The following is a 144,179-nucleotide window of genomic DNA, read 5'->3' on the forward strand; positions in this document are numbered from 1 at the left end:
ACGGTAATTAGGGGGTCAGATCCAAAAAAAATTCCACCAACTACCACACCGTAGAAATCCCAGTAATACGCTGCTGTTCTTGTTCTGTATTTAAGAAATCAGATTTGAAGACAGCGTGAGGTAAACCTTAAAGTTTAGCAATTTGACGGTAATTTTTTGGGAAAAACCCACCACAAATCGAAAAAAGTAGTTTGACGAAATATTGTCGCGTTCAAATCTTAGTCAAGTGCGAGTTGTCCGAAAAAGCCGTGTCGCTCATATTGAATGTAAAAAGCGATTTTATGGTTGATTATCGTAGATGGATCAACCAGTAACTCAAATCGCGATGTTGCCAAGCTGGGATTGGCCTTGTTTGGTCTAGGGGGCCGACGTTGCCTAACACTTCTTTTCGCTCTATGAAATTTTGATTTTTGAAAATTTATTTAAAAATATAAAATGAAATATTTTTGACATGGTTCCATGGGCGAAATTATTCCGAATGTATTTTATGTTAAAAATAAAAAACATTAATTACTTTAAAAAAAACATTTACCGGATTTTCCAGATTTGCACATTTTTTGTATTGATGGTCGCCATCTTGAATTACAGCGCCACCTGCATATCTTTTCAATCACTTATATTTTTCTCATATGCAGAAAGGTTCAAGGAACACAAGATTTTTTTCCCACTCAATTCGGATCAAAATTCAATTTTATAGAGCCGAAAGAAGTTTTAGCTGACGGCGGCTCCCTGGCCCAAACCAGGTCGATCCCAGCTTGGCAACATTGCGATTCGAGTTCGTGGCCGACGCCCCTACGATAATCAACCAAAAAATCGCTTTTTACATTCAATATGAGCGAAAGGACAACTCGCACCAGACTATCTATTTTTTCATTTGTTTAAAACGAAATTTATGTGTGAACAATTTGAAACCATAAAAACCTCTAAAATCAGAAAATCCGGCTGAGATGGCCAAAAAAATTTCATTTTCAAAAAAAAAATCATTTGCCCAATTCAATCGTATAAGATAAAGAAAAATTGAAAAAATGGCAAGCGACGAACTCCTAAAATTAATGCGTGTTGATCTGTTATCGACTCAACAACCACGACAAGAATAAATGAATTCCAGCTGCCGTTTTGTTATATAGCAAAACGAATGTTAAACCATTTGAAGTAAAAGATTAGAAATCAATCTGTCGAACAGTGAGAGAAAAGTCAGATTCAGCATGTTTTCTGTTTTGGGAGTTGTTGGGTTTGTAAATGATTGCACACAAAATTTGTTTAACAAATGAAAATCTAGATTTTTCTATTTTAGTAGCTAAGAAGCTATTCAAGAAGCAAACGCAGCATGCATTCTTCGAATATTGGGAAGGAATAGAGAGGACGATTTCTATTTATTGTAATTTCTGTTTTTGAAAAGATCGTTTAAATTGATACAAATTTCATTCGCTCGTTGCGAGCGCATGCCTAACCAATATTCAGAAAATTAAAATCTAGATGCTCATTTGTTTAAAGAAATTCATGTAAAATCAATTGCAAATACAGTTTGTTCATGTCATTTTTACACAGTTTTAGATATGTCGGAGTTTTAAATGTACCCAGTCAATTAAGTTCTTCCCAAATTATGAATTTTTGGCGCAAAATTTAAAATTTCTATCGCGAATTCAAATATTGCGCAATTTGGGAAGAACTTAATTGACTGGGTACATTAAAAACTCTGACATATCGACAATCTTTAGAAACTGTGTAAAAATGAAATGAACAAACTGTAACAAAATCTCTCAAATTAACTCCCTCTAGATGAACTCGAGTAATAGATTCAATAAACTTAGCCATTGATATGTTTGGTTTCTAAGAAGGTTAAATTATAATTCATCCGAAAAATGCGGAGTATAAAGAAATCGTAGCCTTGGTGTCAGATGTACACCATCGAGTTAAAAACAAAAATTTTTCTCATCTTTCGAATCGCAGACCAGCGCAAAAATCGAATTCCAAAGTAGCATTTCTCAGTCATCTCTAATCCGCATTCACATGCGCAACAACGACCACATATCTCTCGTTATTTTATGTTTATTTCCAACTCCCTTATCATGATCATTAGCCGAGCTCATTAGGTTTTCATTTCAAATTAAATTTCAAATTAAAAATAAAAAAAAAAATTCCACAGCTAAAATGGTGTGACGATGATGATGATGATGCCATCCGCTTCTCTAAAATTTTATGTTATTCAAAGAAGATGAGAGTGGAAGAAAAAAATTCGTTTCGATATGATGAAAAAGCCAGCAACCAACACCACTTTTAGTGTTTAACCAGAAAATGAATTTTTATTTTTTTCTCATCTTCGTCTTTCAACTAAAATATAATCCTACATCGAAACCAAACAGCACCAAATACCCTCAACACATTAAGACAAGTTGTTCTCCAGTATACTCTCATATAAAATATTACCTGAATGGTTCAGCGCATGCAACAAGTAACTATAACAGAAAAGAACGAAGGAGGAACAAAAAATCTTCAATAAGAAATCATTCAGAAAATAGGGACAGAAAAGTTGCGATAAGTGTTTTTTGTTCGATCTAAAGAATTTGTAGAAACGACTTATAATATACGTATACCAACAAAGTGTGTATCGATATACCTATACCAACCATACACAATTCATATAGAATGATCATGTTGTGGAAGAGAAGATCGAACGAAGAAAAAAAAAATCTCTTTTGAATTGGAATCGGAAAACATATACTCTATACACACCAGGGAGGTGCGGGAAAACAGGTCATGTAGGAAATTATGCAGTTTTGCTTTCTCACCAATATGTGTATCGAGTTGGTCGATCAGTAATTACAGGCGAGAAAGCGAGGACAGTAGCGTGTTTTGCATGTTTTTACTAGTTTCTCCAGCATATCTCTGGATGTTTTCGCTTGAAAATGGTGTGAGATATTCTTTTTAGACCCGTACGAAGTACTGGGGTCTTATAGGTTTACGCATACGTTTGTAACACGTCGAATTGGACTCCCTGAGTAAGGGGAAACCTATTGTGGTTGTCTAGAGATGCCAAATCCGCGAAAAAAAAATGTCCGTCTGTCTGTCCGTCTGTCTGTCCGTCTGTCTGTCCGTCTGTCTGTCCGTCTGTCTGTCTGCACGATAACTTGAGTAAAACGCATCCGATTTTGAAAATTCTTTTTTTTCCCGTTTGGTAATGTCAAAAGACAGGCTAAGTTCGAAGATGAGTGATTTTGGATCGACCCCTCCCGAGCTGTGGCCCAATAAGTGCCTAACTGTTTTTCGACGATATCTCCAGACATTTAAGCACTACACTTGTAACTGATACGTCAAATAAAAGGTATTTACAATACCGATCGACAAAAAAAAAGTTTATGGAAATCGGATGACCGACTCGTGAGTTAGACCCCTTGGTGTGGAACAGGCACAGGGCGGCAAGCAGTTTTTGCTTGTAGGTCGGCCAAATTTGAACATATTTCGTTCGTTTTAGCTTTATTAGATAGGTATTGACCGTACCAATCAGGGAAAAAAATTATGATCTCCGGAGCGTGAGCTAGGTCTCTTGGAGTGAGCTCTTATCTGGCTACTCGGCCGTACAGTGAACGTGGAGTATTTTGTCAATATCTCGAGTAAATTTTGACCGAATTTCATGAATTTTTTTTTGTTTGAAAGGTATTAACGAATGTAAAGCGTCGGTACTATTTCCGGTCTCCTAACAAAATGGCTACCGGCGGCCATATTGGATTTTAGTAAAACGATATAAAGTGGGAAAAATGATGCTTAGAGAGTTTCTGTTAACATGGAAATAATGTGTTAAGTGTGAGGGGTTTCAGGGATTCCATATATGGACATCTATATATACCTATATACAGCTATATACAGGCATATAGAGCTATATAATAGCATATATTTATCTGTGAAATGTTTATTTATAGTGAAATATAGTTAAATATAGCGGTATATAGCTGTTTAAATAGGAATTTATGAAATTTGACGTCGTACGGGGCTGTCTATATTGCCTCCGGCAATTTAATTGTATATGATAACAAGGCAAAGAGTGGATAATGCAAGTGATTTTAAAGGGCGAATAGCTTTTCAGTAGAGAATGAAGTAAAAGAAATGAAGAGTTTCACATTAAAGTCTTTTGATACAAATAGGTGTTTCGTACGGGTCGGCGTTAGCTATGTTTTTCAATAGTTTCTCCAGCATATCTCTTCACGTTTTTGTTCGAAAATGGCGTTCCAGCGGACTTTTTTTTGTATGTGCGTAGATAGGTCAATTACCTTTCTAATGACACCTCTGACGACCTTGTACTTTTCGTGTAGCCGGAGAAATTTTCTCATATAAAAAGTGCATGTTTTCGGTTTTCGTTCATCTCTTGCTAGTCACAAAAGCATCGACGATTTTTCCAAAAAATGTTTTTGGCTTCTAGGGATCAATACTTGTCTTGGCACATATAAAAAAAGTCCACTGGAAAATGCGTCCGATTTTGGCAGGTCGTCTTTCAAAAAATCTGCGCGATATGTCATATGACGAGACGAAAGAAAATATTTAATTTTTAAGAAAATCGGATTTGTACCTATAACAGTAGACATTGACGAGAAAGCAACCGAAACTGTATATTTTTCCACTTTTGGTTTTCCCGCACCTCCCGCCGTATGTTGTGTATATGTTTAAGGTAGTCAACTATCTGATGAGGGATTTATAAAGAATTTCTAAAAAGCGGTTAGCGATGTGGCGCATAGCTTCGGTGTACATATATGTAATACATTTTCGTTACGTTTAACTATAATGTAAGAAATACATATTGTGGGTATTAGCATCCATTCTATAAGGTTCCATGCTATAACCACATGCATGTGTTCATGTGTTTACAGAGAAAAAGAAAAACCGAATGCCTAAACGGCTGGGTGTTTATGTATGGAGAGGATGTATAGAAATAAAAATGTTGGCGCAGTACATTTAAAACTGGTCGAAATCGAAGAGATTAAATAAATAAATAAGAAAAATGGTTGAAGGTATGGTATGTACGCAGAGACCGACCGTTGATTTTTTGTATATAAGGAATTGGTGTTCAATTGCACTTTTATACACACATTTCACGTATCATTTCACTTCCATGGCCACCACTTCTAGGGTACATTTCTCATGCATATGAAGTTCATGTTATAAACAGAATTTGTGTGTAACTTTCGTTCCGTTTCGAGTGTAAGCGGTTTTCGACATATTTAAACGGAAATTCGATTAATGGATTTCAAGTATCATCGTTACATTTCAGAACGGAATAGTTTTGGTTTTCCCCAATGTATTTACAACAAAAAACGAAATCGTTCAGCGAGAACTACTGTCGTCAATTTCTGGGAAATCAAATGTAATCCAATTGACTGAGCTAATATTTGCATTACATTCATTGGGTGAAGTCTATTATTACGGAGATAATGTATGCACTGCAACAGCGAATGACCTTCTTTTAATTGCATTACCTGCCATTGAGGTACGTCAATTATAACGTGAAGCAAAAGTAAACTGCTGCCGGCGGCTATGTCGTTATACATCGACCAACGGCGACAAAATTTACCATATTTAAAATCAAAAGAAGAATAGAAAATTCCATAAAAATATTGGTGCTGGGCTTGCCGTCGCCATGCCGTCTGCGGTGTAATGTTAACCGCAGAGAGGCACTTTTCTTTGTGTTACGTGTGAGGCGCCTGTAATCAACGGGTATATAAACACCGAAGGTATAATGCAAATCAATGGTGGATCACAGAACCCACGGAATCCGAGTCTCCGGCAGAATAGAAGTGCAACGTCATATTCAGTCTGTTGTAGCGCTAACGATTTCTATAGAATTTTGATGGGATGTGAATATAATGTCGCAAATGTTAGAAAACTACTTCAACAGATCAACAATTCCATTGAAGTCGATGTGCTGCAATGAGGTAAAATTACTAGGATTCCGTGTACTTCTTGCGTATTTGCAGTACCTTCAATGGTTTATATACTTTGCCTGTAATCCACTTGATGGTTCGAAATAATGTCTGACAACATTAAAACAAAAGCGTCTGCTCGAAGAAAATTATGCGAAAAATAGCCTGGTGAATCGACTGGTATTTTACATTTGGTAAATGAACATCCTGTTAAATAGACCGACAACCAATTATATTGCAATCATGGGAATTTCCCCCATCAGGCACGCGCACATTTTCCAGCATAAGATCCATTAGCATATTCTTCAATGTGTTTTTATGGTTTTATGAGTTTACTTTAAAAGTCAAGTCAGAACAATTGAATATGCTTTATGAGGTGTCGCCGCATAATCGGAATTTTTGTTTTGCTTTTATCGACTAATCACTTAAGTGGTCTGAATTGCCGAAAGATGAGGATAATTTTTAGGAAACGAGAAATCGGAAGAAATGGACAAAATTAAATCATTTAGCTCTGGCCAGTGGTTGCTCATAGTGACATTAAGTCACGAAACGAATGAAGTACAAGATTTTTCCTTCGTATTTCATACATGAGACATTAAGTGATTTATTGCCCAAAATTGCATCGTCTATTGTACAAAATCTTGTACTTCATATGTTTTAGCATACATTTTGCTATATATAAGATCGAATCAGCCAGATTGTCAAATTGTTACATTATCCAATCCGAAGAACATTTTGTTCTACGAATTTTGATTCTGAGCCGCAGAAGGGACCTAGCGATGGTAGGCTTAGTTGAAAGGCCAGACCACTCGTGCCAGACCACTCGTGCCAGACCACTCGTGCCAGACAACTCAAATTTTCAACTTCACGCCATTCAACTCTCAAATTTCATTTTTAAATTTCTTTCGTCATTCCGTAGCAATACCTTCATTTCGACCCTTGTAACCATTTTGCCTCAATTTTAAACTTTTTCGACAAACTTCTTCCGAATTTTAATTTTTTTCTGTTGCATTGGACTCCAGTTAGTAGAGAAGGACTAATACAGCTAACAAAAATCTCGAAGAAATGTGTTGGTCAAGGTCGAAATAGGTGGAAGACCGAAAAAAAATAATTGAAAATCCATTTTTCACATCTAGTGACGATAACGATTTTGTGTTCGTCTACTCTCGATAAAACCTGTCATATGCGGCTGTTCATCTGTTATCGATAACGACGACAAAAATAATGACAAGCTCTGGGGGTGACGGGAAAAATTTCCCAGTGTATTATCGTTGCAGCGGCGATAATATCGTTTCATGGACGATAATATCGTTGCTAGGACGATATTATTGTTTCAGAAAACGATATTATCGTCCGAAAAACGATATTATTGTCGTCTGATACGATAATATCGTATCAAAAACAATAATATCGTTGCAAAAACAATAATATCGTTTCAATCGGCGATAATATTGTTTCAAGGACGATAATATCGTTTCACTGGTGATATTATCACTGCAGCAACGATAATATTGTTGAATGAAACGATATTATCGTCGCAAAAACAATAATATCGTTTCAATCGGCGATAATATCGTTTCAAGGACGATAATATCGTTTCACAGGTGATATTATCACTGCAGCAACGATAATATTGTTGCATGAAACGATATTATCGTCGCAAAAACAATAATATCGTTTCATGGGCGATAATATCGTTTCACTGGTGATATTATCACTGCAGCAACGATAATATTGTTGAATGAAACGATATTATCGTCGCAAAAACAATAATATCGTTTCAGTCGGCGATAATATCGTTTCAAGGACGATAATATCGTTTCACAGGTGATATTATCACTGCAGCAACGATAATATTGTTGCATGAAACGATATTATCGTCGCAAAAACAATAATATCGTTTCAATCGGCGATAATATCGTTTCATGGGCGATAATATCGTTGCACGGACGATAATATTGTTACAGAAAACGATATTATCGTCCGGAAAAAGATATTATTGTCTTATAATATGATATTATCGTCGCTCGGACGATAATATTGTTTCACGGGTGATAATATAATATCAGAAATGATAATATTGTTTCTTGGACGATAATATCGTTTCACGGGTGATATTATCACTGCAGAAGCGATAATATTATTGCATGAAACGATATTATCGTCGCAAAAACAATAATATCGTTTCAATCGGCGATAATATCGTTTCATGGGCGATAATATCGTTGCAGGGACGATAATATTGTTGCAGAAAACGATATTATCGTGCAGAAAACGATATTATTGTCGTCTAATACGATATTATCGTCGCTCGGACGATAATATTGTTACAGAAAACGATAATATCGTCACAGCGACGATATTAACGTTTCAAAAACGATATTATCGTCCCCGACGATAATACACTCGAAAATTTTTCCCTAGCCCGCTCTGGGTAATACGGCAACTTATATAGTCAAATGCATGTTAAAAAATGTGAAGTACAAGATTTGAAATCAACCGATTAAAAATACTTTCATCGATAGAAGTAATAGATCCGATAATAATACTGGTCACATGCTAGCCGTCTGTAACAGGTTAAGGCACTTAAAAATAGGTCTAAAGAAAACTTACTCGTGCAAAAGGTATGAGAGGACTAGGTTCAATGACAAAAAAAAAACCTTGCTGACAATGCAATCGAAAATGATTAAAAACCGAAACTCATTGTTACCGGGCAAGTATAACAATTTCGTTGTTTTGTTTGTTTCATAATTTATTGGCCCTCTATTGTAATAAGTTTTGTGTTGGGTGACTATTGTTATGTGAAGAAGCAACTTTTTCCTTTCGGCAGTTTATTGACAAGTTTTTCTTTTAAACGAACGAGAGTAGCAGCAGCAGCAAAAAAAAAACACGCATCACCTCTCTGTGTCGGTATGGCATGTACACCCATTTAAAACATTACATAAATCGCATTATTAAAATAAATTCAATCTTTACAACCCGACCATAAAAACTGTGTGTATAGTTATAGGTATATCGTCTCTCTGTTATAAATGTCGATTTATAAACCAACCATATTTAACACATAATATTTTTCGACCATCCCAGAAAGAAATATCTCTCTGCAAGTGTCTATATACATACGACATACGTATATAACGTGTGAGCATATATATAGATCTATATAACACCACCTAACGTGCTGTATATGCATGCCATGAGTATGAACGATTTTTATACCAAACTCAAATATTATTTTAAAATCCAAAGCCTAGCGACGCTATGTCTGGTTTTGAACTCACAGGCAGGCGACATAGTGTCTGCCATAGTCGGTTACATTGTTGTCAATTTTACCAGCAAGCATTTTATCGTCCAACCAGAAATTTTCGGTTTTTTTTCTTTCCTCTCCATTAACCAATGTCTTTGTTCGGTTGTTGGGAACAACTTTGCGTGGTGATAAGAAATAATATCTCTGAACACGAGAACTTATGATTTATTTTGAATTAAAAATTATTATTTTTTTTTGAAAAATTATTGATTAATCGATTCGAATGATCGCTTCGTCGATATATACATGTATATATATAGACACACACCAGAGTCCATCTGGCAACGTTGCATCAGAACTTGTTTCACATATAATATTGTTATATTAAACGGATATCGTCAGACCTGTAGGCGCTGCTGGTCTAAGAACCGACTCGATTCGGTGTTGGCGTCTCGTTTAACCGCACACATTTCGGAATGATTCGATGAATGGATCGTGTTGTTGAATGAAAACGGGAATGGTGTTGCTATGCTCTCGCACATCGACTGTAATTGAGCGCACACTGGTTTCGCCGTCTCGCTCTCCACTTGTGTAAATTGGCTTGATAAATTCAATTCGTAATACATAAAGCAAAGGCGAAGGAAAAAAGATTAAATACGTTCAGTTTAGTCATAACTCAGAATGAGGTCTTGCAACAAGCAATACTTGTGAGAAAGTTGAAAAAAAAAAATTAAAAAAAAACTTTTTTTTTCTGTTAATTTTCGTTGGAAGAAAATTTTTGTTTTCATATTTTATCATTGCCTTTAATAATCGTACAATTGTGCGTTAGATTGTGTGTTTCGTTTATACGTATTCATGTGTTGCTCAAGAGAGTTGCCTGAAAATAAATAGTTTTCAGTTTTTGTGATTTTTATTTTTTTGCTTCATTTCGCTGGCGATTTGACGAGACAAATATAATATCACAAGTGAATCGCGCGACTCGAATTTTTTTTAAATTATTTTTTTGAGCTAAGTCTATCGTTAAAAAATGGCGCACGGTGTAAATCCGCTGGTTAAACGTGAAATCGAAATCGGTAATAAAGCACGTAACGAATCGGTCGACGGCCATCAAGTGGTCAATCCATCCCGAATGGGCTCACGGCGAATGTTCACACCGCAATTCAAGCTACAGGTACTGGATTCCTATCGCAATGACAGTGACTGTAAAGGAAATCAACGGGCAACGGCCAGAAAGTACGGCATTCACCGACGACAAATTCAAAAGTGGCTGCAATGTGAAACGAATCTACGATCGTCGGTGGTGAACAGTTGCTCGAAAGCTGGCCCATCGGTGGTGAATCAAAGTCAAACCGCTAGTTCGAAACAAACGAATGGTGAAGTCAATTTTCATCTGGCCTTGGATATAACCAGACAGAACGTCGCTGTAACAAGTAATAAATCCAACACTGGTTTTCTTTCGCCCGTTCATTCGCATACGATCGACTATACACCTGTTTCGTACGAGCACATACCGCCGTCAGCTAGTCTACCTAGTTCGCCCGTTTTCACTGCACCCATTGAACCACAACAACAACAACAACAGCACCAGCAACAGTATGATGAATATTCCGTACATTTTGTGGATTATGTACCGCAATTGCAACAGCAAACGCCATCAACATCGATAGTACCACCGCCAACACATCATCAACATGTACAGCAATTTCATGAAAATCAAATCACATACAATTACGAGTCGTATTACTATGATCTGTCGCCGATGCCAATTACACCGATTGATTTGTCAGTTCGTAGTCGTAGTCGAGAAAATGAATGTTGCGAATCTAGAACACCATCACCGCGGGCATGTGTTTGGCAAAATGATGTAGAAAGTGGCCAGAGTGTGTGGCAGAAAGCAACTGATTCGACCGATGGCACACATTTGGTGGAATTGACCAATGTGTGTAACAAGGCGATGGATTTAAGTTGCCGCAAGCGAAAGGCCACCGACGACAGTGATAGGAAAACGGACGAGTGGACGGTGAAACCAGCCAAAGCGATCAAACTGTTCAAACCGTATCTGGACAACGATGATGACGACGACGACGATGATGGAAAAAAGTGCAAAAGTGAACAGAGAGATCCCATCATCTGGAGCAATTATTGCGAGAACTATTCAACGTACAGTTGTTCGCCGCATCAGTATGACTGCAACAGCAATGTCAAAGAATCGTCGATGTACAGCTATTCGAGCCCACCGTATCCCACCTCATCGACATACATATGCTGCAGTTATGGATCGCCCGTGTCCGGTTACGACAGTGCATCGTCATCGTACAGCACGAGCAGCGAATCCGGTGAGACAAAACGGTCATTTGATTATACAATTGATTTTAAATTCCAACCGATCGACAATTATTACTACGAAATGTCGTGTCGGGGAGATGAAAGGGCCGTGCCCCATAAGTATTGTATGGAAATTGCCGGGTGAGACAGTTTTTTCATTTACGTAGAGCAAGGGGGAATTTATTTTTTAGAAACAATTTTCTTTCTCCGCACTAATTTTCATGAATTTCAATTCAACCAGTAGAAAGAGTTGTAGGTAGTAGCGAGAGGTGGTGAATAATCGGCCATAGGAATGACGATGTGAAACAAAATGGTTTACCGAAAAGCTCTTAACAATTAAGTTCCAACTGATCGTTGCGCTTAAAGCTTATAAAGCCGACGAAAAGGAATTCGCTTTACGTGGAAAGGGTTCCGTGGGTCCGTTTTCTCGATTTTTAACCCGAAGCATAACAGAGGAGCTTTTTCGAGCTTTGAACTTTTTTTTTTATTTCCAATGAAAGATTCCTATGTTTGGATGAAAGTAATGAAAAGCTTTAAGCTCACAACAGGTCGTTGGTATTAATGACAAATTATTGGTTCAAATTAAAGGAATTTTTCCTTAGATTTTTCGTAAAAATATTTTTGAAACTTAGACTCTAATTTTGAACCTATTTTTAGGTCATACTGTCAGTGAATTCTCATGCCAAAAATTAGTTTCATTTTTGATCATAATTTGTAACCGATTGTTCTCGCGTCCTTCTAGCTACTACTCTACCTTTTAATGTGCAAAGTCCCAGTTAAAATACTTGAAAAAGTGAAAGAAAATACGAAAAATTGCTCACTGAAAAGCAGAAAAAATATTTTTTTAAACAAATTGAAGGACTAGATTTTAGTGAAAGAAAAATCAAAACTTAGCTTTAACAAAAAACAAAAAAAAACTTATTTGTGGAAAGATTGATTTTTTAATATAATTAAAATGATGTGATATCTATTCAAGAGAAAAGAAAAAAAACTTTTTAGAACAAAACAGAATTTTATAATATTTTAGTGACATAGGACAACTCTATTATATATATAACAAATGAAAAGCTATTTATCATTAAAACATTACCTAGGTTTTACAATGAATTTTCGTTTCTTTTTTTGGTACATTTTCGAAATCGAAAGAAAGACGGGAATCTAGTTTGATTAGATCGTTTGATGAAGATTCGGTTGAAGAGATTTTTTTTTAAACACAATGTACAGCGTCACAAAACCGTTTGTTGGAATAGTTTTCCAACTAAATGAAGACGAACCCCTTTTGTTAGATTATTTTCTTCGAGGTTTACCAACGTGTCTAGCGGAGAAATTAAATTTTTCTCCTTCAATTTCCATTTCCATTTCTATTAGCTACTTACATAATGAATGGTAATATTTGAGCAGTATTTTACATGGGCTCACCATTAGATGTAATAGAATTTCCGATATATTTTCCCATATAAATTGGTAAAAATTGAGTGAAATAACGGTAAAGTTTTAACTAACGGTAAAGTTTTAACTAACGGTAAAGTGCTCCAAAATATTTGTAAAACGAAATGTTCACAATAGTCAACTCAACGTTGCTGGAATATATTTGCTCTTTACATATAACTAGGGATGAAAACTTGAAAAATGTCAAGTTTTCGTGACGATCCGAGGCGAAGCTGAGGTCAATAATTTCACGAAAATCTAACTTTTCATTTTTACTCCGAGTTTGTTTACTTTAAATACTTTCCTTTACTAGGCAGGGAAAATGGACTTTCCGTCCCTAGGGAAAAGTCTTTCCCTCCTTCGTAAAAGAAAATGTCATACTACACTCGGGAAATAATTTGATATTTCGTATCCAGATGAGTAAAAGTACCTCGGGCTAAAGACCTCGGACACTTTTACTCATCTGGATACGAAATATCATATTCCTTCTCTTGTATAGTAATATACCATTGCATCACTAGGATTCGTCCATTTGAATCTAAATTGTCATATGTCTTGGATGATTGATTTTAGGAATTTTTGCATGTAGCCGTTAGTCTGCTCAGGCCACAACAAACAAAATTGTCTAAAATCAACATTAGGGTTATAATAGTTATTTGTTCACCGAGAGAAGAAAAGTGTGAGATTTCATTTCTTGGGTTGTAATCCCAAGAAAATGAAATTTCGAACTTTCTCACGATGTCAACATTAGTTATTTAATCATCTGTTGTCGACGGTATATTTTAGGCAATTGAGCCGACAAGCGAAAGTGCCTAAAATAAACCGTCCACAACAGATGCGTATACAACTTTTCATGCACGACAAAAATATCGTAATTTATGCCCAAGGCATGAAAAACTTAATTCACAACAAAAGCTACTGAATTATAAGCAGAGGTGAGAAAATGGCTCTTTCTCGCCTGTGTTATGAAAAATATGTTCCAAAAAAATTCATTGCACCACTAGTTGATTATACGCTTCACATACCGTTGTTTTTCCACCTTTTTCCGGTCCCATTTAATTTTCATTTCACCAAAAGAACAACAAAAATATTTGTAAAAACTTTCGTTCAGATTTCAAAATTTAAATTCCGTTTCCGGATCGGAAATGCTTGGTTTGAAATCTTCCAAACTAGTTGTCGTGTGGCATAGCTTTACAAAACAAATTGTTTATTCTAATTTCTAATGAATGCCCACAGTTGCTTCAACCCTCCAAGATCTCGCAAAAATAGATCGAAATTCATTGATTGCTTAATCCTTGGCTTATTCCTGCTGAATGAAATAAGAATTTTCGCATGACCAACAATCTAATTCTCCCAGTAAATCTGACAATTCAATTGGAATGTAAAACTAACAGAAATTCATCTGTCTCGAAAAGCGAATAACATTTTCATTCACAATGCTGTGGAGATAATGTTTGACCATAAAATATCCCATTGAATGAATTTATCATCTGCTATCCAATTGAGTATATACACAGCAACACTCATACACGTTTCCACCCATATCAATGAGCCCGCGATCATTTGAACATTTTTTTTTGTGTTTTGTATATTTTTAGTCATTTTGGCGTAATAATAAAATCAAAGTTGCATTTCCAGTAAAACCAGTTTTAATGGTATTTTAATATCTTCAATTTATATGTTAAGTGTGTTCATCTATCTTAGGCATATTATTGTATATTATACGCACACTAAACACTCTATCCCATCGACATTATTGCTAGTATATGTGTAGCATAAACGAAATGTTATTGCTGCTGCTGCTGCTAAATGATTTTTTTCCCTCAACTAAGTTCAATTTTAGCGCGACAATAAATAACTAATTTTACATTTTATGCAAATGCAATTTATTAGACTCATCAATCGAGATGAATGGCTTGGTAATCGCAAACAGAGAAGAAGAAAAAAAACAAACAATTTCGTTCAATTAAAATGAAATGAGGCAAGCGTTTTACCGTTGAGCCGTAATATTCAACTGAGCCGTAGCTACTGAGCCAATCAATCAGTCTCAGAGTGGGTTGATCCATTTTGATTAAAATAAATCCCGACACGTTAGGTTTTCATTGCGAAGTAGCTTTTGAGTTGACGATAAAAGCTCACAGGAAGAAAGGTAGTTCTGCTTAGAGATGAGCAGGTTATGGGCTTAGCTAATTTCTTTGCTCACAGTCCAAGGCCCGTCTCGAACTATAGATATTTTTTTTTTGCCCATGACATTCGATGCCCACAATTATTTTAAAAGCTCGCCCGAAAACAGCCCAATGCTAGAAAAACCCGAAGACGTTGCCCACTAACTTATATTGTAAATTTGATCTAATTTTGAGCGTTTTGCCACTTTAGGTCTAATTAACTCAAATGAGCTTTTTAGGCAAAATTGCTTTAGGCAAGCCAATTTCTGTGCCTTATCCGTTTACTAACTGAATAATTAGCAAGGGCTCTAGCCCCTAATTATCTCCGGCTCTGCACCATATACATATTAAAATCCGTCCATCAAATAAGCGGTTTCGTTCAATTCAAATTTTATTAAAATATTAATTTGCGTCGATAATAATATTGAACGACAATTGGCGCAGTGTTTGATTTTATTACAAAACCTAATCGACGCGTTTATATATCGCTTCGATTGGAACGCAATAATAAACCGAATGGGTAATTTATTCCGTCAAACTGTGCACACGCATTGGAATGAAAAAAAAAATAGTTTTTTTGGTATTAGGATTGTCGCAAACTATGAATGGATATGTTAATTCCAATTCAGTGAAAAACTTTTTTTTTTCTCGTTCGAGCTTCATTCTTCATTCTTCTGATTAAATAGCGCGACAATTTCAATGAAATCTTTTTTTTATTAATTAATTTATGGATGGATATACCTTCGTAGTATCAATTTATATTATTTTGAAATGGATTAATGAATGTCTGAAGTTGGTAGAAGAAGAAAAAAAAAGTTTTGCTAACAAGAAAGGAACAGTCACAAAAAAAGATTGAATTCGCAACTCTACAAACTGCTTAGTATAAATTTTATGCGTAAAGCTGACAATTAAAAAGTGTTTATGTTGCGTATAATAAATGCCGTGTATCAGTTGGTTCGATTTTTTTTCTTTAATTTAAATTATAAATTTTGATTGGCAATAAATTCCTCGGTTGTTTGTTTGTTTTTTTTTGCTTTCCTTTCTTTAATTTGCAAATCATTTCCAAGCCGAAAAGTTAATGACCGATCATACTCAATCTATTTTTTTAATTTGAAGCATCCATTCAATCGGAGCGTTTCTCTATCTTCGAATTGTAATATCGAAAAGGAATAGCTAAATACAGAACGAGGATGTGTCACATTGCTGAATTATAACAAAAATGAAATTTTCTTCTGTTTCAATAAAAATTGCTAAATGCGGTAAGATGCAGTAAGAAAACGTGTCATATTAGCGAATTATAAGAAAAATGAACAAACTCCTTTTGTTCAGCTCCATTTGTTGGGAAATTTAAATTTTTGATCACATTGTCCATGAAAATATTGTTCGTGAAGTGACAGAAGACCGACTTGCCGACAGCGTCGATCATTGACAGTTCTGTGAAATATTGCACAAATCCACGTCCTATGGTATGACGATGTCAATTGAAGTTGTTATTGATTTCAAATCGTCAAAAGGAGTTACACCAGAAAAGTTTCATTTTTCCTATAATTCACTGATGTGACACATCTCCTTTCTGTATTGAGCTAATTCATAATACAGTCAAACCTGAGTTCGATAGAGCCAAAATGTTCTTTTTTAACTCTAGTTTTTCTTTGCAAATGTAACGACTTTAATCGTTCAAAATAAACCCGTTCTGAAAATACACCTTTTGAGAAACACACCTTATGATAATTGTTTTTACAACCTACGTCAATACAATAACTTTTCTCTATTACTAAACAACAACAAAAAAGACTGCTTCTCGGTCTTTAAATAAATCTCTGCACACACCAAATGCTCAATATCGAAAAATAGAAAAAATTAGAAAAAAAAAGTTCATTTCGAACGACGAAAAGTTCTTTGATTCTGTTAAAAATAGTCAAACGAAATACGTTAGACATTTTGGCACCGACGGGGAAAATTAAAAACTGTTCGAAATTGGAATATTCAATTAACTGAAACAGAAAAAGAGTAACACCTGCACCATATGAAAAGCGCGCATGTTTTTGTTGTTGTTCATAAATTATGTCAGACACGTAATCGTCAGGAAATTTCCATTATTTTTAGTATAAATAAAAAATGAATTATTTTTCCTCGGTTGCATTGCACATTATAATTCTCTAATGGATCGGGGAGCCATTGAATTAATTGATTAACACTCACTGTGTTATCGCGTTGGAATGTTCTAAGACAATTCAATTGATTCAAAATTGAAAAAATTTTCACTTTAATTAATCAATTCGGTGCGTCTCATTTGAAACGAAATGAATTATTCAAATTTACCGGATGGGATATGACGAAACTTTTTAATTTTTTTTTTCTTTAATTAATTCAAGGGCGAGACACTTATATGTGATCAAAACGAAACCGCCTTTTTGTAGCCCCCAAAAAAGCTCAACATTTTTTAATTTAATTACGAAATGGAGATGTGAATGTTTAGGAGAGATGGCAACCAAAGTACTTGAATTAATTAATAGGAATTGACTTGGTTGCCCCCGGCAATTAAAGGGGACATCTCATATATTTGGGTAGGAGGATACACAAGAAATTGTTATGAAAATTCAGGGACTTTTTTTGTGAAAATATTTTTTCAGATTTTACCTCATTTTGCTAGATTTTGGAAAATTGTTGGAAAATTCTGGAAAATTTTGGAAAATTAGTGAAATATTTGGAAAATTCCTGAAAATTAATGGAAATTTTGGAAATTTCGTAAAATTTTTTGGAAAATTCTGGAAAATTTTGGAAAATTCGTGAAATTTTGGGAAAGCTACTGAAAATTTTGGAAAATTCGTGAAAATTAATGAAAATTTTGGAAAATTCGTAAATTTTTTTGGAAAATTCTGGAAAATTTTGGAAAATTCGTGAAATTTTGGAAAAGCTACTGAAAATTTTGGAAAATTCGTGAAAATTTTGGAAAATGTTTTCTTAAAATTGGATTCATGAAAATGCAATCGGTTTTTGATTAAAACAACGGTACACCTCGGTCAACCTATTCCGATCATTAGTTGATTTGTATACTTAAAAAAAAACTTTTTGTAGCCCATCTCTGAGACCGAATGGATACGCTTACCGTTTATAATCAGCAAAATGAAATCTTCCCCGGTAACGACTAGATTCCTTAGTTCAGAAATGGATATTTGTTTTTAGTGAAATTTTACAAACAATTTATTATCCAATGCGTTAGAACAACGCACTCCAAGAACCGGCGAAGGAACATATTCTTTAAACTGTCATTTGGCCTCTTATTTTGTATGGAACGTCCGTAACGCAGTAGCTTATACAAACATAAAAAGAAAGATTTTTCAATGAGAATTTTTAAATTCTGCGTCGTGGATGCCTCTTATTTAAATTCGTTCTTTTGGCTGTTCTTGGAGTGCGTTGATTAGAAACGACTGGCGAAAAATGTACCTTAAAGTTGAAAATGGAAATTTTGAAATGTTAGTCTGTTATGAATGAATGAAATTGACAAAAAAATGAAAAGAAAATCAAATATGTGCCTTACATACAATTGAAAATTAAAGTGCCAATACTAGAAAATGAACTTATTATAAATATTGAAATAAGAAGAAAATCTAGAAAGAGTACTGTCTACACTCTCTTCATATTATATACCTACAACTAAGCCTTTAAATACATTTATTATTATCGAAATCTATGTTAAATATTGTACACAGTTTAAGAGGATGACTCTAAATTAGATTAGTAAATTAAGCGAAATTAAAATATTTTTGTTAAATCGAGAATTGTACATTGTAAAATGGAAGATGAAAACATGAAGCCTAATTATCATTAATAGTTATATTGTATCATTGTATTGTATAGGTAGATTGTACCTAAACGTTTAAGGAGTCGAAAGAAAGATTTTTATTTTCACATTCAAAACCAAAACATACGTTAGCGTTATGACAATTTAATTCTTAATAAAAAAATTATCAATTTTGAAAAACACAAATTTTTTTGCAATTTTTTGTCTCTTCTTGGATGTGATGGACGTCGTTTCGTCTACATAGAGGGATCTGTGATATCTATCTTTACCCAGGATATCCGTTTCCGAAGATGTGCTTCTTTGAATCAAAATGGAAGGCAAGAAGAGTCTAACTAACGCAGCATTGAATCGTCGCCATTCAAGATGTTCTACATAGGGACCCACCCATTCACTCAAAATTCAAATTCTAAGACGCACTTGTGCGGAGAATTGATAAGCAGCACCTCAGAGAGGTGTGAGGCGCTTATCGTTTCTCTGCATTTACCGGTAAGTATGAAAAATCTATTAAAAGAAGACGTTACGATTTCGGCCTCTAAGCCTCAATTACGTGGACATCCAAATGGGTAAGTATAAGATCCAGAAAGGAATTCATCAACATCGATACAAATTTTCGCCGATCGGCTATTAATGTTGGTGAACCGACCTTACAGTGTAAGGCTTATGCAACCAACTTCAGTCGAATGGGACTTCACTTCATTTAGGCTGGATTCACACTCAAGAAAAATTCATCCGTTTGCAAGCAATGTTTCCTCCGTTTACGTAAACCACGCCTCTTTTCTATTGTTTGAACACAAATGTCGGTGAAGTAAAAGGATGATTTTTTTTTTAGTCTGAATGCAGTCTTAATTCATTTGCATTCATTTTAAGTATTCATGAAACACATTAATGCAACATTTTGAAGTTTTTTTTTTGACACATTTCTGTCACTATTTTCGCCAACTGAAGAGATCTGTAACAACAACGCACTTCAAGCAAAAGAGATTTTAATGACAGCTGCCAAATAGAGTACTATTTTGTACGAATTTTTCCAAAATTGGTTCGATATACCCTATTTAGAGTACCACTTATGCTTGAAGTGCTTTTCTAACAACCATAGAGGAATGCTGTTGGTAAACTAAAGCACAAATGTCATAGAATTTCGTATAACATGCACTAATGTCAGTCAGTGAACTATTGTTTTGTGAACCAACTTCACTCTACTATGGCGTTCATGGATAGTTTGCAGAGTGAAGTTATATCACTTAAAAATAGAGAGCAGAGAATGAAGTGCTGAAAAAAATTGTGGCATATTAACAGGCCAACCGAGACATTGAAGGCATTTTGGTGGGGAAATTAAAGCTAGAAATCAAACAGAACGAGAACCCGAAATAGCAAAAATACAAAACGTCCCTAATATTATCCCTTACCCTATCAGTACTGTGAAATTTAAAAAATAGGTAAAAAAGGTATTTCGATCACAGGGAGCACAGCCGACGGTGAAGGTAGTCAGAGCCACAGTTTATAACGAGAATATTATATTTACAGACATTTTCTCTGATCGTCTTAATAAAGATCATCATGTGAGGTGAAGAGTCACTTAAAAATGCGCAATCCAACACAACGTTGAAAATGAAATTTACTCAATTAATTGATTCACAAAATGTTACCCGATTTGTCTACTATCAGCAATTCACTCTATGTGTAGTGTAGAGTGTACACTGTACCAGTACATACATGCATCCGATGGATCACTCCAAGATTAGTTGTGCTGAAGCCAGTTTTCATTTTTCACTGATTTCCAATAGCACTACGTCTGGACTTTCTATGGTGATTGGTTTGTTTCGTCGTCGATCTTTAATTTCCTAACCAATAATCTGTAACCGTGATGTGCTTGGAAAACTAACTGACATTTCTAATCACAAGGGTTAGGACATTCATAAAAGAAAAACGTCAGATTTTTCTATACATTTTTTTATAGTTCCTCCCTACCTGTCCGTGTTTTGTTTTCTATACCTTGGACTCACATTTTATTGTCTTCTTAGAACGACGCTCTACATCTTAATCTTAATGCCTTAAAAGGTATGATATCAACGATGGAAGCTAAGTGACTTCTTATACCTATAACAGTTACTATTCGATTGTGAAAAAAAAAATTGTGAAAAATAGAAAATGTCTCACAGCTAGCACCACATTCCCTGGAATGCCCCATATATGCGTCATTAACGTACACCAAAAAGGTTATCAGTTAAATAAATTCTGATAAAAAATTTATACCCAAAACGAATTACTTTATCAAATTTTCTAATTCATTTATCAGCGAAGGTCTACTTTATTCGGTTCGTTTATAATTTTTGATTCAGTTCGTGTACGAAACAAATAAAAACCAAAAAAATCATTTTACACCAAAAAAATGACCAAAATTTGGTAAAAATGATCGAGGACGGATTTTCACCATTGGAAGACAAAACGAGATGCCAGAAATGGCAGCGAAACTGGCATCAAGAGAGGTCTCTAATCGGAGGTAAAAACAACACTTTTTGTTTACATTTATGCTTTCGATGCCACTCGAACAGAAACGGAAACCGAGTGAGTTCTTACTATTCGTACAGGAATCTTATTGATGATAAACAGTGGCATGCATGTGTCATGGTCGATTTTTAATGGGGAATTCGGAAGTCAGGCCTGGGCGGAGGAGGCCACTGTATTCGAAGTGTTGTTCGTTCAGATTGGCTTCTTTATTGGATCGATCGTTGGTGGATTTAACAGTGGATATTTTGTGGACAGTTTGGGAAGACGTAAAGTCATTGTAAGTATAGAGAGCAATAAATTTATGGACTTATTAGGGAGCAGTGGATGTGATTGCAATAGGAATCATTCGGTGTCTACATTTCGGATTGACTCGCACACCGCGAAAGTTGCTTTAGGCTCTTAAACTTTTATAAACGGATAGTTGATGCAGAGTACTTGTTTTGTCATTCGTTTTGTAATATAAGGGAAACGAAGACAGAGAGTCTGAAAACATCATTTATTTCGGTCGTCTTTGTCGATACGATAACAAATGGCGTACCCGACTGAAGTAGCTACAAAAAATGTAAAAGGAAAATGTTTCTTGCGACAACTTCAGCAAGTACTTCAAAAGGCTAGATGGCAAGCCGTTTACTTAAGATTGTATGCGTAGACCCGATCAACCTCACACACAACAATCATAACGGCGCGGCAGTATCTATTACTTCTTTCGTTCAAAATATTTTCATTTTGCCGATGCCAAATCTTTTACTTCATTAGTTTTGCTACAACTTTTCCATTTTGCTATTTATAAAGTCTCAAAGAGATCACAAGCACACTCCTTATTTTGTTGTCACCGTCAATAACAGATGATATTGCTGCTGCGCTGCACTCCACCGTCTCTTCCGGAACCAATATGTGAAGGCTACCGTTGCCAAGAAAATATTTTTTTTTGTTGCAGGGACTTGGTATCGCTGCTCAACTAATTGGTTCGATTATAACAATTTTTTCCGCCAGATCGGTGGTTGCGTTAATCTTCGCCAGGGTGATATCAGGATATGGTCATGGTACTGCATATCTTGCCCTAATGATCTACGCCGCCGAAATATCAACGAATCAAAATCGTGGAAAACTAATCAGCCTGATCCACATGGGCTTCGTGTCTGGTATTGTACTGTTTTCGGTAATGGTTCCATTTACCGTCGCCGAAAAACAAATTGAAATCGTCCATTTGATGGGAGTGTTGTCCGGAGCTCTGGCCGTCGTAGCGTTACCCCTTCATCATTTCTTCACGTATGAATCGCCGGCATTCCTAATCAAAGTCGGTAATGATTTGGATGGTCAAGAGAATCTAGTCAAGTTCAGGAATGATAAGTACATCACACCCGAAATTCGTGACGAATTTCAGGGCCTGAAAGATATGGTGATGAGAGATTCCAGATTCGTTGGAAGCATCTGGCGATTGTCGTCATTCTATTTTCTGCTATTTTTGAAAATGCTTAGCGTTATCGTGTTCAATTATCCGCTGAACGTTACACGAATAAATTTAGCCAAAGCAACGATCACTTCACTGCAAGACTATCCATTTCAGCCGCTCCTTCTCTCTGCCATCCGATTTCTCTTCAGTTTGGTCATTGTATTTGTCATTGACGGTACCGGTCGCAAACGTTCGCTCTCTTGGAGCGTACGGACAAGTTTCATTGCCATGCTCGTTCTATCCATCGGATACGTAGCATCCAGTCAAACGATTCCAATCATTTTCAATTTTGCTTTCGAATTATTTTCGAGTATGGGAACGTTGATGACAATCGACGTGTACTCCGGCGAAGCACTCAATATGGCTAAAAAGGGAATCGGTCTCAGTCTAGCCAATTGTGTCGAGAATTTATTCCAAATCGTTCTACTGTCGATTGGCATTGGATTCGGCATTACGTATGTATGCTCGTCGGCTGTGCTATTTGTTGCGGCTGCATATCTGCTTCTTTTCGTTTTCGTCAATTTACCGGAAACGCGAAAGGTTCCGTTGCCAGATGTGACGGGTAAATTTACGGGGATTTCGTTTAAATTATGTTTTTGTAAAAATTAAATTTATAATTTCGTGTTCGTGAGCGTGATGTAGTGATGTAGGAATTGAATAAACGAGAATTTAGTAGGAAACGACTGTGTCTTCACTTATTTCGTCACTGAGGACGAAACTTTTCTTTTGTTTCGTAATATAAAATCTAAACCTAAAATAGGAATATCCAATTCCCTCTGATCGCACAATCAGCTTTTATTGGAATCTCCTATTTCTTCTAGAGGTGAACAATGTTTTTCAGGTGTATTTTAACAAAAATTCGTTTTTGTCCACGAAATAAATATGAAAAGAAAAATCAACTAAAATGTGATAATTTTGGGATAATTTGACCATTCAGGTGAGAAAGTATTTATTTTCCGACCGCTCTTTTTCAACAACAACAGCGATGTTTGTGTAATTTTACTCCTATTTCTCTCAGAGGTGAACACAATGTTTTTCATGTGTTCCTGGTGTGATAAACCGTTGTAATCCATTAAACGAAAACGTCAATTCGTTAAAACATTTTTGAAAATATAAACAAAGTGACAGCTCACGTAAGAGAAATTCTACTTTTTTCCACACGGGAGCGAAAGAGCTCCACTTTTCTCACTAGAAATGTCATTCGACTAGGGATGAGCGGGTTGACCCGAAGATTCGGGTAACCCGCAAACCCGATCCGGCCCGTCGGGTTTTGGGCGGGCGGGTTGTGAGTAGTTCGGGTTGGCTCTGAGTCGGGTTTCAAAAAATGAATTTCGGGTTGGGCCGGGTTTGGGCGGGTATTTGAAATCAAAGCCCGAATTAACCCGACGTATTTAAAATGACTATAAAAATGATTCGTTCAGTCATATTAGTTCACTTAGAACTCTCAACAGAGTTTTTCTTAAGTCGACTCGATTGTCGTTCGTTAAATTCTTTGTCATACAGAGTATAAAAGATTAAAAAAAAAATTAAAAGTGTAAGATACTGACAGAAGTGTCACTGAATGGTATTAGTATATCACGAGTTAAGTAAATTTAAATTTTTCAATCGTAGTTTGCGTGTCGAATCCGTCGAATTTCAGTCTTCAATCCCAAAAATTAATCAAATTACGTTTATCACTAGTATAAGTCCGATTGAAAAATTAATTCACGCCATAAGTGCGCCTTCCATTTCAAAACATAGTGCACATCGGCCATGAAAGTATTCACTGTGCTGATGAAAATCCACGTAGAGAATAAGGACGAAACGCGTAATAGCTATTTACATGCCTAGAACGATAATCACGATGTTATTCCCCTATTTCATCAGTTAGGGTGATCATTTCTGATCAATGCACACAGATCATGGGATCCTTTGTACTACCCTGTCATCATTAAAATCTTGAAGCCCTTTTCAGGACCTCAACTCCTTCTCAACCTATTACCTTACGCTCTACACGAGCCACTCCAGGCGAGCAAACTGATCCCTATGATTAGGTACCAAAATGATCAGCTAATCTCTAGGGCAGAAAGCAAAGAGTGACTGGCGTCAACCTCGCTTCATTAGATTGTGATTGTCAGAAAGCCACTGGGAGGACGGCTGCGTCTCACCCCTTAGGCCTTACACTAATGAAAGCAAGTAAGGCAACATTGTCGCCCGAATCACAGTCCTTGTCATTGAGATTGACAAAGCCTGTGATTTACATTCCGCTCGATATTAACCTGGTCCAGTCTCATATTTCATCAGACTAGCCCGTTCGAACGTAAGCTTTCTCTGCAGTGAGCCAATATAAAAGCCGAGCCAGGCAGAAGCGTCACTCAACAGTGTGCCACCAAATGGCCAACCGCCAAACTTTACCATTATTTAGCCCAAAAGCCCTTACTTCCAAATTAGACTGACGAACCAGCCACCTTTGAGAAGAGGGCCTTCGGTGCAAAAGGCAAGGTGACAGCTTGTCCAGATTATGACACACTACTGAATAGCACAACGACCCGACACGGCGACCATATCGTCCCTTTGCAAAGAGTTTTGCACAACATCGAGTACATTCCCCGGATATAAATTCAGAGAGCTGTACACTAATTGAGTGTATGCTGTCTCTGCGAGGAATCAAAATAAAAGCCGGTAAAAACTAGCATCTCTCAGCAGCATAACACCACCAATCCATCCGTCGACCTTGTCCACTCTATAGCCCGAAAGCCTAAGCTCTATGAATAGTCCGGATCATTTTACTCATATAGAAGCAAAATAGGACCTAGCCACATCATTGAGTAAACTTTTAGACCATAAACCAGCCGAAGGACAAAGCTGGCGAGTGAGGCAAAGCCACTAAGAGTCCTGGTAGTGACACACCACTAAGAAGAGTACCAATCTCGACAAGCCTTCCTAATGTCTCTCCGCAAAGAAATTCCGCTTACAGCGTCCAAAAATTCACTGAAACACGTTCTCAAAATATTCGTCGTGAATTTCTGGTGGATCCAGCTGTCACTGTCTTTCACTGGTATGCTTATACACGTACACAGTGTGAGGTTATGACGAGCACCGTATCATTAGCCGCACGAAAACGCTGGTTTATTGGATGATTATACGAGAACTCCAACTTTACCGGCGACCGTGGCACTTCATAACTGAGATTTAGTCAACAGAAATGTTTTTCTGGTCAGTTCTGACTACAAAAAGTATAATTAAATTCAGACACAGAAACAAAACACTTGTTGACGTTTGCAGTGTTGTCGGCCATGAAAGTATACTCTATGTACATTCATTGCATATCAGGACTTTTTAAGCACAGTTTTTGACATTAGTTACATGAAGTCAGCAGTATTTTGTCCAACTGTCAGTTGCCAAAATTTAAATTTTTGGAGGACCTATGGCGTGAATTACCTCTCACCGAAGTCCTAAGATCCCGCGCTAAAAATTAGCAGTTTGTTTTCGGTGACAGTCGACAAGTGATTCTTGCTTGTATGGAAAAAAGTTTTCTCGATATTTGGAAATTCCATACCCTACAAAATATTGTGTTGGTAAATGGAACATTTTCTCTATGGACTACTAAGTTTGTATGGCTCACTATGGGGAAAAAAATTTCCAGACAAACTTGTGAGATTTTTAGTGAACACTAGAAATTTTTTTAAAAAATCGCGTCCATAGAGTAAATGTTCCATTTACCAACACAATATTTCGTAGGATATGGAATTTCCAAATATCGAGAAATTTTTTTTCTATTCAAGCAAGAATCACACCGGCGGCGGCGGACACATTCGCCAAATTCTTAAAATTTCATTTTTTAGCCTTTTTAGCCTCGAGTATAAAAACTAAACTCGGTTCGGGAATACCCTTATTATCCCATTAGTGCGCTAAAAATGTAAATAATTACAAGTGACGTTTAGACGATGTTACGCTGATGTCTTGTAATAAATGTCAAACACTAAGCGTTAAAATGACCCGCTATACTGTATGTTTTAAATAGAAGGCGCACTTACGGCGTGAATATTTATTAAAGTTAGGTGTAATCCTGGTGTTTATGATACTCATAAATTTGTCTCTGATCAATTGGCGAAAAACTAACCCCAAAACTGAGTCGTTAATACGTTCAGCGATTTAACAATAGTTTGAAATCTGTCAGCGCAGCTAGAATTTTCTATACAGATTTTACTGGGCGGGCCGGTTTTTGGGCGGGTTTCATATATCTTTATCGGGTTGGGCCGGGTTCGGGCGGGTTAAAAATTTGTCGGGTTTCAGAAACGGATAACGGGCCGGGTCGGGTTAGGGCGGGTTTTGAAAAAACCTCAACCCGCTCATCCCTACATTCGACCAATCGTCAACAGAACTCAATTTTGTCATGGTTTATTAAGAGGAGAAGGTAAGGTTAGTCACACCGCACTCATGAATTGAAACAAAAAACATTGGGAATTTCCTGCATACACACAAGTCACCCGAGAAAATGAAAATTCCTCCTTTTTACCCAAGGCAGTAAACTTTCACGCAGATACAGATACGCGGGTGACACACCACAGTTGAAGATAAAATGGCGGATTTCATACAAAAATTCACCTCCTTTGACGATTCTTGTCGCCGTCAAGGCTGTATACTTTGGGGAGGTCACGCAGATACAGATACGCGGGTTACACACCACAGTTGATGATAAAATGGCTGATTTCATACAAAAATTCACCTACTCTGATGATTCTCGTCGTCTTGATGATGTGGTGAAAATTTTTACATGTAAAATCATCAGAAGTGGTGGGTGCCCGCGTATCTAATAAAATGGCAGTCTGCGTGACCTCCCCAAAGTATACAGCCTTGGTCGCCGTGACGATGTGGTGAATTGCTTTTTATATGTAAAATCTTCAGAAGTGGTGTGTTCCCGCGTATCTCATAAAATGTCGATCTGCGTGACATCTTCAAGGTTTACAGCCTTGCTTTTTACCGACACAACGTTTTTTTTTCAACGCATGCTAGAAAATAGTCATTTTCTCACCTCAGACTTCGCGATTTTTTGTGGTGAAAAACGTTGTGTTGACCTCGGGAAAAAGGAGGAAATTTCATTTTCTCGGGCTCTGTGAGCGAATACCTATTTCACAATAAAGACCACAGAAGTTTCGGCTGAGGTGAGAAAATGACAATTCGATGTTGCGAAAAGAATGAGTCAGAGTCAGAGCAAGAAAGTAACTACGGTGGCTATACTCAATAAAGTCATGGTTAATGAACGTCTACACAAGGTATGGTCGAATGTCAAACTTTGTATGGAGCGGAGGACATAGCGATTTCATATAAAGAAACTCACCTCTCATTAAAGATGAGTTTGTTTATATAAAATCGCTATGTCCTCCGGTTTGTATGAATAGACCATACCTGGTTTAAACTTTCATTGGTCATGTTACGATTAGCAACGCGAAAGCTCTGGCAATGGTAAAAATTATCTTACAGCAAAAACGGGAACACACGAAGCGCCAATTGAAACAAAAGGAGCAAACGACGTAATGTTACATTTTTGGAGTGGTATGGAAAGATGAAAACGGCGTGTTCCCGAATGTCTAAGAAAATGGCAATTTGTGTAACCTCCCCAAAGTTTACAGCCCTGATGTGAATAAGAAATTAAATTAATTTGCGACGGTTTTGCATAGTAATTTTCTAGCGTAACCTCAGTCATTTTCATAGACTAACTCAGTGTCTCACCATTTACAACACTGACACTCTTTAAGACACAACCTAAGACTGAAGCAAAGCAAGGTGAACAGTTCTTTGAAGAACAAAAAGTGTTTTCTTGAGATGGAGACTTAGACTTCACAAATCACCTTCTTTAACGCAAGGTTCTTTCAGAACCTTGCTTTAACGAAAGTGAGTCTTTGCGAACACATAAATTGACGCAGTGAAAAAATCCTGTGCGTCTTATGTTTGTCCACAACCTACACCACGATGGTTTTCCTTTATTCCCAATATCACCAAGAGAATGTGTAGAATTCGTAAAACAGGAAAATTGTTAATTCAGCGGAAAAAGTGAGTAGAAGAGACGTTATTGCGTTGCTGTCCAATTATCTTCACAATTGGCTTCAGTGACTTGAGGTAAAATGGAATGAAAATGGTAGACTTACCTGGCCAAATTCTCACCACCAAGATGATTTTCTACGTATGTCGTATCTCGCAGACGGTCTAGCATAGAATTAAACGCGCAAGACTTGATCAATTTACGAGTTTCTATTATTTACGACAACAATTTTTGTACACAACGAAATCTGAATGATTAACTGCTTGAATTAGTCTCCGAGACGGATGTTAACGTAAATGCAGACATTGGAACCACTTTCTTTGCCGGATGACCAGCGTGAGTTTTGGGCCGCATCATCGTTCCTTCAACCCTAAAATTTTGCGAATTTCTGGCGAATCTTGACTTGCCCGGCAGATCGTAGATATGTTCCGCGTAGGTCTTGTGATGCTTGCAAATACATTTTTTCACATTCGGTTCCGCATTTGACACTAGAACGGCGGGATGATCACGTTTGCGATAGTCGCGAAGTTCATCCGGTCTCCGGTTAATGTTCCCGTCGCGACCTTCGATGCCCACATTGGTGAGATTTTTCTCGTATTTGTCGAACTTTTTGGGGAATTTCGTTTTCAGTTCGGTGGACAGGCTCTGTAATGGTGCATACCAGCCGGGCAGTAGATTCCGCTTCTTGAATGTGAACGATGGATGGTCGTCCAGGCGACTCGATTTTTCGTCTCTGTAGCCATAATTTGGGGCGATTGAATTTTTCCGAATTTTTTTCTGGTCACCATCGACCGTCTTGGCCATGTGAAACTCCTCCTTCACTTTGCTTAAAAACTCATCGAATACCGCTTCCAAACGAGAAGACAACATTTTGAAAATGCAAAAAAGGAAAAATTTAAATTTTAGGAAAACTTAGAAATTGTCCGGCTGTTCCGAAGTTCAAATATTGAATGAGAGAAAATGAAAATGTTGCTGTGATCGTGCCTGAAATTGAGGCTACTGAGTTGACTATACGGTGACTTCGTTCGACTGATTCTGGTTACTCAAGTGAAAATTTTTTGTCTACAATTGTCGGATGGTGTCCCACAAATCGTAAATTTATTTCAAAAAAGAAAATTATTTTCGCCGCAACAGTAAACTCGAATGTGGGAGGGATAAACGAAGTCACTTCCGGAACAAGTCTCTTGTTTCTTTGATGGACTTCTTAAACGTCTCAGGAAGAGCCAACTGCAGAAACAGTGCTAACACCAACATTATACCCACTGTAATGAATCGTAGCACATTCAGTCGCAAGGCAGTCATTGGAGGGAGAAATAGAAGTCCGACAAATAGGATTTGAAGGCAGTACTCGACTGATGTGACCAAGGCCATTGACCATGCTTTTTTGGACGTAGAAAATGCTTCAGAGAGCAGTAAGTGTTGCAAAGGATCGATGCCAATGGAAACGAATAATTGAAATGCTATGCTTAGCACACCGAGAATCCAGTACGACGATGACGACGCAAACGAAACGGTTTCGACAATTATGGCCAATACCAGTAATAATGAACCGGATGTAACACTGGACACGGCCAGATGTGACTTGCGCTTGAAGAAATCGGTCGAAAATACCGGAACTAGTGATCCGATGAATCTAGATCCGGACAAAACCGCCGGCGCCATATGATAATTATCCAAATCGAACAGCAATGCCACCATACTGATCAGGGTGTAATTGATCATAAAGTTGTTTGTCATCACTGCTAGGACTCGCAGAGTAATCATTTTGCCCGTCACGGACGCATTTCCATCGGCTAAAATATTTGCATTTTCCCTCACGTCCTGGCCAACCATCAGTTTCATTTCCTCCAAATCGTGAGTCAGTTTCGGTGTCATAAACGATTCGTTTCTCAGTTTCAATAGATTGATAATCGCCTCGGATTCGTTGCCACGTCGGAGCAGAAACGGTACCGATTCGTAGGTCAGAAAAATGGTGCACACGACCGCTAAAACGGTGACCGCCAGTGCGATTATGCCAAATACACCAGTCATGTCCGCAGTGTAATCACTCGATACGGTAGCTACCAATGTGCTGGACACAAACACTCCGGAAAACATGACGCAGTTTATGCTCGACAAAAGCATTCCACGAGTTTCTTTCACCACATTTTCGGTTGCATGAGTTATGGTGGCACTGTAAACGATTCCGTGTGCGAAGCCAGCAAGGCATCTTGCAGCAATTATGGCTCTGTATTCTTTGCTCAAGGCAATAAATATTATACTGCTGGGGACTAACAGGGCACCCCCAATGTACTGGCGGGAAATAGAGCAATTCACTTTGGGTTCAAGCTTTTACCGTATTCAAACAATTCATTACTTACGTAGATGGACTTCTTCGTAACGCGGGTAACAAGAACAGCACCAACTACTGAACCAACTACAGCAAATACAAACCAAGACATGAAAAGGAACTGAACCATTCCCACATCAGATACGTTAAATGTCCATGGTTCCGTCAGTAGAATTCTCCATATTCCCCAACCAATGTGCATTCCACTAACGAACAGCAGTAATATACCTAGTTAAATAGACAGACGAAAAATTGCTTCATCACACTTTAAACTAAGTGGAAACATTTCTAGGACTCCAAGGCTGTTGATAACGAGAGAGATTTAACCTTTCATAGACGGCAAGCATATGCGCAGTTCTACTGTCGGATCTATTACTTCATTTGATTGAAGTATTTTCAAGAGATTGAATTTAAAATCTTTTACTTCATTTGTTTGAACACGTTGTTGTGCTATATAAGACCGCATTAAGCAGAGATCAGAGCTTTCTTTTTGCAGTTGTTATCGATAACAGATGATAGTCGTCTGTATCAGGTCTATACGTAAGTTGATTCGCCAACAGCAATATTTTAAGTAGTTGTACATCTTGCACCAGCACGCTGTTCTTTTCCTCGCCCATAACATATTCCATTTAATCTCTTGATAAATAACTCACATCACAACGGTTAAAGGTGTTAATATCATCTCACAGCTATACCACCAGGGGAAGCTTTGCAGGAATACTTTGAAACGAGAGTGAAGTGGAAGTTTATAGTTTACGGTGTCTGGTTAACACACTAACCAGAACTGAATTTTCATAAAGTGAACACGACCACTTGTATGTGCATTCTTACCTCCCGCAACCGAATTGCTTTGTGGCTTGTTCTTCTGATGAAATTCGCAGTAGGATAGATCCACATCTCTCACCGCATTTTCTATGATAATTTGTTGGTGATACACCTGCTGCTGTGTGTGGAATACAGTATTTGATGAGTCTATGTGTTGTTTCTGATCACTTTGCGCCATTCTGTCCTCGAAAAATGTTTCAGCAATTGAATGGTCTGAGCCGAATATCTTACACTCGTTTGTACAACACAACACTTGACAATAAACTGTTGTACGACATGGAATTAAAATTTTCAGTTTATCGGTGGATGTCGTATTGCTATAGCGAGTACGCTGATAAGACCCCGATATCAATTATCTGTTATTGGAAAAGTGATATTTAAATTCACTCTGATCGATTGACTGGGTGATTTTCTGTTACTTTCACTCGCACACGCATGGGAAACGAAAATGGGCGATTGCGAACTAATTGAAGGGACAATATTGATTACAATATTCCGAGTATCCGATGTGCGTTATACTAACAACTTCCGCGAATAATCCGAGCTGAGAGTTTGATATTAATTTCAGATATGAACAGACATGTTCGATATCGACAACTAACATCAAACACGTTCAAGTACTTTTAAATGGAAACGCAGTTCGCTGTTATCTGATTACTGAAGAAATTTTGGAGCTTAATTCACCTCCGTTTTGCGATAGCGAGTAGTGAGAAAGGTGACTTCATTTTCACACTAGCATATCGTAGTCGGAATGCTTTTGAACGCTTTTTTTGCTTCATTCCAAAGAACTTTAATTCGTCTCACACTTAAATGAAACTCTCCCGTTTTGGAAGCTGTTTGTAGTCTGACATACAGTCATCACAGTTGTGATACTAGGCCAGTATTAATGTCAAACATGCTTTCGACGTGTATAGAGTTTGTATATCCGAGCCGAAGGCGAGGTATTCACTGACTGTCGAAAAGACAGTCATCACAATGAAATTCTCGTAAAATTTACCGAAAATTAGTCTTCATGTGATCATTCATGTGGAGGGCAAACTGCCATGTAATGTACAACATTCGCATGGGGCAGGTAGAAAAGATATTTTTTGTTCGACGCAGAATTACTTGATCAACAGCTCTAACCTTTGCGTCTGCTGTTTTAAACAAATTGAATGCTATTTTTGATACACATTTCTACTGCACATCGTCTTTGGACCAAAGCACCTAGTACAGTACTAGAATACGTCGTGTGTTAAAATAAAAATCTCTTCATTAGGACCTTTGACCACTGCTTCGATCTGAGAGAAAATTAAATGCGTCTGTCGACGTTTTGCATTCATATGCAGTTCAAAAATACCATTTCTCATCAGGCCATGGCGACAGTGGTACATGATACAATGCTCTAGGGACAACATATCAATTTGAACACGAACAAGTCTAGCGAATCATAATCGAAATGAAATTCCGATTTATAACTATTCTTGCAGACAAGTGGCGGTATGTGGTTGAACCACCACGAAAGATAAACAAAGGGACTTCCTAGGTTCACTAATCTATAACTTCATTTCTTTAACCATTCATTTTACTATACATAACACCACACACTCAGTACTCTCACATGAAGCAACCCCTGATCACTCTAGTGACCAGCGAAACTTCAGACCAAAATAGCTCGAAATCTACTAATAGTACGGTTGCATGTGTCATTCCGCTCGCTTTGCAACTTTTTAATTTTTTCGATATCGCATGTTGTTTGTGGTGAAAAATTATAAAACTAAATTTTTTTCTGGAAAATAGAAAATCGATTTTCCGGCCGGAAAAACCATTTATAATGAAAAAATTATAAGTCAAATATCTCCTGAAGGAATGTGTCTTTTTCAATAATCTTTTTTTTTTCTGACCCGTCATCCTATGACGACATTTTGTGGAACAACTTTTTTTTGGTTAGGCCAGATGGCGTTGGTATCGGTACTTTCCCAAAAAGAAACCCGGAAAATTCCTCATAAATCTCTTGAAAATGTTCGATCATTGGAAGTCACAGATTCGATCCGTGTACTCTAGCTTGCCATTTGTGACAGGTTAATATCACCAGTGTAGAAATAATTGAGCTCGAGCTGCCACCGGATATTTAATAAAAACACCACATGGCTCCAAATTCAACGTTTATTGTGAAAAATATTTCTAATTTGTCATGAAGATTTAACATCCGAAAGACGTCCAATTAGGCATACATACATAGGGCGAGATATGCTAGCAACACTACTTACTATGCGGTTCCAAAAGCTTATCCTCTTTTAATCATAAATTAATCTCCTTCATGGGACATACTAAACAGAAAAGCTGAAGCTTCATAATAGTACATTGCGATATCGGGGAATATTGCCAGCGTTATACATCCGTGTATATTACACAAAGCACGAGTGCACCATATAATGTTTATGTGATACGGCAATGTAAATGGCGCTTCGCTCATATGAAATATGCACTTACATTGTCTATTCACGTAAAGCACAGTACACGGAAAAAACACAAAATGTCGATGTACGTTTGAGTCGATCACGTTTTACGTGTGGGTCGCAAATGCTACGTCTCGTACGTAGTATGTACATCAAAGTCGTAAAATTCAACGTCTACATCGTACAATAAACGGCTGAGTGAACCATTGGTTTTGTCCTCACTCAACTACAACGTACAAAACCAATGGTTCACTCAGTCGTTTATTGTACGATTTAGACGTAAAATTTCACGACTTCGATGTACATACTACGTAGGAGATGTAGTATTTGCGACTCACACGTAAATCGTGATCGAATCAGACGTACATTGACATTTTCCGTTTTTTCCGTGTACGTCCGTTGGTCCAAATTTTTATTTTTACGAGTGGAAATACTGCTATTTCCTTCGGGTCGGGCTATAACTCTAAGGTAGATAATAATGACGCCACGCATATCGCATACTATGGCAGAATTAGTGTTCGGTAAAATACTCCGAAAAACAGTGTTTAATGCCGATATATTCATGGCAATGCAATAAAATACGATAAGGAACTCAGTTTGAGGTGCAACAAATTATCACAAAACGTATGGTCGATCATTTGCGGAACAGGTCCCTCGTTTCGCTAATGGTCAAATTTAACGTTTCTGGGATCGACAAATACAACACTAAAATCAGGGCAAACATTACACCGGATGAAGTAAATAGTACGGTGACCGTCGTCAAATAAGTAATTCCGTCAATGAAAAAAATGCTAATGAGCACCATCTGCAGAATGTATTCGACAATTGCGACAAATGCTATCGACCAAGCCTTTTTCGAGGTGGAAAATGCTTCGGCGAGCAATAAATGTTCGATGGGATCGATACCGAACGAGGCGAATAGTTGAATTGCTATGCATAGTGTTGCAGGAATCCAGTAAGTGCTAGATCCGAATTCACTAACACTCACGACAATGATCGCTAGCACTAGCATCAATGAACCGCAAGCGACTCCTGAAAGAGTGAAATGAATTTTTCGTCGCACAAAGTCTGTGGTAAAAATCGGAACGAAAGAGCCGACAAATCGGATTCCTGTCAATAAGACGGCGGAGATATGATGGCTGTCTGGATTGAATATTCGTTTCGTCAGAGTTATCATGATTAAGTTCAACAGACAGTTATTGGTTAGCGTGGATAGCGTGAGCACTCCAACCATTTTCGCTGTCGCATATACGTTCCCATTGGTGAAAATATTTGGACTTTCTTTCTTGTCCTGCACCACCATCAATCTCAGTTCGTCCAAATCGTTTGTCAGTTTTGCCGTCAACACAGACTCATTTCTCAGTTTCAACATATTAACCACTGCCTCCGAGTCTTTGCCGCGCCGCAACAAATACGGAATCGATTCGTATGTTAGGAACACAGTGCACAACATTCCGAGCATCGAAAACGAAAGGCCAAACATGCCCAATATTCGATCACTATTGAATGCGCCAACCTCACCATAATTGACTGCTGAAATTACCGTCGCTGATACAAAAACTCCACAGAACATCAGCGAATTTATGGTCGACATTAGCATTCCTCGAACCTCCTTCACAACATTTTCAGCCGCATGGGTTATGGTTGCATTGTAAACAATACCGTGCGTTAAGCCAGCAAGGCAACGACCGACGATAATGGCAATGTGATTGTTGTACCATATGATAAACGATATGCTGCTTACTGCCATTACAATGCCACCAGTGCACTAGTGATGAGAAATAGTTTAAGAAAAGCGAAAATGAATTTCTTGCCTGCCCCATGCGAAAGGTGACCATTACACAGCAATTGACCCCCAGCAAAAATGAGCCATTACGTGACAAATGTTTTCGGTTCTTTTCACGTGAATTGCTTTGTGATATTCATCGTTCACATGGGACGGGCAGTAAACCAGAATATATTGGATGGTTGCTACGTAATTCATTAGTTAAGAAACAGCCTTGCGATACTTGAAAACACTTGCTTCCGTAACTGTTTTTTTTTTGACAAAGGTAGATCCGAAGGATATTTTCCGACGCCTGTTGCTCAAAAAGCACACTCAACAAGTATAGTTGAAAACCTCGCCTTCGGTTGGAATACAAAACTCAACCCTGGTTGAAAATACAGTCACCAAAGCTTGTGTGTAATGAATTACTTTCGCAGCCTCCAATGTAATATACTATTCCTAATGGTTCTCACGTAAATAAAGTTCTTCCGCATTCTCGTGACCAGCACGGCCCCAATAACACATCCAATAACCGCAAACACATACCACGACATCATTATGAAAATTATAAGATCCAAATTAGTAAACGAAAACCATGGTTCTCGAACCTCTACTCTCCAGACACCCCATCCGGCGTGAAATCCACTGACCAGTAGAAGACAAATTCCTGTTGACGAAAGAAAGTCGAAAAATGTACATCAACATTGTGAGATCCGGAAGAATCGATTTTTCTACATTCATCTGTTATCGAAAACAAAGGCCCACAATAAACGATTTGCTTTGGTAAATGTTACCTTTTATGCCATCATGTCTGAACAACACATGAAGTAAAAGAATTGGTTTCAATTCATTGAAAATTCTCAAGTCAAAAGAAGTCGTAGATTCATTATGTCTGTAGAAGCAAACAACCAACTAAAATGACCCTTTAGTCTAGTCGGACAAAAAACAACCATCTCACCTCCACAAACGGAATTGCTTTGCGGTTTATTCTTCTGAACGATTTCACAGTACGATCGTTCAATGGTATAACTTCGCGGACACACATTGTGGAAATCTACGCGTTTGTTAAAATCTAAAGATTCTCGTTTATCGTCTACAGAATCACTTGATGTTTGCATTCTCGGAGCAACGATTTGAGAAAGGAACACGGTTCGATGGTTGGATGTGATTGTTCGATGAAATTCTTACAAATGAATAACTTCAGCCAACAAACACCTCGCGTATGGATAGTATGGGTTCATTTTCTGTGGCGAATTAATTTGCATGTTGATTTTAGCTACATTTTTCCCATCGAAGATTAATACACCAAAATTATCTCTATTTTGCTGATAATTTGTTTATATTTTAATATCAACGGTTTCGGTTATAATCTTGGGACAATATATTGTAAATCAAGCGAATTTCATGCAAAATTAACTGGAACTTCACTGCTGACAATTAGTCACCGATTTGGACTCATTTTGCTTAGTATAAGTTTTACTGTTTCATGTTTCATCCATGGTTTGAGTTGTTGATAGCTCTTTAACCTCCTGTAGATGGCAGGTGTAACAATTTTCTTACTTCTGTTTGATCGGAACAATTATTGTGAAGGATGTTCAATCAGGATGTTTACAAGAGCGATATTTTCTGCCAGAGCGAAGCGAGTTGAAATTGCCTATTTATCCCAGAGGTGAACGATTTTCATATGTGCGAGGAATGATTTACCGTTTTTCTCCACAAAACGTAACATCAATTCGCCAGACTATTTTCGAAAACGTAAGCAAAGTGACATTTCAAGTGACAAAAGTTCTATTTTCTCCCCACTGGATACAAAATGCCGTTTTTCTCTCCTTAGAAATGTCATTTGACCAATCGTCGTCCAAACACAATTTCCTTATGGATTCTTGAGGGAAGGAAATAGGGTTAATCACATCGCACACCCACACAAATGAAAAAATAGTTTGATGTCGATCAGGTTCCAAATAATGTGAAAAAAATATCGAATTTTCTAGTGGTTTTGAGTCAGACATTGTTATTTGCTTACCGAGAGGAGAGAATAGGAGTTTGTTTCCAGAGCGAAGCAAGGTGAACACATAATTTTTCTCACGTGCGCGGCGTGAATTTGTTTCACCATTTTTCAAAATCCAAACAAAATGACAGTTGCAAAGATGCGAAACTGTTGTTCGTCCCATCCGAAAAACAAGAGTTGAAAAATAAGAATTTTCTCACTTTAACTGTCATCAGAGAGATAGCGTCAACAAAACGCCAATATATCACTGCATTTGAATGGAGAAAATAAGGTTATTCAAAGTTATGCACGGATGAAAAATATATTTTCATGTGTCGGGGCTGAAAATGAGCGAGTTTTGAGATTTTTCTCTGGTTTTCGACTCCTTACATGAAATTTTTTTTGAGTATCTGTTTTGGACGATTGTTTTTAGGCACTTTCGAATGCACAACTCGTTAAATTGCCTAAAAACAATCGTCCAAAACAGAAACACAAAAAACTATTTTTATGGGTTAAGAGTCATCGATGCTTTGTCGAAAGTATACATTTGGGAGTTTTTTAAATACTGGATTTTAGTTTATGATACCTTTCCACCAAAACTCATTTTCCAAAATGTACGACCGCAATAACGACCACGAATGTCTTAGCTTTCAAAAGAAAATCGATTTGGTTCTAGCAGTTTAACCGGCTCTGAGAAACGTGAGCAGTTTATGAAAATTTTGTTAAATCGCTCACGTTGTTCAAACGACTACAACCAAAACTAATTTTTATTTAAAGCTAACGCATTCGTCGTCGTTATGGCGGTTGTACATTTTGTGAAAAGGATTCTGATGAAAAGATGTCATCAATTTCATTTTTGATACACGCAAATGTAGGCAACAATTTCAGCTAGATACCGGTGCCTCTTAAGAACAATCGATTTCATTTTTTTTTATTTCTGGCTCACTAACAGCCTTTTACGGCCAATAACAAGTGCACTACGGACCATCGGCTTAACGTACCTTCTGAGCCACACCTGGAAGCATGCAAATACTCTCTGAGGAAAGTTAGGTGTTTAATTGATATCTGTGCCTAAATGTAGGCTAGATATATATGCAAAAAAATTCATCGTATTTGGATTACTTCATTCAATTTTGAATCTTTTACTTCATTTGTTTTGAACATGATTTTTGCAATATGTAAGACCGCAATGGTCAGAGCTTGTTATTTATACTTGAAGTCGTTATCGGCAACAAATGAGATGATAGGCGTTCGTAGCACGGTTGAGAGGCAGTACCCAAAATCATGTCGTCTTTGCCTCGCAACACTACTGCAAGTCAAAAAATTTACTTTGTTGATTTTAGATTAGTTAGAATTTGAATTGCTAAATTTATCAATCGAAAATGAATAAATTACTGACAACAGTTTTAGGACATCAATTGACGCACAAGATAGTACATCAGTGGGTATCATTTCAGCATACACATGGTTCAAAGAAAATTGTGTATGTTTTGGTGAGGCCATAGAAAATGACTGAACAGAGTGATGATTATTCTAAAAATAAAATCCTTTCTTGAAGCCTTCATTTTTGGCCGGATGTGGAGTCGGATATTGTGCTGCACATCATAAAGTAAGATGTAATAGTAATGGAGAGGCTTGAGTATTGTGTTTTGTAAATAATATGTCACAAAGGGAAAGCATATCCGCAGTATTATATTATCGGATCTGGAACTTCTTTCGATGAAAGTATTTTCAAATCTTTTACTTCAATTATTTTAACATACGTTTCGCTGTATAAGACCGCATTATTAAAGGGGTTGTTGTTTATTTTCGTTGTCGGTATCTGTATCGATAACAGATAACATGTAAAGAAATTTCCCAAAACTTTTATTTTTTAAATTAAGAGCAATGGACCCTTCGCCAATTTATAGACTACATTAAGGCGGAAGAATATTCGTTTTTTGATGATTTATCTGAACAAAAATCTTTTTTTTTATAGTAAAACCATTAAAGCACGCAACAATCTGTTACTTTTAAAGGAAAAATTGGTTTGTGAGTCATAACTTAACCCACTTGGAGAATGTGCAGATTACATAAATTTACATAATCTGCACAGGTTCTCCAAGTGGGTGAAGTTATCACCTTCAAACCAATTTTTCATTTAAAAGTTTCACATTTTTGCGAGCTTCAATGGTCTTACTTTTTCAAAAAAAAACTTTGGTTCAAAAAAAGCATGTTTTGCTGCCTAAATGTAGGCTACAAATTTGCAAAGGGTCCATTGCTATTAAACTGAAATTATCTCTGTTGGAATAACACTGTAGAGCTAAACACAAGGTTATAACAAAACGGATTTGCTCAGCAGTGCCATCTTTATAAGAACATATCGAGCTTCCAATTCGATTCACACATTTGTTCCGATGTTTCCTTTCATTTTCTCATTGAAACTTTCTTCCCTTTCTACAAATGATCCAGACATATCCAGACACAATTCTTGAAAATTTCTTAAAGTATACTGACCGTGCTGACAAGCTGGTGGAATCGTCAGCCGATAATAAAGCTACGGTGACTAATGTGGAAACGAAATCACAAGAGGACGATAAAGACAAATGATAACAATGGTTGTGTCGATCAAGATTCGCTCTCAAAATTTTGATTAAATAAAAATTTCACATTGCTTTCTCTCCATGCGTTTCCTTTCAGAGAAAAGTTAGAGAAAAATTTTAACTTTCAAAATCGATGACTGAGCACACTGGTTTTTGTCAGAAGTCTTTCGGTAACGACCGTAATATGTTTTCTTTGTGAGTACTTCGTAGGGTCATCGTTTGAAATCTAATGTGACCGAAGCCTAGAACTACGGTGGAACTATTTCGACTACTAGTATTTCTCTCCCAGTCGGACGTCGGAGATGGCTTACATTGTAAAGAAATCAAATTGGTCAAACGAAGGAGCCAATAAATTTAAAAATTCGGACAGAGGAACAATCTCTTTCGATGCTTATATAGACCTACTCCCATGAAAGGTACGGGGGTTAATAAGAAAAACTGTCTCAGCAATGCAAATATGGCTGCAACTTTGGTTCAGAATGCCGAATAGTAATTTTGTTGACTGCAATTACAGTTCGAGTCAACTAACTTTGTCTCTTAGTTTGCTTCAGCTGTTTTACCAGCTGGTCCGTTCATACAAACACTCTGCTTATGTTATAGTGGTTTTAAAGTCACATGTACGCGCGTGATAGTGGTAAAACAGTACAAGTACGCACAAGCAGTGCCATTGTATGAGACTGAGTGACAAAGAAACTGAAGGAAGTTTTCACACAAATTCTGTTGACATGAACTGTATTGGATGAGTGGATAAACCTAAAAAATGTATAATTTCCACGATACACCTCCATCTGCTTTAATAAAACATTTCCTGTTAGTCAGGTCTGGTCGGTAGAGGTTTGTTTAAAAGCTTCGCTCACACCCAACATTACTAGCACTTGATATTGTCATGGTAAATGTTCAGGTGGAATTTGGAATGAGAAAAAACTTTTCGTGAAATGTCCACACTATCCACACTGCGTAGAGTTTAACAATCGTTCATCCACTTCCAGTATGCATGCACACCTATAATAATGGAATCAGAACGATCGCTCCTATATCATGAATCATGATAAACTGATTTTAATTGACGAACAATTTAGTTGTCGATTTATTTCATTTTTATAAAACTATGCTGCGGCTACGCATTGACTTGAGTCAGTAACAGATACAATTTCATTCAGAATCAATGGAAATTCAATCCGTGGTAAACTTACTCACCGTTATGTCTCAGGAAGTCAGACTGATTGGCGATCTAAACGACTGCTTCAAGTTCGACCACAACATTTTCTTGGTGGACTCGTCGGTCGATATCAATCGTTTTGTGGGCAATGGAGTACATCCTCAAAGTTCATTTACTTTTACGAGTACAAGCGGAAAACTAACAGGTATGGAAGGTCTAAAAGGAATACGAAGTAAAAGCTCATTCATGATTGTTGTTCCGGAGAGTTCAACGTTCGGAAAAAACGTGAATTTACTTCAAAAGCTAAAGAAAATTCACCAATCCAACCGAAATCTGAAGATTGGAATATTTTTTCATAATATCACGACAACGGTGGACGTACGACATCATTTGCTATGGTTCAGGAACCACTTGATTGTTAACGTATTGGCTGCGGCCTACCCCAACATTGAAAGTTCGCTAAATGTTTTCACCTACCATTCGTTTGGGAAATTTGAAGTGATAAACGTAACAGACAGAGGCACGTGCGCGGAGTTTTTTCCAAGCCTAGACTGTAACTACCATGAATACGAATTCCGAGTGGCTCCATTTGTTGGCAAAACTTTCCAACAATTCTGGCTGGCAGCGTTTCAGTTAATGAATGCGACATTTCGAATCGAAAACGTCAACTACAAAAGCTTCGACGAGTATTTCCGGAATGGAATTGACATCGTGCCAGCACTTGATTTCGTCTCTACAAAGTTGTCCCCATCTTCCGCATACCCATTTATGGTAGTGCAACAAAATATCGTTGTTCCCGAACCTGAACCATATTCGGGTTTTTACGCTTATCTTCGAGTTTTGACGACGAACGAACTTTTTGGCTATTCGGCTGGTGCAATAGTCATAATCGTACTCTTGTTGACTGTCTGCCGGTACATAAAACAGCAGAAGACTTTCTTCTTTGAAAGTTTAATGGACGTTCTGAAACTTCTGATCAATGACAACAGTTCCATCCGTTATCAACGACTTTCTCGTGCCGAAACGTTCATAATTGGACCGCTAACATTCATAGGGTTCGTGGTCGTAAATGGTTATCTGTCCAGTTTGCAAAGCTATCTGACCAAGCCGGTACTACAGCCCCAGCTTAAGACACTCACTGACATCTATAATTCACCGCTAACAATAGCAGCCATACCACAATGGTTGGAAACAATTCTTGAAATGGTATCTCATCGTTCCATCTATGAAGATTGGAGCAATAAAGTTGCTGCGATGGAAGTCGTCAATTTCAAAGCTCAATTTTTCAAGTTTAACACCTCGACAGCGTATTTCATGAGCAATCTCGATATCGACATAATCTCTAGAGTTCAAAGACGACTGAACATCAGAGGCTTTTACGATACTGGTATCACCGTGTCAAACACACTTTGCACGTTTCCAGCAACCGAAGCGGTTCTCTTTTTCGACAAAATAAACGAAGTTGTTCATCTGACGCACAGCTCGGGACTGCTTCTTCAATGGTTAAAAGAAGATACCGATGAAGTGGAAAAGATGATAAGCTTGGCTCTTCGCAACAAAGTAGTAGACAAGCAGCTGGCTGATAGACTCGAATTTCCAATTTTTATCGTTTATGGTTGGATTGTCAGCACTATTGTACTCGTCATTGAAGTAGTGGTGTGGACGTGGAATAAAGGTGAGTAACGTGTATCGGATAAGCTTCAACTGAAGACGAATCGATACAACGCTAAATTTGTGCGAAAAAATGGGACCATCGTTTTGTGTCGAGAAGTGTTGGCTTTGAGTAACAATGATAAATGTTCGTGGTGATGTAGCCTGCCACGAGAGAACTCAGAATTTGTGCTAAATTAGCACAATTAAAATCGAGTCGTGTGAATTGCGGCCCTCGCTTCGCTCTTAATTTCGGTTCTGTTTTTCTGGTTTTGTTTACAAGGCAAAATCAAATAACATAATAATAACATTTCACAAAAACATATTTAGAATAGAAGAAGAACTACTAGAACGGTCAAATAAATCTTTCATTGATGATTTAATTCTGGATAGTTTCATTGAAAATCTTCGAAACGTTGTCTATAAAATGACACGGTAAAAAGTGGCACATGTTTTCAATGAAACTTAAACTCGTGTGATTTGCGGCTCTCGCTTCGCTCTGGTAGTGGACCTGCTTAGGCAAAAATTCGTGCATCATTGGAAATCGTTATAACGATGATTGTAGGTTGTTCCGTATCGATTCCTGATTCTAAATTGATGTGGGGTCAAGACGGCAGCTCAATGGTTCTCTGGTGAGCGGCCGTTATGTCCCTTTATTTCTATGATTTTTCATTCGTAAGCGAGAAGAGATATCAATCCACTTCCAAAGGATAATTTATAGAGAAAAGTCTAATTTTTTTTTGGTGAAATTTATTTTTTTACATTTGAATCCAAAATGGCGGAAAAAATTGGTCAAAGTCAAAAAATATTTTTTTCTCAAAGGAAAATCTCTGAAACCGATAGAAAGACTGTAAATTCGCAAAAACTTTCTTCTAAAGGTTTATAGAGAATTTAAAGAGCTACGTTTTCGGTTTTTATTTATTGAAATCGGGCAGCTCGTTCCGGAGATATGTCCGTAACAGTGAAGTCACCACATGTTCTTCATGTAAAAATACATCGAAATTATTATTTCAATCGACCTAAAGTTGTATTTTCTGTAAATTTTAGTAACTCAAGGCGTAACAACCGAGTTTCATATTTTCACGGAAACATGCTCCCTGTTCTAGAATTTAAGGATTTTGAAGAATCTCTGGGTTTTTTTGGATTCTCTTCAGGATTTATTGAACTGTTGAGGTGGTAGTGGGTCAGTTCCTAAAATTATGTCACTGCACATGCACAATATGTTCCCAGCTCTAGAACGTAAGTATTATGAAGGATATCTGAGGTTTTATTGGGTTACCTTCTGGACTTTTGGGATTGTTAATGTTATATTATGTTAGTTTCTAAAGTTCCATCACTTTACATGGTATACCATGCTATCAGTTCTAGAATTTGAGTAATTTGAAGGATTTTTCAAGTTTTTCTGGGTTTCTTCTGGATAGGTGAGATAGGTTTTGCCGTATTTTCTTTCCGCAGGCCGATAATCTCTTAAACGAACAGTTAGCGACAAACAAGCGAAGGGCTCCGAACGATGTAGTCTTCAGAATGTTATTGATTTTTCATCAGTGTTGGAAATGTTTAAATCAAAGGTTTTGTGCCTCGATAAATTGCGCCTAACAAATTTCTATAAGCAGCCATGTGGCAGTGGTACTTTCTAACACAAATTGAATCAGTTTTACCGAAAAATTGCTTGTTCCTTCAGCAGAACCAACTGTATGAACATTATGGAGATTAGAAGGGTCAATTTTAGGCAGATTCAGTTTTTCGCTTATAATTCGGGAAATACCAAAAGATGCAAAGCTGGCACAGCACAATGGCGATCTGCCTGACCTTCCCAAAATTTAATAGTTTTTATTTGTTGTGCGCTGTTTTGCTGTAAATAACAAAGTGTACAATATACGTACATACACTAAATGATGCGTATAACCAACGCACTTCAAGCAAAAGTGGTACTCTAAATAGGGTACTGAAACTTGACAGTGCTCCATACAAAATTTTACACTGTAAAAAGAGTGGGAATTAAATTTCATACAAAATAGTACTCTATTTGGCAGCTGTCATTAATAGCACTTTTGCTTGAAGTGCGTTGGTATAACGTAACCCAAATGTTGCGTGCTTGCTTATGTACAGCCTACATTTAGGCAGCTAATTTTTTTTCATAGACTATATTTGGGAAAGTGTTGCGTTAGCTATGTTTTGCTGTAACAAATCTGTCTTTTTTTTTCTAATCGTCAGCAGACCCGACACACCAACGAGAATTTGAATTCTGTTTTTTCGATGAGTTGCGGGAAAACAGGAAAACTACTGGTCGACCAACTCGATTTTCCTAAGACTTAGATATTTAGATTTGTATCGTCAATACATTTCATTTGATGTATCGCAAACTCCAAGCAAACGTGGTCATAATCGACAGCTGTCACAGCTGCCAAATAGAGTACTATTTTGCATCAAATGTGTGACACACTGTCAAGTTGCAGAGTACCACTAATGCTTGAAGTGCGTCGATCGCACACCATTTTTGAGCGAAGACATGCAGAGATATGCTTGTAAAACTAGTACTAGTCAAAAACAAGCAAAACACGGGTTCCCGGAAGATCTCTAAATGCTTCCGCTCAAATATTGTGTACGAAGTCAAATGAAAGGTATTGACAAGACGAAAGATGTGTTTGATCGAGGTGATTTTAAGTAATAAACCAACAATATTCTAAAAATTTAGTTTCGTGTCATTTGGTGTAGTTTTGCAAGTATAACGCTCGGTTCTACAGGGAGAAGGTATCCTGATAGGCTACTCATATGGGGCTCAAACTAGGCGTCTTGTCAATAGCTTTCAGGGAAAAAAAGTTTTTACAAAAATCGCTTGAGATTTAGTGAGAGGTAGATGCTATTTGCACCCGGGTGCAAATAGACATATAAAGACTATTTGCACCCAACTCCAACAAAATCTACAGAAATTACGCTTAGTTATTTCGTAAAAGGGAAAGTGTACACTCGACTCGACCGATCAACCGACCGAGCATCTGTGTTACATTTTGTAATGAAAAATTAACTGGAATCGTTCCATTAGCCTTTGCGTCAAGTTTTGAAAAAGTGCTGTGGAATTGAGCCTTTTCGTTACGTAAATAATAGAGTGTAAGTGTTCCCATTTGTCAAAGGAAAAATAAATTTTCTGAGCTTCAGCAAAGTATTTTCGTTTGTTTAAAACCAGACTTCAAAACCGACTTGTTTTTCCAGTGAAACGGTAAAGCGGGATTTCCGTTGGAAATCTCAGCGCACTTTCCCAAATCTTAGCCCATCTTAGGAATTAACAGTCCCTCGTCAAATCAGCGATTTACGCGAAGAATTCAAATAACTGATTCAAATTCTGTGCACTCCTGCCTCCTTCGCGATCGTGCGCAAAATCAGCTTCGTCATAGAAGGAATCACAAAGCACAGACTCAACCCTGTCTTTCCTCTGTCATCATCACTTCTTTCTGCCATGTGAATTACCCAATTGACAAAAACACTGTTGACCCGAGGCGTAAACCACTCGACTTGCAACCCTTTGAACGTGTAAGTTACAACGGCTGTAACTCTTCTGCAACTCTTTTTCTGTGCCAATAGCTCAATCTGACGGCGCTTCACCAGAACCGAGGCTTGGTCTCAATCTTCCTTTCATTTCCAACAAATTCCTCTTGAGTCAAAACAACAGCCTTTCCATTCATTCAGTCGCTCTGTATGTATTCATAGTCAACGTACTCAATGTTCATACATTCCTCAAACTTATCAATCGCTGTTGGTCTTGCATCCGAGCCCGATTTGCTCGTGGCTTGATCACGGTGATGCGTTCTCATGTGGGTTCGCAGAAATTTCCTTTCGAAGAAAGTCTTCTGGCACAGATCGCACTTGAAACGTGCCTCTTCCTGTCCGTGCGTTCGACGGTGTCGCCTCAGATCCGTCGAATGTGCATAACTCTTCGCGCAGAATGGACACCTGTACGGACTGTAAAACAGTTATTTGTTAGTTACACGACATCAGGCACCGCGTCATTATTCGATTTACTCACCGTTGGCCTGTGTGAATGCGCCGGTGACAATTGAGGCCGGATATGTGGGAAAAAGCCTTCGGACATTGGTCGCATTTGAACGGGCTGCAATTGGAACGAAGTGCGTGAATTGTGAGATTAGGGAAGTGAAGTGGAACCTGTTGGATATTACCGTTCGTTTGTGTGGATGCGAAGGTGGAACTCCAGGTTGGTCTTCTTGTTGAATCCGTTGTTGCAAATGTGGCAGATGAATCGTTTGCCCTCATTCGAATGGGTTTTCCGGTGACGTTCAACTGCCGCTTCGTTGATGAAAAGGCGACCACAGATATCGCATGCAGAGTTTGCAGCTACCATCTCAACCGAATCGATGTCGTCGTCGACATATTTCTTCTGAGAATTCACTTTTAATCGGGTGACTGTCATCCGTGCAGCACCGTCGTCGCACTGTCCAGATTCATTTGTTGTGCTCGTTCCGTGTACGTGCCTCCGATGATAGGAATATTGTTTGTCGCCAATGAACGTTTTCTTGCAGTCGTCGCATGTAATCGGTTTAAAGTGGTCGCGGACGTGCGATTGAAAGGTCAGTTTGTCATTGAATTTCAGCGGGCACAGGGTGCATTTGAATGGGAAGGATTGGATTGCATGAAATGTTTCTGCAGAGATGGATTTGTCGTTGATAACAACATTTGCTTAGTAGGCGAAGTGTGTTGACAAAAACATTAACAAACCTTGGGATTCATTTTGACAGTTGGACGATAGAATCTCTATGCTTTCCAGCTGAACAATTGTTGCAGAGTCGAATAAACTCATTTGGCAAGTTTTACTTAAATTTCACTAAATGTTTTGCTAGATCCCAAGTTCGATCTATCGAGTATATTTTGCACTGAAAAACATTCAGCTGCTGTCATAAATGTCACTCAATTTTAACAGAGAAATTGCGCTTGGGAATCGAAATCGAGTGGAAACAAATTCCCAGTGGTTTTTTCATAGTCTTTTGTTCACACCGTTCACACGGTCCAAACCGTCCAAAATTTGGACTTCAAACAAACTGTTAATATACTTTGGTGTTAGGGTAGCCTCAGAGTCGGCCTTTTTCATTCCGTCTTGCCTCTGTGTACGTGACAGTTGTCATATCAAACAATGTGCTCTATTGTATGAAATGCCAACTGTTATGAACACGGAGGCAAAACGGAATGAAAACGAACTGTAAATTCAGACTTAAGTATGGTTTCCACTCAACAAAAAGTACTCAGTAACAACTCAGCCAGGAAAGAGGGAGCTGTTAAATAAACAAAGCAAAAATTGAAAAAATTCAATTTTGTCTCTCACACGGAGCACTTTATAACTCGCTTCTTTTCTATTGTGAAAACAAGTCTGTCAAGGAAAACGGAGGCAAAACGGAGTACGTGTGAATTCCACTTAATGTCAGTTCATGGCTCTTTACCTTGCTCTTTTGCAATGACCATGACCATTAAGTTAATTCGCAGTCGTCCACTTTGCCTCTATACTATTATACTCTCATTTTAGTGCCGTTTCTATTGTTCTATTGCTTCGGTGACTTTTACATTGTTTTAATTCTAACTCTTAAAACTCTTCTTCAGGAAAACGGAGTCAAAACGACTGGAAAATGGATGTGAATGAAAATTAATTTTTGAGATAGAATTTCAGTATTGTTTCCACTCAACAAAAAGTACTCCTTTAGAGAGCAAGCTGTTAAGTAAACAAAGCAAAAAATTAAAAAACTAAATTTTGTCTCTCACACTGAGCACTTTTTTGGTAAGTGGAAATCAATCCTTATGGTGTAGGTGTGCGTCAGAAATTGAATATTGAGTGAATAAAAAATATTTTTCAACGCTTCGTTGTATGACAATGTCGTGAAAGAAGAGGGTAACACACTTTCGATTTTACCGCGGAGGCGGTCGCATCAAAATTGTCCTGTGGCGCCAAATAGAACTGCGAAACTTTATATTACGAACAAAATTGTTTTCAGTTGACTTTTCATACAATATGTAATTAGTGTGTCTCACATCAGACTTGATGTCACCCGCCTTCGTGATTGTCTTAACCTGTTCTTTCAGAACTTTGGTGAATTGAATTGTTCTGAAAGAACGGGTTAAGACACTTCTAAGTTGATCTCGAAGGCGGTGAAACACAAATTTTGACAATTTAGACGGGTTTTGTTAAACATACTCATCACAGATTGTTTGAAATGGTAACTTGATAAAAATAATTATTTTTAGACCCGTACGAAGTACTGGGGTCCTATAGGTTTACGCATACGTTTGTAACACGTCGAATTGGACTCCCTGAGTAAGGGGAAACCTATTGTGGTTGTCTAGAGATGCCAAATCCGCGAAAAAAAATGTCCGTCTGTCCGTCTGTCCGTCTGTCCGTCTGTCTGTCTGCACGATAACTTGAGTAAAACGCATCCGATTTTGAAAATTCTTTTTTTTCCCGTTTGGTAATGTCAAAAGACAGGCTAAGTTCGAAGATGAGTGATTTTGGATCGACCACTCCCGAGCTGTGGCCCAATAAGTGCTTTACGGTTTTTCGAAGATATCTCCGGACATTTAAACGTTAAACTTGTAAGTGATAGTCAAATAAAAGGTATTTACAATACCGATCGACAAAAAAAAAGTTTATGGAAATCGGATGACCGACTCGTGAGTTAGACCCCTTGGTGTGGAACAGGCACAGGGCGGCAAGCAGTTTTTGCTTGTAGGTCGGCCACATTTGAACATATTTCGTCTGTTTTAGCTTTATTAGATAGGTATTGACCCAATCAGGGAAAACAAATGAATTTTTCTTTGTTTGAAAGGTATTAACGAATGTAAAGCGTCGGTACTATTTTCGGTTTCCTAACAAAATGGCTGCCGGCGGCCATATTGGATTTTATTAAAAGTGATATATCTTGGGAAAAATGGTACTTAGAGAGTTTCTGTTAACATGGAAATAATGTGTTAAGTGTGTGGGGTTTCAGGGATTCCATATACGGACATCTATATATACCTATATACAGCTATATTGAGCTATATACAGGCATATAGAGCTATATAATAGCATATATTTATCTGTGAAATGTTTATGTATAGTGAAATATAGTTAAATATAGCTGTATATAGCTGTTTAAATAGGAATTTATGAAATTTGACTTCGTACGGGGCTGTCTATATTGCCTCCGGCAATTTAATTGTATATGATAACAAGACAAAGAGTGGATGATGTAAGTGATTTTAAAGGGAGAATAGTTTTTCAGCAGAGAAGAAAATGAAGTAAGAGTTTCACATTAAAGGCTTTTGATACGAATAGGTGTTTCGTACGGGTCGGCGTAAGCTATGTTTTTCTTCAAGATATGAAAAATATGAAAAGAATTTTTGTGTTTAACAAGACATGTCTAAATTGTCAAAATTTGTAGTTCACCCGCCTTAAACTGTTCCTTCAGAACCTTGATTCAATTTTCTTAGTTAATTACGGCACGATCTGTCACGTAAACGGAGGCTAAATTAAACCCAAAAAGAAATTGTCTTTTGTCTTTTTTGTACGTTTGTGTCACTTTGAAACCTTTGAAACAATAAACGGCATCTGTCCCATCTCTCTGATTTCTACGCAATTACGCATCAATTATTCGTGCTGGGACAATCCGCTCACATCTCCATTTTATTTTCGTGATCTGTCTTCTCCGCCTTCTCCGTCCTCTCATAAATTCAACACTCTCTCCGCTTTCTGTGTCTTTTTGAATCATCGTTGTCGGTATCGTATTCACTTAAAATCAATCAAAATGGTAAGAAATTGCTTCAAATTTGCGAATAACATCAATCAAAACAGTGTTCATAAATCAATAAATGTCGGACATTCAAATGAATGTTTCCAGTCTGTGTGAATGAGTGCGAATATTGCGTTCGTTTGGCCGGGTGTTTTCTAACCTATACCACGTGAGACAGAAGGTGTATGTTCTGGATGGTTCTCAGTGTTTTTTAACGATTTTTGTTAGGCAAAATGACGAGATCTGTCACATTGGTAACGAATTTTGTGCAATTTTCTGTTCGCAGGAAATGTCATTGAATCCGGTGCGCATTCTGAAGAATGAGGCCCAGGAGGAAAAGGGCGAAATAGCTCGCATGTCCTCGTTCATCGGAGCAATAACAATCGGCGATTTGGTCAAGAGTACTCTTGGACCGAAAGGCATGGACAAAATTCTAGTCTCGTACGGCCGGAACAGTGGAGACGTTCAAGTCACAAACGATGGAGCCACCATCCTTAAATCCATTGGTGTCGACAATCCGGCCGCTAAAATTTTGGTGAACATGTCACGCGTCCAAGACGATGAGGTGGGCGACGGTACAACATCGGTTACAGTATTAGCCAGCGAATTGTTGCGCGAGGCGGAAAAACTGATCGAACAAAAAATGCATCCGCAAACCATCATTGCCGGATGGCGACAGGCTGTTGAAGTTGCGCTGGACGCGTTGACTAAGTTCGCTCAGGACCATTCAAGTAACGTGGATGCGTTCAGAGAGGATTTGATGAACATTGCCCGGACGACATTGAGCTCGAAAATTCTGTGTCAACACAAAGAGTGAGTCCACCGTTCATTATGCCTGTTGCGACCATTGTGTCCAATTGAAGTTAGTTCATGACCAACTGAAATCGTCTGCTTCCCACAGATTCTTCTCAAAATTGGCCGTCGATGCAGTGCTACGCCTGAAAGGATCTGCTGACCTGAGAGCCATTCACATCATCAAGAAAACGGGAGGTACACTGGAAGATTCCTTCTTGGACGATGGTTTTCTGTTGGACAAGAAACCCGGCGTTCACCAGCCGAAGCGCATCGAGAAAGCCACCATCCTGTTGGCCAACACTCCCATGGACACCGACAAAATTAAAGTGTTCGGTTCGACCATCAAAGTCGACTCAATGGCTCGCATTGCCGATTTGGAATTGGCTGAGAAGGAGAAGATGAAGGACAAAGTGAACAAAATCTTGTCACACAAGTGCAACGTATTCATTAACAGGTGAGTTGGCTGCTCTGACTGACAAAGCATTTTCTGGCCCAATCGGGACACAAGGTGTAGGAGTCCTGACAAACTGATTGGAACCCTCTCTCTCCTTACAGACAATTGATCTACAACTACCCCGAACAACTGTTCGCCGACGCCGGTGTTATGGCCATCGAGCATGCCGATTTCGACGGAATCGAACGTTTGGCCCTGGTCACTGGGGGCGAAATCGTCTCAACATTCGACAATCCCGAATTGGTCAAGTTGGGCGAATGCGATGTCATCGAACAGGTGATGATTGGCGAAGACATTCTGTTGAAGTTCAGCGGCGTTAAGTTGGGAGAAGCATGTACAATTGTCATTCGTGGTGCCACACAGCAAATTATCGACGAGGCGGATCGTTCCCTTCATGATGCGTTGTGTGTTTTGGCTGCTACAGTTAAGGAGACACGCATTGTTTATGGTGGTGGATGTTCGGAAGCGTTGATGGCCTGTGCCATTTTCAAAAAGGCTGTCGAAACACCGGGCAAGGAAGCTATTGCCATGGAAGCCTTTGCTAGTAAGTTCCAGGAAATAGAATTTCGTTTCTGAAGAAATTAAAACCTTTTTCGTTCCCCTCTTAACAGGAGCTCTTCTCCAACTACCAACAACCATTGCCGATAACGCCGGCTACGATTCATCACAACTGGTGTCCGAACTTCGTGCATCGCACGCTCAAGGTAAACAGTTCACCGGATTGGACATGGAAAATGGTAAAACTGGCGACATGAAAGAGCTGGGCATCACCGAATCATTCGTGGTGAAGCGGCAGGTATTGCTGTCCGCATCGGAAGCAGCCGAAATGATATTGCGGGTGGACAATATCATTCGATGTGCGCCACGCAAGCGTGTGCAAGATCGAGGAATGTGTTAGGTTCGGTTTTTCACTTTCGATTTTCGCGGAAAATGCTTTCGTTTTCATTTAACTTGTCGCTTTAACTAACCCACTCTCAACCATTTTTTGTAGCATTTTAAGATTTAATAAAAAGAGAAAATGTCACACTCAGTCGCGATGCGTTTTACTTTGGTCAGTTGAGAGATCTTTTTCTGCTTCATTTTTTGTCGTCGCATAAACAGATTTATTGAGTTGGTGTAGTTGGTGCAAGATCAGTGATTACTAATAGGACAGGACAGTCAGTATGCCATCCCACGACCTCTGGAACGGTTAATTTTTTTGAAAGTAAAAGTAGGGCCATCGAGAGGAGCAGTTAACTTTATGGAATGAACAAATTTCGATTTGCATAGCCAACCTCATTCAATTCAATCTTTGTGCCTGCTGATCTTACTGCTGATTTATTTAACTTATGAATTAAAGGTCTCTCGTCAAATCAGCCTGATATTTAGTGGTATGCCCTCAAGTCTTTTCAGGGATTTCTGAATGTGATGTCACGGAAAGTCACAAAAAGACAAAAAAAAGTCGCGAAAATTCTACGATATCCGGATATTCTCGGATCTATTAATACTGTATAAAAGAACCGTAAGTGCTGGGCAACTCCACAAATAAGGCCATAAGGCGATTCCTGCTCTTGGAAAAAAGATTCCAAAAGGATCCAGAGCTAAAGGAAGAATCCGTTACATTTCTAAGAAAATACGATAACCTTGGACACATGGAACGAGTACAGTTGGAATCCATTACTGATGAGAATTATTTCATCCTCATCATACCGTTAGAAATCCATCCAGCAGCAAAACGAAATTTCGGCGCCCATGGTAGTTCTATGATTTGCGATTGGAGGTGGTTTCTTTAGGATTTATGAACTTCCATCAGGTTTTTTGATGTGATCGGGTTATTTTTGACATGGACAACCTGTTCTCATGGTAGTTCACAGGATTTGGGATTCGAGGTGGTTTCTCTACGATTTCCATCAGGTTATTTAGTTCTTTTTTTTTAGAAGAAGAAGATTTAGTTCACCAAAACATACTTACAAAAGAAATGATATCAGACAAAAACCTCTAACAACCCCTAAAAGAGGATAGAGTGACGCAAGTACTTTACTTACAAAAGATCTGATTTCATTTCATTGATTTATTGCTTTAATATAATTCGACGGCTGAGACTGTCAGTGTAAGTTCATTTCAATCATTCCACTTATACAAAACCATCATCCAATTTACAGATGTAATTCAATGATCATTGTTTGCAGTTGCAAAAGTGGTGTGTTCCTGAAAAAAGAAACGTTTCTCGGATCCTTTTTAGCCCCGTACGAAGTACTGGGGGCTTATAAGATTAATATTCCGTTTGTAACACGTCGAATTGGAAGCAGACAGTAAGGGCAAAGCATTTGGTTATGTTCATAGATGACGAATCCGCAATAAAAAAAATGTCCGTCCGTCCGTCCGTCCGTCTGTGACCCCTCTAGCTTGAGTAAATCGCAACCTTTTTTCAAAATTCTTTTTTTCCCCGATTGGTATCGACAAAAGTAAGGTCAAGTTCGAAAATGGGCATGGTAGGGTCGGCCCCTCCAGAGCTAGGGCCCTATAGGTGTTTTTCAGTCTTTCGGCGATATCTACCGAAATACGCACGCAATAGCTGCTTGTGATATATCAAATGAAAGGTATTCACGAGTAGAACAAAGTTGCTGAACATTGTTTTTGGGTAAGATGCAACGGTTGTTGGGAGGGCTCAAAGGTCGTTACTCGGCCCTAAGTGTTCTTTGCACATAAATCGAGTAAATCTCATCCGACTTTGCTAGTTTTAGTTTTTTATGGAAGGTAAATGAATACCGAAAAGAACGTGGCGAAAAAAGTTTCAAATTTGGGCCCTTGGACTAAGGCCGCTACTCGGCCCTAAGTGGTTTTTTGCACATAAATCGAGTAAATCTCATCCGATTTTGATTGTTTTTGTTTCATTTGAGAGATAATTGAATACTGAATGGAAAGTTAGCAAAAAATTTTGGGTTTCTAAAATAATGTCGTAAATTGTTGGTTTTATTTGAGAGGTACTTCGTACGGGCTTTCGTAATTGCGCTATGCGCAATTTTAAAAATGAACACTTTCAGTAAATTTGACCATGCCCAACTTGACTTGCCTTTTGGTAACAGACGCATTAGATGGTTGTAGACGTATTAGGGTTCCGGGCGTATTACGGCTACGGACGTATTATGCTTACGGACGAAATAGGATTACGGGTCGTACGGGGCTAAGTCGCAGCAAACGCTCCGACTGTTCTGATGCCTTGTTTTATAACGAAATTATCCAACAAAATTCGAGTTAATTTCAATTTCATTTATTCACCGCAGAAATATATCAGCTGTATACAAATTTTACAAGTTTTACAAACATTAAATTACTAGTCAAAACTTTGAAAAAATTAAAACACCAACAGTCTTTACAGTCAAAATGAACACATAACATCAATCCAATCAACCTAAAAGTTCGCCATCCACAACCTCGTCATCTTCCTTCAGTTTTTCCTTTCACTCTCGCCTTAAATTCATTACGACTTAACACCATAAGACCACTATATTTGTTCACTAGTCTGATTATTTTTGCCAACGGTTCGTCTCGTCTCGTAGACAACTTCAGCCAGTGGTCTATCATTTGTGAACGATCGATGCTGCTGTCTTCTGATCACATCACATCATTGATTCTTTTCTTATACAAGTCGTATGCTATTAGAGCATTTGTGATCTTTCTGCGTGTAGATAATTTGTCCAGTCCAATTTTCTTACATCGCTCTTCGTATGGTTCCAGTCTGTACGGCGGAATACGGTTTGTGTCTCCCAATGCATACATAACAGACTGTTTTTGAACTGACTCGATGTCATTGCTGTAGTTCTGTTGGTACGGGTCCCAAATAACTGACGCAATAATGCATACGTAAGGTCAAAACTGGAATGACCTTACATATGCATTATACAGCACCACCAATGCTCTTGTGCCAAACTGTCCTTTTGATACAGACTTAATAAAACCCATTGACTGTCTCGCCCTGGTTATACTTCTTTCCATGTGTGCGATAAGTGTAAACTTCACATCGACCGGGATGCCAAGATCTCGAACTTCCTGCTTTCTTTCAACGACAAGATCCCCCATAAAGTACGTAACGTAATGCGGATCGTTGATTCGTGCTATTGTGATTACTTCGCATTTCTCCAGGTTTTTTTTTTATTAAAGTAAGCCGCTCTACTAGCGTAGAGCACGCACGGGGGCCTCTGTTTGGGCCCATTGTACTGGCTTTGGGGTTGGGTTAGACATTCGCTGTTGTATGGGACTATCCCAAACTAACGGTGTAGCTCGGAATGTCCTCCGATTGCAAAGATCTATTTCCTCAGGCTCTGCCTGAGTATGTTTTTGTCAACACATTACTTCATCTATTTAATGATGAAAGTGACAGAAACAGCAGTGAAATTTTTAAGGCAACGATATCATCGAGCATTACAATCACTGAAGCACATGTCTGAATATGAAAAAGAACAAAAAGTCTTGTACAAAGCCTGTACCGTTTGTACCGATAAAAATATCATTCTGCATTTCCAATGGAAATTTTCCTTACAAACCAAATTCACTGTTCAATATGAATTTTAACTTAGTTTTGCTCAAAAGAAGTCCAAGTACCGCTACAGCTGTAAATAACAATTAGATAGTTTACACATTCAATAATATCATGAGCCATCAGGCAAGAGATCCGTGGATCATTAGAATCAGGTTCATTAAGAGTCCCGACATAGAGCCATACGGCGAAGAGTTCTTTCGAACGATTGTACAACAATTGTACCAGAAATTTCATTGTAAATCCAAACAAAATCATCGCTGTTCATAAGCACATGTCCGTAAACAAAAGAGAACAATAGAATTGTACAAGAATTGTATTGATCAAAGAAAAAGTGGTTCACGAGCAAACGATTTTGATTTTGTCAATAAATTTTAAATTATTTCACTATTTGACCACACAAAATTAGCCAAGAAACATCGAAAACATCAAAAAGCAGCACAAAACTAGACAAAATCACAAATCTATGTACACAAAGAAGCACAAAAGAAACACTTTCAGAGAGCGACGTATAAACACGTCCGTTCACTATGCCGTTCACTGTCTCATCCCTCTTACCATTAGAAACAATGTTTCAGTTGCGAGCCCTCCTCAGTTCTCCAGGTTAATAACGGAAGCCTGTTCCTTTCGCTCCATCTCAAAACGTTGTCAATGTCAGCTTAGAGTTGTCTTGAATCAGCCGACGAACCAACTTCCATTAACAATTTTATGTCATCCGCAAATAGAAGTGGAAGGGCAAATGAGACACACTCCACAATGTCATTAACACCAATCAGGAACAATGTTGGGCCAAGAATACTTCCAGCAGGAACACCTGAAGTTGCTGTATAAGTCCTAGATTTGACATCACCAATTACAACATAGAACAGCTGGCCAACAAGAAATTCAAAAAACCATCTGGTTCTTTTTCCAATGCCAAACCATTTCATTTTTTTAATGAAGATTCGATGCCAAAGTTTGTCAAATGCATTTTTAAAGTCACCATAGAAGATGTCGAGTTGCTTTCTTCTTGATTATGCTTCGTGTGCTATAATGGAAAGATTTAGCAAGTTTGTTTCTACCGAACGTCTCAGTCTGAAGCCGTGCTGCGTATTTGACATGTTCGGATTAATTCTATCCAAAAGCTTCAGCTGAATCGCGTACTCATAAACTTTTAAACTGATTGCAACAAAAATCATACCAGAAAATTTTTAGGAAGAAAATTATAATAAAAAAGTTTGCGTCACAAGGGGCAGATGTTGAGGAAGGAAAATTTTTAAAATTGGGAAATATATTCCTTTAAAAAATGGAATTCAAACGGAAGAAAGCCGAATCATCTGCCACTTTTTGACGCAATATTTTTTATTATAATTTTCTTCCTAAAATTTTTCTGGTAAATTTTTGTTGATAAGCCTTTCGCGTACTTTCCTCATCAGCTGCCATTTTTATGACGCATACCTTTTTGCGTGTCGAATCTGTAAGCGTCACCTACACCGATATCAGTTCTTTTGTAAGTGAATAACAGGACTTGCGTCACACCTCCACTGGTTTTGGGCGATATCAGCTCATTTGTAAGTTGTGATTTTTTAGAAATTGGTCGCAGATAATAGACAATCATATTGTGCAGTTTGAACGAAAATATTCTTCTTACAAAACTGTATAACTTTCTCTTTGATCTGAATCTTCCAGCTTTCATTTGACGAAAATCGAAAATTTGACACGCTTAAAACGCTCATAGCTCCCAAATAAGCGACTTTTTAGGGAAACAATGAAACACGTATCGACTAGAATCTAAAACTCTATAACTTTGTCTTTTACACGAGGTTTCTATCTGCCTTATTTTCCGAGTTATGGCTGACATAGCTCGCACTTAAAACGCTCATAGCTCCCAAATAGACGACTTTTTAGGAAAACCATGAAACACGTATCGAATAAAATCTGAAACTCTATAAATTTGTCTTTTAAACGAACTTTCTATCTTTTATATTTTCTGAGTTATGGGTCATATAGCTCAATGCCTCAAAACGCTCATAGCTCCGAAATTATAAGCTTCTAAGAAAATTCCTTCAAATTAGTTTCTTAGAATTACGTCCTTAACATACCCTGAAAATTTCAGCCAAATTCACCGGTAAATTCAAAAGTTTTGAAATTTAATATCTCGGCCAAATTTTAACCTTATGAGGCGTGTGATAGCTCGTTGAACTCGTATGGACGCCCAGATTACGAATAAAATACTTTGGGGGTAGTAGGAGCAAAGGGGGAAAAGTCAAAAAGTTCGTGTATATATGTTCCTCAGTCCTGCGAAAAAAAATTTTTGTCAAATTTTTCAGTGTGAACGGACTTGCGTCACGGCCCTTCACTAACGTAGGGCCATGATCTGTTCTTGACTAGACAATGATAAACGTTGAACTCTAGCTTTACCTGTTATCTATGCTAGAACTAGTGAAGTAATAAACCTGGTATGAAACAGTAGGCGATGCTTTAAGCAAAAGAAGTAAAAGATTCAATGACTATGACTTAGAAAACGCCGCTTTCGGATCCATTTTATTAGCGCCAAGTCAATGAAAAATCATTCGATTCGAAAACAGAAAATATTTTTATTCCTCACCTCAATTTATCAATTCTTAATCGCTATCCTCGATTCCCATTTGCTTATTGAACTCTTCGTCGCTAATTTTCTTTCGTTTCAGTTTTTTGAACATCGCAATATCGTTCGCCAGTTCCTCAATGTCTTCGTTCGTGTAGCCGCCCTTTCGTTTCTTTTTCTTCGGCTCACTGGGCGCTGCATTTTTCAGTTGCTTCTTCCCCTTTCTCTCCTCTTTCTTCGTCTTTGTTTCGACTTTTTTCTGCTTGCTCAGCGACCAAGCTTCGGTCTTCCTTTGGAATTTCTTGGTTGAACCGGGCCACTGTCCCGTTTCCTGGTAAATTTCTAATTTTCGCTTCCGTGACGCTTCCTTCTCTTTGTTCTTATAACCGATGGTCAAAAAGTCGATAGCATCTGCAGGTCCAACAAAATCACTCGAATCAACATTCTTCAGTTCCGGCATCAATGGCATTCTGAGCAGCCCGTATCCAGTGGCTATTCGTCCCAGATTCAAATCAGCCACTCTGAGAATGTAGTTACACTCATGCTTACTGTAAGCTCGGATGTGCGACACAAACGCTCGGTTTCCTTTGTCATAAATCGTTCGATCGTCGATCTGGATTTGGTGCAGTATTTTGTTGACATCCTCGTAGCTCCTGGTCGCTTCGCTGGTAACCGATTTGAGGGAAACCTTCTGGTTTCGCTGTAAAAACTCCACATACGCGTCCTCGGTCGGCAGTATCAAAATCAGTGCATTACCGTCGTGACCCTGTCGTGCCGTTCGACCGACTCGATGAACGAATGCGGCCGCATTCGATGGCGGTTCCCATTGCAGTACCCAATCCATTTCGGGTATATCCACGCCACGGGCAAGAACGTCAGTGCACAGCAGAAGGACTTTGGGAGTTTGACGGAATTTTTCCAGAATTTTTGCCCGACGATTTTTCATCTTACCGTGCAGTGACAGGATTTTGCGATCTTTTATGAACTTCGGTATCACGTCGGCCCAGTATTCAACGCAAGCACAGGTGGGAAGGAACAGCATTGCCTTTTGGATGTTGTTTTGGTCGATGAAATCCAACAGTTTGGCGAATTTGTTCTCCGGCTCAACGATCATGTAATAATTTTGCAACAGCAGTGGAGTGCTTGTGGCTGCCTTTTCACGGACACTGACCATCACGGGATTCCGGAGACCAGCTCGCATTAAATCCTGCACTTCCTTCGTTTGTGTGGCCGAAAATAATCCGGTACGACGTTGCCGAGGCATGTAGCTCAGAATTGTGTTGATGGCGGACGTGAATCCTAAATCGAGCAGTCGGTCAGCCTCATCGAGTACGAGAATTTCCTAGAATGGAATACGTTAGTTGTCGGAGTCGCGGGATGACACGATCATTTACTCACCAAACTCTTCACATTACCGGCCAAATTGAGGTCATTCTTTCGCTCTAATAAGTCCACCAAACGTCCCGGCGTTGCAATCAAAATGTTCGCTCCAACTTTCTTCAAATACTGGACATCTTCCTCCACATTATTGCCGCCCACCAGCAGTTTCTGTTGGAATGGGATTTCCGGATGTGCCAAAAACTGGTCGAGTACCTGACTGGTCTGGGCAGCGAGTTCCCGTGTCGGCGAAATGATAATCGAACCGATCTCAAATTGTTTCCACGGATGTTCGCGATGACGTCGCAGCAGCAGTTCCAGAGTCGGTACAATGAACGCAAGTGTTTTGCCAGAACCTGTGACAGCTTCAGCGGCCACATCTTTGCATGACATTAACAGTGGGATTGCTGCCGATTGGACTGGAGTCATTTTATCGAAACCGAAACCGTTGATCACCTCCAACAGATGTTGGTTGAGCGGTTTCGACAACTCTGACCAACTTAATTTGGCCATTTCGATAGGATTGTAACGCGATGTAAACAAAAACACGTTTTGACAAAGTCACACTTGAGTGTAGAGTGTGACAGTGGAGAGATCGGCGCATGCGCCATGATAGGTTTTCATGACAGAAGTGACAGAAGGGAAATTGTATGAGAATTGACCGGATTTACAGTACGAGTTCTAATCCGAATATTTGAAATTTTTGGCGCAATTACGGAGTGATTTGCTACGAGGGTAATTTCAGTCTTCAGTCACAGGTCTAGAGCAGCTCCTTTATTCAATCATCAATTCAAGTGCATTTTACAACATATCTCTTGCAGGTGAGACACTACTCTAAAGGAACTTTTTTTCCTGATTCTGTAAAGCTAAATCTTGCTGACCTTCAACCACATACCGCCTTCCGGTGATAGAATAACATTTCTCAATGAATATTTCAACTCTCCCATCGTTTTACTGCAGCTCGTAAATTCGAATTTGGATAGCAAACTGATGAGTCCGATTCGAGTCTGCACCATGCCGAAGCGGTAACCGATGCAGCTCCTGGGACCATCACCGAATCCAAGGAACATTCTGTCGTTCTCTACCTTTTTTTCGGCTGAAAATCGTTCCGGATCGAATTTGTCCGGATTCGGATAGTATCGTTTGTCTCGATGGATGCCCAGCACCGGAATTATTACGGTTGAATCCTTCGGTACGGTGTGATTGGTCTCTTGGATGTGATAATCTTCGGTCGTTTTGCGGATAAGGACTCCAACGGGCGGATTCTTACGAATTCCTTCTACAAAGAGAGTTTTCGTTCAACAAATTTTAAAATTATTTACGATATGACCATAGCACTTCTCCTAGCATTACCCCTCGTATCTCAGACATCAGACTTGCATGTGTTGCCTGATTTAACTCACATCAACGAAGTTCATTCTGATTCTATGTTAATGCTTGGACCAGTGCTATGGTGTACCCTTTCAATTCTTGTTCTACCATTTATGATTTGGTCGATGTAGCTCATTTCCATCATTGCTTCATACGTCAGCACCCCGTTGTGTCGTTCCAAAACCGTCACAATTTGATGACGAGCCTTCCGCTGTATGTCCATGTTTCGCGCTAATTCGTACAGCACGAAAGTCATACTGGTCGCAGACGTCTCAAATCCGGCCAGGAAAAACACGAACGCTTGTGCAGCTATTTCATCGATGGTTAGCGATCCCTCTTCCTGATTGGTCAAGTTAATCAAAATGTCCATGAAGTCATTCCTTCGGATGTCGTTGGCTTTCCGATGATGGACTGTCTCGTGAACGATGTTCAGAAAGAAGTCACTCACATCGTCCCGTATAACTTTTGTTCGTATCATCACAGCGAGCCGCTTAAATGAGCCGATCAAAAATGTGATAATTGGTTTGTGTCTTGGCGCTTCGAAGGTTCGCTTTCCCATACGCCAAAATTCTGCATCGGGATTGGTTAGACTGGTAACGACGAGAACGTTGGAAATACAAGAAAAAATTAGATTCCGAGCAGAATACCAAGCCATCAGAATTAGTTCACAACGATACTCGAACTTCAGTCCGACAATATCAACACTTGACTCGCTGGCAACTACTTACCTATTACACTCAATGCCGAAGGCACATTTCCCGATAACATCAGTGGTATATCGGGCCAGAATATCTTTCATCTCCAACACGCACTCCCCATCAATCGTCTGTACCGATATGTACTGTTGCAGCGACTGGCCAACGTCTAACATTGTGGGAAACATGAATTTCATTTTGCCCGATGAAAATGTTGGCGAAATTTTATTCCTCAAAATTTTCCACTTATCAAAATTCAGCGAAAATAAGTGGGCGCTCAATTTATCATCCCGTTCGTTGTAGAAAATGCCACGGTCCTGGAAATGTTTAAAGTCTTTGATCAGAACATTTCTGATCACGCTCGGATCGTTGACGATCAAGACTGGCCGTTGAAAGAAGTACACGCCGAAATACGGATATTTGTCTTTGGTTTGATTGTAAAAATCGCGTATCAGCAAGGAGATCTGTGTCGATCGGCCGATTTCTTTGATATTTCCGTATGGAATGGTTGGCTTCAGTTGTGGTATTCCTCTACGTTCCCAGTAGGTGAAGATGTGCTTCAGATAAATGTAACACAAGAACAACACCAATAGTACCAGCACTGCTGTTGCTGGCATTTTTTTTGTCACTAAGCACCAAAAATACGTTGGAAAAACTTAGAGAAAAGATTTCTCGCACTAATTGGTGCGATGAATGATCTCAACTTAAAACTGTATCAATGGATTCGTATTGGGCAAATGTTTGGATTCGAATGCAGTCATCGTAAAAGTGCATTCAAGAGTACACAGCGAAAAGAAAATCCAATTTCATGAAAAACGATTAAATGAAAGACTCAACCGAATCACATAAAATGTAACTCTAAAACCGTAGGTATGATATGGGAACGTTGATGTGCTTGTTCATGTTCATTGGTTCACTGAATCGATTATATGTAGCAGAACATGTTTTTGTCCAATTGTTGCTGGTATAAAAAGTTGAAAGAAACTGTAGGCGACATGGTACTTAATTTATGTAAAGTGTTCCTTACTGTTATACACAAAATCTTTTACTTCATTCGTTTCAACGGAGGCAGGACATTTCGACACCGTCAATATCGTCAGGAACGATATTATCGTTTTTTTGGACGATACTATCATCTAAAAAACGATACTATCGTCTAAAAAACGATAATATCGTTTTTAGACGATAGTATCGTTCAAAAAAACGATATTATCGTCCAAAAAATTTTCATCCAGGACGATAATATCGTCTAAATTGGAAAATTCTAAAATATTGTCTGGACGATAATATCGTTTTCTGGACGATATTATCGTTCAGAAAACGATACTATCGTTTTCTGGATGATATTACCGTTCTAGAAAATCTAATGGATATTTTCGTTTTCTGTACGATAATATCGTCCAAAACGATAATATCGTCCTGGGCGATATTATCGTTTTCTTAAATGATAATATCGTCCAGCACGATACTATCGTTTAAAAAAACGATAATATCGCCCAGGACGATATTATCGTTTGGTTTTGGGTGGTAATATTGTCCAGGACTTAATTTTACTCAGAGGTGCAGCAAGAACCGAATTCTCTTCCAAAATATCAAAAAACAATTGTCAGAGGAAATCACCTACACATCAGTGTTTAAAAAAGGCGTTTAGTTCGTCCCTAAATAATTCATCTTTTTACGAAATGAATACCAACTTAGATTTTGTACATAAAAAGCGTTTTAACACGCCGAGCGAACCGGCCCATTGCCCCGGAGCGAAGCGGAGGGCCGCAATGCGAGCCGGGCGCCGGAACGGTGTCGGAACTTAGGAGTTAATTTTTTTTTTCTCGCATCGTCTCATAATTAGTCTGTGTAATTTTTCTATTATAAAATTTAAATTTACGGAACCAAATGAACCAATTTTTAATATATATTTGCCGTCTATAAAAAGGTGTTTATCTACAAGATTTTGTGTTTCGTGTTCAACAACCATCCAGAACGATAATATCGCCCAGGACGATATTATCGTCTAGAATTTTTATTTTAAATAAATTAAAAACGATATTATCGTCCTGGACGATATTATCGTCTCAAATTTAAAAAAATTAATAAATTAAAAACGATATTATCGTCCCAAAAATTATCGACCAGGACGAAAATCAAAAATAAATAGAAAATTGACTTGTCCATGTGTATGCATTCACAATGGTCGCCATTTTTGATGGGGCATTATTGTTGGGAATTATTGTTATTGTGGGGCATTATCGTTTTCGTCGAAAAATGCTGGCGTCCTCTAATATCGTCCAAAATAACGATAAACTTGTTCAGAAAAAGAAAATAACGATAATATCGTCCAGCGGATATTTTCATCCAGGACGATATTATCGTCAAAAAAACGATATTATCGTTTTTTGAACGATAATATCGTTTTTTAGACGATAGTATCATCAAAAAAACGATAGTATCGTCCAAAAAAACGATAGTATCGTCCAAAAAAAACGATATTATCGTTTAAAAACGATATTATCGTTTTTTAAACGATAATATCGTCAAGAAAACGATAATATCGTCCTGAAAATATTTTAAAATTTATAATTTTAGACGATATTATCGTCCTGGATGAAATTTTTTTAGACGATATTGACCGTGTAGTTATGTCGCCTCACCGTTTCAACATAGCATTTTACTAAAAGACTGGTACAAGCCAGCCGGAGCTCATCGCTCATTCAAATCGTCGAAGTTGACAGCAGATGACTAGTCGTTTTTATAGGTTTAAAAGAGAAGGTTGTGACCATTTGAGAGAGGTGCGGGAAAAAAGCGAAAGTAGGAAACATGGCCTATTTTTGGTAATTTAATTCTGTAAAATTCTTCAAAATTCCAAAGAAATTCAAATGAATTTTACGGAATTAAATTATCAAAAATAGACCCTACCAGGAAAATGTGCAGTTTTGCTTGCTTTCTCGACACTAGCTGCTGTCGAACAAACCTGATTGTCTTAAAAATTAAATATTTCGTCTCGTCAATACCTTTCATTTGATGTGTCGCACATGATTTTAGAGGGAAAACATCCAGAGACACGCTGTAAAAACAGGCAAAACAATCAAAACAGTCGACCGAGGAAGTACTCAGAAACAGCGACGAAAGTTTGGAGTCAAGTTAGACGTTAGATGTTTTCGCTCAAAAATCGTGTGTGATATGTCAAATGAAAGGTATTGAAGAGACGAAACAACTCCGTTTTTATGAAAATCGGGTTTGTACATACAACAGTTTTCCCGCACCTCCCGAACGCGTGTTTTCAGATGGTCTATGTGTGATGTCCGATATGAACATCTTATGATTTTAAAGGTTGACGGCACAGTTGTATCGTCGTCCATCAAATCTAATTGTTTCCAATTCTATTTTTGGCTTCAGGACTCGAGATGTATATGCCCATAGCAGAGTAAGCGTACGTAAAAACATAGCTAACGCCGACCCGTACGAAACACCTATTCGTATCAAAAGCCTTTAATGTGAAACTCTTCATTTCTCTTACTTCATTTTCTTCTCTGCTGAAAAACTATTCTCCCTTTAAAATCACTTACATTATCCACTCTTTGCCTTGTTATCATATACAACTAAATTGCCGGAGGCAATATAGACAGCCCCGTACGAAGACAAATTTCATAAATTCCTATTTAAACAGCTATATACCGCATTATTTACCTATATTTCACTGTAAATAAACATTTCACAGAGGAATATGCCATTATATGCCTGTATATAGCTCAATATAGCTGTATATAGGTATATATAGATGTCCATATATGGAATCCCTGAAACACCACACACATAACAAATTATTTCCATGTTAACTCTCTAAGTACCATTTTTCCCACTTTATATCACTTTTAATAAAATCCAATATGGCCGCCGGCAGCCATTTTGTTAGGAGACCGGAAATAGTACCGACGCTTTAAATTCGTTAATACCTTTCAAACAAAAAAAAATTCATGAAATTCGGTCAAAATTTACTCGAGATATTGTCAAAATACACCACGTTCACTGTACTTCCGAGTAGCCAGATAAGAGCTCACTCCAAGAGACCTAGCTCACGCTCCGGAGAACATAATTTCAAAAACTTTTTTTTCCCTGATTGGTACGGTCAATACCTATCTAATAAAGCTAAAACGAACGAAATATGTTCAAATTTGGCCGACCTACAAGCTAAAACTGCTTGCCGCCCTGTGCCTGTTTCACACCAAGGGGTCTAACTCACGAGTCGGTCATCCGATTTCCATAAACTTTTTTTTTGTCGATCGGTATTGTAAATACCTTTTATTTGACGTATCAGTTACAAGTGTAACGTTTGAATGGAGATATCTTCGAGAAACCGTAAAGCACTTATTGGGCCACAGCTCGGGAGGGGTCGATCCAAAATCACTCATCTTCGAACTTAGCCTGTCTTTTGACATTACCAAACGGGAAAAAAAAGAATTTTCAAAATCGGATGCGTTTTACTCAAGTTATCGTGCAGACAGACAGACGGACAGACGGACATTTTTTTTTCGCGGATTTGGCATCTCTAGACAACCACAATAGGTTTCCCCTTACTCAGGGAGTCCAATTCGACGTGTTACAAACGTATGCGTAAACCTATAAGACCCCAGTACTTCGTACGGGTCTAAAAATTGGAATCATTTCCACAACAAGCAATCAAACCATTGGAACTAGGCCCCACCTTTTAGATGGGACGGATCCCTTGTAATGGATCGGTTTTTACCAGCCCTGAACCTGAAAATCGAATAGCCTGACCCGTCCTGAACCTGATTTACAAATTTACCAACACGTTACACAAAGGGGTTAAAAGTACGGATTACTGTATGTTTGCGAACTACTTGCGATTTTATCTCCCAATCTAGGCCTTCGATTGTTTTGTTTCTTTCTGCAATGACAAATTTTAGGTGTTAAATCCCATCTTACTGTAGAACGCATATGATCACAAAACTCTCGTGAACTGGTGAGTTTTGAGAGCTGCGAGACGAACCGGGACTTCACTACGACAAATCGAATTTCTTTGCTTATTTGTTTTATTTCGCGTCAGGACAACGACACTGACGAATTGTGCTTTGGCCATGCTAACTAAAACAATGTTCCTAGTGTTGGCGAAGTGATTAGGTGATCCTCTCTTTCAATTTAGATTTCACAGCAGATGTTTACACATTTTGGTAGGAATTGAGTACCACTAACAGCAAGTGGCACACAGTCAATCCAATTCAACAAGCTTCGATAACTGTCTTTTCGACTTGTGATATCCGAGTTGAATGCTAGGTACACAATAACATTTGTGAGTTTCCGAGCAATGGATTCTTCAAATGAAAAGTTTTTTTTTTGTCGAAAGGTTAAACGTCTGAATATATTGGCAACCATTACCACATGCCTCTGTAACCAATTTATTGAATGTGTCCTATCATTTTGTTATCGACAGCAACGACAAAATTAACGATAACCTGCGTAGATGATGCCGTTTTACGTTATCAGACTAATGAAGTAAAAGATTTCGTATTAACCTGTTTGGAAGTAGTAGATTCACTGGTCAAATTGTTGTCAATGCCAATGCCGTATCACAATGAGACATAAACCAGCAATTCTATTACAAAGAACGATTCATACTATTGCACGCGCCATGATTTTGTTTCGACATAAATTTCTCAGAACGATATGCAGTACAGTTATACGGTGTGAGTAAGTAAACATTGTTATGGTTCCAAAACTTATCTTCGATCTTATAGTTTGAAACACTTTGTGTTGTTTGATATATACGCACATTGTAGGCATAAAAAGATAAAATCGAGGGATGAACCACCTCTACTAATCGCATATAATCACCAAACACAAGAAAAGTAGCTTTACCCTCTCGGACACAATAAATTTCTTTCATTTTGTCATTGCTTTGTTTTGCTGATATTTATCAAACAATTTAAAGGTAATGACCTTACGATGCACCTGTAACACGAAGAACACGTAAGCATTTTTCCGAGAACGTATATCGTTAAGCTTTCAAACAAACAGACAGAGTTTGGATACATCTAATATCAATACCCTATCTAGCAAACAAACTTCGTTTTAACGCAGTCAAAATACCACTTTAATTTGACAAATGTGACACTGACTTTTTTGTAATGGAGTTGCCGTGCCGCGCATTTTTTTTTAAAGCAATATTCTATATCACAACAAAACACAAATTTTAAACTTTATTTAATTTTTGGTCAACAAAATGACAGTGCATAACACGAAAGACATCACAATTAAATCACAAATTATTCACATTCGAACACCGAAACGGTGAGTAATATTTTCAACACAAAAAAAGACGTCGCTGTTGATACTTCATCTAATTTATTTTGAAAAGTTGAAAATTTTCTATGACGGCATACACTGTACCTTTTACCACCCTTATTTTCCTAGTTCGTTTGCTAGAGAGCGTATTGATATGCAAATCGTCTGTTCTACGGAACATATTGCAATAATCGCATTAAAATTTTGTTTTAATTTTTATTGCTCAGATGCATAGTTTTAACACAATAAATAAGTGTACGGAAATATTTGAAGAATAATAGGGCGTTACGTCGTTTCGCCTACATTTTAATTAGTTGACAAATCTTTTTCACAACCGAATTTCATACAGAAAAGTGAGAATTGGAGTGAGAATTTGAAATTGTATTTCCTGTGGTGACTTGTGTCTAGAGCTCTTTACAAACACCATCGAAATGAAATTTCCAATTTTTTTTACACTTGATGAGCAAATGACTATTTCACATGTGCGGTGACCTTATTTTCTACTCACGAAAGGCCATTACAAAGTGACGTTTTGTTGACGCGTTGTTGACAATTCGGGGTACAAAATGTTAATTTTTTCGCCTCTTGTTTTGACAATGAAGAAAAAAGAAATTTCCTACACCGAACTGTCGCTTTCGAAAATTTTTGAAAGTTGTGTAACACATTGATGTTTTCGATTCGTGGATTCGTAGTGTTCACTTCTGAAATAAAATAGGAAATTTCAACTCGAGCGATTCGCTACAATCGCACGCAAAACTTCGTCCTTGTTTGAATTTCCTATTAATCAAGCATCCCACGCTTTAAAAATCCTCATATCTTAGGAGGTTTAGGAGGTTTTTAGTCTCATGTTTTAGAAGCTTTCGTTTCCTAACTTTCAATAATGAATTATTTTGAACATTTAAAAAATTATTCGCACCCAAGTTTTCGAAAGGTACTTCCAAAGGAAATTCAGGACAGAAATTTTCAAACACATTTCACAATTTGATCGAGCTATCACTACTGTACTGACCGAAAATTAGAGCTGAACAAATAGAACTTTCAGTTTGAAAATGAATAAGACTTTTTTTTAAATAGTTTCCTAGATTTTTCGTTTAAGCAAAAGTCATGTAGATTTGCATTGTCTGAATCCAGAATCAACCAATACAACACTTTCTAGAATTTTATTTCAAATCGATTTTAGTAGTAAACAATTCCGAAAACAATTGCTTTGTTGAGTTCTAAACAGTTTAACGCGACGCAAGCGAACTTTTCATGTTGTTTTACTCATCCACTGATTTTATTAATATTGATCCTGATTTATTGGAGTTTAATGAGATTTTAGGGGGTTAAGGAGATTTTAGAAGCAATTTAGAAAGACTTGCGTGAGAAAGATTTTGAATTTCGACCGCACTTACGGCGTGAATTAACCCAAGAACAGGCACGACAGCAGAATTAAATAAGAGGCCTCCACGATGCAGCACGCAGCATTCTAAAATTCTCATATAAATTTAGTTTTTTTATGTTGGTATAGGTCACTGCGTTACGGACGTCTGTTCTTGTGCCTGTTATTGGAGTGCGTGGCTATCCCCATTGGAGAAAATTCGATTGGGATGTTGCACAGCTTACCATTTGAAATTTTAATTCTTAAAATTTCTAAGAAACCCTAATTGTCCTGAAATTTCGACGACATGAGTATCGGCGACTTCCTGAAGAAACGGCGAGTAGTCGCCGTTTCTTCAAGAAGTCGCTGTTTCTTTAGGAAGTCACCATTTCTTCAGGAACTCGTCGTTTCTTCAGAAAGTCACAGTTTCTTCAGGATGTTGCCGTTTTATGTAAAAAGCGGTGACTTTCTGTGAAAACGATGACTTCCTGAAGAAACGACGAGAAGGAACGGTGAATTCATAAGAAATAACAAGTTCCTGAAGAAACGGCGACGGAAGGTTCTAATCGTTTTTTCAGGAACTCACCATTTCTTCTCATCGTTTCTTCGGTAAGTCAACGTTTCTTCATAAGGCCAAAAACCAAATTCTATCGTCTCTAAACAGGAAGTGCAAATTCTGTCGTCTCTATACAGAAAGTCGATAATAAGCGATTTGGCGGTATCTTTTTGGCAGTAACTTTTTGGTTGTTGAATAGTCTTACTGTAATAATCTTTCTGTATTGAATACCAACCATAAGGTAGTAATCCCTTTACGAATTTTCATTGTACATAAACAGCGTTTTAACACGCCGAGCGATCCGGCCCATTGCCCGGAGCGAAGCGGAGGGCCGCAATGCGAGCCGGGCGCCGGAACGGTGTCGGTAACTTAGGAGTTAATTTTTTTTTCTCTCGCATCGTGTCATAATTAGTCACATAAAAGTGTTTTGACGCCGAGCGATATGTTTCTGTGTTTTACTTGAGTTTTTTGATTTTTCCATATAAAATGTATGTAAAATTTTTCAACAGAGGGAATATCCATTTATATGCCTGTATATAGTCAATATAGCTGTATATAGAGTATATATAGATGATCGCATAATGGAATCCCTGAAACACCACAACACATAACAAATTATTTCCATGTTAACGTCTCTAAGTACGCATTTTTCCCACTTTATATCACTTTATATAAAATCCAATATGGCCCGCCGGCAGCCAAATTTTGTTAGGAGCCGGAAATAGTAACGACGCTTTAAAATTCGTTAATACCTTTCAACTAAAAAAAAATTCAGAAAAATTCGTGCAAAATTTACTCGAAGATAATTGTCCAAAATTACAACCACGATTTCACTGTAAACTTTCCGAGTAGGCCCAGATAAGGAAGCTCACTCCAAGAGACGCTAGCTGCAGCGCCCGGAAGAAGCATAATATTAAAAACTTTTTTCCCTGATTTGGTAAGCGGTCTTAATACTATGCTAATAATAGCTATAAACGAAACGAAATATGTTTCAGATTTGGGCTCAGACCTACAAGCTAAAACTGCTTGGCCGCCGTGCTGTGCCTGTTTTCACACCAAGGGGTCTAAGCTCACGAGTCCGGTCATCCCGATTTCCAATAAACTTTTTTTTTGTGCGATGGCGTATAATGTAAATACCTTTTATTTGACGTATCAGTTAGAAATTACAAGTGTAAACGTTTTGAAGTGGAGATATCTTACGAGAGGGACCGTAAAGCACTTATTGGGCCACAGCTCGGGAAGGGGTGCGATCCAAAAAATCACTCATCTTCGAACTTAGCCGTGTCTTTTGACAATACCAACGGGAAAAAAAGAATTTTGCAAATGGGATGCGTTTTACTCAAGTTATCGTGCAGACAACAGACGGACAGACGGCATTTTTTTTTCCGCGATTTGGCATCTCTAGACAACGCAACAATAGGTTCCCTTACTCAGGGAGTCCAATTCGACGTGTTACAAACGTATGCGTAAACCTATAAGACCCGCAGTACTTCGTACGGGTCTAAAAATTGAATGCATTTCCAAAACAAGCAATCAACCATTGAACTAGACCCACCTTTTTTTTTTTTTTTAAGTATGGGACGGATTCCCTTGTAATAGGATCGGTTTTTTTAAGCGCAGCCCTGAAGCGCTGAAAATGCGAATAGGCTGACCCGTCGGCTGAACCTGAATTTACAAATTTAGCGCAACACGTTACACAAAGGGGTTAAAATAGCGGATTACACTGTATGTTTGGCGAACTACTTGCGAATTTTATCTCACCAATCTAGGCCTTCGAATTGTTTTGTTTTCTTCTGCAAGACAAAATTTTAGGTGTTATCCATCTTACTGTATAACTGCATATGATCACAAAAACTCTCGTGAAGCTGGTGAGTTTTGAGAGCTGGCGAGAGCCGGGACTTTCACTACGACAATCGAATTTCTTTGGCTATTTGTTTTAATTGTCGCGTCAGGACAGACGACACTGAGCGAATTGTGCTTTGGGCCTGCTAACTAAAACAATGTTTCCAGCTAGTGTTTTGGCGAAGTGATTAGGTGATCCTCTCTTTTCAATTTAGATTCAGCAAGTGAGCCGCTTGATGCAGATGTTTTACACCATTTTGGTAGGAATTGAGTAGCGGCCACTAAACAAGCCAGTGGCACACAGTCAATCCAAATTCAACAAGCTTCGATTAACTGTCTTTTTCGACTTGTGATATGCCGAGTTGAATGCTAGGTACACAATAACATTTGTGAGTTTCCGAGCAAATGGATTCTTCAAATGAAAAGTTTTTTTTTTTGTCGAAAGGTTAAACGTCTGAAATATATTGGCAACCATTACCACATGCCTCTGTAAGCGATTTTTGAAAATGTGTCCTATACATTTTGTTTCGACAGCAAACGACAAAAATTAAGCGATAACGCCTGGCGTAGAGAATGCGTTTTAGCGTTATCAGACTAAACTGAAGTAAAAGACTTTCGTATTTAACCTGGTTTGGAAGTAGTAAGATTCAGTGGTCAAATTGGTGTTGTCATGCAAAAATGCGTATCACAATGAGACATAAACCTAGCAATTCTATTACAAATGAACGATTCATACTATTGTCACGCGCATGATTTTGTTTCGACATAAATTTCTCAGAACGATATGCAGTACAGTTATAGCGGGTGTGAGTAAGTAAACATTGTTTATGGTTCAAAACTTATCTTCGATGCTATAAGTTGAAACGACTTGTGTTGTTTGATTATAATACGCACATTGTAGGCATAAAAAGATAAAATCGAGGGGATGAACCACCTCTTAGCATAATCGCATATAATCACGCAAACACAAGAAAAGTACTTTAAGCCCCTCTCGAACACAATAAATTTCTTTGCATTTTGTCATTGCTTTGTTTTGCTGATATTTATCAACACATTTAAAGGTAATGACCTTATAGCGATGCACTCTGTAACACGAAAGAAGCACGTAGCATTTTTCCGAGAACGTATTATCGTTAAGCTTTCAAAAGCAAAACAGAGCAGAGTTTGGAATACATCTAATATCAATACCCTAATGCTAGCAAAACAAACTTCGTTTTAACGCAGTCAAAATACCACTTTAATTTTGACAAATGTGACACTGACAGTTTTTTGTATATGGAGTTGGCCGTGCCGCGCATTTTTTTTTAAAGCAATAATCTATAATCACAATCAAAACACAATTTTAAACTTGTATTTAATTTTTTGGTGAAAAACGATATTATCGTCAAAAAATTTTCATCCAGGACGATAATATCGTCTAAATTGAAAATTCTAAATAATTGTCTGGACGATAATATCGTTTTCTGGACGATATTATCGTTCAGAAAACGATACTATCGTTTTCTGGATGATATTACCGTTCTAGAAAATCTAATGGATATTTTCGTTTTCTGTACGATAATATCGTCCAAAACGATAATATCGTCCTGGGCGATATTATCGTTTTCTAAATGATAATATCGTCCAGCACGATACTATCGTTTAAAAAAACGATAATATCGCCCAGGACGATATTATCGTTTGGTTTTGGGTGGTAATATTGTCCAGGACTTAATTTTACTCAGAGGTGCAGCAAGAACCGAATTCTCTTCCAAAATATCAAAAAACAATTGTCAGAGGAAATCACCTACACATCAGTGTTTAAAAAAGGCGTTTAGTTCGTCCCTAAATAATTCATCTTTTTACGAAATGAATACCAACTTAGATTTTGTACATAAAAAGCGTTTTAACACGCCGAGCGAACCGGCCCATTGCCCCGGAGCGAAGCGGAGGGCCGCAATGCGAGCCGGGCGCCGGAACGGTGTCGGAACTTAGGAGTTAATTTTTTTTTTCTCGCATCGTCTCATAATTAGTCTGTGTAATTTTTCTATTATAAAATTTAAATTTACGGAACCAAATGAACCAATTTTTAATATATATTTGCCGTCTATAAAAAGGTGTTTATCTACAAGATTTTGTGTTTCGTGTTCAACAACCATCCAGAACGATAATATCGCCCAGGACGATATTATCGTCTAGAATTTTTATTTTAAATAAATTAAAAACGATATTATCGTCCTGGACGATATTATCGTCTCAAATTTAAAAAAATTAATAAATTAAAAACGATATTATCGTCCCAAAAATTATCGACCAGGACGAAAATCAAAAATAAATAGAAAATTGACTTGTCCATGTGTATGCATTCACAATGGTCGCCATTTTTGATGGGGCATTATTGTTGGGAATTATTGTTATTGTGGGGCATTATCGTTTTCGTCGAAAAATGCTGGCGTCCTCTAATATCGTCCAAAATAACGATAAACTTGTTCAGAAAAAGAAAATAACGATAATATCGTCCAGCGGATATTTTCATCCAGGACGATATTATCGTCAAAAAAACGATATTATCGTTTTTTGAACGATAATATCGTTTTTTAGACGATAGTATCATCAAAAAAACGATAGTATCGTCCAAAAAAACGATAGTATCGTCCAAAAAAACGATATTATCGTTTAAAAACGATATTATCGTTTTTTAAACGATAATATCGTCAAGAAAACGATAATATCGTCCTGAAAATATTTTAAAATTTATAATTTTAGACGATATTATCGTCCTGGATGAAATTTTTTTAGACGATATTGACCGTGTAGTTATGTCGCCTCACCGTTTCAACATAGCATTTTACTAAAAGACTGGTACAAGCCAGCCGGAGCTCATCGCTCATTCAAATCGTCGAAGTTGACAGCAGATGACTAGTCGTTTTTATAGGTTTAAAAGAGAAGGTTGTGACCATTTGAGAGAGGTGCGGGAAAAAAGCGAAAGTAGGAAACATGGCCTATTTTTGGTAATTTAATTCTGTAAAATTCTTCAAAATTCCAAAGAAATTCAAATGAATTTTACGGAATTAAATTATCAAAAATAGACCCTACCAGGAAAATGTGCAGTTTTGCTTGCTTTCTCGACACTAGCTGCTGTCGAACAAACCTGATTGTCTTAAAAATTAAATATTTCGTCTCGTCAATACCTTTCATTTGATGTGTCGCACATGATTTTAGAGGGAAAACATCCAGAGACACGCTGTAAAAACAGGCAAAACAATCAAAACAGTCGACCGAGGAAGTACTCAGAAACAGCGACGAAAGTTTGGAGTCAAGTTAGACGTTAGATGTTTTCGCTCAAAAATCGTGTGTGATATGTCAAATGAAAGGTATTGAAGAGACGAAACAACTCCGTTTTTATGAAAATCGGGTTTGTACATACAACAGTTTTCCCGCACCTCCCGAACGCGTGTTTTCAGATGGTCTATGTGTGATGTCCGATATGAACATCTTATGATTTTAAAGGTTGACGGCACAGTTGTATCGTCGTCCATCAAATCTAATTGTTTCCAATTCTATTTTTGGCTTCAGGACTCGAGATGTATATGCCCATAGCAGAGTAAGCGTACGTAAAAACATAGGCTAACGCCGACCCGTACGAAACACCTATTCGTATCAAAAGCCTTTAATGTGAAACTCTTCATTTCTCTTACTTCATTTTCTTCTCTGCTGAAAAACTATTCTCCTTTAAAATCACTTACATTATCCACTCTTTGCCTTGTTATCATATACAACTAAATTGCCGAGGCAATATAGACAGCCCCGTACGAAGACAAATTTCATAAATTCCTATTTAAACAGCTATATACCGCATTATTTACCTATATTTCACTGTAAATAAACATTTCACAGAGAATATGCTATTATATATGCCTGTATATAGCTCAATATAGCTGTATATAGGTATATATAGATGTCCATATGGAATCCCTGAAACCCACACACATAACAAATTATTTCCATGTTAACAGAAACTCTCTAAGTACATTTTTCCCACTTTATATCATTTTACTAAAATCCAATATGGCCGCCGGCAGCCATTTTGTTAGGAGACCGGAAATAGTACCGACGCTTTACATTCGTTAATACCTTTCAAACAAAAAAAAATTCATGAAATTCGGTCAAAATTTACTCGAGATATTGTCCAAAATACACCACGTTCACTGTAACTTCCGAGTAGCCAGATAAGAGCTCACTCCAAGAGACCTAGCTCACGCTCCGGAGAACATAATTTCATAAACTTTTTTTCCCTGATTGGTACGGTCAATACCTATCTAATAAAGCTAAAACAGACGAAATATGTTTCAAATTTGGCCGACCTACAAGCTAAAACTGCTTGCCGCCCTGTGCCTGTTTCCACACCAAGGGGTCTAACTCACGAGTCGGTCATCCGATTTCCATAAACTTTTTTTTTGTCGATCGGTATTGTAAATACCTTTTATTTGACGTATCACGTTACAAGTGTAACGTTTGAAATGTCCGGAGATATCTTCGAAAAACCGTAAAGCACTTATTGGGCCACAGCTCGGGAGGGGTCGATCCAAAATCACTCATCTTCGAACTTAGCCTGTCTTTTGACATTACCAAACGGGAAAAAAAAGAATTTTCAAAATCGGATGCGTTTTACTCAAGTTATCGTGCAGACAGACAGACGGACAGACGGACATTTTTTTTTCGCGGATTTGGCATCTCTAGACAACCACAATAGGTTTCCCCTTACTCAGGGAGTCCAATTCGACGTGTTACAAACGTATGCGTAAACCTATAAGACCCCAGTACTTCGTACGGGTCTAAAAATTGGAATCATTTCCACAACAAGCAATCAAACCATTGAACTAGGCCCCACCTTTTAGATGGGACGGATCCCTTGTAATGGATCGGTTTTTTACCAGCCCTGAACCTGAAAATCGAATAGCCTGACCCGTCCTGAACCTGATTTACAAAATTTACCAACACGTTACACAAAGGGGTTAAAAGTACGGATTACTGTATGTTTGCGAACTACTTGCGATTTTATCTCCCAATCTAGGCCTTCGATTGTTTTGTTTCTTTCTGCAATGACAAATTTTAGGTGTTAAATCCCATCTTACTGTAGAACGCATATGATCACAAAACTCTCGTGAACTGGTGAGTTTTGAGAGCTGCGAGACGAACCGGGACTTCACTACGACAAATCGAATTTCTTTGGCTTATTTGTTTTATTTCGCGTCAGGACAACGACACTGACGAATTGTGCTTTGGGCCATGCTAACTAAAACAATGTTCCTAGTGTTTGCGAAGTGATTAGTGATCCTCTCTTTCAATTTAGATTTCACAGCAGATGTTTACACATTTTGGTAGGAATTGAGTACCACTAACAGCAAGTGGCACACAGTCAATCCAATTCAACAAGCTTCGATAACTGTCTTTTTCGACTTGTGATATCCGAGTTGAATGCTAGGTACACAATAACATTTGTGAGTTTCCGAGCAAATGGATTCTTCAAATGAAAAGTTTTTTTTTTTGTCGAAAGGTTAAACGTCTGAATATATTGGCAACCATTACCACATGCCTCTGTAACCAATTTATTGAATGTGTCCTATCATTTTGTTATCGACAGCAACGACAAAATTAACGATAACCTGCGTAGATGATGCCGTTTTACGTTATCAGACTAATGAAGTAAAAGATTTCGTATTAACCTGTTTGGAAGTAGTAGATTCACTGGTCAAATTGTTGTCAATGCCAATGCCGTATCACAATGAGACATAAACCAGCAATTCTATTACAAAGAACGATTATACTATTGCACGCGCATGATTTTGTTTCGACATAAATTTCTCAGAACGATATGCAGTACAGTTATACGGTGTGAGTAAGTAAACATTGTTATGGTTCCAAAACTTATCTTCGATCTTATAGTTTGAAACACTTTGTGTTGTTTGATATATACGCACATTGTAGGCATAAAAAGATAAAATCGAGGGGATGAACCACCTCTACATAATCGCATATAATCACCAAACACAAGAAAAGTAGCTTTACCCTCTCGGACACAATAAATTTCTTTCATTTTGTCATTGCTTTGTTTTGCTGATATTTATCAACACATTTAAAGGTAATGACCTTACGATGCACCTGTAACACGAAGAACACGTAAGCATTTTTCCGAGAACGTATATCGTTAAGCTTTCAAACAAACAGACAGAGTTTGGATACATCTAATATCAATACCCTATCTAGCAAACAAACTTCGTTTTAACGCAGTCAAAATACCACTTTAATTTGACAAATGTGACACTGACTTTTTTGTAATGGAGTTGGCCGTGCCGCGCATTTTTTTTTAAAGCAATATCTATATCACAACAAAACACAAATTTTAAACTTTATTTAATTTTTGGTCAACAAAATGACAGTGCATAACACGAAAAGACATCACAATTAAATCACAAATTATTCACATTCGAACACCGAAACGGTGACGTAATATTTTTCAACACAAAAAAAGACGTCGCTGTTGATACTTCATCTAATTTATTTTGAAAAGTTGAAAATTTTCTATGACGGCATACACTGTACCCTTTTACCACCCTTATTTTCCTAGTTCGTTTTGCTAGAGAGCGTATTGATATGCAAATCGTCTGTCTACGGAACATATTGCAATAATCGCATTAAAATTTTGTTTTAATTTTTATTGCCTCAGATGCATAGTTTTTAACACATAAATAAGTGTACGGAAATATTTGAAGAATAATAGGGGCGTTACGTCGTTTCGCCTACATTTTAATTAGTTGACAAATCTTTTTCACAACCGAATTTCATACAGAAAAGTGAGAATTGGAGTGAGAATTTGAAATTGTATTTCCTGTGGTGACTTGTGTCTAGAGCTCTTTACAACACCATCGAAATGAAATTTCCAATTTTTTTTTACACTTGATGAGCAAATGACTATTTCACATGTGCGGTGACCTTATTTTCTACTCACGAAAGGCCATTACAAAGTGACGTTTTGTTGACGCGTTGTTGACAATTCGGGGTACAAAATGTTAATTTTTTCGCCTCTTGTTTTGACAATGAAGAAAAAAGAAATTTCCTACACCGAACTGTCGCTTTCGAAAATTTTTGAAAGTTGTGTAACACATTGATGTTTTCGATTCGTGGATTCGTAGTGTTCACTTCTGAAATAAAATAGGAAATTTCAACTCGAGCGATTCGCTACAATCGCACGCAAAACTTCGTCCTTGTTTGAATTTCCTATTAATCAAGCATCCCACGCTTTAAAAATCCTCATATCTTAGGAGGTTTAGGAGGTTTTTAGTCTCATGTTTTAGAAGCTTTCGTTTCCTAACTTTCAATAATGAATTATTTTGAACATTTAAAAAATTATTCGCACCCAAGTTTTCGAAAGGTACTTCCAAAGGAAATTCAGGACAGAAATTTTCAAACACATTTCACAATTTGATCGAGCTATCACTACTGTACTGACCGAAATTAGAGCTGAACAAATAGAACTTTCAGTTTGAAAATGAATAAGACTTTTTTTTAAATAGTTTCCTAGATTTTTCGTTTAAGCAAAAGTCATGTAGATTTGCATTGTCTGAATCCAGAATCAACCAATACAACACTTTCTAGAATTTTATTTCAAATCGATTTTAGTAGTAAACAATTCCGAAAACAATTGCTTTGTTGAGTTCTAAACAGTTTAACGCGACGCAAGCGAACTTTTCATGTTGTTTTACTCATCCACTGATTTTATTAATATTGATCCTGATTTATTGGAGTTTAATGAGATTTTAGGGGGTTAAGGAGATTTTAGAAGCAATTTAGAAAGACTTGCGTGAGAAAGATTTTGAATTTCGACCGCACTTACGGCGTGAATTAACCCAAGAACAGGCACGACAGCAGAATTAAATAAGAGGCCTCCACGATGCAGCACGCAGCATTCTAAAATTCTCATATAAATTTAGTTTTTTTATGTTGGTATAGGTCACTGCGTTACGGACGTCTGTTCTTGTGCCTGTTATTGGAGTGCGTGGCTATCCCCATTGGAGAAAATTCGATTGGGATGTTGCACAGCTTACCATTTGAAATTTTAATTCTTAAAATTTCTAAGAAACCCTAATTGTCCTGAAATTTCGACGACATGAGTATCGGCGACTTCCTGAAGAAACGGCGAGTAGTCGCCGTTTCTTCAAGAAGTCGCTGTTTCTTTAGGAAGTCACCATTTCTTCAGGAACTCGTCGTTTCTTCAGAAAGTCACAGTTTCTTCAGGATGTTGCCGTTTTATGTAAAAAGCGGTGACTTTCTGTGAAAACGATGACTTCCTGAAGAAACGACGAGAAGGAACGGTGAATTCATAAGAAATAACAAGTTCCTGAAGAAACGGCGACGGAAGGTTCTAATCGTTTTTTCAGGAACTCACCATTTCTTCTCATCGTTTCTTCGGTAAGTCAACGTTTCTTCATAAGGCCAAAAACCAAATTCTATCGTCTCTAAACAGGAAGTGCAAATTCTGTCGTCTCTATACAGAAAGTCGATAATAAGCGATTTGGCGGTATCTTTTTGGCAGTAACTTTTTGGTTGTTGAATAGTCTTACTGTAATAATCTTTCTGTATTGAATACCAACCATAAGGTAGTAATCCCTTTACGAATTTTCATTGTACATAAACAGCGTTTTAACACGCCGAGCGATCCGGCCCATTGCCCCGGAGCGAAGCGGAGGGCCGCAATGCGAGCCGGGCGCCGGAACGGTGTCGGTAACTTAGGAGTTAATTTTTTTTTCTCTCGCATCGTGTCATAATTAGTCACATAAAAGTGTTTTGACGCCCGAGCGATATGTTTCTGTGTTTTACTTGAGTTTTTTGATTTTTCCATATAAAAATGTATGTAAAATTCAGAAAAAGGCAGTAAATCACAAAACAGAAAATGTGTCGGTTTTCAAAATTCAGAGCGTGTATATATAAAAAAAATGACACAGACTAATTATGACACGATGCGAGAGAAAAAAAATTAACGCACGAACGCTGCCAGAGTTATGGGCACTTTTGGTGAAGATCATAAAGGGTTGGATGAAATATTTTATATTTTACAAAATATTTCAGAATAGTGTTGTAAATGGAATTCAAATCTTTTGTATCTAGCTATAATTAAAAAGAAAATTTAACTTTTTCGTCATTTCTTAAAACTCTTTGTTTTGTTTTATCTCTTACATACAGCTTTTGTGGATCTCTCACATCCGACAATTTGTTTTTCGGTAATTTTAGTTACAATAAATAAATTGTTACTAAAACCGCGCAGAGTATGGCAGCCGTGACGCCACCCACAGCTGCGATGCCAAACTTCAAAAAGCATCGATACAATTATTAATAATTGATATGCACATATAGTCATCGCAAGACATAGGTGCACTGATGATGGCGTGATACGCCGAAGTCAGCATTGTTTTGTCCTGTTGTTCGTCCGCATTATGATTGTAAACGGTAAAACGTTTCGTCACAATTCGAAACGGTAACACGTTTCGTTCGCCCTTCGTTGAATGAAAGAAATTTTTTTCAACAATTTTGGTCAAGTCAAAGCAATACAACACTTTGTCAATGTTGAATTACTGACCAAGCAATACAACAATTTTATTAATAATTGTATCCCAACAAAAATCTCTTCGAGAAAAGTGTGACGCAGTCTTTGAAATACAATTTCTAAAATGAATGATATCGCTAGAGTTGACGCTTTCAGCTTCGTTACGCAAAAATTAAATTTTATACCAACTAGTTCAAACAAGCTGGCTTAGGTTTTCTCATCATCTGCCAAATAATTTTTACAAAAAAAAAATTAGACTGGAAACAACCAAAATTTTACCAAAAAAAATCTGCGTCGCAAAGTTTCAGATGTTCAGGAACAGACCAGCAAGAAAATTTATCTGCCACATGCGACGCAGATTTTTTTGGTAAAATTTTGGTTGTTTCCAGTCTAATTTTTGTTGGGATATCAGTCGTTTTAGAAGTGTACTCAACACTGCTTTTTATAACAGTTTACAGTTTTAATTCAAAAATTTTACGAAAATCGAAAATTTGACGAAATTCGAAAATTTGACGAAATTCGAAAATTTGACGAAATTCGAAAATTTGACGAAATTTGGCGAAATTCGAAAATTTGACGAAATTCGAAAATTTGACTAAATTTGACGAAATTTGAAAATTTGACGAAATTTGGCGAAATTCGAAAGTTGACGAAATTCGAAAATTTGACGAAATTTGAAAATTTGACGAAATTCGAAAATTTGACGAAATTCGAAAATTTGACGAAATTTGAAAATTTGATGAAATTTGAAAATTTGTTGAAATTTGAAAATTGACGAAATTTGACGAAATTCGAAAATTTGACGAAATTTGAAAATTTGACGAAATTCGAAAATTTGACGAAATTTGAAAATTTGACGAAATTCGAAAATTGGTCTAAATTTGACGAAATTTGAAAATTTGACGAAATTTGAAAATTTGACGAAATTCGAAAATTGGTCTAAATTTGACGAAATTCGAAAATTTGACGAAATTTGAAAATTTGACGAAATTTGAAAATTTGATGAAATTCGAAAATTTGACGAAATTTGACGGAATTCGAAAATTTGACGAAAATCGAAAATTTGACGAAATTCCAAAATCTGACGAAATTCAGAAAATTTGACGAAAATCGAAAATTTGACGAAAGTAATTCTCTATCTGCCACCATTCAAGAAATATCTCCAAAACCCCAATTGACACACCCATTTCCAACTTTCGACATTTTTCACATATGCCCCTCTGTTCTACTCGTAAAACTCTGAGACTTTGCCGAAGAAAGTAACTCTCTATCTGTCACCATTCAAAAAATACCTCTAAAAACATAATTGACCCACCCATTTCCAACTTTCGACATTTTTCACATATGCCCCTCTGTTCTACTCGTAAAACTCTGAGACTTTGCCGAAGAAAGTAATTCTCTATCTCTCATAACCCAAAAAGATATTAGTCCTTTCATCCTACGCTCGAGTAGCTCAAAATTTGGTCACTCTAATCACTCTAGCTCAAACGAATCTGCCCCGATTTTTTAAATTATTTTTTTGTTCGAATTGTGTTACGAATACCTTTCATTTGATGGGTCACACGCCTCTGTAGGTTTCAATACAGCTAAGCTACAACCGAAAACGCGTTCCCGACCCTCGAAAACCTCACTCAGAAACCACTTCGAGGGCCAATAAAACAAAATTCTGGTTTTCCCTGGGGTAATGGCGTATCACATTTTCATTTTTTTGCCCACCCTGAGGTTCCTGCAAAATTTCATGGAGATTGGCTGACTAGTTTCCGAGATAGTCCGTCGATAGATAGACAGATAGACAGATAGATAGAAACATACAGAGTAAGTTGAAAGATTTTGATTGTTTTCTATCAAAATGACCAACTTCAAAACGATGTATCTCCGGCAATTTTAAAGTTACATAGTCGAGTGATAGCTCGTTTTGCTCGTATTTGAAGCGCGAATAAGATAGAATAGGATTTGTGGTGATACAGGTCAAAGTATATATAGTTGCCGCGTCTCAAAAAATTTTCTTCGTTCTTTTTTTGGAAGTTAGACTGCGTCAAGTCCTCCGCTATCGCTCCGGACATGATCGATGCTTTTTGAAGTTTGGTATCGCAGCTGTGGGTGGCGCCACGGCTGCCATACTCTGCGCGGTTTTAGTAACAATTTATTTATTGTAACTAAAATTACCGAAAAACAAATTGTCGGATGTGAGAGATCCACAAAAGCTGTATGTGAGAGATATAGCACAAAAAACAAAACAAAGAGTTTTAACAAATGACGAAAAAGTGTATATAATGCTCGTACAATTGAAGTGATTGCTCACTTCAGTTTGTGTCGTGCTGATGTGCACATAGTCATCGCAAGACAAATTACTTTCTGGTATCATCTTTTAATGGTATCGATTAAATATATCGATTCCTTTTAATGTTTTGCACGAAGACAATGGGGCAAAACATTAAAACCGATCGTTTCACCTTAATGTTTTGCACCATTGTCTTCGTGCAAAACATTAGGACATAGGTGCACTGATGATGGCGTGATACGCCGAAATCAGCATTGTTTTGTCCTGTTGTTCGTCCGCATTATGATTGTAAACGGTAAAACGTTTCGTCACGAATCGTAAACGGTAACACGTTTCGTTCGCCCTTCGTTGAATAAAAGAAATTTTTTTCAACAATTTTGGTCAAGTCAAAGCAATACAACACTTTGTCAATGTTGAATTACTGACCAAGCAATACAACAATTTTATTAAGAAATTCATTTTGCAAAAACTTTATTTACGAAACATCGATCAACTACTTCATACCACTCAGTCATTTACGGAAACAATAAACTAGAAAATTAAAAATAAACTAGAGAACTTCCACATTGAGACCTCAGTCACTGGCTTATCTATTTATATTAGGTTTGGATCCATGATCCCTTAGTTGCTAAAAATGCGTTTATTAAGCGTAAGTTAAACTTCAAATCGTGTTTTTAATTAGAACTACTCATAGCCGACCCACACATAACTCGAGTGTGTTATAAATTGCACATAAATCTTCTTACTATTCCATCTCGTGCCTGATGTCTCGCCATCCTTGCATCCATTTCATTCCGAAAAGAGGAAGCTCGCTTCTTACATCTGTCACATTCGACGTCGGTGAAATGCATAAAGACCAGACGAATGTGATGGTTCATTTCGTAAAACTTGTGAAACCACGACTGTCTTACATCACCGAGTGCAATACATCTCTTACAATCGCCCGGACCAATGCAACATATAAATTCCATGATGTTCGGATGCAGGCAGAGCGTTATCGGAATCGGAGCAAATCGGAGATCAATTCTCACCAACGATGGCAGTCTTTCCAAGATGCCTTGCTGAATCAATGGTGTGTTGATGTTTCTTAGCTGGAGTGAAGTGATGTTGGGACATAACGTTAACAGATGGTAAATCTTGTCTATGTCCTCTGTGATTAGGTTTCCCATGCCAATAATTGTTAGACGTCTTACGTTTGCGTCCAGAAGATCGACGACACGCTGAAATATCTCATTGTTCCACTGTAAATAAATGCGAAGATGTTCTGCGGTGTGGCGTTGGACAGCTCTGCTCAGACCTTCTTTTGCAACGTTGTCGAATATTGGCCGTTGATAATTAAACACGGAAATTACATCATTCGTTTGAAGTCTGCCGCAAATATTCGTCAGCACCATTGGCGATAAATTCGCTATCGTCAGTTCACTGTTGGTGTTATTTCGGTTTTCGGAGATCCCTAAGATTCTGCTATACTTTCCGGCGTTTACTTTAGGGATGCGTTGAGCCATTCTGTAAAACGTCCAAAGAAAAATTGTTAGTTGGACATACAGCTACAAGTTGTTGTATTGAAACTACTCTAAGGAACTCTAAGGACTCTCTAATTACATTAGGCTTTGTGTATTGGCGAAACGCATCTGCGTGCTAATGTGTCTACACTATTCTCTGCGCTTTTCAATAGGCGCGTTTCGTTATTTTTCACGATTTTTTCGCAAATTTTTGGGTCGAAATGCGCCATAAATCAAAAAATAAAATTGTGCGCAGTTTTAACTTTATGTATTTGATCCACTCAATAGGTTTGTTCCATCCAACGGCAAATACGACTTTTGACAAGCCGAAAACGAACGAGAGAATCCACAGAGCCATAACCTCAACTTTTGTGTACAATTTGTCAACAATAATTTATGGCTCTATGGATGACGTTTTGACAGTTCAAATAACCTTGGAACAGACCTATAAGAGACGCATTTCAAATCTTCAACTAATTGACTATATCGTTTCGCCAAAATGAAATTTATGTGTCTTTTCAAGCAATTTTATCCATTTCCCGCAACTCCCTCAGTTGGCATAAAGCATGATGTGTTACACGTGTTGTAATGTAATGATAGCAACACAACAAATGTTTTCCAGACAGAATCCACATTACATACTTGTAACACAGCTACAACATACCTACTATTTATTTCCTTACAACTACCATTTCGACGGTCTTAAAGGCTCAAAAGCGAAAGGTTATCCATTTCTTTATCCACAAACATTTAAATCAATTATCTCTAATTCCGAATTTTTCACACAGTTTGAAAGACCCTAATCACTAATGACGATACAGATTGATAGGAACATTCACAAAATAATAATAAAAACAAATTGTCGATCAGCGTTATAGTGCAAGCTATAATTATCATCCCTGACTTGAGCTCTCGCAAAAAAAGCAAAAAGAAAAATTTCACTCACCTTAATTTGTGGTTTTTACTAAGCAGAAATATCGGGGAAAACGGTTCCAAAAATGGTCTCTCGTCGCTTTGTGTTGAAACGATTTGAAAATGGCACAATTCGCTTTTCGTTTTGATATGAACTTTGATGAAATATTTCGCCTTCGAATGTTAATATTTTGGGGATTTTGAAGTGTTTATTAAGTCTGAATCTTTAAGTCTGAAGTGCTAAGAAGAGACTGATTCTTTAAACAAAAACGTTCACTGACAATGCAACAAGTAATATTTTCAAAAGTTTTCAACTAAATGAAGTCCAAACTACAATCACTGCACAGTCTAAGAAGATCTGAATGAATGATAAAAATAGCTCAGGTCAGCAGCTTTTTATGTCCTCACGGTTTGGATTATTTAGCAGCTTAAGATTAATATAACTCATTCAATGCCCTTGTCAGTATATATTCCAAATATTAAATAGTTGAAACAAAACATATCCAATTCATACACAACGACGGTAAAGGGTTATTGGGGGCGTGACAAAAGAAACATTATTTTGTTTTCATTTCTTATTAAGTACACTTTGTCATTGCTCAAGTGTAAGTTGATGATTGGTTCGTTTGTATATTTCACTGTAAGTGAGATAGATAAACAGTTTGAATGCGAAAACAAAATGACCAATTAATCTATTGGTCGGTGCAAAGAATTTCCAAATTTGCAATAATTGATTGAATGAAACGGAAGCATTTAGATGCGGAAGAAAAAGAGGGAACAGAAGATAAACGAAAGAAAGAAAGAAGACGATACATTGAAGTCGAGCACATTTTTTGACAGCCGACAAAATCCGCTCAACTTTGACCTTGAAGCAACTGTGCAACAATTAAAATGTTGTCGTCGCAATACTGCTTCAAATTTAGATTTCACCATTGATTTAACGAAATTAGACCGTATGATTGAGGGGAGAAAGAAACAAAAACCCGATCAGCCGAATATTATTCATTTTGAACGAACACAAATGGCTTCTGACAGACGCTATACGTAGATTGAAAAATAATTTGAAAAAAATCGTTATTAAATGATTTAAAATCGCATAATTCGATCGATGGTTGGTTGAGTCATTTCGTCATAATGAGTTCATGTAAACTGACAATGATTTACCGTTAAAAAAAACCTTAATTTACCAATATTCAACTAGATAATGTTTGAAGTTACTTAAATACTGTTAGATACATATAGCAACGCTAGTTTGACATACAATTCTTTTGTTTTCCGGCCGTTTCCAATTGTTTTGAAATGTCAAACTTACGCAATTTGTTCGATTGATTCATTTGCGTACAGTGATGTAAAGTACACTTTACCGTGCATAAGCATGTAAATTACTATTTCATGTGTCCGGGCCGAAAATGATGGATTTTTGAGATTTTTCTCTGGTTTTCGACCCCTTACATGAAATTTTTTTTGAGTATCTGTTTTGGACGATTGATTTTAGGCACTTTCGTAGATAGACCAATAATAAGAAACGTGGGATCGGAGGATATGCCCGACATAACTGTTGATGAAGTCAAAGCTGCAGTAGCCGAGATGAAAAACAAAAAGTCTCCCGGAGAAGATGGTGTTCCAGTGGAAGCCATTAAACTAGGTGGAGACTCATTATTAAAGGCAATCACGGCTTTGTTTAATCAATGTCTCCAATGGGAAGAAGTACCAGAAGCCTGGGAAAATGCGGTAATTACATTGCTGCATAAAAAAGGAGACATAACAAAGCTGGAAAATTACCGACCCATAAGCCTATTGTCAACACTCTACAAGTTGTTTATGAAAATCATTACGAAGAGGAACACTAACAAGTTCGACTTCTACCAACCTGTTGAACAAGCTGCTTTCAGATCTGGTTTCAGCACAAACGACCATTTGCAGGTGATGAGAACGCTCATTGAGAAGTGTCGTGAATCGACAACATCGACATAGTCTTGCTATTCAAAGACTTCGAAAAAGCTTTCGATTCAGTGGAAACATGGTCGATATTGGACGCATTAGACGAATGTAGAGTAGAGTCAAGGTACTCCAACACAATTCGATATGTGTACAAAAATGCTACTTCATGTATAAAACTTCATAAGAGCACGGAGAAATTCAGAATTGGCCGAGGTGTAAGGCAGGGTGACACCATTTCACCGAAATTATTCACGGCGATTCTGCAGAGTATTTTTAGGAAGTTAAACTGGAGTAAAATGGAAATAAAGATAAATGGAGAGTACCTGAGCAATCTCCGCTTCGCTGATGACATTGTACCGATAGCAGCGAATCTAGGTCAGGCTCAGCTTATGCTACAACAGTTAAGTGAAGAGGCGAGCAAAGTTGGCCTCAAGATGAACTTATCGAAAACAAAAGTCATGACCAACATCGGGGACGATAGAGAAATCAAAATTGGTGACACTGTCATTGAATGAGTGAGTCGACAGCTATGTATATCTAGGACATAAACTGAAGTTAGGTCTGGACAACCAAACTGCAGAAATAAGACGTAGGATTGGTCTTGCATGGGCAGCGTTCGGAAAACTCAGACTAATTTTCAAAAGCAAAATGAATAATAGTCTGAAACGCAAAGTTTTCGACACTTGTGTCCTTCCAGTGCTCACTTATGGAGCGGAAACGTTAACTTTAACAAAAGCATCCGAAGATAAATTGAGAGTGACACAAAGAGCCATGGAACGGAGTATGCTCGGAATAACACTCAGAGACAGAATGACGAATCAATGGATTCGACAACAAACCAGGGTCGTTGATGTCATGGAAAGAATAGCATCTCTGAAATGGAGCTGGGCGGGACATATTGCAAGAAGGACAGACGAACGTTGGACCAAAAATATCATGAACTGGCGACCATATAAAAGACGAGCTATAGGTAGACCACCAGAGAGATGGACAAACGGAATTAAGAATATTGCAGGTACAAACTGGCAGCAAATGGCAATGGATCGTACGAAATGGAAAGAAGTTGGAGAGGCCTACATCCAGCAGTGGATAGAAACAGGCTGAAAAAGAAGAAGAAGAAGATTCAATTACCTCTCAAATGAAACAAAATCTAGCAAAATCGGATGAGATTTCCTCGATTTATGTGCAAAAAACACTTAGGGCCGAGTACCGGCCTTAGTCCAAGAGACCAAATTTGAAACTTTTTTTGCCATCATTCTATTCGGCATTCAATTACCTTCCATAAAAAACTAAAACTAGCAAAATCGGATGAGATTTACTCGATTTATGTGCAAAAAACACTGAGGGCCGAGTAACGACCTTTGAGCCCTCCCAACAAGCTCGCGTTGCATCCTACACAAAAACAATGTTCAGCAACTTTGTTCTACTCGTCAATACCTTTCATTTAATATATCACAAGCAGCTATTGCGTGCGTATTTCGGTAGATATCGTCGAAAGACTGAAAAACACCTATAGGGCTCTAGCTCTGGAAGGACCGACCCTACCATGCCCATTTTCGAACTTGACCTTACTTTTGTCGATACCAATCGGGGAAAAAAAGAATTTTGAAAAAAGGTTGTGATTTGCTCAAGCTAGAGGGGTCACAGACGAACGGACGGACGGACATTTTTTTTATTGCTGATTCGTCATCTATGAACATAACCAAATGCTTTGCCCTTACTGTCTGCTTCCAATTCGACGTGTTACAAACGGCATATTAATCTTATAAGCCCCCAGTACTTCGTACGGGGCTAAAAATGAACGAGACGAACAAGAGGAAAGTCGCATCGATTGTGTCCCACCGACCCATCGCCTCGAACTAGAATTGTTTTTAAATTTTCTTTTATCTTCGATATTATGTTACGGAACACGGAAATGTTGGTTGGTTGTTCAACACGTATTATGGAGGTGCTTTGTCAACACCTTAGACCCTTAGACGAATTATAGAGGTAAAAGAGAATGTCAAAAGGAGAATGTGCCCTAACGATCTCAGTTAAATGCTGCCTTGGTTTTGTTCCTGGTTAACTGGACTTTTACATACAAATTTTGACACATGGGTGCATCGAGGCCAGTGAAATATTTTTCTTTTTTCTCTCTTTTAACACTCTATACAGTGTTAAAAGAGCGTAAAAGAGAGAAAGATGACCACTCATCATCGATAACTGAAAACCAAGCGGCATGGCATCACAAGAACGTCCCTTTTCCACACAAATATTCTGGAATTAATAAAATTGTTGTATTGCTTGGTCAGTAATTCAACATTGACAAAGTGTTGTATTGCTTTGACTTGACCAAAATTGTTGAAAAAAATTCTTTTATTCAACGAAGGGCGAACGAAACGTGTCGTGCTGATATGCACATAGTCATCGCAAGACAAATTACTTTCTGGTATCATCTTTTAATGGTATCGATTAAATATATCGATTCCTTTTAATGTTTTGCACGAAGACAATGGGGCAAAACATTAAAACCGATCGTTTCACCTTAATGTTTTGCACCATTGTCTTCGTGCAAAACATTAGGACATAGGTGCACTGATGATGGCGTGATACGCCGAAATCAGCATTGTTTTGTCCTGTTGTTCGTCCGCATTATGATTGTAAACGGTAAAACGTTTCGTCACGAATCGTAAACGGTAACACGTTTCGTTCGCCCTTCGTTGAATAAAAGAAATTTTTTTCAACAATTTTGGTCAAGTCAAAGCAATACAACACTTTGTCAATATTCTGGAAGACGCACTCTAAAGTGAATCCGATTCTCGTGACGGTTTTTCGTGCTGGTTCGTTGTGGGACTCACAACACCATTCATAACGGCGATACCTCAGTTTATCAAATGTATAGGACGTAAGAAGATAATGTGCTTCGGTTGATGGTATCGATTGCTGAAGCAATGGAGAAAACATAGCAGCTCCACCTTCGATTACACCATTCATTGGATCTGCTCGTTTCAATCCGATCATTCCAACAGCTTTGTCCATTTTCGTATCAATAATAGCGAAATGTTGATCCGTACTATTGACTCTCGTTTCGACATGGGTCCGAAGACCATCAATGCATGTAAATGGTTCTTCGTGCATGTTAGTCCAAAATCGTCCATCATCGAGGCTGAGAGCAGCATAGAGATCGTCGGTATGCTTTGCCACTTTGAGTGGTTCGAGCCGACCTGTTCGTCCAGTCAATGTTACAGGTTGCGGTTAGACGCATGGTTTCCAATTGGTCACTGCTCGGCCGATTGGTTGACCGAACTCATTGATACGAGGCATCACTTCATTACACAACTCGAAATATTTTAAATTTTTACTCACATCGGATTCGAGCTGATTCGATCAGTGAAATGAATTAAATTCGCATAAGTTCCAGATACATATATTTACCGTGGCGTTGTTCTATAATTGCTAAATTTTCGTAATCTGTGAATGCTTCGATAAGGATAAGAGAGAAACAGTCAGATTATTGGTCGGTAAGACACGATTTGGCATTATATCGAATTGAACCCATTTGTACAGACAATAGACACATTAGTACATTTTGTTACGAGTGATGAAAGGTTGAATTTTTCGGCTCCGCCTCGTTAGGACAAGCTTACGACGTGTCCCGAAAAATTCAGCTTTCATCACGAGTCACAAACGTCGATTATTGTGCTTGAAAATTTAAATGAGACGAAACCACAACACCATTAACATAGAAATCACTCTACACAGCCAATTCAACAACAAAGCATGCACACTTGATCGCGGCCGGAAAAATATATATGAAAATCCATTTTCGGCCGGAGAGAGCTAGCGTCCGCGAAAGTACTTTCTTGGCCGCAAATACCTCTCTCTGAGAAGTACAGAATTGAGCTTTTCGATCGTAGAATGCGTGTCGAAATCCGTCGAATTTCAGTCTTCAAGCACAAAAATGATTTTTCACAACGCAAGTGGTAAAATAGTCATTTTCTCCTCTCCGCTGAAACTTCAAAAGCCTTTGTTGTGACAAACAATATGTTCGAAAAAGTTTATCTCGCTACGCTCTAGCAACAAACAGCATCCTCGAAAATGCGATTTCTCACTTCAATTAATTTTTTGTTTGATTTTATCATGTATGGCGAATCGCCCAAAACCACTTACAGTGGAAGTGTGACGCAAGTCCTTTTATCCACTACAAAAGAACTGATATCGGTGGCTGTGACGCTTACAGCTTCGACTCGCAAAAAGAAAAACAAAAAATTTACCGAGTGTTCCAGCTTGTTGTTAATGGCGCAATGACTTTATGTGTTGCTGTTGCAACGCGAAACCAAATTCAATTTTTGTTATGCTGTCAAACATAACAGGAAAACGAAAAGAAATTTGAATTAGGTCTTTTTCACATTGCTTTATGGAGCTGCTCTAACTACACATACAGACCCAAAGCAGGCCTAATTCAAAATTTTGTTTTCTGTTTATCTCTCTAATGTCTCCAAAAAATGTAGCATATGGTTTCGGAATGTCTGGTCAGGGTATGAATTAAAGCCTATAAAGGATCACTCTTTTCAATGGGGAATGATGAAGCATCTCAGTCTTTGGCCAAAAGAGGGTATCACTTCAATAAGACTGAAAATCCCATCAGGTATTCCTAGACATACAAACCAGAGGAAGAGGACATGCGGATATTGCAGTATTTCGGAATAAACGAATTTATCGATTGACAAATTGGTTTGAGGTAGAGAACAACCATTCGACGTTCCATAATTTTATTGAGATTTTTGTTTACATTCAGAAAAGGTTTTGAGATTCACGACTCATTGTATAATGGTCACACGCAATGTTCAAATATATAAATTTGTCTAAATTTACCACTCGAAAATTTCTACGCAAGTTTGTTACTTCCTCCTCGCTTAATGTCAGCAGCTGTCCCAAAGACACAAAATTCAAATTACTCTTTCGGTGCTGTAAGTCATCCAAATCCTCTACGATGAACGGACAATCTGACCGTATTACAAGGCATTCTAGGTATGTGAATCCACTCAGAATCGGTCCAATTTCCAAAGTATTTGCTTCCATGTCGCTTAACATCAGTTTCAGCTTCTTGAGGTGTGGATACGCTGCAACTAATTTGGCCAGCCACAGATTGTACAATAGGTCTGAACTTGCGACCACAATTGAGAGTTCGCTTAACTTTGGATTGAAATATTCGATTGTGTCAAGAAAGGGTTCGGTCCCAATTCGGATTGCCAAAACTTCAACGAAATTGAAATGTCGCATAATAGCATCCAGTTCTCGTTCATCTCTGCTCGAGTGTTGTGCGATTAAGATTCGGAGACGTGGTGCAGATTTTGCCAATAGACGAAAAAGGTCAGCTGGCATTGTAACGAATCCCTGCAAGTTCAGCTTTCTAAGTGAAGCGTTGTCCGACTCAGCAAGTGTTCTGAATTTGGTTGTACTTTCGTGGTCTCCACTCTGTACTATAGTCAAATCTGTCAACTTCTTCAAATTCCGAAACTGTACGAATGACGCATCTGATGTCCAAGTGACGTTTACTGCTAGTGTCTCTAGGTTCAAGTTATGTGCTATGGCAGTCATAACTGGGCCATCAACAACAGTTCCATCAAATAGAGTTAGTGATTTCAATTTGATTTGTTTTGATAGAATCGGTTCAAGCTTGACGCTGTTTATTCTGTGCCCGCTTAGCTCTAACGACTCTAAGATCAAATTGTCGAATATGTCGATAGCAACATCATCATCTTGAGCGAATTCCAATTTCAATTTCTTGATATTCCATTGCCGATCGAGCAGCGGCGTCAATGTATTCCAACAGAAATTGCTTATTTCCAGTTCGGTCAGAACACCGGTTCGTAGACGATTGAAAACCGCGAAAATATCGTCGCTGCATCCAGCCATCGACAAGGATTTCAACTTCATTAAGTTTAAACCACCGTCGTCGTCATGAACGGTGTGCGTTGACTCGTCGTTCCCGATACCTCTTGATCCTTGAAAACGCAGGCAGCGTAAGTCCAAATGCGATACGTTCGGTATTGATGACAGAATTTCGAGAAATGTTGACTCATCCACGGTGGCTCTGGACACATTTGTGTATTTCAAAAACGTGAGGGTCGATGAGAAACTTTCCACAACGGAAATAATCGGTCGCTGATCCTGATTCAGAAAATGGTAACGTATACCACAGCACAGATTCAGACTACATTCAAACGGTCCGATTTCCACTTTCGTGATTTCTCGATTCGATGTTTTCATGCTCTGTAAACACTGCGAATCCATCACATTGTCACGAAAGAAACGGTCGAAGAATCGCTGGTCAATCCGTAAACAGACGTTTGGATCATAAGCTTTGCACACAATGTCGTAGAACAGTTTGTTCACTAGTGACACTTCACTGCACGTTGGTAGATACGCGAAGACTTTCATCAGCATCTCAACTGGCAATTGGTCGATTTTCATTTTGTCACTCTGTTTTCACGTTTATCGTCCAGGTAGCTTTCAAATAAGACACAAAAATCGTTTAACACTCAATTCGTTAGTTCCTTTCCGTTCTTTTTCGATCATTTAATTCCCAGAAGACTACTCAACACCGTCCTTAAACCAAGAATCGTTTCACACAAATGCTGGACTGTTTGTGTTTTGTTGACAAAAATGTTTGATTGATGCATATATGACACTAGTTTTGACACATGACATTTGGCACTCTTTCTTGTTATGAAACCGTTGACACCGAATTTTTGAACCAACTTTCGAAAAGTCTTTAGTTGTGAGTTCCTCGTAAAGCTCACTGAACCCATCGGAAAAGGTTTCCACACTATGAACGTCTGGCAAAATCGCTTACACGCAAAAAATGTTCCGCTCAAAAATGCCTTCAGCGGCACATTACAGTTCGTTCATACTAAATTCGAATGCAGTAAAACTGTTTTTTTGTAATCATCCCCTAAAAGATGGACGGAGGGGGTGGTCAAAGTCAATAGAAATTATTAAATTTTACCTTTTTGCTGCCAGTTAGTGTCAACATTTTTTTAAATTAAATTTCTTGTTTAGTTTTACATTTAGAATTTATCGGTAGTTAACCACGACTTTCAGGCATCAACTTTTAAAATTTGCGATAGCTTATATTTCGATTTGTTAAAAATTTTGCAAATTTCCTCTCAATCAGCAAAAGTTTTTAATCAAGTGGAATTCCGAATTATCGAAGAAGATTCATAATCACCTCGATTTACAATGCACTGAGAATTCTTCACCGAGTAGACGCTGTGCACCGAGTGACGCGTTCTGCACCGAGTGACGCGTTCTGCACCGAGTGACGCGTGGTGCACCGAGGTGACGAGGGGTACACTGAGGTAGAAGATTTAGAATAGGTCAGGTATGACTGCGGAAGGAATTATTACATGTTCACTCTCTAAGATGGGTCGGTGGTCAAAGTCATTAGATTTAATTAAATTTTACCTCTTTTTTGCCAGTTAGTCTCAACATTTTTTATTAAAATATTTTCATGGTCAGACTAATAATGTTTTAAATTACTACAAAATTCATTTATAAAAAAATTGCATTTCAACATCTTTCGGTACAATTCATAAAATATTTAAAATAAAAGGTTTTCGTTGAAAATTAGTAATTTAAAAGAAAAATCGATTTTAAAAAAAGTTTTAAAATAATTTTGAAGTTTATAAGAGTTTAAAAAAATGAAAAAAAAAATGGAAAAAAAAATGAAAAAAATTAAAAAAAATGGAACGTAAAATATAAATCACAACTCAAGCAAGTCTAAAACATCGGACCCAAACTCTTGATTGGGTTTCAGAAATGGTGTTCGAAGGCTGGAAATCAATGGATCAGATGAAACCAACAACCCGTGAATTAGATCCTCGTTGGTGAGGACTCTACTCATTTTTTGAAATCTTTATTCCGAGATTCTGAAGCTTCCTCCGAATAAACTCCGATTGGTAATACAAGAGAGTTGATTATATCGGCTCCATGAATAAGTACTTTGTGGACGGAAGGCGGCATTTTGTACCAATCGAAAAGCTTCACGAAAAGCTTCGCAGTGGCATTCGTATATTCACTGAATTTCTTAATATTGATGTGTTTCCCACTGCTCAGACAAGTCAAAATGACTCGAAATCGATCGATCAGTGTTTCGTCCACACCAGTGATCTCAGCAGACAGTTTCGGATTTTTGAAAAATCGTCTTGCCGTGTTGTCATCGTTCGTAGTACCTGCACCCGTTTTAACAAAATCTAGTAGAAGTCCTGAAAACAATCGATTCACTGTTGTAATTAAGCTCAAATTGCTAAAAAGTGGCTTAATTACCTGTTTGCTCTTTGAAATCATCTTGAATCTTCGTTTTTCGATCTTTAACAGTACCTTTATCGGGTCCTCTGGCATCTGTACGCGCAATTTCCAATCGGTATGCGATATGGCGAACACATTCCATGAATCGTATCCAACAATGTAGTGTGGAGAGTCCGAATTGAAAATGATTTTCGTTGATGCCGAGCTTTTTCAATCCATCCAATCCATTCATTTGAGTAGGTTTCGACCCACAAATATTATAGTTGCTGGAGCTTGTTTCGGTTAAATGATCCACTACCTTCCCATCAACCATCGTTAATTCGAGTTTGTGTGTGGCACTGTAATTTTTTCCATTTACTAATAGTCTAGGGGCTATTCACTCGAAAAATTTTCAAACATCGCCAGAGTTTTCTTGAGATGTGCAAAGATATCAGACATCTTAAGATGCTGATGATGTTTCTAAGATGTTTGAGATATATAGTGGATTAGGATATTGATGTCATGTCTATGATGGAGGATCTGAATATGAGATATTGAAGATGTCCAGGACGTTCCGTGGGTTCTAGTACACTCAACACATTTAATTTTCACTCAGGGAATTTTCAATTCAGCAAGCATACTTTGGAATGCATTTATTGCTAACGAAAACAATGTGTCGGATATTACATGGGATGTCTCATTGTGTGAGATGTTGTTGATATGGCGGAATATGTTTACTGTGAATCTACGATGTTAAGTCTGATAAAATTTCACTGCAACTCGCAGTCTGCGAGGCTAATAGTGCACTCGGCTCGAGCAAATCGATCTGATTTTTTATGAAATTCCACAGTTCAATGTTTCTTTCTTTTGTTTCTTTCTCGAATTCGAAAGAAATTGGTCGACAGTATCGTGTTGATGAAGGTGCCGGATTGAGCCATATCACAGTCGGACCTGATTTCACTTGTAATGGGACAAGTGATGTCATCAAAACGGATTTGTCACTGGAGTCAGCACGACGGAAAAGTTGCTTGTATGTACTTTGTCCAGAAGCTCCATCATATCCCCATTTGTAACGGACTTCTAAATCCAGACAATCCGCATTGTGTGGCTCTTGAATCGATTGCATCAATCTGTCGAGAAACAGAAATTTGTGAGCAAAACTCAAAATAATACACAAGAAACTTAACTCGAGAAATGACCACAGATAATTTGTAAACGAAACTTAAGTTTCTCAATGAAAGTGTAAAACAGGTATGGTCTATTGTCCGCCCGGAGGACATAAAAATTTGATTTTCGTACTTAAACACACTCATTTTCATATTATTTTGACATAAAATGTGAGTGCGTTTAAGACGATTTCGCCAATCGACCATACCTGTTCTAGACTTTCATTGAAGTTTCTCACGTAAATTAGAACAGAATGCAAAACGAAAATAGAGTGACAGAAATTATTTGATTTTGTAAAAATTAAATAAATTAGAATAAATTTCCACTTAATATAAATATTGTGTTCCGAAGGTTTCATAACAACCGTTTTTTGAAGTCAAACGTGAATGGAAAAGCTTCAAGCTTTTAATACGAAAATCCTGGAAAACTGTTGGTTTGCATTTAGGAGATACAACAAAGTCATTAATGTTCAATGCCAAATGTTAATAAAAATGTGAAAGTTAATTTACTGTAAAAACAATCAATTATAAGACTTGATTTCCACTTACCAAAGAAGTACTCCGTGTAAGAGGCAAGTTTTTTCAATTTTTGTTTTGTTTACTTGACAGCTCGCTCTCTTACGGCTCTCTAACGGAGTACGTTTTGTTGAGTGGAAACCATACTTAATAAAAAAAAAGTCCAAAATCGTCCATCATCGAGGCTGAGAGCAGCATAGAGATCGTCGGTATGCTTTGCCACTTTGAGTGGTTCGAGCCGACATGTTCGTCCAGTCAATGTTACAGGTTGCGGTTAGACGCATGGTTTCCAATTGGTCACTGCTCGGCCGATTGGTTGACCGAACTCATGGATACGAGGCAGCCCTTCATACGAAACTCGAAATATTTTAAATTTTTACTCACATCGGATTCGAGCTGATTCGATCAGTGAAATGAATTAAATTCGCATACGTTCCAGATACATATATTTACCGTGGCGTTGTTCTATAATTGCTAAATTTTCGTAATCTGTGAATGTTTCGATAAGGATAAGAGAGAAACAGTCAGATTATTGGTCGGTAAGACACGATTTGGCATTATATCGAATTGAACCCATTTGTACAGACAATAGACACATTAGTACATTTTGTTACGAGTGATGAAAGGTTGAATTTTTCGGCTCCGCCTCGTTAGGACAAGCTTACGACGTGTACCGAAAAATTCAGCTTTCATCACGAGTCACAAACGTCGATTTTTGTGCTTGAAAATTTAAATGAGACGAAACCACAACACCATTTACGTAGAAATCACTCTACACAGCCATTTCAACAACAAAGCATGCACACTTGATCGCGGCCGGAAAAATATATATGAAAATCCATTTTCGGCCGGAGAGAGTGTCCGAGAAAGTACTTTCTTGGCCGCAAATACCTCTCTCTGAGAAGTACAGAATTGAGCTTTTCGATCGTAGAATGCGTGTCGAAATCCGTCGAATTTCAGTCTTCAAGCACAAAAATGATTTTTCACAAGGCAAGTGGTAAAATAGTCATTTTCTCCCCTCCGCTGAAACTTCAAAAGCCTTTGTTGTGACAAACAATATGTTCGAAAAAGTTTATCTCGCTACGCTCTAGCAACAAACAACATCCTCGAAAATGCGATTTCTCACTTCAATTAATTTTTTGGTTGATTTTATCATGTATGGCGAATCGCCCAAAACCACTTACAGTGGAAGTGTGACGCAAGTCCTTGTATCCACTACAAAAGAACTGATATCGGTGGCCATGACGCTTACAGCTTCGACTCGCAAAATGAGAAGCAAAAATTTTACCGAGTGTTCCAGCTTGTTGTTGATGGAGCAATTATTTTATGTGTTTCTGTTGCAACGCGAAACCAAATTCAATTTTTGTTATGCTGTCAAACATAACAGGAAAACGAAAAGAAATTTGAATTAGGTCTTTTTCACATTGCTTTATGGAGCTGCTCTAACTACACATACAGACCCAAAGCAGGCCTAATTCAAAATTTTGTTTTCTGTTTTCTGTTCAACTCTCTAATGTCTCCAAAAAATGTAGCATATGGTTTCGGAATGTCTGTGTTCTGGTCAGGGTATGAATTAAAGCCTATAAAGGATCACTCTTTTCGATGGGGAATGATGAAGCATCTCAGTCTTTGGCCAAAAGAGGGTATCACGTCAATAAGACTGAACATCCCATCAGGTATTCCTAGACATACAAACCAGAGGAAGAGGACATGCGGATATTGCAGTATTTCGGAATAAACGAATTTATTGATTGACAAATTGGTTTGAGGTAGAGAACAACCATTCGACGTTCCATAATTTTATTGAGATTTTTGTTTACATTCAGAAAAGGTTTTGAGATTCACGACTCATTGTATAATGGTCACACGCAATGTTCAAATATATAAATTTGTCTAAATTTACCACTCGAAAATTTCTACGCAAGTTTGTTACTTCCTCCTCGCTTAATGTCAGCAGCTGTCCCAAAGACACAAAATTCAAATTACTCTTTCGGTGCTGTAAGTCATCCAAATCCTCTACGATGAACGGACAATCTGACCGTATTACAAGGCATTCTAGGTATGTGAATCCACTCAGAATCGGTCCAATTTCCAAAGTATTTGCTTCCATGTCGCTTAACATCAGTTTCAGCTTCTTGAGGTGTGGATACGCTGCAACTAATTTGGCCAGCCACAGATTGTACAATAGGTCTGAACTTGCGACCACAATTGAGAGTTCGCTTAACTTTGGATTGAAATATTCGATTGTGTCAAGAAAGGGTTCGGTCCCAATTCGGATTGCCAAAACTTCAACGAAATTGAAATGTCGCATAATAGCATCCAGTTCTCGTTCATCTCTGCTCGAGTGTTGTGCGATTAAGATTCGGAGACGTGGTGCAGATTTTGCCAATAGACGAAAAAGGTCAGCTGGCATTGTAACGAATCCCTGCAAGTTCAGCTTTCTAAGTGAAGCGTTGTCCGACTCAGCAAGTGTTCTGAATTTGGTTGTACTTTCGTGGTCTCCACTCTGTACTATAGTCAAATCTGTCAACTTCTTCAAATTCCGAAACTGTACGAATGACGCATCTGATGTCCAAGTGACGTTTACTGCTAGTGTCTCTAGGTTCAAGTTATGTGCTATGGCAGTCATAACTGGGCCATCAACAACAGTTCCATCAAATAGAGTTAGTGATTTCAATTTGATTTGTTTTGATAGAATCGGTTCAAGCTTGACGCTGTTTATTCTGTGCCCGCTTAGCTCTAACGACTCTAAGATCAAATTGTCGAATATGTCGATAGCAACATCATCATCTTGAGCGAATTCCAATTTCAATTTCTTGATATTCCATTGCCGATCGAGCAGCGGCGTCAATGTATTCCAACAGAAATTGCTTATTTCCAGTTCGGTCAGAACACCGGTTCGTAGACGATTGAAAACCGCGAAAATATCGTCGCTGCATCCAGCCATCGACAAGGATTTCAACTTCATTAAGTTTAAACCACCGTCGTCGTCATGAACGGTGTGCGTTGACTCGTCGTTCCCGATACCTCTTGATCCTTGAAAACGCAGGCAGCGTAAGTCCAAATGCGATACGTTCGGTATTGATGACAGAATTTCGAGAAATGTTGACTCATCCACGGTGGCTCTGGACACATTTGTGTATTTCAAAAACGTGAGGGTCGATGAGAAACTTTCCACAACGGAAATAATCGGTCGCTGATCCTGATTCAGAAAATGGTAACGTATACCACAGCACAGATTCAGACTACATTCAAACGGTCCGATTTCCACTTTCGTGATTTCTCGATTCGATGTTTTCATGCTCTGTAAACACTGCGAATCCATCACATTGTCACGAAAGAAACGGTCGAAGAATCGCTGGTCAATCCGTAAACAGACGTTTGGATCATAAGCTTTGCACACAATGTCGTAGAACAGTTTGTTCACTAGTGACACTTCACTGCACGTTGGTAGATACGCGAAGACTTTCATCAGCATCTCAACTGGCAATTGGTCGATTTTCATTTTGTCACTCTGTTTTCACGTTTATCGTCCAGGTAGCTTTCAAATAAGACACAAAAATCGTTTAACACTCAATTCGTTAGTTCCTTTCCGTTCTTTTTCGATCATTTAATTCCCAGAAGACTACTCAACACCGTCCTTAAACCAAGAATCGTTTCACACAAATGCTGGACTGTTTGTGTTTTGTTGACAAAAATGTTTGATTGATGCATATATGACACTAGTTTTGACACATGACATTTGGCACTCTTTCTTGTTATGAAACCGTTGACACCGAATTTTTGAACCAACTTTCGAAAAGTCTTTAGTTGTGAGTTCCTCGTAAAGCTCACTGAACCCATCGGAAAAGGTTTCCACACTATGAACGTCTGGCAAAATCGCTTACACGCAAAAAATGTTCCGCTCAAAAATGCCTTCAGCGGCACATTACAGTTCGTTCATACTAAATTCGAATGCAGTAAAACTGTTTTTTTGTAATCATCCCCTAAAAGATGGACGGAGGGGGTGGTCAAAGTCAATAGAAATTATTAAATTTTACCTTTTTGCTGCCAGTTAGTGTCAACATTTTTTTAAATTAAATTTCTTGTTTAGTTTTACATTTAGAATTTATCGGTAGTTAACCACGACTTTCAGGCATCAACTTTTAAAATTTGCGATAGCTTATATTTCGATTTGTTAAAAATTTTGCAAATTTCCTCTCAATCAGCAAAAGTTTTTAATCAAGTGGAATTCCGAATTATCGAAGAAGATTCATAATCACCTCGATTTACAATGCACTGAGAATTCTTCACCGAGTAGACGCTGTGCACCGAGTGACGCGTTCTGCACCGAGTGACGCGTTCTGCACCGAGTGACGCGTGGTGCACCGAGGTGACGAGGGGTACACTGAGGTAGAAGATTTAGAATAGGTCAGGTATGACTGCGGAAGGAATTATTACATGTTCACTCTCTAAGATGGGTCGGTGGTCAAAGTCATTAGATTTAATTAAATTTTACCTCTTTTTTGCCAGTTAGTCTCAACATTTTTTATTAAAATATTTTCATGGTCAGACTAATAATGTTTTAAATTACTACAAAATTCATTTATAAAAAAATTGCATTTCAACATCTTTCGGTACAATTCATAAAATATTTAAAATAAAAGGTTTTCGTTGAAAATTAGTAATTTAAAAGAAAAATCGATTTTAAAAAAAGTTTTAAAATAATTTTGAAGTTTATAAGAGTTTAAAAAAATGAAAAAAAAAATGGAAAAAAAAATGAAAAAAATTAAAAAAAATGGAACGTAAAATATAAATCACAACTCAAGCAAGTCTAAAACATCGGACCCAAACTCTTGATTGGGTTTCAGAAATGGTGTTCGAAGGCTGGAAATCAATGGATCAGATGAAACCAACAACCCGTGAATTAGATCCTCGTTGGTGAGGACTCTACTCATTTTTTGAAATCTTTATTCCGAGATTCTGAAGCTTCCTCCGAATAAACTCCGATTGGTAATACAAGAGAGTTGATTATATCGGCTCCATGAATAAGTACTTTGTGGACGGAAGGCGGCATTTTGTACCAATCGAAAAGCTTCACGAAAAGCTTCGCAGTGGCATTCGTATATTCACTGAATTTCTTAATATTGATGTGTTTCCCACTGCTCAGACAAGTCAAAATGACTCGAAATCGATCGATCAGTGTTTCGTCCACACCAGTGATCTCAGCAGACAGTTTCGGATTTTTGAAAAATCGTCTTGCCGTGTTGTCATCGTTCGTAGTACCTGCACCCGTTTTAACAAAATCTAGTAGAAGTCCTGAAAACAATCGATTCACTGTTGTAATTAAGCTCAAATTGCTAAAAAGTGGCTTAATTACCTGTTTGCTCTTTGAAATCATCTTGAATCTTCGTTTTTCGATCTTTAACAGTACCTTTATCGGGTCCTCTGGCATCTGTACGCGCAATTTCCAATCGGTATGCGATATGGCGAACACATTCCATGAATCGTATCCAACAATGTAGTGTGGAGAGTCCGAATTGAAAATGATTTTCGTTGATGCCGAGCTTTTTCAATCCATCCAATCCATTCATTTGAGTAGGTTTCGACCCACAAATATTATAGTTGCTGGAGCTTGTTTCGGTTAAATGATCCACTACCTTCCCATCAACCATCGTTAATTCGAGTTTGTGTGTGGCACTGTAATTTTTTCCATTTACTAATAGTCTAGGGGCTATTCACTCGAAAAATTTTCAAACATCGCCAGAGTTTTCTTGAGATGTGCAAAGATATCAGACATCTTAAGATGCTGATGATGTTTCTAAGATGTTTGAGATATATAGTGGATTAGGATATTGATGTCATGTCTATGATGGAGGATCTGAATATGAGATATTGAAGATGTCCAGGACGTTCCGTGGGTTCTAGTACACTCAACACATTTAATTTTCACTCAGGGAATTTTCAATTCAGCAAGCATACTTTGGAATGCATTTATTGCTAACGAAAACAATGTGTCGGATATTACATGGGATGTCTCATTGTGTGAGATGTTGTTGATATGGCGGAATATGTTTACTGTGAATCTACGATGTTAAGTCTGATAAAATTTCACTGCAACTCGCAGTCTGCGAGGCTAATAGTGCACTCGGCTCGAGCAAATCGATCTGATTTTTTATGAAATTCCACAGTTCAATGTTTCTTTCTTTTGTTTCTTTCTCGAATTCGAAAGAAATTGGTCGACAGTATCGTGTTGATGAAGGTGCCGGATTGAGCCATATCACAGTCGGACCTGATTTCACTTGTAATGGGACAAGTGATGTCATCAAAACGGATTTGTCACTGGAGTCAGCACGACGGAAAAGTTGCTTGTATGTACTTTGTCCAGAAGCTCCATCATATCCCCATTTGTAACGGACTTCTAAATCCAGACAATCCGCATTGTGTGGCTCTTGAATCGATTGCATCAATCTGTCGAGAAACAGAAATTTGTGAGCAAAACTCAAAATAATACACAAGAAACTTAACTCGAGAAATGACCACAGATAATTTGTAAACGAAACTTAAGTTTCTCAATGAAAGTGTAAAACAGGTATGGTCTATTGTCCGCCCGGAGGACATAAAAATTTGATTTTCGTACTTAAACACACTCATTTTCATATTATTTTGACATAAAATGTGAGTGCGTTTAAGACGATTTCGCCAATCGACCATACCTGTTCTAGACTTTCATTGAAGTTTCTCACGTAAATTAGAACAGAATGCAAAACGAAAATAGAGTGACAGAAATTATTTGATTTTGTAAAAATTAAATAAATTAGAATAAATTTCCACTTAATATAAATATTGTGTTCCGAAGGTTTCATAACAACCGTTTTTTGAAGTCAAACGTGAATGGAAAAGCTTCAAGCTTTTAATACGAAAATCCTGGAAAACTGTTGGTTTGCATTTAGGAGATACAACAAAGTCATTAATGTTCAATGCCAAATGTTAATAAAAATGTGAAAGTTAATTTACTGTAAAAACAATCAATTATAAGACTTGATTTCCACTTACCAAAGAAGTACTCCGTGTAAGAGGCAAGTTTTTTCAATTTTTGTTTTGTTTACTTGACAGCTCGCTCTCTTACGGCTCTCTAACGGAGTACGTTTTGTTGAGTGGAAACCATACTTAATAAAAAAAAAGTCCAAAATCGTCCATCATCGAGGCTGAGAGCAGCATAGAGATCGTCGGTATGCTTTGCCACTTTGAGTGGTTCGAGCCGACATGTTCGTCCAGTCAATGTTACAGGTTGCGGTTAGACGCATGGTTTCCAATTGGTCACTGCTCGGCCGATTGGTTGACCGAACTCATGGATACGAGGCAGCCCTTCATACGAAACTCGAAATATTTTAAATTTTTACTCACATCGGATTCGAGCTGATTCGATCAGTGAAATGAATTAAATTCGCATACGTTCCAGATACATATATTTACCGTGGCGTTGTTCTATAATTGCTAAATTTTCGTAATCTGTGAATGCTTCGATAAGGATAAGAGAGAAACAGTCAGATTCTTGGTCGGTAAGACACGATTTGGCATTATATCGAATTGAACCCATTTGTACAGACAATAGACACATTAATACATTTTGTTACGAATGATGAAAGGTTGAATTTTTCGGCTCCGCCTCGTTAGGACAAGCTTACGACGTGTACCGAAAAATTCAGCTTTCATCACGAGTCACAAACGTCGATTTTTGTGCTTGAAAATTTTAATGAGACGAAACCACAACACCATTAACATAGAAATCACTCTACACAGCCATTTCAACAACAAAGCATGCACACTTGATCGCGGCCGGAAAAATATATATGAAAATCCATTTTCGGCCGGAGAGAGCTAGCGTCCGCGAAAGTACTTTCTTGGCCGCAAATACCTCTCTCTGAGAAGTACAGAATTGAGCTTTTCGATCGTAGAATGCGTGTCGAAATCCGTCGAATTTCAGTCTTCAAGCACAAAAATGATTTTTCACAACGCAAGTGGTAAAATAGTCATTTTCTCCCCTCCGCTGAAACTTCAAAAGCCTTTGTTGTGACAAACAATATGTTCGAAAAAGTTTATCTCGCTACGCTCTAGCAACAAACAACATCCTCGAAAATGCGATTTCTCACTTCAATTAGTTTTTTGGTTGATTTTATCATGTATGGGGAATCGCCCAAAACCACTTACAGTGGAAGTGTGAGTCACACTGTGTGACGCAAGTCCCTTTATCCACTACAAAAGAACTGATATCGGTGGCTGTGACGCTTACAGCTTCGACTCGCAAAAAGAGAAGCAAAAAATTCACCGAGTGTTCCAGCTTGTTGTTAATGGAGCAATGACTTTATGTGTTGCTGTTGCAACGCGAAACCAAATTCAATTTTTGTTATGCTGTCGAACATAACAGGAAAACGAAAAGAAATTTGAATTAGGTCTTTTTCACATTGCTTTATGGAGCTGCTCTAACTACACATACAGACCCAAAGCAGGCCTAATTCAAAATTTTGTTTTCTGTTTATCTCTCTAATGTCTCCAAAAAATGTAGCATATGGTTTCGGAATGTCTGGTCAGGGTATGAATTAAAGCCTATAAAGGATCACTCTTTTCAATGGGGAATGATGAAGCATCTCAGTCTTTGGCCAAAAGAGGGTATCACGTCAATAAGACTGAACATCCCATCAGGTATTCCTAGACATACAAACCAGAGGAAGAGGACATGCGGATATTGCAGTATTTCGGAAGAAACGAATTTATCGATTGACAAATTGGTTTGAGGTAGAGAACAACCATTCGACGTTCCATAATTTTATTGAGATTTTTGTTTACATTCAGAAAAGGTTTTGAGATTCACGACTCATTGTATAATGGTCACACGCAATGTTCAAATATATAAATTTGTCTAAATTTACCACTCGAAAATTTCTACGCAAGTTTGTTACTTCCTCCTCGCTTAATGTCAGCAGCTGTCCCAAAGACACAAAATTCAAATTACTCTTTCGGTGCTGTAAGTAATCCAAATCCTCTACGATGAACGGACAATCTGACCGTATTACCAGGCATTCTAGGTATGTGAATCCACTCAGAATCGGTCCAATTTCCAAAGTATTTGCTTCCATGTCGCTTAACATCAGTTTCAGCTTCTTGAGGTGTGGATACGCTGCAACTAATTTGGCCAGCCACAGATTGTACAATAGGTCTGAACTTGCGACCACAATTGAGAGTTCGCTTAACTTTGGATTGAAATATTCGATTGTGTCAAGAAAGGGTTCGGTCCCAATTCGGATTGCCAAAACCTCAACGAAATTGAAATGTCGCATAATAGCATCCAGTTCTCGTTCATCTCTGCTCGAGTGTTGTGCGATTAAGATTCGGAGACGTGGTGCAGATTTTGCCAATAGACGAAAAAGGTCAGCTGGCATTGTAACGAATCCCTGCAAGTTCAGCTTTCTAAGTGAAGCGTTGTCCGACTCAGCAAGTGTTCTGAATTTGGTTGTACTTTCGTGGTCTCCACTCTGTACTATAGTCAAATCTGTCAACTTCTTCAAATTCCGAAACTGTACGAATGACGCATCTGATGTCCACGTGACGTTTACTGCGAGTGTCTCTAGGTTCAAGTTATGTGCTATGGCAGTCATAACTGGGCCATCAACAACAGTTCCATCAAATAGAGTTAGTGATTTCAATTTGATTTGTTTTGATAGAATCGATCCAAGCTTGACGCTGTTTATTCTGTGCCCGTTTAGCTCTAACGACTCTAAGATCAAATTGTCGAATATGTCGATGGCAACATCATCATCTTGAGCGAATTCCAATTTCAATTTCTTGATATTCCATTGCCGATCGAGCAGCGGCGTCAATGTATTCCAACAGAAATTGCTTATTTCCAGTTCGGTCAGAACACCGGTTCGTAGACGATTGAAAACCGCGAAAATATCGTCGCTGCATCCAGCCATCGACAAGGATTTCAACTTCATTAAGTTTAAACCACCGTCGTCGTCATGAACGGTATGCGTTGACTCGTCGTTCCCGATACCTCTTGATCCTTGAAAACGCAGACAGCGTAAGTCCAAATGCGATACGTTCGGTATTGATGATAGAATTTCCAGAAATGTTGACTCATCCACGGTGGCTCTGGACACATTTGTGTATTTCAAAAACGTGAGGGTCGATGAGAAACTTTCCACAACGGAAATAATCGGTCGCTGATCCTGATTCAGAAAATGGTAACGTATACCACAGCACAGATTCAGACTACATTCAAACGGTCCGATTTCCATTTTCGTGATTTCTCGATTCGATGTTTTCATGCTCTGTAAACACTGCGAATCCATCACATTGTCACGAAAGAAACGGTCGAAGAATCGCTGGTCAATCCGTAAACAGACGTTTGGATCATAAGCTTTGCACACAATGTCGTAGAACAGTTTGTTCACTAGTGACACTTCACTGCACGTTGGCAGATACGCGAAGACTTTCATCAGCATCTCAACTGGCAATTGGTCGATTTTCATTTTGTCACTCTGTTTTCACGTTTATCGTCCAGGTAGCTTTCAAATAAGACACAAAAATCGTTTAACACTCAACTCGTTAGTTCCTTTCCGTTCTTTTTGGATCATTTAATTCCCAGAAGACTACGCAACACCGTCCTTAAATCAAGAATCGTTTCACACCAATGCTGGATTGTTTGTGTTTTGTTGACAAAAATGTTTGATTGATGCATATATGACACTAGTTTTGACACATGACATTTGGCACTCTTTCTTGTTATGAAACCGTTGACACCGAATTTTTGAACCAACTTTCGAAAAGTCTTTAGTTGTGAGTTCCTCGTAAAGCTCACTGAACCCATCGGAAAAGGTTTCCACACTATGAACGTCTGACAAAATCGCTTACACGCAAAAAATGTTCCGCTCAAAAATGCCTTCAGCGGCACCCTTACAGTTTGTTCATACTAAATTCGAACATCGTACGATTTTTTAGCCATTAATGTCAAATAGCAAAAATGCGTCCGTTTCACTCTTTTTCTCAGGCTGACTTTTTATTTTGAATTTGAATTTTTCGTCATTTTAAATTTTTCGTTGTTTTGCTACAGAAAGTGTTTAATTTTAGGTTTTAATATTTTATTTTATAATTTGGAAGCTCAACACTCTAACTTACGACTGGGCAAAGAATCAATAGAAATAAGTAACTTTTTTTAAAAAGTTTTATCAGATTTATCAGCTGGTCCATGTAAACAAGGAAAGTCAATTAATTTTATAATCAGTAGTAGATAAAAGTAGCAACACGTGCTTTGTTTATTAGTGTCAACAATACAACTAAAGAGTGGATTCGTTGTTTTTAAATGCAAATATATGTTTTGGTTGACATCGTGTGCCATGGAAAGAGTAGAAGGTAACGGGAATACGGCGCAAAATTTGAAAATTTAAATTTAAACGAAAATAACAGTTTTCTATAAAAAATATATTTTCGCGTGGACATCATGCTACAGATGGAAAACATATTTCAGATGAGAAAAAAGGAACATGTTACGTATTAGGTATCATGGGCGCGCGTTAGCATAGCGCCCGTGACGCAAGTCCTATTACTAGAAAAAATTAAAAAAAAAATTTTTGTCGTAGACTGCAGAACCATATATACAGCAAATATTGAAGTTCTACAATTCAAATCCAAATGACTCCAGATTAGCTTAAAACTAGGCGTCCGTACGAGTTCAACGAGCTATCACACGTTCTTGTAGCTTAAAATTTGGCTACGCAATAAATCTTCCAAGAAGCCACTATCCCATACATTTTGGTCTATTACAGTACTTTAAACGAAATGAAAAAATCCTACGTTACTTTGTGGTTTGTCCGTCCGTCCGTCCGTCCGTGTTTCCAGTTAGAGCCTATCTCCTAAAGTCTTCTTTAGAATTTCTTGAAATTTTGGGAGTAAATTCTAGTCGTCATTCTAAGACATTCCAGAAAAAAAAATTTGGGGGAACGGGCCTCGTTTGGGAGCTAGCGCTCCTCGAAGTTCCCATATAAGTCCCATATAAGAACACCTTTAAGTGTGTGTGTGTGTCGATTTTTTGAGTGTGAAAATTTGAAAAAAATTTTTAATATTGGGCAGTAGGAAAAATTAAATTTGGTGTATGGTTGGGCAGCTGGAAAAATTTGGTCACTTTCGGTGTATGGTTGGGCAGCTGGAAAAATTTGATCACTTTCGGTGTATGGTTGGGCAGCGGGAAAAATTTGGTCACTTTCGGTGAATGTTAGGCAGCGGGAAAAATTTGGTCACTTTTGGTGTATGTTGGGCAGCGGGAAAAATTTGGTCACTTTCGGTGAATGTTGGGCGGCGGGAAAAATTTGGTCACTTTCGGTGAATGTTGGGCAGTGGGAAAAATTTGGTCACTTTCGATGAATGTTGGGCAGCGGGAAAAATTTGGTCACTTTTGGTGTATGTTGGGCAGCGGGAAAAATTTGGTCACTTTCGGTGAATGTTGGGCAGTGGGAAAAATTTGATCACTTTTGGTGTATGTTGGGCAGCGGGAAAAATTTGGTCACTTTCGGTGAATGTTGGGCGGCGGGAAAAATTTGGTCACTTTCGGTGAATGTTGGGCAGTGGGAAAAATTTGGTCACTTTCGATGAATGTTGGGCAGCGGGAAAAATTTGGTCACTTTTGGTGTATGTTGGGCGGCGGGAAAAATTTGGTCACTTTCGGTGAATGTTGGGCAGTGGGAAAAATTTGATCACTTTTGGTGTATGTTGGGCAGCGGGAAAAATTTGGTCACTTTCGGTGAATGTTGGGCGGCGGGAAAAATTTGGTCACTTTCGGTGAATGTTGGGCAGTGGGAAAAATTTGGTCACTTTCGATGAATGTTGGGCAGCGGGAAAAATTTGGTCACTTTTGGTGTATGTTGGGCAGCGGGAAAAATTTGGTCACTTTTGGTGTATGTTGGGCAGCGGGAAAAATTTGATCACTTTTGGTGTATGTTGGGCAGCGGGAAAAATTTGGTCACTTTTGGTGTATGTTGGGCAGCGGGAAAAATTTGGTCACTTTCGGTGAATGTTGGGCAGCGGGAAAAATTTGATCACTTTTGGTGTATGTTGGGCAGCGGGAAAAATTTGATCACTTTTGGTGTATGTTGGGCAGCGGGAAAAATTTGATCACTTTTGGTGTATGTTGGGCAGCGGGAAAAATTTGGTCACTTTTGGTGTATGTTGGGCAGCGGGAAAAATTTAGTCACTTTCGGTGAATGTTGGGCAGCGGGAAAAATTTGATCACTTTTGGTGTATGTTGGGCAGCGGGAAAAATTTGGTCACTTTCGGTGAATGTTGGGCAGTGGGAAAAATTTGATCACTTTTGGTGTATGTTGGGCAGCGGGAAAAATTTGGTCACTTTTGGTGTATGTTGGGCAGCGGGAAAAATTTGGTCACTTTCGGTGAATGTTGGGCAGCGGGAAAAATTTGGTCACTTTCGGTGAATGTTGCGCAGCGGGAAAAATTTGGTCACTTTTGGTGTATGTTGGGCAGCGGGAAAAATTTGGTCACTTTCGGTGAATGTTGGGCGGCGGGAAAAATTTGGTCACTTTCGGTGAATGTTAGGCAGCGGGAAAAATTTGGTCACTTTTGATGAATGTTGGGCAGCGGGAAAAATTTAATCACTTTTGGTGTATGTTGGGCAGCGGGAAAAATTTGATCACTTTTTTTGTATGTTGGACAACGGGACGTATATACAGTTATATTGACATATATATAGCTATATTGACCTATATATAGCTATATTGACCTATATATAGCTATATTGACCTATATATAGCTATATTGACCTATATATAGCTATATTGACCTATATATAACTATATTTACCTATATATAGCTATATTTACCTATATATAGCTATGTTGACCTATATATAGCTATATTTACCTATATATAGCTATATTTACCTTTATATAGCTATATATAGCTATGTTGACCTATATATAGCTATATTAACCTATATATAGCTATATTGACCTATATATATAGCTATATTAACCTATATATAGCTATATTGACCTATATACAGTTAGTATATAGCTACATTGACCTATATATAGTTAGTATATAGCTATATTGACATATATAGTTACATTGACCTATATATAGTTAGTATATAGCTATATTGACCTATATAGTTAGTATATAGCTAAAAATTTATTTTTTTTTTAAATTTTGAAAATTTTTCAAAATTTAAAAAAATGATCAAAATTTTAAAAAATTTTCAAAAATTTTCAAAAATTTCAAAAATTGTCAAAACTTTTCAAAAATTTCAAAAATTTTCTAAATTTTGAAATTTATCGAATTTTTTAAATTTTTCAAATTTTTCAATCTACTAATTCTTCCAAAAGAACTGATATCAGTCAAAAACACTCAAAAGAGTAAAAGTGACGCAAGTCCCTGTGCATACTTCCAAAACAAATGATATCGCTGGAGGCGACGCATTCTCCGCTTGTACGCAAAAACTGTAACAGCAAAAATTTGACCAAAGAAATTCTAGAAACAAAATTTTACCAAAAAAAATTTTGCGTCACAAGTGGCAGATGTTGAGGAAAGTACTTTTAAGATTTTTTTAAAAATAGGCAAGAATACGTCCTAATACGTCCGAATCATCTGCCACTTTGTGACGCAAAATTTTTTTTGGTAAAATTTTGTTTCTAGAATTTCTTTGGTCAAATTTTTGCTGTTACAGTTTTTGCGTACAAGCGGAGAATGCGTCACCTCCAGCGATATCATTTGTTTTGGAAGTATGCACAGGGACTTGCGTCACTTTTACTCTTTTGAGTGTTTTTGACTGATCTAACGTTCGTTCGAAATTCTTCTAACGTAATCATTTTATAAAATATCTTGTTTTAGTGTTCTTACATCAATTTAATGGATCTAAATATTTTTGTCGCTGTTATTTAGGATTAGTAAAACTGATTCACTTCTGTAGAATATAGAATTTACGAAATTTATAGAACGTAGATGTTATTTTCTATGTTTAGGCATCGATGCTTTGCTGAAAAGCATACATTTGGGCGTTTTTTAAACGCTGGATTTTAGTTTACTTTTGATGTTATCTTTCCACCAGAATCCCTTTGCAAAAATATAGGTCCGCAATAGCGACCACGAATGTTTTAGCTTTCAACAGAAAATCGATGTATCAGTTTGACCAGCTCGACCAGCTCTGACAAAACTGAGCAGTTTACGAAAATTTCGTTAAACCGCTCACTTTTCTCAAAGCTGGTTAAACGACTACAACAAAAAATAATTTTTATTTAAAGCTGACACATTCGTGGTCGTCATTGCGGTCGTACGTTTTTGAAAATGGATTCTGATGAAAACATATAATCAAAAATGAAATACGAGACACACAAATGTAGGCCACAATTTTAGCGAAGCATCGATGCCTCTTAATCCTCACAGGATTTTCTAGGAATCGGAATCGGAATTAGTCAAAAAGTATTCGATTATAAGTGAACATCAAGCCAACAAAAAGAAACCATTCAACGTTCGTTAGAAACCACGAAAATGTGCACCAGCAACCGAACGAAACACCTCAAACACTTCAACTGTTTGATTTTTTCTTATAAACATTTTTGTTGTTTTCCCGTCTCGCACACAATTTCCGCCTTTACATTTTTAAGAAACCGAATGTTAAAAATGTTGAGAAAGTTTGCCGACATCTAGAGACACTTGATTTATTATTGATTTTGGTATAATACAACCAGCCATAGACAGCAGAGAGACATTATAGTTTTGGTCTGTTTTTTAGCGTGATCATATGTAGGTGGTGCGATTGATTCGGTATTGTTGACCACGGATATTACGTAAGAAACGGATTTCAATAAAAATTAACTTTCAATATCAATTGGATGTGAAGGTTTTTTTTCTGTCGTCTTTGTGATGGTAGAGACATAATACAAATCGAAATATAGCGATGATCTCAGGCGGATAAGTTTATTGTTCTTCGTCGATACGGGTATTATAGCCGGCCAAGTGATTATAAGAGTTTTTGGGAAATGAGCTTTTGAAATAATATTTACAATTCTAAAAAAAGATACGGGTCCAATATTTAAGCCTTCCGGACCAGAAAAACATCTCATTAGCCCAATATCCCACATTCCCCGGAGTCAGAGCTGGCCTTCTGAGATAGCCAAAGTTCACATTTTATCTCTGTTTGAGAGAGAGAGAGAGAACAAAATATTGACTCACTGTACCAGGTATATACTTCATTGTCGTGGACGTTAAACCTCATTTCCCGGGGGATTAGTAAGTAAAATAATGAAATATTCAAATGACTGACGGATAGGGATAGCAAAATCTGAATGGAGTCAAGCAATAGTAGATTATGTCCGTGTTCGGATCGTTGTTTTTGCCGTGTGTTTGTTGCAGCCCTTGACTGCGGCTCGGGCTGCAATCCTCTCACTTAACAAAAAGTTCAAAACAAGGACAAAAACTACTGCTGCCTTCCATCAGCTGATATTTTCGTTACCATCGGTCATTTGAATATTTCGTTACTTCCCTCACACATGCCGATTTGCGAAACAATCTCAATTGAATAATTTCCCATTTCCATTACAAGATGCATTATTATGGTTTAGTTCTGCGAATGAGTTACAGCTGCAGCCCAGCAATTCTATAATGTGTAACGTATTGTGCGAAGTATTTGAAAACATAAAATTTATTCTTTCGGGTTTTATAAATGAAAATGTTTTCAATTTTGTACATTTGAACCAACAACAACAAGGTGCCGTATTGAATGTTACATTCCTAGAATTACATTTTAAATTAACTTTTCAAAAACTTGTTACACGCTTGTAAAAATTTCAGATCGGATTGATAAGACATTGTATGGTACATGAGTACAAGTACAAGATTTTTCGTCGATATTTATACCTACGAGGTGGGTAGTCATAAATATTTATACAATTCCGTGTAATTACCGATGTATCTCTAAATAAAGTGATTGAATAAAATTGCAATAAATTTTACTCAAGTCACTCATTGTACAGCACGTCAAGTTTCATGTTGATTAATCTGTTAGAGGATTTTTATGCTAAATTATTACACCATTGATTTGTAAAAAGAATGTGTCACTAGGGTCACTAGATATAGAACACACACAATAACACAAAATTTTCGTCAAGTTTGATTTTATTGTAAAAAAAAACCAAGTGTCCCGTAAGTTGACAGTCCCGCGAAGTCATCTGGGACGCCTGGTATTTTTCTGAGAAACATCTAAAACTTGACGAAAACACAAAAGTTTCGTCAAGTTATATTTTCATCTACAAAATACCAAGTGTCCCAAAAGCTAACAGTCCTGAGAAGTGACCTCTGGCAATAGATATCCTCGGTTTGCGAAACTGATGACAATTTTGTGTGACAATCATAGTCAACCTAGCAAAAGCGGAAGATTATTTAAATTGCAGCAATAAATTTTAGTAATTTTTTCGAGCAACTAAACGCTTTTATTTTCCTTGACTTCAAATATAAACATTTCACGGTTACTAAAAGTGTTTAATTCAATTTTCCATCATGTCCGGAGCGATAGCGGAGGACTTGACGCAGTATAACCCCCAAAAAAAGAACGAAGAAAATTTTTTGGGACGCGGCAGCTATGTATAGCCGAACATTTCAGTTTCTGCCCTTTAGACTATATCCCCACAAAACCTATTTTATCATATTCGCGCTTCAAATACGAGCAAAACGAGCTATCACTCGACTATGTAGCTTTAAAATTACCGGAGATACATCGTTTTGAAATTGGCACTTTTCATAGAAAATGCACCAAATTGACTTTTTCCAAACAATCAAAATCTTTCAACTTACTCTGTATGTTTCTATCTATCTATCTATCGACGCTCGATCTCGGAAACTAGTCAGCCGATCTCCATGAAATTTTGCAGGAGCCTCAGGGTGGGCATAAAAACTAAAATGTGATACGCCATTACCACAGGAAAAATCAGAATTTTGTTTTATTGGCCTCGAAGTGGTTTCTGAGTGTGGTTTTCGAGGGTCGGGAACGCATTTTCGGCTGTAGCTCAGCTGTATTGAAACCTACAGAGGTGTGCGATCCATCAAATGAAAGATATTCGTCACACGGTTCAAACAAAACAATAATTAGAAAAATCGGTTGACCTAGAGTGATTAGAGTGACCAAATTTTGAGCTACTCGAGCGTAGGATGAAAGGACTAATATTTTTTTGGGCTATGAGAAATAGAGAGTTACTTTCTTCGGCAAAGTCTCAGAGTTTTACGAGTAGAACAGAGGGGCATATGTGAAAAATGTCGAAAGTTGGAAATGGGTGGGTCAATTATGTTTTTAGAGGTATTTCTTGAATGGTGACAGATAGAGAGTTACTTTCTTCGGCAAAGTTTCAGAGTTTTACGAAGAGAACAGAGGGGCATATGTGACAAATGTCGAAAGTTGGAAATGGGTGGGTGAATTTGGGTTTTAGAGTTATTTCTTGAATGGTGACAGATATAGACTTATATTCTTGGGAGAAATAGTAGGGAAAAATGTGGCGATCATTTTGATGAATAGAACGTGGGGTCTACGAGGCGAGGAAACGGTTCAAAATGGCGACCGAAATTTTCATCAAAAAATGTTTATTGGCTATATCGATAGATCTTCACTCGGGTATCATTTTGATGAATAGAGTGCGGCCTAAATTTCAGGTTAAGAGCCCAAAACTTCTAAAATGAATGATATCCCAACAAAAATCTCTTCGAGAAAAGCGTGACGCAGTCTTGGAAGTACAATTTCTAAAATAAATGATATCCCTAGAGTTGACGCTTTCAGCTTCGTTACGCAAAAATTAAATTTTACACCCAATTAGTTCAAACAAGCTGGCTTAGGTTTTCTCATCATCTGCCAAATAATTTTTACCAAAAAAAAATTGACTGAAAACAACAAAAATTTTACCAAAAAAATCTGCGTCGCATGTGGCAGATAAATTTTCTTGTAGGTCTGTTCCCGAACATCTGTCACTTTGCGACGCAGATTTTTTTGGTAAAATTTTTGTTGTTTTTTTGTGTTGTTTTTTTGTGTAAAAATGACATGAACAAACTGTAAGTCAAATTTTTTTTGGTAAAAATTATTTGGCAGATGATGAGGAAAACTAAGCCAGCTTGTTTGAACTATTTGGGTGTACAATTTAATTTTTGCGTAACGAAGCTGAAAGAGTCAACTCTAGGGATATCCTTTATTTTAGAAATTGTACTTCCAAGACTGCGTCACACTTTTCTCGAAGAGATTTTTGTTGGGATTAGCATTTTCTATGTTAACTGTTTTCCTAAAAAATATTTCAAAAACTTCCCCTCTTTGCGAAGTTGGCTGTGTTTAGTTTGCACGCAAATTTTGGCATGCGATCGCACTGCCAGTGGTCAACCGAAGAGATCGAAAGCATACCTTCATACTTGGCAGTCAAATGATTCTTTCAGCGTTGTCACAGTAGAGCTCAAACAAAACGTGTGTACTCGGAACCCCAAACAAACTGCTCTTCATCTGAACTTTAGAGACTAACAAATTGCATGGAGACGAAGACAGTACAATTCATGAAATTTATTTACTATTGGGACGCATAATCCTCACCTAGTCTTATTAACGTCGGCCCTTCGGGTTAACAATATGACCTTTAGTGCCGTAAAAAATACCTTCATATATGGCAATCAAATGACTCTTTTACAGCATTGACACAACATAGCTCATTACAAACCTTGGGTACTTGAGTGCTTTACAGTTTAATTTAACTTGAGGTGACAATTGTGGCGCCTGGGACGACGCTTCAACATAACTATAATATCTCTGATATATGTATACTTTCTAGCAATCTTGAAGTAACTGCTCTAGAACTGAACACCATGGAGTAATGATGAAGTAAAATGCATTCAGCACTCGAGGACATGTCAATGCTCAAAACAAAAGAATTCGACAGATGCGAGATGCAATGATCGTTTCGTTACGTTTTTCCGTTCTTGAAAGGTTAAAATAGAAAAATTGGCAAGTCACATTTTCAGTTAAGATTATTGGCTGGCGTTTGGATTTGTTTATTAAAATTCGTGTTCTGGGTTAATTACAATGTCTCTCTCAATTTGACTTGTGGCTGTATTTAACGTAAATTCATTCAAATTATGTAAAGTCATGCATTTATGATATTAATCACAGATTTTATGTTCAATTTGTCATAATCATTTAATGTTTGCAAGTGAAAAAAGTACCATTTATGACTAAACGAACTCTAGGTGTATTGTATACTAGAGGCATATAGGTAGGTATATGACGAAGTAGTGGGCATTATACATTTAATGTGCTGCATGGTTCATAAAAGATTTTTATTTTACAAAACATTGACCATGTCGTGCTAACTACCTTACGTTCAAAGTTTTTTTTTATTCTTCTTCTTCGTTAAACTTTTCTGTAAACATTACAAGAGGATACGATGTTTACTTAGCATTAACAAGTCAAAGTCAGAAGAATTTACCTATATGACGAAGAGAGGTGTTTGCTGTGTTGTGGAACTATTTGACTGCCATTTATTCTCAAACGAAAACTCTTTTTTTTTTGTTTATTTTCTCATTCTGCAATATTATTTCTGTTTATATTACTTAACCATATTTTACTCTAATGTGCCAGTCATGAACGATTTGTGTATACACCATCGGCAAAAAGCAAAAAAATAAAAATAAAAATTACTTGTGAACCAACAGCGGCGACGAAAAAAAAAATGCATTTTTGCAACATTCATCCACAAAAAAGGATGAAGAACCAGTTTTAAGTGGCTGAACAATTATCCCAAATACATAAGGGCGATTACAAGCTCTTTAAAACCATATTGCCATCATATCATCGAAAACATACTTAATTCTCTCGTAATATATTCAAATTGAATGGAAACATTTCCCCCCTGATATTACGACTATATGCGAGCGCAAACCCCCGGTCTAAAAATAATATCGCATGCAACAATAAATTCAAACAAAAATATAATCCTAATTAAGATACCCTCATGTAGTGGCATGTTAACCTCTCCAACCAAGGAATAAAAATAATATTGCACGATGCATGCATTTTGTTGATTGTTAAGTACCTCTTCGGTTGAAAGCGTCAACCGTGGAAATCAGAGACTCTAGTTCTACTACTTCGACGCGTGGAGGTTGTGGGTACATTGAATTCGATGCAACATTTGTAGTGCGGAGAGCATTTGCACTGGAAATTGCATTTGAAAATGGGTATGTACCATAAAGTCATTTCTTGGACTCTTGAACGACAATTCGTGAATTCAAAATTTCTCTTCATTTGCACCCGCGCATCTAAGTGTTTTAACACTAGCATTGACAAGTGGAATCGAAAGGACTGCAGACAGCTGTTTCATCTGTTAACGGCAGAATCTCGAAACTTTACAATCAAACCTTTTCCCGAAAAGTGATTTTTTTTGAATTGTCAAGACTGTCAAACGGAGAGCTAAACGGAATAGGTGCGCAGAGACCTTTCGATTGTTAATTTGACTGAAAACAAGTAAGAGCAAAGTGTTGTCCATACCCCTATCGTCTCAAAAATAGTAAAAGCCTCCATTTCCAATCGCCCTCCTTTTATTTTCACGCCATTTAGCATATTCAAAAACCAAAAACGAAGCACCGGAAATTAGCAAATAATTTCGGGACAACAAGCTGGATATTCCAAATCCGGTTTCTTGACAACATATTTGCAATTGGATTGGTTACTGATCGCGGGACATCTAGAAATTAAAAACAGAAAATTGTCCAAACTGACCAAAAACCACAAACGTTCAGTCCATGGACCTTCTGTACCTTCTGTACACTAAAATCAAAAGATTCCCATCATACGTGCATAACATTTTACGGCAACCCGTCTTTGGAGTGAATGTCTCGCCAGGTTTGTAGATCATTTGGGTCTCTTCGATCCAACATTTACCGGGATGGTCTATGTACACAAATTTTGTTTTTTTTTTCATTCAATTCTCAAAAAATCATATTACCGCACACTCACCTGGATGAATTTTCGCTACACTGTCCGCCACGTACAGATCCAGTCCCAACACAACATTTAAAAGCAAGATACCACAAAATCCGAACACTATCATTCTGATATGACTTGTTCGATCTTCACTATTGTTGCAATATTTATTCAAAGAGTTGGCAAGTAATGACGACCATACGCAAAAGCAGGATCCATTTATATTCCATACAAATAAGAAAAATAAAATGTTGATTAACAGTTCACAGCAACAGGTCGTCGATGGTGATAATCCAGTAGATTTCACAAAAACATTCTCTGGTTCCTTCATGAATGCTGCGGGAATAGTTACTTTCCTAACGAATGCTACAACTTTTTTTTAGCGAATGAGAGGTTTCCAGCACGAGCCGGGGACGAGTTCTGGAATCAAATTCGCTAAAAAAAGCCTTTTAGTCAGGAACAACGTTTTTCCTAAACTATGTCGGTGACAAAGTCGCGATATTTCTACACTAGTTAGTAAAACAACCTGGTGCACCAAACAACTGAAATACGACGAGAATGAAATTTCATTATATTTTCCCGCTCGAGTTGTGGTAGCCTACTTGATGATTGGATTGTTCGTCGAAGTGATTTATTGATTTATTTGGATGGTTGTCCTGTGCACAAAAAGTTGTTTGTACCTCGACAGGAAAGTGATTTTTTCAGCGCACACGTACCTTTCCTAGACTTAGGACTGGTTCTGAAAAAATCGACTTTTCCTGCCTTGGTGTAAAAAATACTAAAATACTATTGATTGTCATAAAGAAGACAACGAATTGTCTCAATAAGCAGACGGACTCGATAATGTTATCTTCAGCATACAATAACGTTATCTAAGTCATGAACCTTTTCAATGATTCAAGCCATACACCCTAGAAAGTTGTTCATTGCATTCCGAGTTTATTTTTAATTATTGCCACGTCGCTCATTCACATTCTGAAAATACTATTTGTCTTAATATGTAATAAGTCTCAACAATGATAGTTAGTGAATATTTCAAATACTACGTGGATTTTTAAAGGTTTTTCTCATGTTTTCGTTTCCTGTTGATTGGTAATTTGACATGTAGAGACTTCGCTTCGCTTGCACTACAGTTGAAACTGCGTAAAATTAACCGTTGAAGAGGCCAGTGATGCATGCTCTACTTTCACATCTACTACACACCGCGATGCAAACACATCACACTAAGAGCGAACTGTTCATAAATGACATTCACCTCAAAATAGTTAGCAAGAAATTCAGATATTTGGTTGTATTTCTTAAATTTCAACAGTTCCACTTCTCAGTGAGAATTTCTCACAAAATGTACCACACACACATTTTGTGCACAATACGCTAGTTGTGCCATTCTTCTCGCGAGCATGAAAGCAGTAATTGCGAGTGTAAATTCTAACATACAAGACGTTTGGGACTAAGAAAAACAAGATATCGCTTCAATATTGTTAAGTATTTATTTTGAGGTGAGTATATGTAAGCCAGGGAGAGAGAGTTCACAATGCTATACAAAAAATAGGTTCAGAAAACGACGATTGTTACTTTAAAAGAATTTTGAACAACGTCGTAGGCTCATTCATTATGCCGAAATAACGTTGTTCATGCGTTATTCAAGTTAATAGACATGACAAAATGTAAACATATTATGCGACGAAGAACATTACTGCAAAATATTTGTTAAGACTAGTAAAGTACTAGATTTTGTATCAATTCGTTAAAAATGCTCTGATCAAAAGAAGCAAAAGATTTGTTAAATATACTTGTGATGTGCTTGCATACTATAAAAGGTTCATACGCATACGCATACACACCAAAAAAACAACATTATTATGTAGATCGTGTGAAAGATATGCAAGATATGGTTGAAAATGTGATAGAAAGAGATGCAAATAGTCGTCGCACGTGACATACTTTATGGATGATGCCATATAGCGCGGAATTCATAAGTTCTTGCAATGAAAAAAGAAATTTCGTGCCCGGCCCAGGCGCGCCGACTTTCGTATTGAGTGTTGGATGCTCAAGTTCAGATTTCTATGAACTTTTGTTTCGAGCGTTGGATGCTGTGGAACAAACAATTTTGGTTGTTGGGTGCTCTAGCACCCAACGCCACCTAGAAGTCGGCGCGCCTGGCCCGGCCCGACAAATTGAAATGGGCTCGAACTCGATCTGGAGTTTCAATATAGCAGCGATCACAAACAAATGTAAATGAGCGCGAGATTCTTTGACATACCAGAAAAACTCTGTCTTCCGAGTCTTGATACTATGGTGCAGAAGTCAATGAAATTTATTGCGTGAAATGGTAACATTGAAAAATTTATTGAAAGGGATAGAGATACACACTGTATACTGTAAGCGAAGCTATATAAATTCCATTCATACAATTTCATATATAGGTAGCACTCTCTGTACTGTGTGTTTTGTTGTTTTTTATTATAATACCCGTATAAGGGTGCATTAGTAATCACACTCTCTTTCTTCACATTATCTGTTCGGTTCATACGCATAAAGGAAATAATTTTTTCATTTGTTTATTAATAAAGGACACATCACGCGAACGACACGCGGCAATATGGGAATATATGGGATTACACATTTATACGGGAAATTCGGTTCCTATTTTTTTAACAATTTAATTTTTCATTATTCACATTCATTATGTATACCATTACGGTCAGTATTAACTCTTGAAATTTCATTTTGTATAAATCAAAATTTAAATTTTAAGTCTCAGAAATAATGCAACTACAATCGAGCCATCAACAAATTTTACATATTTTACACACATTATCCCACGATAAAGCAATTAATAACTTAGCATTATCCGCATACATTTAAACTATGCACGGTGTGCCTGAAAGAAATTTAATTGAACAATTTTTGCACATGGGATTTCTCAACTGAACTGGTTTTTTTGGGTCGAAAGAAACAACTTTTGTTCGAACGGTAGGGAGGCGTGACGGGTGCTTTTGAAAATGTTTACGAAGATGACGGTTATTTAATCTTCACACATTTTTACGTAGCTTTCCCGTACCTTTAGAAAGGAAATGATGTAAAAGTTGACGGTTTCGACGAGAGTGACAGTGCTTTTAATGACTTTGACGTTCATATTGCAGTGTGAAATACTGTCCAGGGTCTTGAATTTGTGCAAGGTGGAGTCCTTTTTCACCAATCAATCTGTGTAACCTTCTTATGAAACCCACGAACCCATGAAAGGCAAAAATCAAAAACCCCTGAAAATCCGTGGCGAACCACTTGTCAAACGGACACTAAATGAACTAATTCCGTATTCTATTAAAATCCGTTGAGAAATCCGATGTGCCCAAAAAATTGTCAATTAAATACGTTTCAGCCACACCGTGTATGCTCTGGGTATTAATTTTAGTTTTTTGTCTGAAAAAAGAGACAAGCGCAAAAGATCATTTAAATACAAACAACTTTCGATAAAATTCATTGATTAGCAGCTAAATTAAACATTTAAATGAAACAACATGGATATAGTCATGGGAGTTGAGTGTGTCTGTGCCATAAAAACACATTGTAATTTCATTAAATTAATTCAATTTTCTTTGAAATTAAATCCTAATAATTATACATTTTAGCAATGACGGTTTTTGCATTCAATTACCAGCCAGTTCAAATGGTACGGTACACACACGTATACACGTCATGCTTGACAATCATACATTGATGTGAGGTGTAACTCTTAGGGAATTCGCAATAGTTTCACACGATTTTGTCATGAATCGGCTCTGGGAATGAAATGTTGTCGAATGTACACCCGTTCTCTTCTTGGCCGAAAATGGCAGCATTTTATTGTCTCAAATGAACTTGACTTTCCAGAATTTTCCTTGGTTGCTGGTTTCTTCAACGATCCTTTCCTCATCTTACACATAGCCTCACATCATAAATTGATCCGTAAGTTCATAAAGTGTGCAGAGGCTGATTTCCAGTTAAATGTTTTCGAATCATTGTGCCCCTTTTCATACGTTTAAATTAATGAGAACAGTTCTGGCATCAGCCAGTGGTTAGTTACTTAGTGTCATATAATATTTGGGCACATGTAACGAGAACAACGAACAAAACTCGTAGTTGTCGAATGCCGGTTCTCCCAACAATTCTTTTGCCGGTTAGCCTTGCGAAAGTTCGCTCACACTACATCACACTTCAACCAATTCGGTGAGATGTTCGCAGTAAAGATCAATGGTGTAACAGAAAGTGTTAACCATTACACCGCCATTTAGTTGTTTTCTTTTAAAGACTCTAGCCAAATCACTAGACCAATTATCGAATCTGCTACTTCTTTTGTTCGAAACATTTTTCAAAAGAAAATCAATTACTTCAGAAGTTTTAACATACATTATGCTATGTATAAATGTCTGTTTGCTACAGATCTCATCGCTTATGTTTGTCGACGTTGTCAGTAACAGATATACTGCCTAAGACTTTGTATTTATAAAAGTTGCTCTGAAGTGCTAAGTCAAAAAGTTTGTCTGAATAATGGCTCTGGAAGCTGACTGAAACCTAATATCTAACAGTCCCATCAGTCGAAGACGCAGTTGATAACCATCTTTGATGTTGAAAAATGTTCTAGCAACAACAAAACCAAGTTAAGAGGAAACTTCCCTCTTGCAAATCGACCATCACAAAATATTGTTATGCTGGTGGCTATTGATTGTTTACCGTGGTTGTTTGCTATAATTTATTAAATCGTTTTATAAATGTTCAATTCAAACTACTTATTTGAATAGAATTTGTACAAGCATATTAATGCGAGTGGAATATCCCTCTCGATTTTGCGATTTATATTTTGTTTGCTTGAAGTGCCTTTTTCGGTAAGTGATTGAATGAAAATTTAATGAATGAATTCGATGAATGAACCGCATGGAATACTTATATACAATCATAAACCACTTTCTGCCAGTGCTGGACTGGACTGGCCATATGGGCGTTCGAGCGATTCCCAAAGGGCCTTTTGATTTTTGTATGGATAAATGGCAACGAAGGGTGTTTTGAAAAATTTCTTCATACAACGCCAGAAGGGCTTTTTTGAGCCAATCCGGCACTGCTCTCTGCAGTGTTTGTACTTACGCATAGGGGAACACAGGACTTTAAAAATTTTTTTTGACAATGTTTGTGCTCACAAATTCTTGGTTTGAGTTGTAAATCTTAAATTTCATCCAACGAATATTGCACGTCCGGCAAATGTATATAATCGAGGGCACTCCGAAAACTTCCCATCAAAACATTCTCAGACCAGCATTATTTTCGTAGCAAATTTCCGTTATAACTGTGAAGCGCACAAATTACCGAAAAAAATCAATAAAACGTAACGGCTTTTCCACCAGTCATTCCATGAAGGGTCACACAATTTTTTTTATCAACATTTTTGGTGGAGACTGGTGGTTAAATAAGGCACAATAAGGGGTGCGAAAAACATTTGACTGATTTCGGATTGCATTGCTCGCCGGGACTGCATTTAACATAATACGTAAATTTTGTTGTGTTATGAGGAGAGGGTGACGTTGAGCAATACTATAAATACGAGAGTGTTGTTCCGTGAAACAGTGAAAACATGCACAATATGTTCTATGGTTTGTTTAAGTGAAATAAGGGGTGGAATATGGAGATCATCGACTAAATGACTATTGAACCAGATTATTTGGATTGATAAACTGGAAATCGTTTCGGTTATATGCTGGTATGCATGCGTGAGAATTTACTGTCGAAAGAAAAATAATTATCAAATTCTACTAAATTGTAAATGAAAACTTTAAATTGAATTTCCAGCTTGTACACATCCCACATTGACTAGCCGCCCGTTTCACGACATAAATATTTCCGTTGGTGTTAATGGTTTGCTAATTTCAAAGGAAATGCAATGAAAAGTCAATAAGAATGGATTGTCTCAATCTTTCTTCCTCACTGCGGACACCTCAATAACACTTCCTTATTGTTTGCATATTAGTCTGCTGAAATGAAACGCCAAACAATTCATTCAGAAATAAAAATCCGAAGTCACATCAGTTCACAATTGCCTTTAGGCGCGTACGAAGCGCATGGGTCTCATATGTTTATACCACCACGAATTCGAATGTCTGTGTAAGGGAAAAAGTTTTGTGGAGATATGCCAAATGCGACGTGTCCACCCTCTGACTTGAGTTCACGGTTTTTTTTTCATAGATCTGCTGAACTACGCATCTTAAAGCAGTTTTAAGAATAGAATATTCAAGCTATGACCAGACCATACGGTGTGCCTAAAATGAATTTAATTGAAAATTTTTCACATTTAATTTCTCAACCGCAGAAATGATACAGATGGCGCTGATGCACCCAGCCCCGTATCGGCACCAGTTATCAATTCTCATATTTCAACAGATTTGGCTCTTTTGGGTCAAAAGAAAATAACTTTTGTTCGAACAGTAAGAAGGAGCGACGGTCACTTTTGAAAATATTAACGAAGATGGCGGTTGATAAGAAATGACGTCAAAGTTAGTAAAAGCATTGTCGTACAACAACATTCCGTATCCCCAAACCACACATACCAAACCCTTTTCTAGATTTCTCTGGCCCGTCACGCGTCTCTCCTGTTCGAACAAAAGTTGTTTCTTATGACCCAAAAAGGCACAACCGTTTAGAGATCCCATGGGCTAAGTATTTTTCAATTAAATTCATTTTAGGCACACCGTGACTTGTCGTTTATTACTTTTCACTTCGAACGAGGTTGTCAACATTGCTGTTCGTAATTTAAATAGGAGATGTCATAGCACTGCTCCTAGCATTAACATATAAAATATTGGGAGGCCAATGGTGTCAGAAAAGGCTTTGTATTTTCGTTAAGACGTATCTCAGGTAGCTCGGTCTGTAGAGCGATGGACTCACGTAATATATGTGACAGGTTCCACTCTAATGTAACACATAGTTCATTGACATTTTTCTCGTAATTTAGGTGCTCAGCATGAAAAGTTGTACACGCATCTGTTGTGGACGGCTTATTTTAGTCACTGTCACTTCGTTCGGGCTAAAACTCACGAAATTGCCTAAAATATACCGTCGACAACAGATACGTAAATGACTATTTCCTACTCGTAAATTGACTGTAAAAATATAATTCTGAACTCAGTTCTCATACGTCATGTCATATACGTAAATCACTATCTGGATGCTAGAAATATCAAATACTAGCGACACCTATGTTCTAATAGATCAGTTATTTGACTTAAAATTCACAATTGTCCATTTCTGCCCACCTTCTATCCTAACGTAATGGTTTCTTAGTGTGAGTTGCCCTTTTAGAAACGGCAAACGTACCTCGGTATAATCATTGCATCTGTTACTTCATTTGTTTAAAGTGTTACTGTGAGAGTATAGAGATAAGTTTGAATGGAGTGAGTTTAAGGTGCAGCGTGCTGCTTTATTCGCACAGACTATTCGTACGGGTTGTTCTTATGGTTTTGCAACTTTAATCCGAATCGGGCAAGTTTATGTGTACGTAACTCATACCGTAAGCCGTAACTTAAAGCAGGTACTTCATGTATTATATATCTGGCACCTCTCTTTGTACGTTTATAGATGTTGGCGATTCGAGACTACGATTTCATTCGGTTGTTCATTTATCATATTTTCTTGTTGTTATTATTAATAATAAATCGAACATATGCACATAAAATATCGAGAGATAAATATTGTGAAATATTAAAACAGCGTACGATGAATCGTTGTAACGTAGAAAGGTAGATTTTAAAGCGCAAAGCATCTTGATTTCGATATACATATAATAACGTTGTATGCGCTGTTTTTCTTCGATTCAAGGCAAACGAGCCATACCTTTTTCAAAATATTATATTGGCTTCGAAACGATTTGTTGTTAAGATAAATTAATGAAATAGTGTGTGCTCGCTGCTAGTTTTTTCTTCTTCTTCTTCTTTGGCTTAGCTTTTTATGCAAACATACTGTTCGGATCTGTTTAGGCACAATCGTAACAGGTAGCTGCATTACTGTAACGATATATATTAATATTAACGACTATTTTAACTGATTTCATACTTTTCATAATTTAATGATCGGGGGGAGGTGCGGGAAAACAGGAAAAGTGGGAAAATGTGCAGGTTTACGTTCTTTCTCTCCAATAGTTACTGGTGTATGTCCAAACCATTTTTGAGCGAAACCATCGAGAGACATGCTGAAAAAACTAGTGAAAGACAGGCAAAATAAAACAAATGAGAGTTGTTGACGAGTCGAATACAAATATCTAAATTTTAGAAAAATCGGGTTTGTCGATCAGTAGCCCGAGAAAGTCCGATTTTCTGACTGGCTGTTCAAGGATATCCCTAGATGTTTTGATTTGTTGTCCCTGTTTTTTACTAGTTTCTCCAGCATATCTCTGATTGCAATCAAACAATTGTTTTATGTCAAATGAAAGGCATTGACAAGACGAAACAAAATATTTAATTTTTAAGAAAATCGGGTTTGTACAACAGTAGCTATTGGCGAGAAAGCAATCAAACTGCATGTTGTTCTACTTTTCCTGTTTTCCCGCACCTCCCTCAGTTTTTTTGGCCATCATATACATTGCCTTCCTCGATTTGACAAACACCTTGTTTCGGTAGCATACAATCATTATTATTGTGTTACTGGGAGTGTTTGTTGAATTATTGGTGATCTAATCATCGATAAATTATTATTTTTTGCCTGTTTTCATTTCACACATTTGACTAATATCTCAATTTTAAAACTGAAATCGTGAGATTCGAAATTAGGTAGCGCCGTGTGCATTATATATATAGTCAGCCAACCTTCATCATGATTTGTAATTAAGTTCATGTTTCGTTAATGACAAAATTATGTGAGAACTGAAATTGTAAAAGACTTATTTACCTGTGAACGTTGAGGCGACCGAGAAGGGGCGTTCCAGTATCTCAATTTATTATCATCTCAGATTTCTATGAGACTCTAGGGCTAATGTCTATACGTTAGCGTTTCTGCCTCCTGTGACTGACTATGTTCTCAATACTTAATTTCGAAAAGGAATTAGCTGAGCATCTCCTTAAGATTCACTAACATTACCGGAAATTTTCATTCTGCTGTGTGTTGAAATAATTCCTGTTTCAGCATCAATTGTCCATTGGGAAGGCACAAAATCAGGCACACCTTGCAACACTCTTGATAGTCAAATAACGATGATGTTAAAAAAGAAACAAAAAAAGTTATCTTTTAGCTACTCTAGGGTTACCCGAAGGGTAACAATTAGAAATTACTATCCTAGCTGAGCCAGCGCTTTAAAAAACAAATTTGTCAGCTGCTGAATGCGGTCGAGAATAGATTTTCATAAATTATTCCTTTTGGGACACTTCTGCTTTGTCACAATTCCTCGGAGTAAAAAAAAAGTCGTTTGTAGGCTGAATTTTTAGCACACATAGCTTGCCCTACTCGGCTTCGACTCGTTAGAATAATTCCGTTTTTCATCACTTAGCACAAAATATATCATTCTTGACCAGTTGAGCATCGCAGTACCTTCACTGACATCTTCTGTGTGCAAAATGGAAACTAAACATGACACAGACTTCACATTAAGAATTGGAGGCGGTCTTACATTGCATTAGCGTGATTTCCGAATCACGCCTCGAAGTATGTAAATGCTCTATGAGAAAAGCTAGGTTTTTCATTGATATCTCGCCTAAATGTAGGTTACGATTCATTCAGTGTGTACATCGTTGCATCCACCAAACACACTGCAACTACCCAAATTCTGAAAATTTTGTGAACTGCAAGGAAAATTCCATGTGGAATTGTCTGACACGGAATCGAACCCGGATAAACCCTTATGAATATGTTATCGATAGTAAATAAGCAGCAATCACTGGCTGATGAGTAAAATATACAGAAAAATTTATGTTAAAACTAACGAAGTAAAAGATTTTGTTTTAATCTGTGAAAATACTAAGATGAGAATGAGTTAACAGATTCACCAGCGACAATTGATTTTACGATCTTTATCTGTGAAAGAGGCTAAGAAGTAATAAGTAAGGAAGATTTTCATAGCAAAACGAAAAGGAACGAACAGTTACAAGTAATGGCAAAGAAGGTTTCAGTTGCTCTGGTAGTTATTAGTTCCTTCTTCTCCATATTTTTTTTCCTTGAACAAACCAAATAACAACCATAATTCTTACATGTCGAGGCTATATATTGAATTTCTTGAAAAAATATTAAATTTCCACCCTCCACTCAACGTGAAGCATAACAGAGAAAAAAAAAACTGGTTTCCATTTTATGGCATTTCATATTGTTTACAACAATAAAAGCAAATAAAAAACGAAGAAGAAGAAGAAGAATATTTCATCTACGGTTGTAAACAGAAATCTTTCTTAACATAACAAAATTGCATACAAAAGCATAAAATTCAACCTAATGGCCCAACACAAAGGCAATAAAAGACATACGCATCGCATTAAAACGACCCTTAGGTTTCTTTTTCTTCTTCTTTTTCAAACACAGAATTTATATTTTCCATAAAATTATACTCTTAAAGCTGAAGCTGAAGATTATGGTATAAATAGTTGGTGTGAATGATTGGGTCTGCTTTTTAATTTTGTTTTAACTTTTCCAATTTGAATCATTATTATTTATCTCCAAGCTTGATTTCAACGAAGTACCATTTCTTTTTTATCTAGTCATCTGTTATAGACGGCGATGACGAAAATAAGCAATGATCTGAGCTTAGTATTGTCTTATATAGCCAAAGGAGTGTTTAAACAAATGAAGTAAAAGATTCTCCATCAAAGTTTTGATGATCAAACATTATGTGATTCTTTAAACAAAAGAAGATACAGACTGAATCGCTTTGTCATGATACGCTTGGAAGTATTCTCTCTAAAATCGTCGAAAAATCGAATCCAATTTTTTGATTTGTGATGGTCCATTGTGGGTCGTTAAGGGTCCAAAAAGTTTTGTCATTTAGATTCTTTTGCCTGAATGCCTTAGTCGTCGATCCCACACTGGACCGCTTCAGACATATATAAACCATCCAGAACGAAAATGGTTCCGATTTTTCGAAGACGATTTTCAAACGAATCCCTCCTATACGCACTATATTCACTGACAATGTCGGGTATATGCGCACACCATACTGCTAAAAAAACATTTATGAGGTTGATCATAGAATTACACTTTTAAGGAAAGAAACCGCGCATGTGCTAAGTTGCTAAAAAGGTTGGTGTAAAACAGTACAAGCCGGCCGGATTGGTTGTCTATCCCCCCAAAGAATAAGGGTTGGTTAATTTGAAATTCATTTTTCTACGAACACATGCGCATTATATGATACCAATGGTTCAATATGCTTCTGTGATTTTATTATGTAGAGCGCTAGAAAATGGAGTCTCAACCGAAATGAGCTTCAAAAACACAAACCAATTATCCTTGAAATTAATTTTCCTTTCACGATGCACCGTTTCGTCTTCAAACTCTTTTCGAGTCGACGAACAAAAAAATGTTTATTTAACATCGACCCATTAAGCGTATGCGTGGTTAAACTAATATTTGGTATTATGGTAGGATCACTTATTGCACATGTGACGTGATTTATCATTTTCTTCGTCGTTTTTCGGAATATAAATTGTGACACATAATATTCCTTAATGGTTCTATATGTTAGCATGCATACCGCATCAGTATGTTCTCTCGGTGTAGGGGTACATTTTATTGACCTGAATGCGTGGGAAAATGAACATGTGCAAACATATTACCCGAAATTTATCAACCAGTGTTGTTTTCATAGCATTTAACACAAAGAGCAAACACATAAATACAAATTCAAAAGCAATATGTGAACAGTCTGATTCGTCATTTTATTTATTTTCCGTTTAGAAAACAAAGTTGTATGTGGTGCCTAGTCGAATGTGGTGTTATAATGCACGCGCAAATAATCTTATTAATAATTTCTTCAATTCCATACCCAAAGAAACGCCACAGGGGGTATCTTTTGAAGAAAAATTCCCAATTAACAATTTTTGAATATGTTGGCACTACACAACTCTGTGGTGTGGTATGAAAAAAACTTTTTTTTCTGGACTCGGCTAAATATTTGTCTGCTTTTTCGAGGAAAACATTGTATAGAACACTGTGACAACTTATGGGACACTCGGCGTCGGATATCGAGAGACAATGGAACATCTATTGCCTAAAACATCATTTATCAGTGACATAAATAAGTCAGAATTTGAAGATAACAATTAGCACCGCATAGCATTATATAAATGGCTATTAATTTGTAAAATACGACAAAAGAATCTAGTACAGTAATAGAATATTAGTTGTGCCAAAATACTCTATTTAATACCACTAGGCCCCACCTCTTGGGTGGGTCAGGTCCCTTGACTGGCTTTTTTTATTTCTATAATTCCAGCCTTAGTTTTCTAACCATTTTTAAATGAGGTGGTGTTTTTGAGATCACAAAATTAAAGTCACATGAAAAGGTGATGTCTCTTTTATTCAGAAAACAGCAGTCATCACATGCTTCATTTTACTCATATTTATTTAATTTCCTGAAGAAACAAAAAGAGCTATGAGTTGAAGGTCCAGCGAGCGATGTCTTACTCCTAAGTTGAGTCTCCTATAAACTCTACTAAAAGCGCTGAATAGGTGGCGCATTTCTTGCTTACCTCTTGAAAAAAAAAACTCATGTGAATTACGGCTCTGGCAAAATTCACACTCGTGCAAACACTTTAGGAACGAAAAATTTCTTTTAAGAACGCGATTTCACGCAAAAATTGTCGTATATCGCAGATTACCAGTCCAATAAAGTCCAATGTTCGAATTTAACCACATGAATTACGATACTGGTCGAAAACACTTAATATTTTCGAATCTGCGATTTTCGAAGCTTCTGAGAATTACTCGAGTTATCGTGTTATCAAGCAAGCAAGATTGTTCTAGACTTCTAGATTGTTCGACCAGAAATCCAGATTCACTTACTCGTCGAATAATTTTTTTTTCTGGAAATCCGTTGCAAAAATGTCGCGGTAACAAGTTGTGTTTACAATTATACTCCAACCTCACTACTCCAATATTATCCATCTACGAACTTAAAATCGGGTAAAAATTGCTTAAGTTATCACGATAACAAGGAAAAGCGTCTGAGTATAATTTGGCGTATTTCCTGCCTACCTCTTGAAAAAATATAACTCGTGTGAATTACGGCCCTCGCTTCGCTCTGGCCACAAAGTTCACACTCGTTCAAACATTTTAGGAACGAAAAAAATTCTTTTACGGATTTCACACAAAAATTGTCGTATATCCCAGATTACTAGTCCAATTAAATTCCAATGTTCGAGTTTAACCACATGAATTACGCTACTGGTTGAAATTGATTTTTGAAGCCTCTGAGAATTACTCGAGCTATCGGTTACTCAAGCAAGCAGGCAAAAACTCTTTTGGGAAGTACTTCTTAATTGTTAGACCAGAAATCCAGAATTTCACTACTCGTCAAATAAGAAATTTTTCTGGAAATCCGTTGCAAAAATGTCGTGGTAAACAAGTTATGTTTACAATTACTCCAAACTCACGGTTCCAATATCATTCTCTGTCAATTAAAACAAAAAATTTGAAGATCGGGTAAAAATTACTCAAGTTATCGCGCGGTAACAAGAGAAAGCGTCTGTGTAGAATTTCTCCCATCTCGTTGTTCGAACATTATCCATCTGCAAACTCAGCCTCAAGAGTTTCAATCTTCGTCGATTAAGACAAAATCTTTGAAAATCGGATAAGAATTATGGAAGTTATCGCGGTAACAAGTAAAAAAATCTCTTGAGAATTACTCCCATCTCATTACCCCAATATTGCCCATCTACGAACTTAACCTCATGATTTTCATTCTCCGTCGATTAAAACCAAAATTTTGCAAATCGGTAAAGAATTACTCGAGCTATCGAGTCCACAAGTGTACGGACGTTTTCTGTATTTAACGTTTTTTGCCAATATAGAACATTTTCAAAATATCAAAGTGAACTTAGCGTTACGGACATTTAAGGGTATTTTCTTTCATAAGACCCTGACTTTCAGTCAAGGGAATTAGTATCATTCATACCATCAGTACCATTCCCACCAATAGTACCATTCATACCATTCACACCACTAATGCTATTCACACCATTAGTGCTATTCACACCATTAGTTCCATTCACACCATTAGTACCATTCACACCATTATCACGCATACAATTCACACCATTAGTACCATTAGTACCATTAATACCATTAGTTTAGTACCATTATTACCAATAGTATCTTTAGTACCATGAATACTTTAATGAAGTCTAATGGTAGCAATTCACCATTAGGCTTCACTAAAGTTCTAGTTAGAATTGTGACACTTCTGTCGACTTATCTTTTTTGTTCATTACGATAATTTCTTAGAACATTCCCGTTTTATTAAAAATTCATGTCAAGTTGAACATTCCGGTTGAGATAGCAAGCACATTATGCCACATTATTGCATAGATCTTGCGAACAATTGCATCCAAAGTCAAAGAATGATTACTACTAGCCTTTGAAAAACGGTAACCAATACAGCATTAGTACAGCTGCAGTACCAATTGCAGGTTCTACTATAATAATAATAATAGCGTATGGTTATTGTTCAGCCGGGAGGACACATTTTTTTAAGTGACAGATTCGGCTACCATTTGCTGCTATAGCTAGTGAAGGTACTTTTTACATGCCCGAGCCATGCCCTCTAAGTTTTTTACACTCTGAAGGATTTTTGAATATTGCGCCTTAGTACCTATAGCAGTGCTAAACCCACTAAAGCTCAGTAGGAGTAGAATACCGGCAGCTCCCAACAATGTATTGACCGGTAAGCCGTGTGACAGCTCTACACACACAACCATACCAGATTTTTTATGAATCGATTCAACCAGCTGTGTATTTGTGTACACGTCCGACAACCGATATTTTTTTCTGGCTTGATTGAGGCTCGAACCACCGACACTGACGACTCAATCGAATATTGGAAAGCAAACGTGCTAACCGTTACGCCATTGAGTCGCGTGCAGGTTCTACTACATTTGCATTTGCATTTTTGTACTACTTCATCTGATCAAAGAAATTTCGAGACAAAAATGCAAATGTATGGAAAATTAAATACAGAAACGGCACGTGTCACATTAGCGATTTATAACAAATAAAGTTTCACTAAGTCAACCGTTTCAAATTGACTGACAAAAAGTGACTTCAATGAACGAAATTTCATTTTTGTTATAATTCGCTAATGTGACATGTCCCTTTTCTGCATTTAACTATTCATATCAAATATGTGATGCCATGCTGATTGGGATGTGCGTGATGGTTTGTCTTTTCTTTTCAAAACGAGAACCAATTTCAAATTGAATGAGAATGCAACAGCCAGCATAGTATTTAAAATGTAAAGTTGAAGAGGAATAATTTCATTGAAATTAAAATTAAAAGAGAGAAAAATAATAATAATAATAAAAAAACCGAAGAATTAAACAAAAGCCAATTATGATATCATAACAAAACAAAACAATTTAGCTTTAAATTTCAATAAAAAGTAATTGACATCAATTAAATATTAAATATTGGTTTGGTTCCAAGTATATTGCGAAATAAATATGTTCGCTGAATCTTTATATGCCATATGTTCTATGGACTATTTCGCTTTTTTATTTTGCTCATTTTTTCATCGGTTTTTTTTTCTTCTTCTTTTTGATTCACTAAATGAACTGTCAGAAGACTTTCATGCGAAATTTAATTGACTGTTCTTTTATTAATTATATCTTAAATAAATGGTAGACAGACATAACGAGCAAATGTGGTATAAATTGAGAAACCCCTTTCTTCACATCAATGTTACGGGATACACAGAACCAGAAATATTTTCATTTTTTATGGGCCGCTACATTTTCGCAGATGCAGAACATTTATATTCGGTTAAATTAAGTGTTCATGCGACGATAACATTTAAAAATTTAAATAGAAATTAAATCGTCGTCTCTGGCCAAAAAATTATTCTCCCAATGCTTCTACGACTACTGACTAATGGGAAAAATCTTTTTTTTATGTTTTTTCTCCGTATAATTTTCCCGATTTTTGAGAAAAATCTCACTATTGAGAAGAAGAAAAAATGAAACCAGACAGTTACGCCATTCGGATTAATGTCTCTCGCGTCATGGAATGACACAAGTGAAACAATGTCTAAATTATTGTGCAATTGTACATGGTTCGAATAACGACGACGGAGTTATTTATACGAGCTTTGGTTTTCGAAGGAATTGCATCCGCGACAGATTAACCTGTCACATACGATAACGACCACAAAAATAATGTCAAGCTGTGGGTAATATGATCCTTTATAGAGTAAATGCATGTTAAAAAAATTGAAGTACAAGATTTGAAATCAACTGATTAAAAATTTATTGATCTATGGAAGTAATAGACCCGATAATAACACTGGTCATATGCTTGACATATGTAACAGGTTGATGTCTTACTAGACTGTTGGCCTCAGAATTTTTAAGTGCACATTTTGCTGGAGGAGAAGAATAATGAATGCTGTATGATGGCTATTCATCTGTTATCGATAACTACGACCAAAATAATGTCAAGCTCTGGGTATTATGATCCTTTATATAGTAAAATGGATGTTAACAAAATTGAAGTAAAAGATTTGAAATCAACAGATTAAAAATACTTTGATCGATGGAAGTAATCAACGCACTTCAAGCATGAGTTGTACTCTAAATAAAGTACTGAAACTGGACAGTGTATCGAACACATTTTGGCACTGTAAAAAATTCGGACACTTTTTTCATACAAAATCGTACTCTATTTGGCATCTGTCATTCATAGCACTTTTGCTTGAAGTGCGTTGAAGTAAAAGATTCAATAAAAATACTCGTCATATGCTTGCTGTCTGTAACACGTTAATAACCAGAACGTATGTAACATGAACATTCGATACCGTGTGCGACCATCAAAAAAACTGATTATGTTGACGTTCGTTTCCTTCTTATTTGTTTTCAGATACGAATCAGTGATTGAAAGTTTCTTTTGTAACCGAAGAAGCAGGAGTAACCGATGCTGGGAGCAGGATAACAGCAGAATAACAGCAGAATACCGAAAACTAGGGCCAGATATCTTGTGGGTTTATGGAGTAAAACTGCAACAAAGTTCAAAAAAATGGTGCTGCGTGCAGGACAAAGCAGATTAAAGTAAGATTTCTGACATTGTTAGCCCCGTACGAAGTACAAAGGGGCTTATAGGATTACGATGCCGTGTCTAATTGATGGAATTCGAAGCAGACGGTAAGGGCAAAGTGTTTGCCTATGTTCATAGATAACGAATCCGCAATAAAAATTTTGTCTGTCCGTCTGTCCGTCTGTCTGTCCGTCACGTCGATATCTTGAGTAAATCAAATCCGATTTCAAAATTTTTTTTTTCCCTGAAAGATAGTCAAAATAGTGAGGCTAAGTTCGAAGATGGGCATATTTGGGTCGGCCCTTCGTGGGCCGCCTAAGTGCTTTAAGGTCTTTTGGGGATATTTACGGCAAAAAAAAAACGATGGAAATGCAAATGAAACGGCAAAAGATAGGTATTGTTGATACCGATCCAGGAAAAAAGAGTTTATTAAAATCGGGTGAATGTACCGTGAGTTAGGGCCCTAGAAGTGAAAGGCTACTCGGCCCTAAGTGTATTTTGCATATAGCTCGAGTAAATTTCATCCTTTTTTTCGTAATTTTTGTTTCATTTGAAAGGTAATCGAAGCCCGAATATAATGTGGCGAAAAACGTTTTAAATTTGGGTCCTTGGACTGAGGCCGCTCCTCGGCCCTAAGTGTATTTTGCGTATAGATCGAGTAAATATCATCCAATTTTGCTAGTTTTTGTCTTATATGAAAGGTAATTGAATACCGAATAGAATGTGGTGAGAAAAATGTTTGAAATTTGGGTCCTTGGACTGAGGCCGCTCCTCGGTCCTAAGTCTATTTTGCATATAAATCGATTAAATCTCATCCAATTTTGCTAGTTTTTGTCTTATATGAAAGGTAATTGAACACCGAATAGAATGTGGTGAGAAAAATGTTTGAAATTTGGGTCCTTGGACTGAGTAAATTTGATCCGATTTTCCTAAATTTTGTTTCATTTGAAAGGTAATCGAACACCGAATAGAATGTTGTTGAAAAAAAAATTAAATTTGGGTCCTTGGATTAAGGCCGCTACTCGGCCCTAAGTGTATTTTGCATATAACTCAAGTAAATTTCATCCCTTTTTCCTAATTTTTGTTTCATTTAAAATGTAATTGAACACAGAATAGAATGTTGTGAAAAAAAATTTAAAATTTGGGTCCTTGGACTAAGGCCGCTCCACGGCCCTAAGTGTGTTTTGCATATAACTCGAGTAAATTTGATCCGATTTTCCTAATTTTTTTTTTTCATTTTTCATGTTGAAAAAAATCAAAATTTAGGTCGTTGGACTAAGCCCGCTACTAGGCCCTAAGTGTATTTTGGATATAACTCGAGTAAATTTCATCCGATTTTCCTAATTTTTTTTTTCATTTTTCATGTTGAAAAAAATCAAAATTTAGGTCGTTGGACTAAGCCCGCTACTAGGCCCTAAGTGTATTTTGCATATAACTCGAGTAAATTTCATCCGATTTTCCTAATTTTTGTTTCATTTGGAAGGTAATCGAAGGCCGAATAGAATACTGTTGGAAAAAAAATAAATTTGGGTCGTTGGACTAAATAAATTAAAATTTTAGGTCAACTTGAAATTTGTGTAACATTTGAAAGGAACGTCGTACGGGGCTTCGCAATTGCGCTATGCGCAATTTCTAAGATGTACACATTTCATAATAATTTGACTTCAACTACGTTTACGGGTGCAATAGGTCTACGGTCAAAGTAGGGTGACAGACGCACTAGGGTCACGTACGCAATAGATATACGGGTTCGTACGGGGCTCAGTCGCAGCAAACGCTCCGACTGTTCTGATGGCTCGTTTCTCTCAATTTTCTATTAAGATCAGGTTAAGGCGCTTTACATGACAATGTTTACATTAACCTGACTTTAAGTACTTTTATAACTGGTGTGAGGTGAGTGTAGGGTGTACTCTTAAATGTTTTGATCTGAGAAGACTACACCATTTTGCACACGACAACGTCTAGCGAATTATAATTCAAATGAAACTGCCGACTTGTGGCCATTTAATGTAAAGGGATATGCACCAGAGTTGCTCGAAATAAATCAGTGAACATTTGACGTGGATAATATCCCTCTAACTTAATTCAATCATGTATTAAAGGCATAAAATATGATAATCGGTTTCCTCAACGCTCTCATACGTTCGTGTTATTATGGGCTTTATGCACAAAAGTTTTGAACGATAAACAAACAAAAAGAACACACAAAAAAGAGAGATTCGTTAAATAAACCATTTTACCATCAATCAGTTCCGAAAACAAATTTTCCAACATATGAATAAATCCCGAAATAGAAAAGGAAAAGAGAAAATTGAAAGTCAAATGGGAAAAACGAACGAAGGCTTTTTCTTGACTTTGTTCAACCAGCAATCTGCTTTTAATAATAATGTGAAAATATAATACACAAATTATACCGTGCCATTGCCATATATACATATAACCTACACCGCACCGTGCATGTTGGTAAAGGCGCTACATATGATATTTGTTCCAACACTAAACGGCCAAGTCATGGTTCATTAAGACAAAATTGTAGACATCATTTATAGATACACTGTGTGTATGTCTCCTAAAAATAGATTTTTAATTTTTCAAGTGCATGGATCTTATATAGATGAATTTTGGAAAGTAAAATTTTCTCGCATTTATACATTGTATGGTGCTTCGATCGAGGCTACGATGGTCGTTTGCACTTGTACTTGAAATTAATTTTAGCTAAAACTAATTTTACGAACGATAAATCTTCTTAAGTAGGAAAGTGATTTAAATGGTTCATATCGGTAAACAGTAGTAAATTTGAAGTCTTCTATGCTACTACTCGTCCAGTGTAAAAAAGACTTTTTGACCCCGTCCTCCTGCGAACACGATTTTATCGAGAAAAAGGTTCAAATTTTATACCATCTCCCATCAAATTGAGTACGTGCATTCCATAAATGTCATCTTATTAAATCAGTTTGTTACTCATTTCGAACAACATTGGAAGAAACAGATGGGTAACACATCCGTTTATTTAAAATTAAAAAAAAAACGGACAAGGTCCAATTATGTTAATATATTCGTAATAAATCAATAATCAACAATCGATAGGTCAATCTAATCCCGAGCAAACGTTGATATTCGAAGTCGTGGTCAAACTAACAGTTTAAAATGATCTTTTCCAATTTTAGGATGTATTCGAAGTGTGCTTTACGTATAGATCCCCATCTAGAGCCAGAGCCTTTATTTAAGCTACTGTTCAGTTTATGACATGAAAGAGTGGTGTACATGCGTAGAAAACTGTATTTTTTACACTCCTCTTGACGCCCACTGAATAGTCTTAAACATGCTTCTGATTTCCCTATGCTCGAAAATGGCCTATTACTAGGGAAAACAAGAGAATTGGTTAAGGAAACCACAGGTCGTTTGATCCGAGGCGAAGCCGAAAGCAGGACTTTCCAACTTTTTATCACTTGTACGTGCTACATGGGTCGAAAACCATATTTTCCATGCTTGAAGCACCGCTGTCGAAGCATTCAGCATGTAAAATCGTGTGTTAATTGACCTCGGCTACGCCTCTGATCAAAAAATTCGCATGAAAACTCTACCTGTCCTTTTTCTTTCCCTAGTTATGAAATTGGACATTAGACATGATGCATGTGGGAAATTTGTATTTCGAGTCGAAAACGAGGAATGCATCCCACACGTCAAAAAAATTCCTAGCAGTATTCTGTTGTCTTGCAATAGTCTTTGTTTAGACTGTAATGAGTCGTTTTCTGGACATGAGACAACATTACTCGGGATGAATAGATAAAACGTCGAATTTTCGTGTGTTCATTGACCTCGGCATCGCCTCGGATCAACCATATTTACATGAATTTCCCTAGGTATGTAAAGTATTTCTTGTTTTGTACAGTGAACGACATCTCAAATGTCTCACTGTTAAATTTTTCTGAGAATTTTATTGTGTCATTGCAAATTCATAATGACATTCCCTGAAAAAAATGACAGTGAGACATTTGAGATGTCGTTCACTGTAGTTCGTGTGTAACGTTGTGGACATAACTCGAAATAAATTTGAATCTTATCTATTTTTTACATAGAAGGCTTATAGAAGGTTTGCATGGCCGTCGGAATCTCCCGTTGAAAAGATAAAATCGAGAACAGATTCAGCACAATTTATTGCTCATCTAACAACTCTTTATGTTCAATATGCTTTTTCTTTTACCACCCAATCGATAGTAATTTCCAACAAAACAAGATTGACCTGAAAACTAAAATGAAACGATCGATACGGGCTATTTAAACAGATGTTCCACAGAAATTAGTTCTATTTGCCTTACAAAGTTAAATATTGGAGTGAACGATAACCAATTTTTTTCCCTGATTAATTTGAGATAAAGAAGTGAAATGGTCGAGCCTCAAATCATTGTTTGTATTACATTGTGAACTGCTATTTCAGTGGAAAAAAAAAATCTCCCAAAGAATCGTACTGATATCCAACATTAGAATACAGAAAGCCAACTCTCTGCAATATAAAAGGAATCCTAAAATGCGCATCAAAAGTGAAGTTATTTTCAAATCATAATCTGGTAAATGATCCGTAAGCTAATATTTACCAACGTTCGTCTAGAATATGATAAAGTTTGTTACAAACGATAAGAGCCGTTTTAACTGGAACGTACACAAAAAACAGTGCTATAAAATGATATTCCCATCGTAGCCAAAAAAAAACTTTTCAAAAAGAAATCACAAACTTAGTATCACTCTCGGTATCACTATGAAAGTAAGTCTGACTGTATCCATTGCTGAAAACGATAATCATCAAGGATTCATATGTTATCGACAACGACGATAATAAAAAGTGATGTCCCACGGCGTCTATATTCTCTTATATAACAAAATGTACGTTGAAACCAATGAAGTAAAAGATTTTAAGCAATAAGCAGTATTCACTAAACGTGAAACGAAAGAAGTAATAGATTTATAGTGGATTAGCGTGAGAATTTTAAGACATTAGTAGCTTCTGCAGGTCGTTTCCTTCTCGGTCTTTTTACTGAAAATGTCTCTGGGTTTCAAATGGAGAAAGGGGAATTCTCATTCACAATCAATTCTGCACACATCACACTGTTCCTCTTCCATATCTGCGTTGCCTAAGTAAGCCTACAACTCTGACACCGTTCCATTTCTGTACAAACCGTACCACAAATGGGACAGTCAATTTATGAAGTCTTTTCGTGTAATCCAGACCTTCGTATGGTAAATGTTTATAATTTAAAATAAATAAAAAGACGAGAGAGAAATATACAAAAAAAAATTGGATTGGATGACAACCTCTTGACTCGCACTTTAGAAACGCAGTTTTCTCTGATAAAAACTCATTTTTTTCCGAGAGAGTTGAATGATTAGAAATACACAAATCGTTGTTTTGTAAATACGAAAATGTTATTTACCCATAATAAAATGCTAGAAAAGATAACCTATGTAAACGCACTACTCAACAGAAAGAAAAAAAATTATTTGCAGTTGATAACACCGCGATTGTGTTTAAATTAAAAGTAAATTCATTCTGAATTCGCTCGAATAGATTGCTTGCTTATGTAAAAAAATCAATCCGTTTTACATTTT

The 144,179-nt window shown here is 37.4% G+C and overlaps 9 protein-coding genes and 4 long non-coding RNA genes across 13 annotated transcripts; 4 read left to right on the forward strand and 9 right to left on the reverse strand.

The window, feature by feature from the left end:
• Positions 1–9,783: 9,783 nt before the first annotated feature.
• On the forward strand, positions 9,784–12,288 carry LOC119076070. Its single transcript, XM_037182714.1, has one exon. The coding sequence runs from the start codon at positions 10,184–10,186 to the stop codon at positions 11,624–11,626; it is 1,443 nt and encodes a 480-aa protein (XP_037038609.1). The 5' UTR covers positions 9,784–10,183; the 3' UTR covers positions 11,627–12,288.
• An 8,869-nt stretch (positions 12,289–21,157) lies between these two features.
• LOC119076074 (glucose transporter GlcP-like) lies at positions 21,158–23,521 on the forward strand. The gene is made up of 3 exons (XM_037182723.1): positions 21,158–21,379; positions 21,468–21,664; positions 22,325–23,521. The coding sequence occupies exons 1-3, from the start codon at positions 21,289–21,291 to the stop codon at positions 23,447–23,449; spliced, it is 1,413 nt and encodes a 470-aa protein (XP_037038618.1). The 5' UTR covers positions 21,158–21,288; the 3' UTR covers positions 23,450–23,521.
• A 4,158-nt stretch (positions 23,522–27,679) lies between these two features.
• On the reverse strand, positions 27,680–37,429 carry LOC119076190. Its single transcript, XR_005087559.1, has 3 exons — positions 37,419–37,429; positions 33,395–33,400; positions 27,680–27,791 (listed from the first exon to the last, which is right to left on the reverse strand). It is a non-coding gene; the product is annotated as an uncharacterized LOC119076190 (long non-coding RNA).
• Positions 29,053–32,524, reverse strand: LOC119076066. The gene is made up of 3 exons (XM_037182709.1): positions 32,023–32,524; positions 31,223–31,419; positions 29,053–31,154 (listed from the first exon to the last, which is right to left on the reverse strand). Exons 1-3 carry the CDS (start codon positions 32,192–32,194, stop codon positions 30,027–30,029), a joined length of 1,497 nt encoding a protein of 498 aa, XP_037038604.1. The 5' UTR covers positions 32,195–32,524; the 3' UTR covers positions 29,053–30,026.
• LOC119076067 (facilitated trehalose transporter Tret1-like) lies at positions 35,028–37,390 on the reverse strand. Its single transcript, XM_037182710.1, has 3 exons — positions 37,178–37,390; positions 36,693–36,886; positions 35,028–36,222 (listed from the first exon to the last, which is right to left on the reverse strand). Exons 1-3 carry the CDS (start codon positions 37,335–37,337, stop codon positions 35,089–35,091), a joined length of 1,488 nt encoding a protein of 495 aa, XP_037038605.1. The 5' UTR covers positions 37,338–37,390; the 3' UTR covers positions 35,028–35,088.
• A 201-nt stretch (positions 37,430–37,630) lies between the features above and the next one.
• Positions 37,631–52,814, reverse strand: LOC119076206. The gene is made up of 3 exons (XR_005087575.1): positions 52,684–52,814; positions 49,358–49,365; positions 37,631–37,641 (listed from the first exon to the last, which is right to left on the reverse strand). It is a non-coding gene; the product is annotated as an uncharacterized LOC119076206 (long non-coding RNA).
• On the forward strand, positions 44,145–61,990 carry LOC119076183. Its single transcript, XR_005087553.1, has 3 exons — positions 44,145–44,507; positions 59,825–59,833; positions 61,980–61,990. It is a non-coding gene; the product is annotated as an uncharacterized LOC119076183 (long non-coding RNA).
• On the reverse strand, positions 47,267–48,513 carry LOC119076120 (gastrula zinc finger protein XlCGF17.1-like). Its single transcript, XM_037182788.1, has 4 exons — positions 48,326–48,513; positions 47,770–48,250; positions 47,619–47,702; positions 47,267–47,554 (listed from the first exon to the last, which is right to left on the reverse strand). The coding sequence occupies exons 1-4, from the start codon at positions 48,405–48,407 to the stop codon at positions 47,278–47,280; spliced, it is 924 nt and encodes a 307-aa protein (XP_037038683.1). The 5' UTR covers positions 48,408–48,513; the 3' UTR covers positions 47,267–47,277.
• On the forward strand, positions 51,247–53,640 carry LOC119076057 (T-complex protein 1 subunit beta). The gene is made up of 5 exons (XM_037182693.1): positions 51,247–51,378; positions 51,647–52,173; positions 52,262–52,609; positions 52,711–53,153; positions 53,221–53,640. Exons 1-5 carry the CDS (start codon positions 51,376–51,378, stop codon positions 53,505–53,507), a joined length of 1,608 nt encoding a protein of 535 aa, XP_037038588.1. The 5' UTR covers positions 51,247–51,375; the 3' UTR covers positions 53,508–53,640.
• LOC119076043 (probable ATP-dependent RNA helicase DDX55 homolog) lies at positions 59,682–61,658 on the reverse strand. The gene is made up of 2 exons (XM_037182669.1): positions 61,090–61,658; positions 59,682–61,033 (listed from the first exon to the last, which is right to left on the reverse strand). The coding sequence occupies exons 1-2, from the start codon at positions 61,579–61,581 to the stop codon at positions 59,729–59,731; spliced, it is 1,797 nt and encodes a 598-aa protein (XP_037038564.1). The 5' UTR covers positions 61,582–61,658; the 3' UTR covers positions 59,682–59,728.
• Positions 61,828–63,872, reverse strand: LOC119076068 (probable cytochrome P450 6a23). Its single transcript, XM_037182711.1, has 3 exons — positions 63,168–63,872; positions 62,548–63,029; positions 61,828–62,347 (listed from the first exon to the last, which is right to left on the reverse strand). The coding sequence occupies exons 1-3, from the start codon at positions 63,749–63,751 to the stop codon at positions 61,935–61,937; spliced, it is 1,479 nt and encodes a 492-aa protein (XP_037038606.1). The 5' UTR covers positions 63,752–63,872; the 3' UTR covers positions 61,828–61,934.
• A 25,557-nt stretch (positions 63,873–89,429) lies between these two features.
• LOC119076203 lies at positions 89,430–92,137 on the reverse strand. Its single transcript, XR_005087572.1, has 3 exons — positions 91,968–92,137; positions 90,613–90,616; positions 89,430–89,440 (listed from the first exon to the last, which is right to left on the reverse strand). It is a non-coding gene; the product is annotated as an uncharacterized LOC119076203 (long non-coding RNA).
• Positions 92,138–120,929: 28,792 nt separating this feature from the next.
• Positions 120,930–121,712, reverse strand: LOC119076156. Its single transcript, XM_037182841.1, has 3 exons — positions 121,371–121,712; positions 121,172–121,304; positions 120,930–121,098 (listed from the first exon to the last, which is right to left on the reverse strand). Exons 1-3 carry the CDS (start codon positions 121,666–121,668, stop codon positions 121,005–121,007), a joined length of 525 nt encoding a protein of 174 aa, XP_037038736.1. The 5' UTR covers positions 121,669–121,712; the 3' UTR covers positions 120,930–121,004.
• Positions 121,713–144,179: the final 22,467 nt, after the last annotated feature.

The sequence above is a fragment of the Bradysia coprophila genome, unplaced genomic scaffold, assembly GCF_014529535.1.
Source record: "Bradysia coprophila strain Holo2 unplaced genomic scaffold, BU_Bcop_v1 contig_232, whole genome shotgun sequence".
Lineage (NCBI taxonomy): Eukaryota > Metazoa > Arthropoda > Insecta > Diptera > Sciaridae > Bradysia > Bradysia coprophila.

Coding starts and splice junctions, on each gene's coding strand:
- LOC119076070 (XM_037182714.1), top strand. CDS start 10,184: ATGGCGCACGGTGTAAATCCGCTGGTTAAACGTGAAATCGAAATCGGT.
- LOC119076074 (XM_037182723.1), top strand. CDS start 21,289: ATGATCGAGGACGGATTTTCACCATTGGAAGACAAAACGAGATGCCAG. Junction 21,380..21,467: donor AGAGAGGTCTCTAATCGGAG/GTAAAAACAACA, acceptor CTATTCGTACAG/GAATCTTATTGATGATAAAC. Junction 21,665..22,324: donor TGGGAAGACGTAAAGTCATT/GTAAGTATAGAG, acceptor TTTTTGTTGCAG/GGACTTGGTATCGCTGCTCA.
- LOC119076066 (XM_037182709.1), bottom strand. CDS start 32,194: ATGGCGCAAAGTGATCAGAAACAACACATAGACTCATCAAATACTGTA. Junction 31,420..32,022: donor AAGCAATTCGGTTGCGGGAG/GTAAGAATGCAC, acceptor CTATTTAACTAG/GTATATTACTGCTGTTCGTT. Junction 31,155..31,222: donor TTACGAAGAAGTCCATCTAC/GTAAGTAATGAA, acceptor ATTTCCCGCCAG/TACATTGGGGGTGCCCTGTT.
- LOC119076067 (XM_037182710.1), bottom strand. CDS start 37,337: ATGCAAACATCAAGTGATTCTGTAGACGATAAACGAGAATCTTTAGAT. Junction 36,887..37,177: donor AAGCAATTCCGTTTGTGGAG/GTGAGATGGTTG, acceptor TTTCGTCAACAG/GAATTTGTCTTCTACTGGTC. Junction 36,223..36,692: donor TGCGGAAGAACTTTATTTAC/GTGAGAACCATT, acceptor TCTCATCACTAG/TGCACTGGTGGCATTGTAAT.
- LOC119076120 (XM_037182788.1), bottom strand. CDS start 48,407: ATGAGTTTATTCGACTCTGCAACAATTGTTCAGCTGGAAAGCATAGAG. Junction 48,251..48,325: donor CTGTCAAAATGAATCCCAAG/GTTTGTTAATGT, acceptor CCATCTCTGCAG/AAACATTTCATGCAATCCAA. Junction 47,555..47,618: donor CGCATTCACACAGGCCAACG/GTGAGTAAATCG, acceptor ACTGTTTTACAG/TCCGTACAGGTGTCCATTCT.
- LOC119076057 (XM_037182693.1), top strand. Junction 52,174..52,261: donor ATTCTGTGTCAACACAAAGA/GTGAGTCCACCG, acceptor TGCTTCCCACAG/ATTCTTCTCAAAATTGGCCG. Junction 53,154..53,220: donor TGCCATGGAAGCCTTTGCTA/GTAAGTTCCAGG, acceptor CCCTCTTAACAG/GAGCTCTTCTCCAACTACCA.
- LOC119076043 (XM_037182669.1), bottom strand. CDS start 61,581: ATGGCCAAATTAAGTTGGTCAGAGTTGTCGAAACCGCTCAACCAACAT. Junction 61,034..61,089: donor CCGGTAATGTGAAGAGTTTG/GTGAGTAAATGA, acceptor ATTCCATTCTAG/GAAATTCTCGTACTCGATGA.
- LOC119076068 (XM_037182711.1), bottom strand. CDS start 63,751: ATGCCAGCAACAGCAGTGCTGGTACTATTGGTGTTGTTCTTGTGTTAC. Junction 63,030..63,167: donor TTCGGCATTGAGTGTAATAG/GTAAGTAGTTGC, acceptor CGTCGTTACCAG/TCTAACCAATCCCGATGCAG. Junction 62,348..62,547: donor CATCGACCAAATCATAAATG/GTAGAACAAGAA, acceptor CTCTCTTTGTAG/AAGGAATTCGTAAGAATCCG.
- LOC119076156 (XM_037182841.1), bottom strand. CDS start 121,668: ATGAAGGAACCAGAGAATGTTTTTGTGAAATCTACTGGATTATCACCA. Junction 121,305..121,370: donor TGTAGCGAAAATTCATCCAG/GTGAGTGTGCGG, acceptor TTGTGTACATAG/ACCATCCCGGTAAATGTTGG. Junction 121,099..121,171: donor TTGATTTTAGTGTACAGAAG/GTACAGAAGGTC, acceptor TTTAATTTCTAG/ATGTCCCGCGATCAGTAACC.